The sequence below is a fragment of the Podarcis erhardii genome (genome assembly GCF_964252035.2).
Source record: "Podarcis erhardii genome assembly, chromosome: 6".
Classification (NCBI taxonomy): Eukaryota; Metazoa; Chordata; class Lepidosauria; order Squamata; family Lacertidae; genus Podarcis; species Podarcis erhardii.
Genome location: NC_138510.1, coordinates 6,169,539 through 6,295,064, shown reverse-complemented (window position 1 = coordinate 6,295,064; position 125,526 = coordinate 6,169,539). Strand labels below are relative to the sequence as shown.

Genomic DNA, 125,526 nt, shown 5'->3' with positions numbered 1-125,526 from the left:
CCACAGTGGGCAGCGACCCGGCAGCTCGGATCGGATTCGCACAGCCAGCACTGCAGTGAGAGTGAGTGAGCCAGGTAGGGGCAGAGAGCTGCGAGTGCGAGCGCCCCCCCCCAAATGTTGCGCCCGGTGCGGCTGGCCCCCCCTGCACCCCCCACGCTACGCCACTGATGCTGACAACTGTGAAACACTGGCCGGCAGGTGCTCCAGTTGGAGAACAGCCTTTACCTAAGGTGTCATGGGCTTTGAAGACACTCAAACTCAGGACACAAGGGAGAAATGTGCTAAGAGGAAGGCACGCTTGGCAAATCCACACTGTGATCAGCTCCCGCCTGGAAACCTATGTCCCCACTGTGGAAGGACGTGTGGGTCCAGAATTGGCCTCCGCAGTCACTTACGGACTCATTGTTAACACCATGTTTATGGAAAACAATCTTACTTGGCTACGAGGGATCGCCAAAGAAGTAGAAGGATATATGGTTTCATTTAAACTTTTAATTGTAATCTGCTTGGGGGCAGGGACCTGCCCTGTGTGCATGTTCCTGTGTGAAGCACCATCTTCACAACACTATAAAGAACCAGAAATCAGAACATAAAAGCTAAAACCTCCACCCCTTCTTTGAAAATAGATAAGGAAGAACCTTATGGAGCAACTTTTGGTTGGGATGGGGGCAATACGGAGGTTCCCTTTGAAGACTGCATGGAAACAGTACTCGGATATGGATATTGAAGATCCATTATTGGCTAAAGCTTATTTTCTTCCCGGTTGGGCTGGCACCTTTAACCTTATTAGATACCTACCAATCCAGATGGAAAGCTACACTGCTGGAAAAGCTTAAAGGCTTGGGGATCCCACAGCAGACCCTGATAGCGACAGGCTTCAAGAAAGCTAGGACTACAATCCTACACCTGTTTTGCAAAAGTCCAGGAAAGAATCGGAATACCATAGTTTAAAACTACTGCTAGAGGACAAGAATCCCAAGACTACATTAAATGTAGCTAAATTCTGTGCGTCTGCAATCAATCGCAGCAAGCAAGTGGCATCCCATAATGTTCAAACCCCTAAATGTTAATTACAGGGGGCACGCTAACAATTAATTTTAATTTTTATATTTAGAGCCTTGTTATATTCATATTGTCCCTTGTATTTCTGATATTTTTTATGATCTGTGTTATTGTGTGTGTTGATGCTGGTCTGTGACCGTATTAATAAATTCAATTCAATGCATGGAAACAGCAGCTAATGCAGAATGCAGCCCGTGGCTATTATCTCTGGTGGGATAGTGTCTAGCTAGTGTGTCAGACTAGGATCTGGGGGATGACCAGGGTTCGAATCCCCACTCAGTCATGAAGCTCACTGGGTGACTTTGGGCCAGCCTCTGCCTCTTGGCCTAACCTACATCACAGGGTTGTTGTAACCATATGAGCCCCTTAGAGGAAAAGGAAATGGGCTGGTCTTGTCAAAAACTTCCACTTCTCCTCAGAATTCCTCAGAAATTTCTGTGGCCCCTCTACACAAGATAGCTTTGCGTCCAAGGGCTGCCGCAGATGGGCGGGGTATAAATAATAAATTATGATTATCATCACAGTTGCTCAGGGCAAGAACCCAAGCTACACAAGGAAGGTGGCTTCCATGCTTGATTTCTTCCTCCTTTAAGTCACAGCATTTTGGTTAATGGCAGAAAAGGCCCTAATCCAGCCTTAAAATAAACATTAAAAAAAAAAAAACAGATCAAGAGAACACTTTGGGTGATTTTTTTGCCTTGAAAACATTTATTTTACAACCTTGGTTTCTGATAATTTAGCAGTCTTTATTTTTTCAATTTTATGTTCCTATTCAGACATACAATACATAAATTACATGCTAAAACATAAAATAAATTCCTTCTGCTTGAACTGTAGGTATGTACAGGAGCTCAGTATTTGCGAGTGTTAACAATCCACAAAGTTCGGACAGCCACAGCTACTTACATACAATTTAAAGGATGACCCTTTAAGTAACATAACAAAATATATATATATATTTTCTATGTATATGTATATATATATAATTGCTTTTCAAATGCATTTATACTTTTTGATTGTTCTTTACAACTAACATTTTTCTTAATTTAAAAAAAAATATCTGGATTTCCCCTTTTCTCCAGCAAGTACAAGTGCAATATGAGATTCTTGTTACATCTTCATCAGGTCACACAGACTTCAGGAGAGGCCACAACAAATCTTACTAAAAATCAACAGTTAAGTGAATGATGGAATCTACCAAACTTTGCTTTCTGGAACCATGGTTCATTTCAATGGGGCTTGCAAACCTTCACTGAAAGGAACGGCATGAAAGGAGCAAAGGCTAACTGGGCCACAGTTCATCCTAACTTTTTTTACTCATATGCAAGAAGAGGCTGCCTTGAATTGAGCGATAGCTACACAAAACAAAAAACACATACCATGTTCCCCAATAAAGGAGAAGGGGCAGCAAGAGGAGGAGATGATGATACAAAAATTAATAGAACACCAGCAGTAGCTGAACGACGCAACACACACGCGCGCACACACACACACACAGGACTAATGTGGAAAACGCAATTTCTACAGCTTTTGCAGCTTGGCAAATCTCCAGGTTCATTACATACACACACAGCCCACCCATCGACACACAACACACAGGCGTACCAAAAAGTAAAATAAGATCGCTGAGTCAAAACATTGAAACGGAAATAAGCTGCAAGTCTTGCGCTGTGCAATTAAACAATTTGGGTTGGTTTGCCTCCAGCAAAATTCCAAAAATCAAATGTCAAGTGTTATTGTTGGCCTACAGATTAGAATCTAAGAATTAGGCAATGGGACTGCGGGGAGAGGTAAAGAAACAATGGAAAGACAGGAAGGGTCCCTGTCTTCTTCCTCCAACAGGGAAAGGGGGAGGCTGTCTCTGCCATGCCTAGTTTTGGGGTCTTTAGACCGGGGTCAGCAAGGTTAACCTTGCCTGGGCCGGTTCACTCCCGTGGAGATCGCTCTGTGAGCCAGATCGCGTCTGCGCAGATGCGATTTCCAGCGTTTGCATCTGCGCAGATGCAATTTCCGGCACCACAGAAGCGAGTCCCTGCTCCGCCAGTTTAGCGCAGCACGCAGGGACTCGCCAAGCAGGTGGCTCAGTTCAGGGGCGGCTCGTGGGCCATTTAAACAACTCCGCAGGCCGCTTGTGGCCCATGGGCTGCAGGTTGCCAACCCTTGCTTTAGACAATCACATCGACTCATCTCCTTAACAGTCAAAACTGAATTACCAACAGAAAAGAACCACAGCAATGCAAGCACTCATCCTACGATTTTCCATGCTATGCCCCACTTTGTTAAATACACTGGCTCTAAAAAGAGCTCAGAGCCATGCCCTGCAACTATTTCAGAAGCCCCCTTTCCCCCACTTCAACCCCTGACAACCATCCCAGAAAGAACTCTTTGCCTCTCAGGATATTGCTGCCTTCTCTTTGAATCAAGCAGACATGTTCAGGGTTTTGTTTTTTTTAAGGACATGCATTTGCTGTCCATTCTTGATGTGCTTGTTTGCAGGAGCCCCAATTGCTGCAGGAGGCTCCTAGAATCAGGGCACAGTTCCCACCTCCACCTGTAACATAGGTAAAAACTGTCGCAAGGGTTGCTGATCGAACAGCAGACCCCCCAGCAGCACCACCACATCACTGAGAACATAATGTGAAACTCTGCCATTGAATAAGCTTGGGCGGGGTGCTCTCATGATGCGTTACTATGCAATGAAATGTTATGGAGCATCACATTTTATTGACTACTGTGAGGGCTGAAATAAAAGGGGGGTGGAGAGAAGCAATGTTTGGAAATTACTAAGCTGAAAGAAAAAGCTCTTGGTAATATCAGAAATGGCAGAAATCTACCCACAAGTGCTACAAGGATGTTTACGTAAGTGTTTTATATATACATGTATATACAGATAAAAACAACAGATTCATACATACACAGCCTGTGAAATTTATTTAGCATTTGTAGGTACAATGCCCCTTGGCTCTCCAGACAAAGGATGACTGCATTGCTCATTGCACCAAACGACTATTTTTTTAAAAAAAAATATTATCACTTCAACAGCAGCAGCTGCAGAGGGGATTTGGAGCTCATCTGGAATGTAGAATAAATTAAGACCAGTTTCCCAAGCGACAGTTTTCCTGAACACATCAGGACTTGGCACTTCGGTGTCTGAAAACGTAACATCTGGTTCTTAGTAGCTCTGAGAGCAGTGTGCCTTTTCCACAGCTGTTATATCTAATCAGTGCATCCATGATACATTTTCAGACACAGGAAAGTCTCCCAGGGTCACTCCGGTGTTGGGAAAGGGATGAAGAATCAGCGCTCAAAGCAAGTTTCCGGGTGCAAGCCTGTGGCTTGGCATGATTTAGTAAGAAGCTTGGAAGTCCAACTAGCAAACTACCAACCTTCCTCAGGTCGCATTAGCCCCACATTGCATCTCCCAGGTAATCAAAACGGCAGCCCACAAAGCTCTCCATACCACGAGAAGCTGTACAGATCCTCCCTGACTCTGCACAACTGGTCTGATGACTGGGCAATAATGAGCAGGTTAATGACAGGAGTTCCTAACACAGCCAGCTCCCTGAATGCGATCTGAGAGCAAAATGGGCAGATTCATGAAGATGCTTGGGAAAGCTAGCATCACTTAAAGTAAAAATGAAAACACTAACTTAATTGGCTGGCAACACATTTATTCTCACTAGCTCCAAATGAAAAAAAGCCGTGTTGATTTTAGTGAAGGGGAGAGAAATGCTCTGCGACTCACATATTCAAGTCCCTGGGAGCTGAAGTGAGCCAGAGCCAGAGCTAGGATGTGGTTTGGCCACCATGCAAAGCGAAGCAGGTACTTCTGGGCTTGTGACGGCTTGGTGCATTATATATGCCTATCACAAAGCCACGTGGAACTCACTTTAATTGGCCAGATCCACTGGTTTTGACACAGTTAAATAGGACTGAAGGACAACCTTCTGCAAGACTTCTAACAACATAATATGGGTTTGAAAAAATGAGAAAGGTGAGCCATGGCAGTCTAAAGGAAAACTGCTGTAAGGGGATGAGGTAGTGGACTTGATAAATAAGACTGAAGACAGATGGGATGTGGGTTTTCTTCCAGAAATTTTAAAGGTAGCTTGAAAGAAGGCTCACACTCAGAATCACATATGCTCACCCCCACTCTCACCTTCTATTACATGACTTTGGTATGGTCTCAAAAACCCTTAAGTCCTGTTTGTCCAGAGGCTGCAACAAGAAGACTTACAGCAAGTACACTAACGCAATGGAAAGTGAAACTCCTCTCAAATCATTTTCAGCTTTGTTTGCCTCCAGTTGAAGATAGAGCTATTAGAAATTAGAATTAGAAACTTTCCTTTATATCAAACAGCAAGCAGACTTTGAAAGAGCCACCATTGCTCCCTGTGTCCAGCAGCACAAGGTTAGGAGCAGAGAGCAGAGACTGTGTTTAAGACTATGTGAAGCACCTTCATCCTGGCATTTTAGCTTAGCAATTAATGGATATTTAGAACAAGCTTCAGTGGGATGCAAATCTAAAGGACACAATGGCGTAAGAAAACACAGGAAGTACTACAGCTTTACCCCCAAATCACTACTGGAATGATTATGAAATCATTGCCCAACAGCAAAATGATTAATAAATTGATCTACTTTAAGTGAACACAAATAGTGATACAGTACTCTGAACTCCAAGACTGAGAAGGAGAAGGGAGGGGGAAAGTGCCTTGAAACTCTATTGAAACAATTAACTATGCTAGAGATTGAAGCAGCTTGTTTCCAGTGGCAGCAAACTGTTTAGGGGTTATTACATGTTTGTAAAATCCAGCCTGACACCGGATCATGGCCCAAGTTCTTCACTAGATGTTTTGCTCTGGAGCGCCAATGTTGTTAGGTCATGAAATCAGTCCAAGATGGTCAATTTTAGTTATGTTAAAATCAAGACTGAAGCCGGGCAGCAGGAGCGCAGCTGAGATCATACTTTACTTTTAAGCAAAGAACTCTGTCACCTTTTATAAATTATCCATATTACACCCTCCATGTAACCCTCAACAAGATGGATGAGGCTTTCAAGTCTAGATATGTAAATCTGTGTGTGTGTGTCCCCTAACCCCTGGGTGTGGGACGTTGAATAAAACCCAGTGACAGGCATTAGGAATGCATGATAAGCCTGTTTTCGCCTAGAGAAAGATACAAGTCTGAAATATATTAACTTTGAATCATGCAGGTGGATTCAAGGAATATTAAAGTACTGAGCTGTCCAGGGTATTTAGCCGAAAACTAAGGGTGCAATATCAAAACGAGTGTTAACAATGTGTTAGCTCACCCAAAGGTTAAGAACTGCCCTTCTGCCTAGCCTAAGTAAAGTGAACATGCCATATTGGGGACCTTTGGAGAAGACTGGAGAGGGCAGGAGAAGAAAGAAAAGAGCTGGCTCGGCTTTCAAAAGACGGTTTTGGTCCATATGGTTAAGAAGCTTTCAAAGATCTTTCCTTTAGTACAGATTTCAGGCCAGGTGTAGGGAAGATGAAGTCCTGCAAAGAAAGCAAACCTTGCTTCTGGGGAAGCAGAACGCATGTAGAATAAAGTCAGGCCTCATCCGACAGAATCTGCATTATGAGACTGTGGGATGCTGAGGAGGTGGTGGCAGAGCCCGACTGCACTATTTCAGACTGCAGGCAAGGCAAGACATTTCTACAAGGCTCCCCAATAAACTTGTGCAACAGGCAAAGGGCTCAATCAGACTCGCTTTTCCTTATGTGTTAATTTTTCTATTTGCATTGACTTTGCTTTTCTCCACACGCCCTGGATGTTGGCATCTCCCACTTGCAGTCTGAAATGGTACCACCTCAGAATGGTGCGTGAGAAGAGACAGCCACAGTTAATTCCAAAAAGGAGGAGGAGAGACAAAATGGGGGGGGGGGGCAGAGAAAAAGGGAACAGAAGAGACTGATCTGAGCTCTGAAACTCAAAAGCAGCAGCAGCCCTGAAGCTCAGTGTCCCTGGGTGATGCATTTTTAAGTGGATTGAACATTTTCTAAAATGAGACTGAACAAACAATAGCAGAAAACTAGAGAATATAAGTTGCTGAGATACCTAAGGAAGCCTCATGATGCCCCCACATTCACACACACACACTCACACACAATTTCCATTCATAATTTTTTTTTCCCACCGCAGAGAGGGAAACCGTTCCAGAATATCCATCACAAAGTTATCAATGAAGGGATGTAAGGGAAACCCCAAACAAAATAAACATTATCTTTAAAAAGAACACGTGCAAATCATTACATACAAGGAAACCGATGTGATTAGTTATTTCACAACCATTCAGCAATACTAATTAATCAACCACACAGTGCTCCAATTTTGTAAAGCTCTGCACACTGGTTAGAGCAGATCAGACTTATTGATCCCATTTTAGCAAGGTAGAACAGAGGCAATCAAATTTGTGCTAGGAAGCCACGTGGCTGTAGCTACAGATAGAAGACTTGGTGTCTCAGCTCCAAAACGCTGTGTTTTGTCTGCTGATCCAGTCAGCATAGATCTGTTTCCTACATCACATAGCAGCAAACTGAAGCTTGCCACCCAGTGAACACTCAAAAGGGAGCCATAGCCAATCTCAGTCCCCTGATAAGTATGCCTGTACCTGCAGCATTTATCCTAGAAATGTTTTTTTTAAGTACTCTTAGATGCATACCTAGAATGCATGTGTAAAGTGGCCTTAGTTTTCTTTTTTAAGAGGTGCTTGTAAAAATGTAAAAAGCAATGCATATTCAAACAACAGAAATCTAAACTTTACTCGACTATTTATTTGCTTAGACTTCATTCAAACGCGACATTGAGAGCATACACAAGTTTCTGTTTTCCATGTTCATGCACAAGTAAAAAAAATGGCAGTAACTGATCATAAATAGTGCAGGGGAATGATTAAATTCAAACAAAACTAGTGTGCACTTTAATTTGAGATAATTCAAGTAACGTCTGGTTTTATAACAAAACCAACATTTTGGCCCTCTCCTATACAAGAACATCTTAACTATAAAGCCACTGACACTCAGAAGATGAAACAGATGTGCAGGGAACATTTTTTTCCCTTAAAAAAAAATCCCTTCCATGCAACTTCAGCCATTTTCAAGGTTAGCTCTTGAGACAGGGGTGTTAGGAGCAAAGGGGCAGCTGGGATATACTGGAAATCTTAGTTGCTATCAAGTGGATGATCAACAGCCGCCTTCAAGTGATGTTTGTGGCTCAACTGTATGGAAGTGTGGTGGCTTCTGTGGCAAATTTAAATTCTCTTTGAAAAATGCTCATTGTTTTTTTGGCTGGTATCGCTGCTTAAAATGCAGAATGTATCCATCACACTCGTTGTGATAACTCCTCAATACATTACAACACAAAGACATTTATAACATAAAACTCCACACATGCTAATTTTTTTTCTTTTTTAAAAAAGGAAACGAAATAAGACCAAAAGCTAAACTGCTTTAAATACTGCATGCTACAGTATCATCCATGTATCATCAAGATACGACACTGAAGGTGACAAAAGGCGAAGGGATTACAAAATATTCTCAGCAGGTCGGAGGCTGCCCTCTAATTGTGGCAGGACGTCTCCCTTCCCCGTACTCTATTATCTAATGTCCATGATTCTAGTGCTGGATTGGCCATATTATTTATTCTTATCCATTCTAGTTAACAGTGCTTCCTTAACTTAGTTAAATCCATCGGTATGGTAGCTGGGGTGGGAGTCCGCTGTGAGCTGGGTCGTCTCTGAGACTGGCTGTATCACAATAGGTGTATCTGAGGTGTCTGAAAATCAAAAGGAAATCGTGGTTAGAGAGCTCGCTCCTAAAACTGCTGAAAGGAAGTGACGCAATGAAGACCTGGCTTGTCAAAAGCAATTTGCCAGCCCTAAGTGCTTCTAGGCAACCAGGCAAAGGTAATGGTAAAGGGACCCCTGACCATTAGGTCCAGTCGGGACCGACTCGGGGGTTACGCGCTCATCTCGCTCTATAGGCCAAGGGAGCCGGCGTTTGTCCACAGACAGCTTCCAGGTCATGTGGCCAGCATGACTAAGCCGCTTCTGGCGAACCAGAGCAGCGCACGGAAACGCCGTTCACCTTCCGGCCAGAGTGGTACCTATTTATCTACTTGCACTTTGACGTGCTTCCAAACTGCTAGGTTGGCAGGAGCAGGGAACGAACAAAGAGAGCTCACCCCATCGCAGGGATTCGAACCGCCGACCTTCTGATCAGCAAGTCCTAGGCTCTGTGGTTTAACCCACAGCGCCACCCACGTCCCTAGGCAACCAGGTAAGGGCATCCAAGAAAAATTTCCTTCATTGCAGCTACAAATGACCAGCATAGAATTGTGGGGGAAACAGGGAAGTTTGCAAGGCCGACTTAAGATTTCTGTGCAGCCGTTAATTTTAAAAAATGTTCCTCCTTCTTAGGATGCTGGTTTGCTTCATTATTTTTCCATCAGTTTCAGTTAAACAGACAGAAGGGTTGTATTTAATTAATTATTTCAACACCATATTCTTAGTTAATGGTGTCCATACAGTGAGCAATATGCAAGGTATAAACTCCATAAACTGCTAACCGTGTCAACAAATGTTATCTTCGCCTTTCCTCTTAAGGCTACACCAACTAGCTTCGAAAGAAGCATACCCACTGGGTGCCTTTAGACCATCGTTCCATGAATGGGACTGCAAAGATGAAGGGAAGCACTCTCCAGCTTCTGCCATCAAGCCAGGAGTCAAGAGCTACTGGATGTTTGCACTCTCTGCCTCCTATGGCAAGGAGACCCACCAGCCTGGCCAAACCCATGGATCAGAGAAGGAAAAGCTTGCAAGAAGCTTGGCTTTCCCTCTCCCTTCCAGACAGAACCCCCGGGTGCAATTGCCACAAGCCCTGGAACTGCGGAAGTGAGAAGCAGCACACTCTGGCCCCCAACCACAGGACAGGGGACAAAGGGGGTGCCTGGCTGTGTGTGTGTGTGTGTTTGCAATTCATGTACAGGTATTATGAGGTGGCTCAAGGGCCATTCCACTGAAAGGCAAGTTATAAAATCTTCTAAATGATATGATCAACAAATTTGCTCACCTCTTCACCATCTTGTACATGAGCAAACCTCGCTTTCATTCAGGGAGATATTTAGGAATCTCCATGAAGCCAGGTCTTCAGAAAAAAACACACATTTGCAGCACAGATATGCTTTTTAGGCACCTCCTTCAGTTGAAACTACACGAAGCTTCTCCTCCTCCTCCTCCTCCTCTTCCTCTCTCTACTCAGCCCTGTGATTTTGAGACATTCCGTGTGTGGCTGACCTGGAGAGCAGAAGACTTACCCCTCTCATCTGACTGTAGCTGTGCCTCCAAGTCTTCGGGGGAGACATAGTATTCCTGCTCTTCACCTTCAGGGGGTTTCGGTTTACACTTTCCACAGCAACAGTTACAGCAACAGCAGAGACAGCAACAGCAGTAGCAGCCCGTGATGAGTCCACAGAACACAAACAGCGCCTGCACAGAGGAAAAGAGAAAGTGTCTCCAACCGGCGCCTCTGCAACAAATGCCAACTTAACTTAGATCTCATGCTTGGGATATCAGCAGCAGAAAAACAGCCTCTTGAACTTAAAAAGCTCGCACCCTCCTGACTCGTAGCAGAAAAGCTAAAATGGGAAGGGAACCTCTCAGGCAAAGGTTTGCCTCCTCACAATCGCGTATGATGGTCTCATGAAAAACTGCCCATGTGTCGTACAATTGCAAGTTACTATGTCTTGAGGTGAAGCAAAGGCCAACCCCTCTGCTCTAGCACTCCCAAATCACTGCTGTAGTTTATGCTATTGCAGTTGATGGACTGTCCCAGTCTATGGCTTCTCATCAATTACTGTGGGTGGAATTCAACCATGTGCTCTTTCAATCATGGACTGCCAGGTAGTCCAGCTATTGCATTAAAATAAAATAAAATAAAATAAAATAAAATAAAATAAAATAAAATAAAATAAAATAAAATAAAATAAAATAAATAAAATAAAATAAAATAAAATAAAATAAAATAAAATAAAATAAAATAAAATAAAATAAAATAAAATAAAATAAAATAAAATAAAATAAAATAAAATAAAATAAAATATGCCTGATTTGTACAAAATTACAAAAAAGCTAATCATTTCAAAACTCCTAGATTAGGGAGCTGTTTCAGTTTGCCACTCAGTTATCTCCTCCATGACGCACAAAAGCTTCTCTCTCACGACAAAGTAGTCAGGAGAAAGCAGGAAAAGAAAGTATCCCAATGGGTGATTCATCAAAACAGGAAACCAACACATTCAGAAAGCAAGTTAAGTGACTTCAACAACTGACACCACATGACACACTGAGCTTTTGATAAAAGACCACACAACCCTTTTTGTACTGTAAACTTGAGTCAAAACAATCTTCTTCCAAACCACAAGGAACCTACAAAAGCATTCCAGGAATTTCAAGAGATAACTGCTGCTTGTGGAATATTTCTAAATCAGTTGCCATTTTAAGCCAGAATCGATATTTTTTAATGGCTGCACTTAAAACTTTTAATCGTGACTGGACACCACAGGCCAAAATTTACGACAGTACTATCATTAGAAAGGAGCATTCTGCTTTTTTTCTCATACAGGAGGCAATGTCTCTTCCATACAGAATCATAGAATTGTAAACGAATTGTAAACTAAACAGAAATATGTCTGCTACAACAGCACATGCACATCATCTAAAAACAAGAGCAGCAACATCTCTTGCTTCTGAAACGTTTTTACCCATACACAAATCTGAACAATAGATTATATGAGTTTCGTTCAATTAATTCATGGAGTTCTGTAATAGGTTGCAACCCTAGAACATCAGAAAGAACCTTCTGACAGTAAGAGCTGTTTGACAGTGGAACGAATTCCCTGGGAAACTGGTACTGTATAGACTCTCCTTCACTGGATGTTTTTAAGCAGAAGGTGGATGGCCAAACTGCCAAGGTTTCTTTGGTTGTGGTACCTACACTGCAGGGGGTTGGACAAGATGACCCTCACGGTCCCCTCCACAATTCGGTGATTCAATGGTTGTCTTGAAAAACTAACATACCTACTGGGGAGGCAGCAGAATTGCTCAAGGTTCCTAAAAACTGTTGAAAATTCATCCTGTATGGGATTATTATCGTGCTACACAAAAAACATGTTCAGAGGAGAATCTCTGTGTTGCTTACCTTTGCCCACCAGCTGGATAGCACAAAGTACGTGTTCACATTCTCCTCTCCAAACTGCTCTGCTACATACAGACCCAAGGAGCCATACTTATCATAAATATTTCGTTTTGTAGCATCAGTTAATATCGCGTGTGCATTGTTGATTTCTTTAAATTTCTCTGCAGCTTCCGGATTATCTGGGTTCTTATCGGGGTGATATTTTAATGCAAGTTTCCTGTGGAAAGAAGAAACCACAGAAGAACATGACAAGCCTTCTGGATCAGGGCAAAGGTCCGTCTAGTCTAGCATCCTATTCTCACAGTGGTTAACCAAATAGGAAACACACAAGCAGCCTCTGGGTATAGCAGAACTCTAACCCTCCTCTGGTTTCCAGCAACTGGCATTCAGAAACATAGTGGAGGCAGAGCACAGACATCCTCGTTAGCAGCTATTAATAGCCTGATTAATAGCCTCCTTGAATTTGTCTAATCCTCTTTTAAAGCCATCCAAGTTGGTGGCCATCACTGTCCCTTGTGGGAGCAAGTTCCATAGTTTAACTATGTGCTGTGTGAAGAAGTACTTTGTTTTGTATGTCCTGAATCTTCCAAAATCCCGTTTCACTGGGTATCAATAAATTCTAGTGTTATGAGGCAGGAAGTGGGGGGGGAAACCTCTATCCACTTTCTCCATGCTGTAATTTTATAAACTTCTAACATGTTGCCCCTTACTCACTGTTTCTCTAAACTGAAAAGGAAGAGGACTCAAACAAGTTGCATGCTCTGCGTCCATCAAGGCATCTCAGAGTTGGGATACTGAGGTTCAGCAAACCTTCGCTTGTCATGGTATAGAGATAGTTGACCTGGAAGCCCCATTTGTAAGAGAAGTGGGGGAAGACAGTGCTGTTGGCTCCCTGCCTTTATTCCACAAGGTGCCTTGAAGTCCCACCTCCTTTGGGGGCCTCTTCACACTTCTGGGTGCACCTTGTTTTCCTTTTTTTAAAAAGTAAGGTATGAACGTGTCTGACGCGAGTCTCATGTGGGTGCTCTTGCTGGGGGCAGAATCTGAGAACTGAGTGCAGCAACTCCCAGGCTGAAGGATGTTTGCACTTGGTGGCAGACCTGGGTCTACTTTGTGCCACTTGCAAAGCCTGGCTCTGGGTTTGGGAGGGAACTTATGGTGTTTTTACCAGGTATCCCACAGCCATGAACTCAAAAAGGTTGAAAACCTCTGCCCTTGGCCATTTTGGTTGCCTTTCTCTGAACCTTTTCCAATGCTACAAAACTCTTTTTGAGGTGAGGCAACCAGAACTATACACAGTATCCCAAGTGTGGCCGCACCATAGATTTTTGTGATGGCATCAGTTTTATTTTCAATTCCTTTCCTAATGTTCCCTAGAATGGAATTCACCTTTTTCTTAGCTGCCGAACAATATGAAATGCAGGCTTGTTTCTGTTTGGGAAAGCTGTGATATGCAAGGTAAAGTGTGTGCGTGCACACACACATACAATTCTATACATGTTTACCCAAGTCCTACTGAATTCAATGGGACTTACTCCCAAACATGTATAGGTCTACAACCCCAATCTACCCTGCCCCTCCTAATATTTTCTGCAGCAGTTTCTGACACTGCCAAATTTTTACAGCGTACAGCTGCTCGAGTCAAAAAGAGTAAAATTGTTTGTGCCCAGATTTAGTCCGTAATGGCAGAAAGCATCCAACATAGGCAATGTAGGGCTGGTTTATATGAAGAGCAAAAGCCCATTAGAAAACGACAAGTAGCTGCTACTCTGTAGAGACTGTCAATTTCTGCACATAAATATCCTGCAAAGAGCGCCTTGTCTCAAAAGTCACATGAGAGAGATACAACTTCAAGCAGATGTTTGCCCAAAGCAGAGAACTGCAGTTGCCGGTTGACTCTTCCACATCAAGAGGAACAAAAAACTAATATTTCCAGACAGATGCACAGCTACCCATTTACGGCAAGGAATAATATAATTTTTTTCAAAAAAAGGGGAAGATTCACTGTGATACAGAACATAGGAAGCTGCATTATATTGATGGTACAACAAAAGCTAACATACATTTCCACCAAATAAAATTTTTTTCCTTCCAGTAGCACCTTAAAGACCAACTAAGTTAGTTCTTGGTATGAGCTTTCATGTGCATGCACACTTCTTCAGATACATTTCCACCAATTTCTGTTCACAAAACAATACCTGCAGCCAGAATCTCCACAAATCTCCTATTGTTTGTTTCTCTTCTGAGAAATAGTGGGAATACAATTAAAGTTTATTATTTGGAACCCAGCGTTTCTACCCTGAGTTAGTGCAAACTCAGGAAAAGTACCTTGCTCACTAAATCACTTACCGTTGTGAAAAGGTTTACTGCTGACCCCTAGTGCAAAATTTAGTTCATTGCAGTTTATCACTAATATGCCCCCTGAACTCACCTCTGGGCTCATCCTCACTTCCCTTTCTTTGTCCTGAGATTTCTTGTTCTTCTCATGATTTCTAGACACGGGTCCGAGAGATTTTCCTTTGGCCTGCTGTTTTCCCCAGGAAAAAGCCACTGTTTACTGCTGAATTGAAACATATGTCAATCTGCAGAAAACTCAATTGACGTTTGTTCCAATTCAGCAGTAAACTGTGGCTTTCCCTGGGGAAAGCGGAGTAAAGAAGAAAAAAACCTCTCAGACTCATGCCTAGAAGACTACTGCTGATTCACCAGCACATCTATTTAGCCTATGGACTTTTATCTTCCACTGTTCCCAAAAAATTTAAAGCAAAAGCATGAAAAGTTTTGATTATTTTTTTTTAAAAAAATGTGATTTAAAATTTGGTGCGAAAAGCAGACTGATCTCTACAGCTAAGATTTATTCCCAAGACAAGACTCACCACTGAGTCACTGGACCTTCTTTTTCCATTGCTGCCCTGTAAAATAGCTGTGATGAAGACACAACTTTATAAAAGCAGTATTATGTGGACTGACAAGAAAACTATAGATCATGATTCAAGCCCTATTATGTTCCAAACTTTAGGAGAGATTTTATTACTCAGTGGTATGACCTATGATTGAAAGAGCTGACGTTCTGAAAATATAACTGAACCAATCTCTGGTTCTACTTATCTCAAAATCATCACAAGATACAGCTAGAGCAAATAGTGTACTGTGTAAAAGGAGTATATAAAGTTTGTCTGCTTTCTTCTACTCAACTACTTTAAACAAGGAAGCTGAGTTAGATTCCTATTATCATGTTTTGTGGGGTTTTTCCAGATAGAAACCATAGTTATCTATGTTTCAGATAACCCAAATGGAGTACGAGTAATCGCCTCACTTGCAGTGTTTAGCATCTCAGAGATAGCAGAAACTTATGGAACGATAATCATGAAGCAAGCTGGCTGTATTAGAATGTATGCTATGTTCAGAGCGAGTTCTTGGCCTCCTTACCTGTATGACTTTTTAATATCATCTGAGGTGGCGTTCTTGTCCAGTCCTAGAACATGGTACAATGATTCCCCAGACGTAGACAATGAGCGTTGCCTCTGGTCTCCCATCTTGAGCTAACCTGGAGAGAAAAGAGTATAGGACAAAAATTATAATTGGGCCGAGTGCTGGATTTCACACTAGATGGTGTACCAGGGTTCATAGTCCTGCTCAGCCATGAAATGCACTTGGTGCCCTTGGGAAAATCACCATCTCCCAGCTTGACCAAACTCACAAATGTTGAGGAGTAAAAGTCAGGAAAACCCATATATGCCACTCTAAGCTTCCAGAAGGAAGGGTGTGATACGAAGAGGATAAAATTGGTTTATAATCTCAAGCTTCTTCCAACCCCCTTTTGTAGAGGGTAACTTTAGAAAAACATCTAACATCTCTGAAGATATGACTATGCCCAGTTCGCACGTAACACTATGCCAAACTGTGGCTAAGCATTGACAAGCAAACACATCGGAACTTGAGAACAAAAATCACTACTCAGTTTCGCTGCTGTTGCTCTACACAGAGCTAAGTGATGGTTTGGTTAAGCATTTTGTCTGAACCTGACTTGTGGTTTTTCTCCCCCAAACAAACCATGAGTGGCAAGCCAAGAGCCAACTTTACTTTCACCTCGTGGCTTGTCTGAAGTGAGGCAACCCACGAAACCAGGTTAGGACGCAGCACTAAGCAAAACCATGACTTAATTGCTAGTTGCACAGCAGCAGCAGAAATGGGGGAACAGCAAAGTTGCACCAATTTTTGCTCCGAGTACTGAACAGGCTTGCTTTTTCACGCTTAGCCACAGTGTGTGAACCAGTCTACTATTTCTTTGACCCCTGTACTACTTGAGGAGCAAAAAATCCCATATCACAGTTCGTAATTGCTGTTTATGTATAGCTATTAACCTCCCATCAAAACTGTACACAACAAAGGGGTCAGAAAACTCTTGCAGAACATAAGCAGTATGTTTTTGGTAACCTTAAAAATGCCCGTTAGAATCCAAGCAACACTTTGTAGTCTAGCTTTAGATGCAAATTAATGCTAAATGGGTTCTGGGGAGCTAATAAGGACCCAGTTACCATAATGGGTCCATCTAGTACAGTATGCTGCCCAGAAAAGCTCACAAAAATCTTATGATGACTATATCTAACCAATACTGATATTTCCCTGTAAAGGGTAATCAAGAGATGTTATTCCTGAACATGGAGGGTATGACCATCATGCTTAATAATCAAAGCATGTTTTCCCCCCTCCTTTTTATGGTAATGATCACAATATCATCCTATGGTAGTGAATTCCTTTAGTTAAGTTACATGTTCCATGAAGTATTTGCTTCAATGTCTTAGACCTCCTGCTTCTCCATTCCAGTCGATGCACTCCAGGCATTTGCATTTTGAGAATCCATTTCTGTCCATACGTCTCATGGTCTCAAACATTTCTCTTCTCTCGAAGGCGTAGAGCCATAGTGTCTCAACCAACCTATATTCATGGGACAAACCCGCCTCCCCCCATCACTTAAATCGCTCCTTTCAGCACCTTCTTCCTCTCAGCCATGATCAGTGACAAAGAATGGGGTAAAAAAATCAGTCCTTTATTTTCCCAAGGGAAACTTTTCATTTTGTAAGTTCATCAGTAACTATGGATGGCGTTGAACCACAAATAGATTATAGGCAAGCTTGGCAGTTTTACTAAAAACAAGTAAATAGGGCATCAGAAATTGTTCCAATGCAAATTACACCTTGTTGTGCAGAGGAATATTTTCCAGAAAATCCATGTCACTGGCCATATAATAATGATTAATTATTTCAGTGTGGGAAAGCCAGTATTATGTACAATGTTCTAATGATGGACATAATTATACTCATATATAATGGCAAAGAGCAATTAAGAAAAGGAAATGCTCAATGCATTTGAAAGGTACTTTTTCTTTCAAAACAGCACTGAGGGCCTGACTTAAGTTTGCCAGACTATAGCACCGGTCACCTGGCACCCAGATAAAGAATTCTAGTTCACAGAATATGTTGGAGCCAGATGGCAAATCGGAAACCAGGTAGAAGCTGCTACATGGGCAATTACTTTAAAACCTAGAATAAAAATCTTTACTTTAGAGTGAGGCAAGTAAGTCTCTGTTGAGACACAGTGAGAAACACGTGAAGCCTTGCTGCCATCTGGTAAGGCAATAATTAGAATATATTTTAAGCACCAGTTTCAGAAGCCTGTATTATATGACAGCCAAAAGAGATGTCAAAATTTTAAGCACGCAGGGTCCAAATGGTTAAGGGGCAACAAAACCCTCAAACATTGTTCATGTTGTCAGGTAAGAGCAGAAGTGTCAGACGGCTCAAGGCTCCAAAACTCACAGCAGACCAAGTCTGTCATGCATGTTCATAGAGTCTGAAAAGCAAACTCAAATTCTGCAGAACCCATCTGACATTTCGAGCTGTCCCATTTGGCTGGGACGCATTCCACGGGTTTAGAAGTGTAATACGGGATTGTCACCTGACTCTGCACAAAAGAGATAATTCTTCTTACAACCTCAAGGTAATAAATGACAATGTCCTCCTGCCATCCACAACGCAACACTCATAAGTTCTTACACCTTCCATGACAATAAACCTGAGGACAGAAGCCAGATATAACCATTTCTACAGATTCTATCGTAGACTCCTTTAGCACTTCACAGATAAATTAACCTCTTTCCTGACCTCTTTGCTATCCAGTTACAAAACTAACTGTTGATACTGAGCTGGATCTTCATGCTGCCACGCCAGCTGCACTTAAACACAATGCTCGCCAAAGGTTGGCATTGTCTTTCTCAACCTGATGCTCTCCAGATGTTTTAGACTACAACTCTCAAAAGGCCCCGCCAGCGTGACTGTGTGCTAGCTGTGCTTGATGATGATGATGATGATGAATTTATTTGTAACCCGCCCATCTCATTGGGTTGCCTTTGTCTGAGGTAAGTTCATTTTAATTTTGTCTGCCCTTTTGGTGTGGATTCTCTCTCCCCATCCCAAATTTAATTTAATTATATTACTGTTTCTGGTATTTTATCGTTGATCATGGGAGGGGGCTTTTTAGGGCCAAGAAGTGAAGCATAAACACACACACACACACACACACACACACACACACATAATGTGTGTGTGTGTACATACAGATTTGGGAAATGCTATGTTAAAACATTCCAATGCATGATCAAAATGCAAAATGATTCTCAGCTACTTTTTTTACTACCCACATAACTGGTAGTACATAAAAGAAAGCACTTCTTTATGCAGCACAGTTAAACTCTGGAACTTACTCCCACAGGAGGCACCAACTTCATGAAGGAGATGGCTATCAAAAGCTACTAGCATGTCCTTGGGGATCCTGCCCTCTTCCATTCTGCGGACATGACCAAGCGAGCGTAGACATCACTGAGACAGAATATGCTGGGAGAGCACATCTTTGTTTGAAACTCTGTCCTGCCATGTGATGCCCCAAACCTCCCTGAAGCAGTGCATGTGGAAGGCGTTGCTCCTGGCAGGTGCAAGCTGCCTACATCTCACTACCATAAAATAGCATGCTCAACATGCAAGCCTGGTAGACCTTCATCTTGGTATTGGTCATTAGCATCACATACTCCCATACCCTTCTGAAGGGGCGAGCCACTGCCATAGCTGACTTGCCAATACGCTTGCCTAGCTCAGCGTTGATGAGAGAGGTTGCTGGTTACGGTGGAGCCCAGGTGGAATCGTTTACCGGCTCCCAGTGGAGTGTGGAAGGCTGCAAAAGACCATGACCTGCATCTCAAACACTGGACAGCAGGGAGACCATCCACAAAGCATCACTTGAAAATGGAGCATCTGGACAAGTTCATATAAAAGAAGGCAGTCTTTAAGGTATCATGGACTCAGACTGCTTAGGGCCTTAAAGGTTAAAGTAAGAGCTTCAGAGTGAGCCCAGAAGTAAATTGGTAGCCAGCACAGCTGAAAGAGCACCAAAGTGATGTGATCACTATGAATGTTGTCCTCTTATGATTCCATGAACGTTAATGCTTAAAACCAACCAAAGAATCCAGTTAATACCTTGATGACAAGTACAATATTATCAACATTCACTGGATGTAATTCAGCCTTTGGAGGCATTATAGTAAAAAGGCAAATTGATTTTACACAGGCACTTAAAAAAAATCCTATGCTTGGGTTCACATTTTCACATCCAAACCCCCTCAAAATCAAGCCCAACACAACAATGCTGCTAACAAAACGAAGAGCTGCCATTCTTCAGCAGCAGACACGTTGGGAAAAGAGGCTGCTGGCTATTTTTGGATTAGGTCATTTCAGCTAGCCCACACTAGATTAAATAGGCCTTTGGAGGAGGTATTTTTAAAGCACGTGGCTCTCAGCCAGCTTAACCCTCCCTCCCTCCCTCCCCCCCCCCTCTCTCTCTCTCTGTCTGGTGGCACGGGCCTATCTATTCTCAACAAAAGATGCTTATAAAAACAAAGCAAAACTGAGCATTATTTGGTTTTCAAGGCTGCCTCTTCCAAAGAACTAGATGCATTGCATACCAGAGGCAAATCATGCTCCCATCCTGGTGGTGGGTAAAGAAATTTAGTGGGGTGTGTGAGTGTGTAAAGGAAATAAGACTTGCAACAGCTAGAATAAAAAAGCAGGCATTTTACAAATCCTTCCCCTCCCCCAGCCATGTTAAGATGGGGGAAAGCTATGTGACTCAGTGGGCATAATGATCCCAGCTGTAAGGATGGTTTGCATATATGCCTGGAATCCACTTCTGCACTTTCTACAGCAACACAACTGTTCAAATGCAACAGACCCACTGAAACAGGGGCATCTGGGTTTAATATATGAGCTCTGAGTGCACCCACTAAAATGGACATGACCATCTTAAGTTCATTAATTTCAAGTACTCTATGACTTTATTAGATACAAACCAGAATATCCAATACATTCACATTTAATGCTAAATTTCATTTGCACTGCAACAACATTGTGCTCTGAGAGTTCTGACTGAGGTGCCTTATATTATTTAAATTAAGCAGTTATGCCTTGAGCTCCAAGGCCCAAATGCAGTGCAGGATGAAAACACAGAGCTGCATCAGCATGAAATTCCCTGCATGTTCATCTGAGATTAACCGGAATTCAGAAACCAAATTCTCGCGGGATGGCATTGACAGTCCTCTTTAAACTTTTACACTTTCACTGTTGTGTAAGATGGACAAAGTATTTTGCTGGGTGCTTGCAAAAGTGCAGTAGCTGGGACTGAATTTGGCATCTTAAGGATATCAATATTAAGATTATGCCAGTAAAGAGAACATGAGAATATGTGGGCAATACCTGAGAAAATTTTACTACTAAACAATTAATTAGCACTAATAATTTCCTTTGTATTGAACAGAACATGGCACAATGGGTCAATACATCTGGCTGTGAACTAGAAGGTTGGTGGTCTGAACCCACCCCAGGGACTGCTGTGGACAAGATCCTGCATTCCAACTCTGCAATTCTATGATTCTATTTTATTTTTTTTAAAAAAAAATTTATTAAGATTTTTTAAACATAAATGCAAATATAATAAACAATGTAACATATATCATAACATAATTTCTTAACTTCTTTGGACTCCCTCACGTCTTCCGCTCCCACTTGCACCATTGTCAATTCTTGCCCGCAATTTATCATCTTGTTTACATTCTTATGTCCCATTCATTTAGAATATAATCTAATAGTTCTCCCAAAGGTTTATGATTTTTCCTCAATCTCACTTATCATCCTAATTGCATCTAATTTAGTGGTGGTAAATTATTTATGATCTAGCCTCCATCTTAACATTCAACCAAATTACAATGCTTTTTTAAATAAATCTTAAATTTCTTCCAATCTTCTTCAACCTTCTCTTCTCCCAGGTCTCGGATTCTGCCGGTCATCTCGGCTAGTTCCATATAGTCTATCTATGATTCCATATAGTCTATCTATGATTCTAAACACTGAGCACCCACAAGGATTTTTGAGAGTTATAGAAGAGTCCTGTCCCTTCCTTGTTTCTCAACTGGTAGACTTTGTTTCCATTAACAAACAGTCCTAGTTTCTGGATAAAATCTTTGCCCTTGCAGTTGTTTTCTATAGGACAGTGGTGGCCAAACTTAGCCCTCCAGCTGTTTTGGGACTACAATTCCCATCATCCCTGGCCAGTGGTCCTGTTAGCTAGGGATGATGGGAGTTGTAGTCCAAAAACAGCTGGAGGGCCAAGTTTGGCCACCACCACTACAGGATATTAATATCAGCAGTCATACCGCAATATATTTTTCAACTTGTCACAACATGATGCTAATCTGACAAAACCTAACTACCTACTTTAGTCAAGCTGACAGGGATACTTTAGAATCTAGACTCCTCCAGTTTGGGACAGCGGTTAAATAGGAAGGTCCAACAACATGGGCTTACACCAGCATTGCTCAGAGGATTTCTCAATGCATGAAAGCTATCTTATCCCATTAGCAAATGTAACCTGGAGAAGCAACATGTATCTCAACACAGCAGCTCTCATGATTCTGCAGATAGTGGACAGATTGGCATGTAACACCATGGCCTGTTTGATTATCTAAACCCAGCCTTACCAGTTTTCTTCTGCAAATCTCTGCCTTGCTACAAACAGTAAACTTCCAGAACCCCAGATCTACAAACAAACATGTAGTTTTAGCCTCATTCTGCTTTGAACATTCTTGCATACAAAAAAAAGTTAGGTGCAAGAATGGAAGCAAAACTAATTTAAATGTGAGATGACAAAAGATTTTCCATATACAGTGGTACCTCTGGTTGCGAACAGGATCTGTTCCGGAGCCCCATTTGCAACATGAGCAGAACGCAACCCGCGTCTGCGCATGTGCGGGTTGCAATTTGCCGCTTCTGGGCATGTGCGTGACGTCATTTTGAGCGTCTGCGCATGCGCAAGCGGTGAAACCCGGAAGTGACCCTTTCCAGTACTTCTGGGTCGCCGCAGGACGCAACCTGAAAAGATTTAACCTGAAGCAAACGTAACAAGAGATATGACTGTAATGGAAAACTTAGAAGTTTGCTTTTCACAGGTAATGGATTATCTAATGTGTATAGATTTTATATTCTGGAGAACAACCATATCACTATCTTTTCCACAGATTCAGCTCTTTTGGGGAGCCCTATTTCATTGGTCCCACTTATGTTCTGTACCTTTAAAGAGCATGCCTTGCTACACACTCACCAGCCATCTGTTATGCATTCAAGGCAGGGAAGTAGTTTCTCTCCAAAGGCTATGAAGAAAGGTAATCTCCTGGATTAAAACAGCATCACTCTTAACCGTCTACATACCAAGCACTAAGAGTTTATAGTTAGTACTATTGCGGGGGGGGGGGGGTGAGGGGAACAGACATGCACATATGCTAAACCCCATCATGCTCCACATTTCTTCATTACTTTCATTGTTTTCATGTATCTTAACCAATGTTTAAGTGTATCATGTCAGACTTAATTTAGATTAACAAACGTCTCTGCTCATTGAGTCACTACAGTGACTCAGAGTCCCTCCTTTATCAGTGAACATCTGTGCCTTCATTTTAATACCCAGCCTCATGGTGGAATCACACTGCACAATGCTAGCTAATTTGGTCGCTGGGGGAGGAAAGAAAAAAAAGTACAAAGCTGTCAGTCTTGTTTTCTTGAGGCCCCCTCAAGAAAATAAGAAGGGGGGCTATTCAAAGTAACAATCCAACACCTTCGAAATCTCTGATATATACTAGTATCTGTGAGATAGAACATCAGTACCAACATATATAACTCTGTAAGGAAACTGCAAGGTACATATGCTTTGTCATTTACAATAGCCCTCCCTTTACAGCTGATTTTAAGAGTATTTCCCATGTCTAACTAAACAAATTGAAGCGGCTTAACAAGAGTGACTGATCCCAAGTTGCTTGCTCTGCCTTGGCAATGAAAACACATCTCTGAAGCCAGCAAGCTGACATACTTCATTCGTCTTCTAAAGTGCTAAGGCAAAAGAACGCCAAATACGCTCAGATTGTGAACGTTCTAATGATCAGGCCTCTACATGCAGCTTGTACAGCACATGAGGAGGTTTTCAAAGAGCCTGATAAACTTCTTCCTTTGAATTCACAAAGCCAATTGACCAGGCCCACCTCTAGAACACCTACACGCTGACATGAAATTAAGCAATGGTTTGAAATCTTCAGCCACTGGGATCTTCAATATAGAGCCAATGTAGTATGGTGTTAGAATGTTGGGCTAGGACCTGGGAGACCAGGGTTGAAATCCCCGCTCAGCCACAATGATCACTGGGTGACTTTGGGCCAGTAACTGGGGAGGGGGACAGCCATGTACACCCCCCTGAGCTCCTTAAAGAAAAATGTGGGCTATAAATGCAGTAAATAATCATTATTTAATATCTCTTTATGTCAAATGCATCAATTCTTGGGCTATGGTCCAATTTCAAAGCTGTCCAGTAACGTCTCCCTGCCCTTTTGCACAAACGTGTGGCCTGAGACTAGCGACCTGAGACACATAAGCACTGCTGAGGTGCATATGTGGCACAAAGCCCCCCAAGCTGATGTTATTTCAGTGCATTGTGTACCAGGCTTCCCACTTAGTATGACCAAATCCTACAAAACTGATAGTGTGGTGCATCAGCTGAATTCCATCTAGGAACATCAGTTTGCAAATCAGTTCCAATTATTTATTTATTTGGTCCACTGGCAGCAGTTTTATCGCCTGTATGTTGTTTTTATATTGCTTTTGTGCTATGCACTTTCTCTTTTCTATACACCACTTTGGTATTTTCTAGTAGCACGTGGCTTTAAAATCTTGCAAATACAATAAACCTTTTGAGACTTTCTTTTCAACATGGCCTTATAGGACTTGGCATTTTGCATGTTGCCAACTCTCACCCTCCTGCAACATCAAAATATCTACCACCCACCTGCCCAAGTCCCTTGTCTTCCAACAGTAGCCAGCACTAGATCTGCAGAGACACGCAAGCCCATTCCACAATGCATTTTCGGTTCCTGCATGAGGCTTTGTTCACAAGAGATGCACATTCATTTGATGATAAGAATACAAACCTACGTGAAATCAATGAACTTCAATTCAATGACCATCCTCAACATTGCCAACTGCTAAGAAGCCTGTTGGGTGAAACACTTCCTTTCTTCTGAAGCTGAATGACCTGTCAACTACTTAATGGGAGCTCTGATATCACAATGAATTGGTTGACATCACAAAATGGAACAAGCAACAGAAGAGCCAAAGAAATTTTGAAGGAGCAATGAACATCGGTGGCTGCAAAGGAGAGGCAGCACAACTGAAGCTCAGAAGTGATGAAGCCCCAGCAAGATTATAGGGCTGAAGGCTATGAAACGGACCATGTGGAAAGGAACCACAGAAACAAAAGGCAAAGACTGGCTGGATATGACAGTGCCAAAAGGTTAGTACCCCAAGCCCAGAATGTGTGTGACAACTAAAATGGAGAAGAACCCACAACTGACGTTTGTCTGTGACGGGGGAGAGAGTGAAAAGGACAGGTGTAGAGTGAGCAGGATGGCTAGCAATGGAAGGGGAAGCAGCTAAAGACCAAAGATATGGGAGCTGGCCAGGGAAGAGTAGTTGACTAATGATAGGTGTGGGGAGAGAGAAAAGAAGCAAGAAGGAAGATGGTAAATCAACTGTGGGGTTCATATGGCATAGGGAGGAGGTCAGATACAAGGAGGACCAGTGCTTTTTTTCTGGGGGGGGACACAGGGGTAAGCATATCCCTAAACCTATTGTGAATCTAAGTTTGGCCTCTTTGAGGGGCAGCATTTCAATATGAGTAGGAAAATGAGAGTAACCCTAAACATTTTCTTTAGAAAAGAAGCACTGGGAAAGACTATTATGAAGAGAATGAAATGGATAGTTGGGGAAGGGCTACCTTTGGTGGAAGCCATGGCTCAGTGGCCCGGCACATGACTGGCATGCATAAAAGACATAGGCTGAGTCCCCAGCATTTTCAACTAAGCAACAAAACAGATCTCTCTGCCTAAGGCCTTGAGTGCTTGCTATCAGTAATTTATTTATTTTATTTGATGTATTAAATTTCTATACCACCCTTCATCCGAGGATTACAGAGTGGTTTACAATATGGAAGCACATAAAATAGTAGCGAATAAAAACAACAGCCCACCCCCACAGCAGATTGTATTGGATTAGATCAATTGGGAGAAATGAATCGGAGTAAGGCAGAATCATGTGTTCCTACAAACAGAGGAGCGACCAAAATGCAATAGATGGAAACAAGCAATGGGAACAGGTGGTTGGCAGATGGAGATTAATAATGATGGGAAGACGGCCTGCATGAGAGCTATGGCATGGCAAGCTCTGTCCTATGTCCCTGAGGTGCTTCAAGTGCCTTGACAGTTCAGCAGTAGCCTCAGCATTCCCTTGTACCATTCTCCTCCCGACCACCAAAGCTGGAGAAGAGGATAATCCTCACCCTCCATCTCCAAGGTTGGAAGGAAGGCTGGGGTTCATTACACTCATCGGAGTATGATGGAACATTTGCCATAGCAAGCACAACTGCTGGCCTATACATGCAGGAAAGGTTGTGAGACTGAAGGAGATTCCGTTCTCGCCTCTCAAAGTAATAGCTTTGTTAATTTCTGCTGGTATAGCATATTCTTATAAAATGCCAACGCCTTTTAAAATGCTAGCATCCCTTGTGGCTAGTTTTGTAGCTACACACATAAATACAAGCACACTAATCTCTGGTATACAGAATTATGCTGCACGAAGTGCTCCCTGTAAATGCACAGGTGGCTCTGAATAAGAAGCCAGCAAAGAAAAGTACATGGCTCAACCATCCAGGAATTATTCCGAGGGGAAAACGGCTCCCAGCCCCAAATCAACCATGTCAGAAGGTATGCCTGATTCTTTAAAGAAGCATTACAGAGGGATCACCTAGGGCACACTGGTATGGCACACTTCCCAGTTTAGCACAACAGTGCTGCATCAATTCCTTTAAAAAAGAGCACAGGACAAACCCATGCCAACTCTGTTCATTGAGCTGTACAGGCTGACATAGTCCACAGAGGTCCCAGATGCCCTTCGAGATAACAGGTAAAAGGCCAGTGTAGTTTTGAAGTCAATCATGTGTGGATTGCATGGGACAGATGTGCATTAGACCTCCCTGAAATCATTTCTGCAGACATAGCTAAAAGATAGCTAATAGACAAAGCTAATAGATACATTAGCTAAAAGATAGCTAATAGACATAGCTAAAAGATAGCATACACTGATCCACGGCTGGTGGGGGCTTGAGTTAAGAGAGGAAAAGAGCCCATAGTTCAAGCAATGAGGAAACCCAAGCATCTAAAGCAGTGTTTCCCAACCTTTTTTGGGCAAAGGCACACTTGTTTCATGAAAAAAATCTCGAGGCACACCACCATTAGAAAATGTTTAAAAAATTAACTCTGTGCCTATATTGACTATATATAAAGTAACTCTCTTTAATAGGAATCAAATAAACACAAAGAAAGTATTTTATAATTACTTTATTATGAAATAGTAAGTACCGTATTTTTCGTCCCATAGGACGCTCCGTCCCATAGGACGCACCTACTTTTTTGAGGGGGGAAATAAAGGAAAAATTTTTTTCCTTTATTTCCCCCCCAAAAAACCAGGTCGGGGAACAGTGGGATGGCGGTGCTGCGCCTCCCCGCTGTCCCCCGAGCTTGTGGGGCTGGCCCATGTCTGCCTGGCGCGAGGGGCGCTCTGCTTCAGGGCGCCCCGCGCGTCCGGCGGCAGGCTACAGTCCGCAGCATGGGGAACCCTCTGTTTCAGGGCGCCCCATGCGCCCCCCGGGAGCGCAAGGCTTGCCAACACGAGCGCGGAGCACGGGGCGTCCTCCGAAGGGCGCCCCGTGCTCCGCGCTGCCAGCTGCCGCCCGCAAGCCTTGCGCTCCTGGGGGGAGATCCCCCGGGTGCGCAAGGCTTGCGGACACCAGCGCGGAGCACGGGGCGTCCTCTGGAGGGCGCCCCGTGCTCCGCGCTGCAGGCTGCCGCCCGCAAGCCTTGCACTCCCGGGGGGAGATCCCCCGGGTGCGCAAGGCTTGCGGACACCAGCGCGGAGCACGGGGCGTCCTCTGGAGGGCGCCCCGTGCTCCGCGCTGCAGGCTGCCGCCCGCAAGCCGTGCGCAAGGCTTGCGGACACCAGCGCGGAGCACGGGGCGTCCTCCGGAGGGCGCCCCGTGCTCCGCGCTGCAGGCTGCCGCCCGCAAGCCTTGCGCTCCCGGGGGGAGATCCCCCGGGTGCGCAAGGCTTGCGGACACCAGCGCGGAGCACGGGGCGTCCTCCGGAGGGCGCCCCGTGCTCCGCGCTGCAGGCTGCCGCCCGCAAGCCTTGCGCTCCCGGGGGGAGATCCCCCGGGTGCGCAAGGCTGGCCGACACCAGCGCGGAGCACGGGGCGTCCTCCGGAGGGCGCCCCGTGCTCCGCGCTGCAGGCTGCCGCCCGCAAGCCTTGCGCTCCCGGGGGGAGATCCCCCGGGTGCGCAAGGCTGGCGGACACCAGCGCGGAGCACGGGGCGTCCTCCGGAGGGCGCCCCGTGCTCCGCGCTGCAGGCTGCCGCCCGCAAGCCTTGCGCTCCCGGGGGGAGATCCCCCGGGTGCGCAAGGCTGGCCGACACCAGCGCGGAGCACGGGGCGTCCTCCGGAGGGCGCCCCGTGCTCCGCGCTGCAGGCTGCCGCCCGCAAGCCTTGCGCTCCCGGGGGGAGATCCCCCGGGTGCGCAAGGCTGGCCGACACCAGCGCGGAGCACGGGGCGTCCTCCGGAGGGCGCCCCGTGCTCCGCGCTGCAGGCTGCCGCCCGCAAGCCTTGCGCTCCCGGGGGGAGATCCCCCGGGTGCGCAAGGCTGGCCGACACCAGCGCGGAGCACGGGGCGTCCTCCGGAGGGCGCCCCGTGCTCCGCGCTGCAGGCTGCCGCCCGCAAGCCTTGCGCTCCCGGGGGGAGATCCCCCGGGTGCGCAAGGCTGGCGGACACCAGCGCGGAGCACGGGGCGTCCTCCGGAGGGCGCCCCGTGCTCCGCGCTGCAGGCTGCCGCCCGCAAGCCTTGCGCTCCCGGGGGGAGATCCCCCGGGTGCGCAAGGCTTGCGGACACCAGCGCGGAGCACGGGGCGTCCTCCGGAGGGCGCCCCGTGCTCCGCGCTGCAGGCTGCCGCCCGCAAGCCTTGCGCTCCCGGGGGGAGATCCCCCGGGTGCGCAAGGCTGGCGGACACCAGCGCGGAGCACGGGGCGTCCTCCGGAGGGCGCCCCGTGCTCCGCGCTGCAGGCTGCCGCCCGCAAGCCTTGCGCTCCCGGGGGGAGATCCCCCGGGTGCGCAAGGCTTGCGGACACCAGCGCGGAGCACGGGGCGTCCTCCGGAGGGCGCCCCGTGCTCCGCGCTGCAGGCTGCCGCCCGGAAGCCTTGCGCTCCCGGGGGGAGATCCCCCGGGTGCGCAAGGCTTGCGGACACCAGCGCGGAGCACGGGGCGTCCTCCGGAGGGTGCCCCGTGCTCCGCGCTGCAGGCTGCCGCCCGCAAGCCTTGCGCTCCCGGGGGAGCACGGGGCGATGGGATGTGGGAGGGAGCTCGCTCCCCGCCCCGCGTGTGCTCGCCGCCGCCGCCCCGCCTCTCGCCGCCCGACTCGCCCGCCTCCCTCCCACGGCACACCAGCCGACGTCCCGCGGCACACTAGTGTGCCGCGGAACACCGGTTGGGAAACACTGATCTAAAGGACTATGTTAATCAATGGGAAACTAGGAGGGACCCTGACTTTATTAGACTGTTATTTCGATGTCTCTTAGTTACCGTAATTGTGCATGTCACTCTTTATTGCTCTATCACTTAGATGCCAACACAGCATACCACCTTCTACCCTTCAAAACTAGCTTTGCACTCCATTACAGATTTCTCAAACTGCATGCATGACAACTACCATATTTTTCGCTCCATAAGACACTTTTTTCTCCTAAAAAGTAAGGGGAAATATCTGTGTGTCTTATGAAGCAAATGCTGCACGGAGGAGGGACGGACAGGAGCTATGGCTCCCGTCCGTCCCTCCTCCGCAGCTCGCTTTAAAGCAGCAAACCGGGATAGGAGCCGCTTACATGGGTGTAAAGCAAGCACAGTGGGACCTGTGTAATTCCTCTGCCCCCGCAATTGGCCACCCCATTGGGATGGGTGTACACGTGCCACCCCCTTGGGATGACGCTCGCGTGGGCAACATACCACATCCTCATGGGTGACGTGCCACCACACAAGACCCTCCCTCCACCACAGGTCTCGCCGGGACAGGAGTGCCTTCCCTTTGCAGAAGTGTGAAATTTGAAGGGTGGCTGTGGTTTGGTCCTTGTGTTGTGTACAAAGGTGTGAATTAGGTAGGTTTAACTTTAAATGGGAATTGAATCAGATTTCTCCCTCATTCCTCCCTCATATGAAAGCCCCCAGGAGCTCTCTGCAATGAACAAAAAGAAGAAAGTCCCACTTCTTTTGGCTTTATTAAAATAATTGTGTGGGGCCATACCATACAGTCCTTAGATCTAAGGGACTCAATGTGGGAAGCTCATATATTTCCACTGCCTAACCCCCTTACTAGGGGATAAAGTCTCTCTTCATTTGTTAATGACAGTTATGATGGTTCTTAATGCCACTGTTGACTGCTGTTCATTTTACATGGTTGAAATATTATTCTGATATACCGGTAGTTTATTAAATAGTTTAGTACAACATTTGATTCAGAATACCGTATATTTTTTTCTTGTTTTCCTCCTCTTAAAATTAGGTGCATCATATGGTCAGGTGCATCTTATGGAGCTAAAAATATGGTAGTTGTGAAAACAAGGGATAAGTCTTGCACACCAGCACCTGTTAAATCCTGTGCATTCAAACATTATTGTTCCAGAACTCAGGTCACATTAGATGTCAGAACTCCTTAGTCTTATTTAGTTACGGAAGTTTTTAATGACTGGTGTTTATAATGTATTTTTAATCTTTTGTTGGAAGCTGCCCAGAGTGGCTGGGGAAACCCAGCCAGACAAGCGGGGTATAAATAATAAATTATCATCATCATCATCATCCAATTTAAAACCTAGTGATCTTAAATTCTCAAGAATAATCTTTTGTATAATATTCTCAAGAATATTCTCGATTAATGAGAAAATTGTACCACTGAATGGCACTGCAAAAACCAGTTACTGGCACTAAATAAAAATATAGAAACATCAACTGTTTAAATCAAGGCCACCTTACATGCTGCTACACATAATTGTATAGGCCTAGGTACTTTAAATGTTCAAAGCATTAAAGGTACTTTCTGTAAAAAAAATATCATACTGTATGGGCAACGGTATGAAATTGCTAAGAATAAGGTCATACCAAAATGGGGAGGGGGGAGGCTATTACATATAGTTGAAATACATACAAATTCAAATGTTCATCGAATTATGTAGCTCACATTCCAGAACTACCAATGGTGAATGACACAATGCCCAGTAATATAACTGGATCAAAAAAAAATCATTATTTATTACTTACACTGGCAATATCACAGCTTGACTTATTATTTACTAGATTTTTTTAAATGTTGGTTGTAAAACTGATTCTTACATTAGAATTTACAGTTTTGGGACAATATTGTCTGGAGAATTTTCTAGCAAAGAATATTCTCGAGAATATTCTCATTCTCCGGAGAATATTCTCACCTCACATTACTATTAAAACCTAACTCTGCAATGCACATTTTGTTATTGTAATATATTCTTTTACTGCACCTTTGAGGAATAAGAGCTCTCTGGCAATGCAACTCAATCTCTTATGTAAAACTGCAGATGCCCACACTGAACTTTTGAAACAGGGATGGCTACAGGAATGAAATTAAAAGGGTTGTTTCTCTTTCAGTCAACTATTTAATCAATAAAATGACTCCATAATATGACAGATTACTAACTATTGCTTTTCCCCAACCTGTAGTGCCAGTGCAGGATCAAACATACAGCCAACCAGCTTAATGTTAATAAGAATAAAAGTTAAAATCTGGCAATTTTCAAGCGTAGTTCAACAGCTTTATAAGGCTAATCCAATATGCAGTCTATGCAACTAGTGCTAACTAGAAAAATTATCTTCCTCTACTTCTACCAACTCCCACAAAGCCATGATGGAATCTCTCTACCTGCTGCATTTGAAGGGAACCAAACTGCTTTCTGCTCCTGCCACATCATCTGCCAGAGAGCTGAGATTTTCAAACTCTTAACAGAGGTTAAGAGGCTTCACTTGCCTTAACAAATCCGTCCTTATGAAACAGCAGAGCTAGATCCTAGATGTGGGATCCTAAAAATTCAGCCGTCAGGTTCCAGAACAGGATTCTCCTAAGGACAAAGCACAGGTAAACAACAATATATCAGATTGCTAATAATACACTGTGTGTTGGGAGAACAGAGATGGGGCAGAGAATATTTAACAATGTCAAATGTTTATAATCACACTAATCTAATTCTTTCTTGCTTAATAATAACCAATTTAAATGATCCAGAAGACAGTTTTATGACTTTACTCATTGACAGAAAAATACAACCTCCAACAACTGTAGTTTGCATAGCTAATACATGCAAATGTATACAGGCAACTAGGAATGATGGGTGACTTGGACTTCCCATAGATGTGAAGCCTCTTACAGCACTAGACTCCGACATGGTCAGTGACAATGTTCGGCAGCTGCTAATTTGTGCAACTGATTAGAACAAGCAAAATCAGATGAGCGAAATGACTGCAACCTTTCAGCAAAATCCCACATGAAAGATTTTAAAGCATGAACTAAAAGGGTTTGGCAAGAACCTTTGGCCTTTGCCACATGAGATACTCTTACAAGTAACCCTAAAGAAAAAGGCATTTCAAGTGATACAAACAAGTATACCCCATTGTTCTGGTGGTTGGCATCTGTCTGTCTCGTTAGACAACAGAGGGGTGCACCTTTGGGGGTGAAGTCAAACTGCTGAAAAGGTCGCAGCGCCTGCTGTGGCTGTAGAGACCAATATGGGAGAGACGTGTTTTGTTGCAGCTGGGGCAGTTGAAGGTGCCCGGTTGTGCTGCTGCAGATCCACCATGCTGTTTCATTGTTCTGGTTACACTTAGATTAAATGGCTGGTTGACAAATTACATCAAAAGGTAATACACCATGAGATTTTGTGGTGAAATCTGTAATGTGCAATGAGGTTCCGTGCATTAGTTTCACTGTAGAAAACAATGCTGTGGGTTGTCAGAGCCACAGACAGCTCTCTCTCTCTCTCTCTCTCTCTCTCTCTCTCTCTCTGTTTTCATGGTTGAGAATGCATGGTGATGTAATTAATTAGCCATCCAGCTAAAATTAAAAAGGAATAAAACTAGATTATTTTTTTTAATGGCAGCAAATGGGTGTAAAGGACAATAAATGTTGGTAGCGAGATAAGAAGGAAACTCAAGACTGTCATTTCGGTTACAGCTTACATGTATTTATGTGAAATCATGACTGTGCCCATTGACATCTTAAAATTGGTAAGCTAATGAACACCTTAGTGAGATAAAAGGCTATTTATTCCTATTCAGATCACAGGTGATTAAACTGAAATTCATTATCCGTTGTATTTCAGGAGTTTCACTGGAGTCTCCCTTTGAAGTATCTGTGCTCAAGAATAGCCACCTTAAGGTCGGTAACAGTGTTCCTGGGAGGTTGTAATGGTCTCCTACTGGTTTCTATTGCCCTTTTTATGTCAGTTTTTTGTCTATTTACCATCAATGATGCTTACTGCACATGTCAGCAAGGAAGGAGCACATAGCCTCCCTGCTAGGATGGAACAGTCTCAGATCCCAGCCTACTGACAGAGGTTTGGATTAAAATAAAGCTCTCTGTTTACTGAATAATCTTTCTGTTGTTTCAAATACTCTGGCTATATTTTCATAAACTGCATTTTATACAGTGATGCGATTGGTCCCTCCCCATCACACACATCCAAATGAGAGGAGAAAAATCACAATTCAGCGTTAATGCTTTGAAATCTACTTTTCTTCAGTTCCTCCATTTGCACAGAATTTCTGACTGCACTAAAACTGCAGGTTCTACAATCACATTTTTTTCCTTTAAACTCATATTACTTGCCTTGAAATTAATAAAGTATCTTCATATGCTAGAGGGGCAGTAGGTATACAGAAAAAATTATTGCCATCCTAGGTTGCTAACAGCAACACTTGGCCTTTAAAAAACTGATTGATTTGTTGTCAGCTATGCCTGATGCTATTAACAGATGGAGGGGAAACTAAATTCTATTCACAAGTAGATGCACTAAAGTTAGTGGTTCCAAGTTAGTCACATCCACTTATTTTAATGGATCTACTCAAAGTATGTCTAACAATGGATACAACCCAATGACAATATTAAATATTGTTGCTATAATAAATTTTGAAACATGAATGTATTTTATCATATTTTTTACCCAGCATCTCCTCCCATAGGTGGGAGGAGTACCACTCCCAGAGTGGTACAAAATTAGATAAAAACAATCTAATTAAAATACTGTTAAGAAGCATTTTTATGTGGGTATCAGTAAAAGAGTTTATATATGCAGTACAAAAAACAATGAATAATAGGTCATCAGCCCAAATCATCCTTGCCGAAGATCCAGGCAAACAGGTACATCTTAAACTGTCAATGAAATTACATCACGATACTTCCGGGTTGGCGCCATCGCCGAATGGTGGACTCCCTCCGAGCTCGGGAGGGAGCCTGCTCGGCAGGGGCTGGGTTCTACCGCGTCAGCGTCGCGGGGACCCTCAAAAACCATGGGCGCTGAAACCCATGGGCATGGTGACTCGGCGGGCACCGTTTGCGCCCCCCCGACCCGCGAAGGAGCCTTTTTAAAGGCTACGGAGCGGGTGCCGGGGGGGGTGTGGTGCTATGAGTCCTCCGCTTCCCCTACCGAGCGAAGCCGCATGCCATTTGGCGGAGAGCGCTGACTTCTTCCATTGAAAATTTGGATTAAAAAGAACAACCCATGAGTAATTGGAAACTGGACTTAAAAAGGGAAAAAAATTAAATTCGGAGCGAGCGGGGGAGGTGCAAAAAGGAAGTCAGTCTCCCCCCTGTCGTAGAGGATTTAAAGCAAAGGATTTAACAACTAAGATCGAGTGCTACCTGATTTTGATAAAGTCACTAATTTCACGATGGAAAATTATAAGACTGGGCTGGAGGAGAAAAGTAGAACGTGAGCTAAAATGCAACCCCCCCCCCCGGGAACCGGGAGCGATCCACGAGAGCGCCGGGAGAGGAGAAACAGAGGCTTTGACAGCTGTCAAAGGAGCTGTCAAAGCTGAAGAATAAAAAGAGAACTTTGTTATGAGGACTTTGCCGGTTACTTTTGTTACAAATTAGATATAAATTGTTTAAAACAAGGAATAACAAGTTACTTTGACTGTTGGGTGCGATCTGGAAGGAAACTGAGTTACTATAATCCCTCTAGAGGGGCTGTGGGACACTACAAGTATTGCTGGTATGGAATTTGAATTGGACTTTTTATCTCCTGGGAAACTGCAGAAATGGAACACTATTTTGTCTACAGAGGTCTCTACACTAAAGGAGACAATAGATTTATCTATTGAAGAATGGAAGGGACTTGACGTAAAGTTTTGTTCCTGAATAACAAAGCCTCTGTAGGGGATTTAGAAGCTTTTGGAATTGGAACATTTTTGCAGGAGAGCAGGAAAAGAAACTAGAGGAAAGTGAGGAGAGAGAATAATAAGAACAACATGAACAACAAGAATCGGACAAAGCTGGAAGTGGGAACATTTGGGACATCCAGATTTGAAAGGTCTAAAGAAACAAAATTGGAGTTTTTACTCTTAAATACAGAGATCTGGATGGAAAAAATGGACCTTTTTGAGATAGAGCTTTTCCAAGATTGGACGCTTGAAACTAAAGATGATCAAAAAGACAGCAAAGACTATTAAAAAGACGGCAAAGTGGACTTGTGAAGGATTTCGGCCTAGATGTGGGATCTCCAGGATGACAACAGGCATTGATGGACATTGGGGAACGTAACCAGGAAAGGGGGGAGGGAAATTTGGAATCCAAAGGGTGTTAAATTATATTTTATTCTTTGTTCTATTTTTTTTATTTTAATCTGTTCTGCATATTAAAGAGGGGAACTCGTGGAAGGGAGCGGGGTCGATTTTAGGGGATGGAAATGTTATTCTAAAGCAGCAATGCTGCAGCAAGCAAAGGCTCTAACAGCTCAGACAGCTGCTAGTGGCTGCAAAGCCAGACAGGGTGTGTGTGACTGCTGCCATGGAAACAAAGGGGCAGTCCATCCTTATTGAGCACAGGATATGAGCTCAGTGTGTGTCATATGACCTGTACAGGATGTACATGGGTGGAGTTTGGAGTTTCTCTCTGTTTGTTGAAGAGAGCAGACATCTTTTACTGTATGACTGCTAAAGACAGGAATAAAAGCATGTAGTTACATTTCTGTCTGTGTCTGATTCCCCTCCCTGGGGATATGCTGGAGAGCAGGGAGGAGGAGAAGCAGTTGGTGTGTTTTTCTCACAGCCTGAGGAAAATCGCCGGAACGGACCTCGTGTGCATTCCTGCCGGGAGTTGCCGGAGGGAGGTCAAAGAATTCAGCCGGTGCCTGGAGAGATAGGCACATACCTCTGACCGAGCCTGAATTCCAACAGGAAAAACATTCTTAACATTGGGTTAACTATAATAAGTTTAAAATTTGGGGTAAGAACTTGCTGAATCTATTTGAAGGAATTGGAATACAAGAGGGGGTGGGGTGGGGAAGTCCTGGCAAGATGCTAATGAAAATAAGGTTATAAAATGGATGTTTTATTTCTTTTTTTTCTGTTATATTTGAAAATGTTCAATAAATATTATTAAAAAAAAAAAAAGAAATTACATCACGATAGGAGACAAGCACAATTCTACAGGGGGAGAGGTCCAAAGTCAGGGTGTTCCCTGCGGCAGTGACTTAATAGGCCATGCCCAATGGTGGAGCTATGAATAAGGCCTCCATCACAGATCTTAAGGCACAAGTCAACAAGTATTGGAAAAGATGCTTCTGTAAGTACTAAGGCCCTAAGTTGTCCAGGGCTTTTAATACTAAGGCTAACACCTTGAACAGGAACCAATAGCTCAGAGGCAACCAGTACCATACTTTCAGGATTGGCATTATGTGATCCAAACTACAAGAAAGAAGATTCCACCTAAACATTAGGAAGAACTTCCTGACAGTAAGAGCTGTTCGACAGTGGAATTTGCTGCCAAGGAGTGTGGTGGAGTCTCCTTCTTTGGAGGTCTTTAAGCAGAGGCTTGACAACCATATGTCAGGAGTGCTCTGATGGTGTTTCCTGCTTGGCAGGGGGTTGGACTCGATGGCCCTTGTGGTCTCTTCCAACTCTATGATTCTATGATTCTACTTCGTTGCCCCGTTTATTGGCCCTAATGAAGCCAGTCACTGCCCCCAGACACCAGCTTAGGACCTGAATAGTCTCTCCTGTAAAGGTAAAGGTTAAGGGACCCCTGACCATTAGGTCCGGTTGTGACCAACTCTGGGGTTGCGGCACTCATCTCACTTTATTGGCCAAGGGAGCCATCGTACAGCTTCCAGGTCATGTGGCCAGCATGCCTAAGCCGCTTCTGGCGAACCAGAGCAGCGCACAGAAACGCCGTTTTACCTTCCCGCCGGAGTGGTACCTATTTATCTACTTGCACTTTGACGTGCTTCCGAACTGCTAGGTTGGCAGGAGCAGGGTCCAAGCAACGGGAGCTCACCCTGTCGCAGGGATTTGAACCGCCGAACTTCTGATCGGCAAGTCCTAGGCTCTGTGGTTTAACCCACAACGCAGCAGCTTACCAGTATTCCAGTTAGTAATTGCAGTCCTTCCTGTTTCAACAATCCAAACTTCTTGTATAGCGGAAATATTGGACATTTCTACAGCCAAGTTCAGCATGCCAGGTTTTAAATTATGGACATGTTCATCAGCATCAGAAGCAAACTGCTAGCATCATCAGGCTAGCCGACCTCTTTCAGAATAGATCCCAAATGAGAAATGTTTGCCTCAAAACTATTTTTCAGCAGACCTTGGAGCTTTGTATCAATCCTAAACCACCCTGCCTTCACCCAGAGGAAATAACACTGTTGAACCATATCAAGTACTGTCGAATCATAACTTGGAGAGAGACAAAACACAAAAAGATTTGTTTGGTTGATTCAAATCATCCTTACTGCTTTCTGGGTGCTTTGTTGCTGAGCTCTTTTGAGAAATCCACATGGGAAGAGGCAATAGTAAGTGTGAGGGTGTGTCTTATCATGACCATATAAACACGCTGGCTCCCCACAAAGAGTCTGCAGTCGCTTTGCTCCCGCCAGAATTTTTAGTTCAGCACAGAATAGTAACTCAACCAAGATTTAGCTTACAGTATTATGCAAACCCAGGATTGCGGTTAAAGTCTCTCCTCCTCAACCTTGGCTACAAATCATGGTTTAGGAGGAAATACTTTAAAAGCAATCCTGGGTTCAGATGACACAGTATGCCTAGCCTTGGATTATTTGCCAGTCCAACCTATAAAGTCCAGAGATGAGCAAAATGGCTGTTGCCTTCTTCACAGAAAACAGTGTATATATACACTAAGCCATAGTACAGCTTAGCGTGATATATGAACACGACCAATCTGTGTGTTTAGTGGGTCTCTTGGCCTAGAAACACACTATGAGAAGCTGAGGATCCAGAGTTGTTTAAACTCATTTTTCCTAGGTAAAAGGTTATGTTTCCATCACCTAATTGGAGCAATCTAGTACATACACATGCACACAATTTTTCAGCTTAATTATGGCCCCCCAACTAGCTCACACTAAGACATGTTTTTAACCATCATCATTAACCTTGTTTCACAGGTTACACAGACTCTTGTGACAAGTTTAACTACCGCTGCCCAAATGTTGTTGCTCTAATAAGCTTAGTGGATTAAAATTTAGCCATTTAAGTCTAATTGACCAACTTCTTATAAAGGCCTGTGACCTTGTACTCCATGTACATATGACACACTGATATTGAGTACAAGTAGACATAAAAGGGACATCACACTGTGATGCTTTGGGGGCAGAATGATTTAAACCACACCATGGGGTGGTTTGGGACTCCTCCAAGTACACTTTGTCCCTGAAACAGCTTTTGCCTCTCCTGTCAGAAGTGAACTCACCCCCACCCTGAAAACACTGGTAAAAAGCATTGAGGGAGCAAACAATGCAGGGTGGAGAGTTTAGTTACCTCTCACGCTGTGCATGAAAGGCTTCCTCCTTATGAACACTCTGAAGGGATTCAGTAGTAACCCAAGCATCCTTCACACCCCCACCCCACTGGGAGGGGCTTTCACCAAAGGTAGAATAACAGTTACCATAGCAAGTAGCATTCAAACTCTTATATGACACTACAAAAATTAAGATGTTAAAGAAATTAAAGATTCAGGTAGGTAGCCGTGTTGGTCTGATGCAGTAGAAATATATATAAAAAATAAATAAATTGTCCAGTAGCACCTTAGAGACCAACTAAGTTTGTTCTTGGTATGAGCTTTCGTGTGCATGCACACTTCTTCAGCTTATTTAAAGAAATTAAATTCTTTAGAAAGTTCCAAAGCCTTCCATTTCACAGACTAAATTACTGAATTGGTTAAATGAAAGAACCAATGAAGTCTTTCTTTTGGGGAAAGTTATTAAAAGAAAAACACAAGTCATCTAGAAGAGAGCGCTTTAAGCTGGGCTGCCTATTGACTTATTTCTAAAATAAGTTTTTTTAAAAAACTACATTAGGATTCTAATATAAAAAGCAAGCAGAAATGGAACTAAAGGAAACGAACATCAGTTGCCTCCCAGCAATGACAGGCATTAATATCATGCAGGTGGCTTTGAGTGGATGCTGGCTAGTTTTTAATATATCAAAACTGTGCAAGAGTTAAGGCAGTATATTATCACCTCAAACAGTGTAGCCAAATATCCCCAAAAAGCTGGGACCTAATTAAATATGTAACCAGCCCAGGTTATGAAAAAACAGTGCCAAGGTAATATAGATGGTTTGTATCCTTCCGAAGGAAAGTATCCTGTCAGGAGAAAAAGGAATAAAGTACTTCTATGTACTGAGAAAGAAAGAGTCAGCAGAAACCCACTTGGAACAGCCTAAAGATGGAAGGTAAGAAACAACTATAGCTACAAAGACACGAAGAACTGTTGTTATTTGACCTAAATATGAATTTAAACCTAAATATGAATCTAAAGCTGAAACCTCCACTACAATAGGAACACGTCAAAATACATTAGCAATATACTGTTTATTCTATCAGCTAAACAGCAGATACGAGCCTGCTGCTCGAGAGCCATTTGACTGACGTGATCCTGAAACCCGCCTGCTCGCATAAAAAGCCTAATGCTTTATTCTGCCCTAGAATCACCAGATTATGAATGTGAAACGAGAGCGCTAAGAGCAGAGCTCAGAAGCTGTGACATCAGCAGCACCAGCAGAGTCAGAGTGACTTCATGAGACTGCGCACCACGGGCAGCAGCGAGAGGCCTGGCAGGGTGTCAAGTGCGCAAGAGGATGCGCCTCCAATGTGGGAAAGCTACGCTAATACCGGAGCAGTCTTTCCAAATGTAGTAGCAAAGGAAACATCCAGCCAGGGCCTATGCAAAGCAATGTATACTGTAGTTGATGGTTTTTCCTTTTCAAATGTGTGATTAATAGAACTGGCTGTGTACAGTGCCTTGAAGCAAAATCTCCTGACAATGAGCTGCAAACAAGGAAGCAGATTTCTGCTTCTACGATGGAACGTCACCCTCCTCTGTGCTCCCCGTTCCCATGCACCCTCGAAAATCTGTTCAAATGGGTTTTGGGACCCTACCGGTGAAGGTAAGAATAAGATCCAGCAACTAAAATGGCAGTCAACGTTTTCATTTTTGGAAAACTTAGAAGTTTCCCCACCCCCCTTTTTCCTCTAACTCACTAGGACACAGTTACAGATAGGTAGCCGTGTTGGTCTGCCATAGTCAAAACAAAATAAAAAAATTCCTTCCAGTAGCACCTTAAAGACCAACTAAGTTAGTTCTTGGTATGAGCTTTCGTGTGCATGCACACTTCTTCAGATACACTGAAACAGAAGTCACCAGACCCTTCTATATAGTGAGAAGGTGGGGAGGGGTATTACTCAGAAGGGTGGTGGGATTGGGTGATTGGCTGGACAATGACAGTTCTCTTTCCCAAGCTCTGGGAGGAAGACCTTTCATTGCCTACAGACAGCCACCCAATCTTAAACAACTCCTAACCCACAATAATACTACAACCAGACTTAACACGGACACTGGCACCAGAGCCTGCAATAAACCCAGATGCCAACTTTGCTGCCACATACACCCGGACAACACCATTACTGGCCCCAACAACATCACACATACCATCTCGGGACTATTTAATTGCTCATCGTCTAACATTGTGTATGCCATCAAATGCCAACAGTGTCCTTCAGCTCTCTATATTGGACAAACAGGCCAAACCTTACGCCAAAGAATAAACGGACATAAATCGGACATCAGGAACCACAAGACAGAGAAACCAGTAGAACACTTCCATCTCCCAGGACATTCTATACAAGATCTCAAAGTAGCTGTTCTATTACAAAGGAATTTCAGAAATAGACTGGAAAGAGAAGCTGCTGAATTGCAACTTATCACCAAACTTAAAACCATGGAGAGACCTGGTCTGAACAAAGACATTGGATTCTTATCTCATTATACATGACAAAGCCATTTTTCACCTTCTCACCCCTTGCTTTTTCCTGTAAGCCCTATTGCAGTCGTTAAGAGTCGTCAACAGGCTCATCACAGCTATCTGCCAATCACCCAATCCCACCACCCTTCTGAGTAATACCCCTCCCCACCTTCTCACTATATAGAAGGGTCTGGTGACTTCTGTTTCAGTGTATCTGAAGAAGTGTGCATGCACACGAAAGCTCATACCAAGAACTAACTTAGTTGGTCTTTAAGGTGCTACTGGAAGGAATTTTTTTATTTTGTTTTCACTAGGACACCTTCAAAATCCCGGAATCTCAGGCACACATAGGGCCAATGATTTATATGCATACATTATAGATGCATCAGACAAGAGTGAAAGAAAAACACACTCCCTCCTTTAGTTTGGTTTGCTGATTTTTTGAGAAAGGAGGCTGTTTACAAAGGGCAAGGATGCTAGGTAGAAGTGTGAATCATACTATTTAATGTGCAATGTTTCCTTATAGCAAAAGACCAAGGGAGAGATTTCAGAACAGCAACCATGTTCTGGCATGCATTTTAATATGCAGCTTTATTATATATTTTAAACTGTTGGTTTTACTTCTATATTTTTAGTTTAACTTGCTTTTAGCTTCTGACTTTTATAAGTAACTTTAACATTTATTTTATATTTTATGTACCAAGCTCCCATGGATGTAACTCAGGATTCTAGTAAAAAAAAAGCAGAGTAGGTCATGCCAGCCTTAAGCCTGTCTGCCTCTGTTCTACAACCAGGAACTTCTCTACTCTACCATAAGGGGATGACTACTTTAAACAGATAAAACCACTAAATAAGATCTGCAAGAACAAAAATATGACATGACTGATCCCTTGATGGTCCAGCTCTAGGCAAAGGACAGATAAGGACACAGAAGTTCCTGTGGGAGGTTCAAGACAGAAAACAACACATGCTTAATTCATTGAATTCTTCATCACAGGATGTTGGAAAGACCATCAGCATATCCTGACTTTTAAAAAGGATGACACAGAAGTATGGAGCTGTATCAAATACACTGGTCACGTAACCTATAAAAAGGACCCCCTGTTTGTAAGAGGATCAGTCCCAAAATACTCTGGGGTAGATGAAAGTGTTGCTGCTCAAAGGTGAATCTCAACCAGCCAACTTTATTTGGAATGGTGGGAGATTAGTTGCTTAGTGAATAGAGTGCAGGCCTGCAAGGAAGAATGGGTATTCCAATAAGACTATGAATGAGGTTAGGCTGTCAAACTTGATGGCAGCTCCAGAAATAAAGAGTGAGGAGTCACTTAATGCTAAATGGGGACTGAAGGCGGTTGAGAGTAAAGGATTCAAAGACTATGTTTAGAAGACTTCAAACTCTTCGCAGAGTGCAAGAGGGTTTTTTCCTTCTGGTTCCTGGTATTGCCTATGAGAACAATACAACTGAGAATTTCTTACATGTCACTGAAAAGAACAAGACCACTGAGTTGAAGGTTTACCCCAGTGCTTATCTCATGGGAGGGTTAGCGTTGGACACCATCTATTTTAGATATTATATTGCTATCAGTTTGTGTGCTAAATAGCTTTCTCCTCAATCAGTGGGGCACGGTCTGCACCAAGTGACCTGCCATGGGGCAAACGTCAGCTTAGGGAGGATATATTTTAATTGGTAAAATGACTGCAAGGGGAGGGTTAAACTCACACTCCTCCCGCATCTCCACTGTTTCAATCCAATTTGGAACTTTCCAAAGTGCTATTAACTTTTTTTAAAAAAACCAAACAAACAGCGAGAGATCCTGTTCACCAATCTCTAGTCCTGCCACAAGTCAGAAGGTACCAGTATATTTTGACATGTAAGACAGGATACAAGGAGGTAAAGCTTGGATCATCATTCCAACTGCAAAACAAAGGAAGGTGAATTGAAGTGGGTAGAAGGGAAGAAGGGTGTTTAGGCAGGAATGTCTCTAGGCAAAGTACACACAGAGAAAGAGGAGCTCAGTTCCCATCCTGCCAGCTGTTTTAGTTTCTCCTGCACAAGGGAAACCGAATCACACAATACAGTGCAATAGTCATGCATTTTTGTAAGGGTGTGGCATTCAAAAGATTCTAACCTGTGCTTTTTTGCCACTTCAAGTTTCTTCAAGTTTTACAATGCCAGGAAGAAAAGTGTACATTGTGGTCAAATACCACCAGGCAACGCAAGCTCATAAATGAGATAAAGTGTCCTGCCCTGCATGTACTGTCAACTGAGATATTCTTTCCTTTCATTTTCTCCCATTCCTTTGGCTTAGAAACAGAGTACAGTGGAATCTCTACTTACGGATGTAATCAGTTCCGGAGGTCCATCCGTAAGTCGATCCGGCAATCACTTGTGCGTGTGCGTGAATCACGGCAAACCCGGTATTTACTTCCGAGTTTGCCGTGGTCACAACTTGGATTGGGCCCAAGTAGAGGCGGGTCGTAAGTAGAGGTTCTACTGTATTCAGGTTTAGAGCGCTCCACCTAGGCTTAACAAAAAAAAAAAACAAGGGCTGCAGAGCTGAGGAAATATTTCAAGTTTCTGGACAACCTGGAGATTATTCCAGCCTGACCCCACACAAACACCATTAAATACATGGCTGTACTCAGAAAAAGTTAGCAGAGAATTCAGAAATGCCCATGTTAGGGATCAAATATATTTCAAATTTCTGTCATGTAAGATTAACAGTAATAGCCAACTAAGTCTTATTTTTAGTTTCTTTCTCTCTATATGTAAAATAAATAAATATCACCTTAGGAATTTTGAAAGTGGTAGCAACAATATTCCCTTGGGTACTTAACATAATATATTGCTGATTTATGAGCACGCTGGGTACAGCATTTTCTAGGGAACACTGAAGCTCAGTACAAATGTTACACTTAACCATGGTACCAATACCCTGGATGTTGCCTTAACCCTGGATGACTCCAAACTTACAATGTATATTGGAGAGGACCTATAGGGACTCCTATCACACCTAACCAGTATCCATGCTGGCAGGACCTGATGGAAGCTGAGCATCCAAGAAGCTATGGAGCGCCACAAGTTCCTGTTGGTTTGCATTTCTTAGTACAGGAGGTATTGATCTTATGTGTAGAAATCTTTCCTATTCTAATTAATTCAAGGTGGTTCTGGAAGCTTTGTGTGTGAAATAAACAAGCAGAAGGTTCATGATGTTTGGGTTACTCCTTTGGAGAAACTGAGTACAGCTGGCTTAAGCTGGTTCTGTTATCTCTTTCCATCAAGGTCATGCTGACTATGATAATAAGGCCCGAAGAAGCATGGGTTTCACTTTCCCTTTCTATCTCTTTTCCTTCTGGTGTGGTGTTCTGTACATAGTATGATTAATGTTGAGGTTTAAACATTATAAGTTATTGTAAGTTTAAGATAAATCTGCTGCAGCTGGATTTCTTACGGACAGTGCCAATCCTGAATGTATTGGATTTGTGACTATTATGCTCATTTGCCTTCTGTAGCAGTAAAGCTCTGCTGGATGAAATTAATTGCCTCTGGTCTATTTTTTGGGGAATCCTGCAACATGTTTAAGTTTTTACTCTGCTAACTATACATTGGAGTTCTGCTCTGAGTCAATAATGAGTAGAACTCCATGACAGTTCCTACCCCTGCATTAAGCAATAGTTTATTACAAGCCAAGACCATAAATCAGTTTCAATCCTTCCTTCTTTTAATAAACCACCATTAAAGCTGACCATAGTTTGTCCTTTCCAGCTATAACAATAAACAGAGGTTAGAGGAAAAACAGGAAGCAGGTGCTTCCAGTCCCCAAAGACAGGAGCAAGCCCAAGGCTCCCTCACATAGAACGAAACTGCAGTTTATCATTATATCCAAGTTGGGTCATGGAAGCCATTGGTTAGTTTACTGAGCTAAGTCTTGCCCTTGAGAGCATACAAAAGTCAACCATGAAACTTGTCACCTGCAAGCATAGAGGTTGGGTAAGTGGGGCAACAGTTTTTCATACTTCCCTCAGTGAAGCAGATGCTTAATTACTTCATGAAGATTCACTTCAAAGGAGGTACTTGGAAGCAGTCCTTAACCTAGGTTTTATATTGAGGTATAATAAACATCTGATCCGGCCTTGATACCTGAAATATAGATTTTTAGGGCCTACCCTATTCTTGTGGCTATAATTCATTTTAGACTGTTTTAAATATTGAATTTTAAATTGCTGTACCCTGCTCCGAGGCCTGATGTGGTAAGTAAGAAATTGAATAAACAGCAGTCAAGGAAAATAAACCACGGTTCAGCATTATGCCTGCAAGAATAACTGTTGCCAGGCTTTTAATAAACACAAACTACCAGGTTTCAGACAAGCATCAATTACCTGAGTGACAGGAGTACTGCAACTCTAAAACAGTTTATTTTGTTTATTTTTCCACTTACGCTATAGTTAATGCACAGTATCAAAGCGTGAAGTAACTGTGTCTATAGTGAACTTTCATGTCTGACCAGTTACAAGTACCTAGCAAGAAATCTTATAGTGCTTTGGACAAGGGGTTGATGCAACATCACCAAAATAAGATTAAAATGTGAATTAAGAAAAAGGAGTAGTGGCTATGAAAGAAAGCTAAAATGAAAGCTTCCAATTCAAAATTTGACGAGATTCAAAATACAAAAGCTCTCTAGTCCAAAATTTAAAAGCTTGAAGATAAATTGAGGTCTCAAAATCTTAATTAAATTATGAAATATCACTTTCATTTCAGCTGGCTGTCTATAAAGCTTTGAGACTGGCAGTTTTTAAATTCTTCAGTGCTAGGATGTCTTAAGCACCTACTATACTATTAGGCACAATCTTATCGGCATCCTTGCAAGTGCTATTATAGTATCACCTGTGAACTCAATTCCACCGATATTCTACAGCAGCAGTTCTCAGGCTATACCCATGCTAGGACATCTCCCCCCTTGGTGCTCATTTCCCCAAAAGTGCTTCATTCAGCAGGTTGTCAGGTCTACGGACAGCTGGTGATTCATGGACCATTTTTAGCATACTTGCTTTTTAGCAGCCCCTGTTAGTAACCAGACTGGCAACTATGCAAGATATTTTATCTGGAAAAGTTTTGGAATTAAATACTATGTTACATAAGCGAGGCAGTGTTACTCCTGCATCTGGCATCCTTAAAACATGTTACTAACCCCCCCCACACACACACATCAAAAAAGCATGTACAACAGGAAACAGGAAGGCAACATTTCACCAACAGGATTTTAGTTTCTAAATTAACCGTCTAACACCACGTGGGAGAGACAGGACCTTCTTTCATATATGAAAAAAATAAAAGCTAGTCTCAGTTCTCCACACTTGTACTGTGTCCAGTTCTGGGCACCACAATTTGAGGATACTGATAAACTTGAACATGTGTAGAGGAGGGTGACTTAGATAATATATCTAAAGTGCTGTCACAAGGAAGATGGAACAAGCTTTGTTTTCTTCTGCTCCAGAAGGTAGGACCCAAATCAATGGCTTCAAGTTTAAAAAAAAAGGAGATTCCAACTAAACATGAGGAAGAACTTTCTGATGGCTAAGAGCTGTTTGACAATGGAATGGACTCCCTCAGAAAGTGTCAAACTCTGCTTCCTGGGAGTTTTTTAAGCAGAGGTTGGATGGCTATTTGTCATGGATGAGATTCCTGCATTGCAGGGTGTTGGACTTTATTTATTTATTTATTCATTTTTCTTTTTCATTCATTACATACATCTCAAATTCTTAACATTTACTATATATTCCTCCCTCCCTCCCCTCCAAGACTTCCCCCAACTTGCGCTTCTGGTTTGTTTCTATTTTCACCCACTTTGCTATCTCTCAACAGAAAAAAGTTATTAATAACATAACATCAAACCTAAAAACATAAAAATAAAAGTAAATACACCATCCTATTTCACTATCTTCTAAACATTTTCTGATGCTGATAATGTGGATGTTTATTTAAATCCTGCCATCAAGTCTATTGACTTTCTTTGTTTCTGCAAATATAAAATGAATGGTTCCCAATCTTTTTCAAAGTCTCTGTTGTGTTTTTTTTTCTTAGTCTATCTGTCATTTTTGCCAGTTCTGCAGGGTGCTGGACTTGAGGATCCTTGGGATCCCTTCCAACTAACTCTACAATTCTGTGAAGTACACAAAACAAGCAGATTTCTTGTTGCTTTCATTCAATTGGCAGATGGCGAAGAAAACTGGGACATGTCTCATTTCTACAAGATCTTTAAATCTGATATAGTTACGCACAACTGTCAGAAATCATAAACGAGCCGTTTGGAGGGCGGGGAAAGTTGAAAAGACAAATAATGAGAATCTTCAAAGATGGACTACATACTTCTTTTTGTTACTCTACTCCTTGCTTTCGGTGTTTTATTTATTTATTAAATTGAGATCCCACCTTTCCTCCAAAAGGAGCCCAGAGCAGCAAACAAGTGATTTTTAAAAATATTAAAAGCAAATTCAATACAGATGTAGACTAACATATCAGCAAGTTTGCCACCACATTTTCAAATTTATCTCTGCAACTATGGCTTGTTCCTGCCCTGCTTCCTAACACATTGTATTCAAGCTAGCATCCTCAACACTGTACTGAGAGCATGTAGCAAAAAGGAAAAACGCCAACCTCCCTTAATAACCTGTTTCCCCAAGGCTAACAAATCTGGGGTAACACACTGATAAGCAAGAGAAAAAAGCAAGAATTGACACTAACTCTGAACCTGCTCTGTGAATTTTTTTACTTCAATGTAATACGGTCTTATGCACACCTCTCTATGGAAATCTTTTCAAAAGGCTGTCCATGTCTGGAATAGGACAGAGATACTTATTACAAATGTTTGCTTGTAACTCATTATAATGGCTGTTTCCTACCACCAACACCCAAAAAAGGATCTCCATGAGGAAGTCATGCCTAGCAGAGAAATAGCAAGGGGGGGGGGGAGAGATATTAATCTTTTCTCCACCCACTTTTCTGCTCTGAATCACCCACCAATCTGGCCACCCTTCAAGCTAGGCTCCAAACATCTGCTTACTGCCCCCAAAACACATTTGATATCCTGCAAGGGAAATGTGACTGGGAAGGGTGACCTGGAGAAGAAACACAGCAGGTAGGGAATGGGTTATACACCTCCTCTCTGCCCTCCTATTTCATCACACACACCCAAAGCTGATTTTTCAAAGATAAAGGGGCCATCAGGAGTAGAATCCAGTAACTCTTGAGTCTGGGTACCCTAAAACTCCACTTTAGAGAGAAGGAGGAGGAGGAGTTTGGATTTGATATCCCGCTTTATCACTATCCGAAGGAGTCTCAAAGCAGCTAACATTCTCCTTTCCCTTCCTCCCCCACAACAAACACTCTGTGAGGTGAGTTGGGCTGAGAGACTTCAAAGAAGTGTGACTAGCCCACGGTCACCCAGCAGCTGCATGTGGAGGAGCGAAGACGCAAACCCAGTTCCCCAGATTACGAGTCTATCGCTCGTAAGGAAACCAAGCTCAAGATTTCATTATCCCATGCTGGACAGCTCCATGCACTGAGAATTCCCTACATTTTCTGGACACAGGATTCCGCAGGCTTAACTGAAACAGTCTTTCTACATTAAGTACAGGTGAAACCCATAAGGTATGAAAAAGAAAACAATGTTGGAGATTGCTGGTGGGTCAAGTTTCACAGTTTAAGCAAATTAATGTATTACATAGTTGAAAAACAAAAAAATTCCTTCAAGTAGTACCTTAGAGGCCAACTAAGTTTGTTATTGGTATGAGTTTTGAAGAAGTGTGCATGCACATGAAAGTTCATACCAATAACAAACTTAGTTGGCCTCTAAGGTACTACTTGAAGGAATTTTTTCATTTTGTTTCGACTACGGCAGACCAACACGGCTACCTACCTATGGTTGAGAAATGTAATTCTCATCCTAATTACTAAGCGTGTAAAACTGACATTCCATGCACCACCACTGCAAAGAGAACATATTGCCAAGCAGTTATATGTCTCCTACATCACCTTCTCCTTCAAAAGATTCCCCAGCAGGTCAACAAACTGCTTGCAAATTCTACATTTTGTAAGAAATTTCATAGCTTGGTCCTAATGCACTAGTGGGTCACAAGCCCAAGGTCAGAAGCCATTATGTGAGCATAGCAGAGACAGTAAATGGAGCTCCAGAGGCACAAATGCTTAGAATCTGAATGCAACAGTAAATGCCACCATGATTCAATTAAACATACCAAGAATGTGTTTGTGCTTTCCAACTCCTGGACTTCTTTACGGACTACTCAAAATTGAAAGTGAGCAAAAATAATGAGCATAAAATGGATTAACTGGCATACATAATTTAAAAAGAACTGCTGGTTTGACAGTTTAAGTAACAAAAACTTAAAACTCTGATTCTTTACTTCATCTTTTTGTCATTAGCTAAAAGCAACCAACAACCAACCATTTCCATAGATACATTTGCAGATGCCTCAAGACATGACTTAGAAAATTACTTTATTCAGCAAGTCAGCATTTCACGATCAGCTATGTCAGAGGTAAATGTGTTAATAGCTATTTGCATTTTTTGGAGTAAATAATCTTATAAGACTGCAGTCAGAGATTTGATGTCACCAGCTTACCATCCTCAATTTCAAGAAGCTGCTCCAAACATCAAAACAAAAATATCCAAATGTAATTTTTAAAAACAATAATAATAAATGTTCTGATGTACTCAACAGCCTGTTTAGACTGGAAGTAGTTGCAACAACACACACAGGAAACACACAGAACAGAAGGGTAAGTGCTGCGTGTGACACCTTTTCCATAACATGTAGGTATGGCAACACATAACAGGTGGTGGGAGAAACTCAACATGGGGTTGTCATTTTCAGCAGCACACCAGTGAACAATGTCATATTTAGTCCCACCCCAATTTATGACTATTATACAGCAAGTCTTTGCATAAGACACAACCAGCATCTGTTCCTGAATGGCCTTGGCATGCATTTTGTTTCTGGAGCATACTAGGAAGTTTTTTGGGGTGTTTTTGCTCTTATGGGTTATCGAAGAGATAAGAGAAGGCAATTAACCCACCGAAGCACAATTAAATGCTGCTGTAAACTAATGAATCAAATCTCTTAAGGCAGTTTACAAAGATATTGCACTGATAAGAATGAAAATATTCTCAGGTACCATTTAATAAAATCAAAATTAGACAAAAATGGGATGCTATGGGGCAAAGGTTAACGGTCACTATAACTCCTGATAATTGAAGTGTCATCACATGTGTTCAAGCCAGGAAGCAACAGGCCTACTTTTTACTCATTTTGACTACTGTTTTGGATGGATTTTTTGCACGGACAGTGATAATCCGAAAATAAGTTTGAGAAAACATGCATTATAAAAGCATTTGCATAGTTTAATTTGAATATGTATGCAGAGTTTGTGTTGTTGTATCTTTAACTTTGATTTAAATACATGTTGATATAAATAAATATAAAGTCAGAAATGAGTGTTAACTATTTTTCTGCTTTGCAGTTTGTTTAGCTTGCATAGTGTGATCTGCCATGAACACAATTTCCTTCTGGAAAGGCGACATATAAACTGAAGCCTAATCTAAGCTGTAAATTAGAAGACAAATAGCAGGGGATTTTTAAGCCTAGAGAAAAGGTATAGGGTGCATATTGACAATTTTAAAAAAAAGTTAAAACAATGTTAAAAAGAAAGGCAGCACAAGCAACAAGCAGCTTAAATAAGAGGAAGCTGGGTTTAGCTTAACTTTATTAACAACTTCCTAACCATATGAACAAGTGAACAAACTGCGTAAAATCAGAACTGGGCAAACACCCGTTGCCCAACCTACATTTGTTAAAATAATGGGGATACCGGGAACAGAGGGGGGATCAGTGGGTGAAATGTGCCCTTTTTTCCCCCCAGCCACTAGTTCTCACCTGCAAATGTTCCCCAAACTGTCCCCGACACACTCAGTTTGGCTTAGTTCCAGTACGAGTTTAGCTGGGCAAATCACTCATTCTCATCCTAGGGAGGGTATAACATGGACCAGAAGAATAAGAACTGGCAGATACTCCCCCTGCAAATCTTCCCACATCATCATCCCTGAGGATGGTAATCCTCATGTTTCCCATATAACACTCACCTCCCCACTAAGCTGGGAAATGCTGTCCATGTTCAACCTTTACTGTCACAGTATGCCTCTGAATACCAGTTTGGGGAACCCCAAGTGGGTAGAGTACTCAAGTCATGCTTTTGTGCTGTCCATAGGCATCTGGTTGAGCCACTTTGAGTACAGAATGCAGGATGAGATGGGTCACCGGGCTGATCCATCAGGGCTTTGATTACAGTGATACCTCGGGTTACATACGCTTCAGGTTACATATGCTTCAGGTTACAGACTCCGCTAACCCAGAAATAGTATCTTGGGTTAAGAACTTTGCTTCAGGATGAGAACAGAAATTGTGCTCCGGCAGTGTGGTGGCAGCGGGAGGCCCCATTAGCTAAAGTGATGCCTCAGGTTAAGAACAGTTTCAAGTTAAGAACAGACCTCCGGAACGAATTAAGTACGTAACCAGAGGTACCACTGTATATCCTTATGGTGGGATTTCCTCCCTTACAGCTTTTCAGAAAAGGGAACAGAAGATGCCAGTCATCTAAAGTTTCTTAAGGCCAAGTCACACAGTTATGGCTAGCAATCCGGTATGTGTGCTGGAGTAGCAGATGCATGCAGTCCTCACTGTACATATATGATGGGTGTCATGCACATATATGTCTTTACATACATTGACCTGAATGTTACATTCAAGTTGGTAAGAGCAACATTCTGAAGACAGATGTTTAGTTACTCTCATCATAAAGGGGTGGATTCACCAGCTACAACATTCCCCCAATAAGTCTGCTGCTTCCTGTCAAGTCTCATGCTTAGCTATGTCCCTACTGGAAGAAAGAAGAGAATGCACATGCGTATTCCCAGACATCCCCAATCCTGGATGGAAGGGCAGGATAAAAACCTAACAAATAATAATATTAACTCCCACAGACAAAGCAGTCCCCTACACCCACACTCCATCGGGGGGCCTGCTACACAGTTTAAGGGCCTGTGATTTTATGATTGGCTGAATAATATAGAGTATGTACTGTCACATGCATAGACAGACGTCCCTGAGGTATACAGACTGGTGAGAAAGCCAAAAATGGTACCCTGGTTACTCGACCCAATCTGCGTTTTTATTGGAAGACACTTCCATGCTTCCATCTCTAACTCTCTAGTTCTGGCATTGACTTCTGTTTTGCATCAGCTTCTTTTCTTGCTCAGTAACTATGCTCTTCCCTACCCTCAAAGACATGGAACTGAAAGCCTGTAACATCTCAGTGCTAGAAAGGCTTACCCTTCTCTTTCAGGCACCAGTTATCAGTCTTCTGTTCAGTATTGACAAAGGCATGTGTGAGCCATCAGCTTCCATTAACCATGGCATACATAACTGAAGACAGGAAACTAGAAATAATTTCTGCGGCCACGGCAGCAGGAAATTGACACGTTATCTTTCCTGGATTCTTATTTACCCACAGATTACATTTCTATAGCACAGGGAAAGATGTCATATGTATGCATGAGAGCTCTCTCTATTTCCAAAATACAATAGAATTGTCTCAGTTTACCAGACAACACATGGGTAGATAAAGAGAGGTTGGTGATAAAGCAGCCAGATCACTGGGAACCAGCAGCTGTGCAACTGAGAAGCTTCCGCTCACAAGAATATCATGACTTAATGCACAAATGGTCACCACTCAATCCACAATCCAACATTTCATTGGAGAAACAGAGAACCAAATAAAGTTGAGAAGCTGCCTACAATAGTTTTGTACATATTTTCTTGCCCAACTGATTTCCAAACTGGCCCAGTTTTGAAAGGATGGGAAGTTACAGAGCTTAATGTGGTAAAGCAATTTAGCTGCAAATGAAAATGCCACACTATAGAGAAGTGCAGAATAAGTCCCCCACCACCTCCCAGAAGCCCACAAAGGTTTTCCCATTAAGGGCAAATTAATTTAGCTATGGCTTCAGTTTACTGAATTAAAACATATTCTGTTGATGCAAATTTAAGAGCAACACCTTCACTTCCCACCCTGCTTCTTCCTCAATTTTAATCTCCCTTTTCAGTAGGCACCGAATAAATTAAAATGTGCTATAACCATTTGTTAATTGAATTGGCTTTATGAGAGTCTGTAAAAGAAATGAATCATGCATCACTAGCAATATTCAGTTGAACTCAAATATTCTGCTTGTCAGCCCTGGCCTCCAATTGGAGGCCTGTGGCCCACAAAGGAGCACAGTCTAACCCAGGGGTAGCTGATGTGGTGCCTTGATTTACTACAACTCTCATCATCCTGAACTACTGGCCAAACTGGTTTGAGCTGATGAGAAATATAGCCCAACACTTTCTGGAGGGCTCCACATTGGCTACTTCCCTAACCTTTACATTTGTGAGGTTTTCTGTTTTGTTTCTCTTTCAAAGAAAAGGGAACAGAAAAAGACATGTATTCAGAAATCATTTAAAAGTAGCTCCTAGGTCCAACATTGGGCTTAAAGGCGGATGCCAAGTTTTACATGATTGAAAATGCATAAATACAACCATTAGCTCCTTTCTGATTCTCATCCCAAACCAGAGCTTAATTTCTTTAATGCTTTATATTTGCCAAGCTCATCAGTAGATGACCAATCTAGTTCTATCTTACATTGCTTTGCTTCAGTGACCAACTGCTGTGTCATAAATGAAAGGCAACCTCACCTTTTCAGAGTCCAAGGAGAAAATTAAAGCAATAAAACAGCTTGAACAGATAAGGCAGATTTCATCTCACACTAGTTCAAAATGATGTACTGACTTTGTCTTTTACCCTTGAATACACATTATACTACAGAGCTCGCAGCCTGAGACACAGCACAAAATGCAGAGACCTACAGCAAAAGCTAGCAGTACACATTAACTGCAAACTGATACTTCGGTGGATAAAATGCAAGCAAGATGTGAAAGCTTCTAAAGTCCCTTCTGTGTCACAGCGCCAGCAGCTGGCATGGATGGCTTTCACCTCTTCCTCAGGGGGAAAACTGGCTCCAGCAACATAACATGCTCCAGTAGTATGTCAAATGAATTGTTCCACCATGTCTACAACTGCAAGGTATTGATAAAGCACAGAAGAGACAACTAAGTGTTGCTCTGACTCACAGCCCTTGCTCATTTCATCCAGCAACATTTAAAGGCACTATCGGAGGGGGGGGGTAGGCTAAAATATTTGGTGGCCACCAGTCAAAACCAGACAAGGGAGAACGCAAATTCAACTCTCAAACTCATTCCATGGATGCAGTTAATGCATCACGTCATAAAAACTCCAATGTGCAATGATTCTGTGGAATCATCTATTAGGGAGACAAGACCTCTTGATTCTCTCCCACCCATGTCACTTGCCAGATCAATCACAGTGAATACACAGCAATCCTAAATATAAGACCATTATTTATATAATCTGTGAGCTTTTTAATCTTTAATTATCTTGGAACTGCATGAGAAGGGAGCTTGAGCACGTACCTATGATAATAGCTTTCCCTTGGCACAGAGTATATGTACGTCAGTGAAGGGATGAGGAGTTCCCCCAGCCTACCTTGGATGAAAGAGGTTCCCAAGAATAAACCACCAGCTCTCCCCTGCAGGAACTACCACTTTTTCAACCCCATTCTCCACATTATGTCGAGGAGCACATGCATGCAGACACACACATCTGCAACAGAGCCCCACCTCACTTTCTTTTGCCCCCCTCGTAGTTTCTTCCCAATGACTTGAGGCCTTTTTCTTGGCAATCTGTCTATCGGCATTAACAGGGCTGTCCTCATCACCAGGCAGACTCTGGCGGGGGGGGGGGGCCGGCATAGAGAGGATGTTATGTCATGCAGGAAGAACAGAAGCTTCCGACCCCAACACTTTCTCTTTCACAAACACCCAACTGGCCCTATGCATGATCTGCCCACAGCCACCTAATTCCAGCCTCGCTTTCCTCTGTCATCCCCACCCCAACCAGCAGCCCTCTCTCTGCCCTTCAACTGCAGCAGCCGCCTCAGTGCAAAAGCCACCCCCCAATTCCCCTCCCCATCTCCCCTTCCTCCTCTTTTGCCAGCCCTTCCCAAACCCACCTCATCCCTTCTTCTCCCCTCCCCACTTCCCTGGATGAACGACCCCATTCCCCACCCCACCTCCTTGCACTCCTCTGACCTACCACAATCTGACTACATCCCACCCCCCCAAAAAAAACACCCCCCCATCTTCTTCTCCCTCTTCCCCCTCCCCACACCTCTAGGGGTGGGCCTCAATTTCTCCCCTAATTCCCCTCTCTTTCACTCACCCCCCCTCCCCATTTCACACCTCACCCCCCCACCCTCAAGGATTCCCCTCAATTCCTCCTCACCCTCAATTCCTCCTCAACCCCCCCCCACCCTCAAGGACCCCTCCCAATTCCTCCTCATTGCCCCCCACCCTCAAACACCATGACTCCTCACCTTCCATTCCTCCTTACCCCCCACCTACCCACAAACCTTCTTCATTCCCCCCAGCCTCAGTCGCCCCTTGCCCCCCACCCTCAACGACCCCCCCATTCCTCCCCATTCCCCCCACCCTCAAACACACCCTTCCATGACTCCTCACCTTCCATTCCTTCTGACCCCCCACCCCCCGTCACCCCTTGCCCCCCACCCTCAACGACCCCTCCCAATTCCTCCTCGCCCACCCCCCACCCTCCATTTCCCCACACGCCCCCCTCCCCACAGCTCTCCCCCCCCCCCAATGCGCCACAGAGAGAGACCCCGAGCCCCTCCCGCAATGGCTTCTCCCTCCTCCTCCTCCTCCCCCCCCCCCGCCTGGGCCTCCTCCGCGGCGCCCTCCTCACCTGCCGGATCCTCCGCCTCCTCCGTCGGCGTCTCCCGGCGGGCTGGGCTCGGGGGGTCGGATCCTGCGCAGCTGCCTTCCTCGGGGGGAGAAGGGGGCCGGCGGCAGCAGCGGCGGCGGCACCGAGCAGAGAGAGAGAGAGAGAGAGAGAGGAACGACGACGACGACGACGCCGACCCGAGCCAGCAGCGTGCGCGCTCGCGGAGGAGGAGGAGGAGGAGGAGGGTCGGGCACGCGCCGGGCTGTTCCGGAGGCTCCCCGCGCGCGGGGCTCGCTCCCGTACGCCGGGCTCCGTGCGTGCCTGCCTGCGTGCCTGCGTGCGCGCGCGCGCTCCCCTCCCTCGCGCAGGAGAAGACAGCCTGGCGCAGGCGAGGCTCGGGGAAGGGAGCGCGCGGGGGCGCGGGCGCGGGCGGGAGCGGGAGCGGGAGCGCGCCTGCCTGCCTGCCTGCCTGTCAATCCGTCCGCGTCCCTTTCTCCGGCAGGAGGAGGAAAAGAAGAGGAGGGGAAGGGAGGGCATGCAGCAAAAATTGCAAAGAGGAGTGGGGGGGGGGGAAGGAGTTGGGAAATCGTAAAACTTGTGGAGCTGGGAAAGGGGGCTGGATGAGCCCCACCCCCCGAGGGTCGTCTGGTCCAACCCCCCCCCCTGCAATGCAGGAATCTCCAGGAGGGGCGTGCGCTTTGCAAATAAATAAATGAAGGGGGGACGCCGTGCATGATGATGATGATGATGATGATGATGATGATAATAATAATAATAATAATAATAATACAACCGTCGGTTTTAATTTTCTTGGAAATCCTAAACCACCCGCAATCCCAAGGAAAGGTGGGGCGTCAGTCCCGGAGACCCTCTGACTTGGGGGGTCCTATTTGGGATGGTTTTTGTTTTTTACTTCTGAGTAGACGTCAGGTGTTAAGCTTGAGTAAAGTTGCCGGCACAAATCAGAGGGGTGGGCGTGCTCGCGTCCAGGTGCGGGCTGCGATGCGGGGCGCCCGCGGGCGCGCCAATGGCAATAATCATTTCATCCTTGCAAGGAGGCGCTTCGCGGGAGGAGGCCGGGGGAGGCGCGCCCCGGGCAATGTGCGGGGTGCGTAGTAGCCCCACAAATCTTTGCCCCGAAGCATCTCCTTGCAGCGCGCATCCTCGATCGGGGACCCCCCCCCCGGGCACCCCGCTTCTGCTGAGCCTTGCTAGGCGTGTTTACTCGGGAGCAAGGTCCGCCGAGTCCGGCCGGGCTTGCTCGGGAGCAACGAGGCGCGGGATCGCAGCCTGGCGCTGCAGAGGCGCGCGGGGCGGGCTTCCCCCTTGCAAAGCGCGCTCGCCGGCCTCGTTCATGGCGGCGGCGGCAATCCTCTTAAGCGTGCGCGCGGCCGCGGAGCGAGCTTGAAGGGTGCAGCCGGCGGCGGCGGCCTCCCTTGGAAAAAGCAGGGCGCGTGCATCGAGCGGATGGTGCACGCTTCCAAATGCAAAAAAAAAGAAGAAGCAAAAGCCTGGAAAGTATTGCATTCAGGGAATGAAAAGCAGCCAGTGCAGAAGCAAATGCTAAAATCAAAGCGAGCTCCTCGCCCTTTGTAAATGTGCCTGGATTTCTTTTTTCTTTAAAAAATGTCATTCCCTGACCGGGAATCGAACCCGGGCCGCGGCGGTGAGAGCGCCGAATCCTAACCACTAGACCACCAGGGAAGGCTGAAAGAAAGGTTGGCTGACATGCTTATGTTCGTGAAATGACGTCAGTTTTTCTATCTCTCTCTCTCTCCCCCCCCCCCCCCAGTTGAGTGCATTAACTCCTAATTGCAGTTAGAATGAGGTCTCATCTCTACACCAACTTCCAGACAAAGCAACTGCAAGAAATGGCACAGAGATGGGGAGTGGAGAGAGAGAGGTATTTAGCTACATAATAATAAATTATTAAATTAAAATTTGGAATAACGAGATGTGATTGTTCAGCACTGCCTGGAAATGAAAAGTAAATATGGATTGTGCACTCTGCTTCAAGTAAAAATGTTGCAACCGCACGACCTCTGGAATGCATGGATTCATCAGCCGTGGCCCCTGGAACTTCATGGCCACTGGGACGCAATCAGGGAGCACCACCAAATAATTAAACAGATACATTATTGTCAAAAGCAGTAAAGGGACAAACCTGCTGCAATAAACAAGAACAGCTAGCACATTTGTCAAAGCTAAGCAGGGTCCGATGTGGTTTCAAATTGGATGGGAGACCACTGTTAAGAGTCGAGCTTTGCAGGGGGTGGCTGATTAGATGACTCCCTTCCATATCAGTAATTCTATGATTCTAGTCAATTGGCCTTCCAGCATGGATCTGGAGAGGTGCCATGCCTAGACTAGGCTAATCAAAATCGCAGCGGTGTTTAGAATTTGCCTTTCTCATTCTTTTTTATTAGGATTAGTGGTCCAACCATTACAAATATATTTGTAATCTTGACAACAGCCTAGTAAGGTAGGCTGCATGGTGCACTGTATGGCACAATGCACTGTATTGCATGAAAATCAGTGGCGCTTCTAAGCATACTAAGAAATCCCCTTTTGAGCTCAATAGGACTTCTGAGTGCTTACGATTGTGCTGTGAGTTTCCTGTTCTCACAGTGGCCAACCAGGTGCCTGTGGGAAACCCACAAGGAAGACCTTCTTTCCTCCTGTGGCTGCCACAACTGGTATTCAGAAGTATTATAATAATTATTATAGTTTATAATTTATACCCCGCCCATCTGGCTGGGCTTCCCCAGCCACTCTGGGTGGCTTTCAACAAAGTATTAAAATACAGTAGTCAGTTAAACATTAAAAGCTTCCCAAAAGAGGGCTGCCTTCAGATGTCTTCTAAAAGTCTGGTAGTTGTTCTTCTCTTTGACATTTGGTGGGAGGGTGTTCCACAGGGCGGGTGCCACTACCGAGAAGGCCCTCTGCCTTGTTCCCTGTAACTTGGCTTCTCACAGTGAGGGAACTGCCAGAAGGCCCTTGGTGCTAGACCTCAGTGTCAGGGCAGAACGATTAAATCCTTTATTCCTATATTTCTATATTAGATGCACTTGAAGCCAATTTAAAAAGAAGTACTGTGTATACAGTGATGCTGCACAATTGTTTTCCATTCTTGCTATTCTGAAAGCATCTGAGCAAGAAATTCAGCAAGGTGTTGAACTGTTGATGGAAGCATACCCAGAAGATAATAGACCTGAAATTTATTTAACTTTGCACTTTCACCTGTACGTGAGACAAAGCCATAGGCTTACAGCAGAGCACTCTCTGTACCATACAGACCTTTATCAAATTATATACAAGGAAACAGCAGTCACAAAATTAAAAGACGCCTGCTCCTTGGGAGAAAGGCGATGGCAAACCTAGACAGCATCTTAAAAAGTAGAGACATTACCTTACCAACAAAGGTCTGTATAGTTAAAGCTATGGTTTTCCCAGTAGTGATGTATGGAAGTGAGAGCTGGACCATAAAGAAGGCTGATCACCGAAGAATTGATGCTTTTGAATTCTGGTGTTGGAGGAGACTCTTGAGAGTCCCATGGACTGCAAGAAGATCAAACGTATCCATTCTGAAGGAAATCAGCCCTGAGTGCTCACTGGAAGGACAGATCCTGAAGCTGAGGCTCCAATACGTTGGCCACCTCATGAGAAGAGAAGACTCCCTGGAAAAGACCCTGATGTTGGGAAAGTTGGAGGGCACAAGGAGAAGGGGACGACAGAAGGCAAGATGGTTGGACAGTGTTCTCAAAGCTACCAGCATGAGTTTGACCAAACTGCGGGAGGCAGTGGAAGACAGGAGTGCCTGGCGTGCTCTGGTCCAGGGGGTCACGAAGAGGCGGACACGACTAAACAACTAAACAACAACAACATACAAGGAAAAAATTCAGGTGGCCTTTCCTAATGTGGAAGCAATCTTGCAGCTATTTCTTAGCTTTATGGTCACAAACTGCTGGGGATAGAGGAGTTTTTCAAGACTCAAAAGAATTAAAAATGATTTAAGGGCCACAATGTCTCAAGAGAGGTTGTGTACACTGAGCATTCTGCACATTGAAAGTGACAAACTTAGACAAACCAATTTTGATGAAGTTTTCTGATGTCCTTTAAAGGAGAAATTGTGAATTGCAGAATTTTAAATACCCATTGTCATCCTTGGCTTCACTAAATTTTGTTTATAACATTTCCATTTTCTTCTAGTCATGAGGTGGGGGATTGGGGCGGGGCCTCACAGGTGCAGTAGCCTAGGGTCTCTCTTCATCTAAATCCGACCCTGGATGTCCCTGAATTATAACGTTATGGGGGCTAGGAGCTTTTCTCTTTCTGATCTCTCCTGGACTTCTTTTTTTTAAAGTACTGCTTTCTCTTATGAACATAAGGCCAATCAGTTTTGTTATGACAGCAAATTAGTTTGGCCTTTTTTTGGAAGCTCCCAAATTTTTTTCAATTAGCAGTTCAGGTTCTGATGTCATTAGCCTTCAAAAATATCGTAAGAGCATTGCAAGAAGAACTTGAGATTTAAGGGGCACCACTGACATTCCTTCGCCCTAGGGCCAACTTTTCATGCAGGCAGCTGCAGCCATGCGCCGCAGCTGTCGGAGTCATGGTCCATGCACCTCTTTCAAACTCTAAAATCAGAATTAGTTGCAGATTTGTTTGGGGCTAATTATGCTCCTCCCAAGATGTCCAGGAATTGGGATCTTATCTAGTAAAGAAGAGGCGACAGGATGTTCTGGAAAGCAAAATCTCTGCCGCACAAAAAGCCACAAGGATGACACCTCTCCGGGCTGCGTGTCTCCTTCCCTCCCACCCATTGCTTAATGAGAGCATCTCTTGCTGAGCTACTTTATCATATGAAACAGTCCTGCTGGAAGAGATCAAAGCCTTGTCTCGTCGGGCACGCCATCTCCAAATGCAGTCGTGCAGAGGGACCCAGGCAATTACAAACAGGGCATGAGGAGGTTGGCTGCCTTTTATGTGTCCACAGATCTATGCTGTCTCTGCACATCGGATGTAGTCAGCATGGCAGCCTCGAGCTGCTCTTGAGTGACAGCTGTGAGCATCCTTGAGCCATTGGCTATGCTGGCTGAGGCCCAATGCAATCAGAGTCCAGCAACATCTGAAGGGCACCACATTATTTATTATTTTATGTATTAAAATTATATCTCACCCTTTCTCCCAATGGAGCCCAAGGCATCAACTCCAAATAAGCCACAAGGTAGAACATCTGTAAGAAATATTTGTGGCCATATACTTTCCTTGTCTAAAACAACCAGACTTTTAGAAGCAGACTTAAACCAGACTTTTAGAAGACATCGGAAGGCAGCCCTCTTTAGGGAAGCTTTTAATGTTTAACAGACCACTGTATTTTAATACTCTGTTGGAAGCTGCCCAGAGTGGCTGGGGAAACCCAGCCAGATGGGCGGGGTATAAATAATAAATTCTATTCTATTCTAAAACATACTTGAGACAGATACCTTAACCATTCAAACTGCTTTCATTACCCTCGGCCCTTAAGACAATTACGGTATGCCTCAGATTTGTTCTCATTTGTAAAAATGAGTTTTGAATGGAAGGAAGTCAGATTATCCTCAACCAAAGCCAGGGCCTTTTCAACACTGGCCCCAACCTGGTGGAAGAGAAGAAGAAGAGGAGTTTGGATTTGATATCCCGCTCTATCACTACCTGAAGGAGTCTCAAAGCGGTCAACATTCTCCTCTCCCTTCCTCCCCCACAACAAACACTATGTGAGGTGAGTGGGGCTGAGAGACTTCAGAGAAGTGTGACTAGCCCAAGGTCACCCAGCAGCTGCATGTGGAGGAGCAGGGAAGCTAACCCGGTTCCCCAGATTACGAGACTGCCGCTCTTAACCACTACACCACGCTGGAACGCTCTGCCTCATGAGACCAGGGCCCTGCAGGATCTGATTTCTTTCCGCAGGGCCTGTAAGACAGAGTTGTTCCGCCTGGCCTTTGGCGTGGAATTAACTTGATCCCCTCCCCCTCTTTCTTTTTCCTTTTTCCTTCTGTGAAATAGGAACTCCTATTTGGGGACTTCCCTGGCTTTTTTCTGACCCACGTAGGACCAGTCTGGATAGCTAGCCTTGGTGAAGACTTGATGTTTTCATCCCCAAAAAAGTTTTTGAGTTTCTGCTGAAATGAAGCTGCATTTTAATGTTGTATTTTAATGTTGTTTTTTAAGTTGTATTTCAATCAATTGTTTTATATCTGGTGTTAGCTGCTCTGAGTCCAGTCTTGGCTGGGGAGGGCAGGGTATGTATAAATAAATAAATAAATAAATAAATAAATAAATAAATAAATAAATAAATAAATAAATTTATTATTACTGTGGCTTGCCATTGTTTTATTGATTATAGTTTAGAAATTATTTATTGTAACTGCTGAGTGGATTTCTGTTTAACTTTTTTATGTTGATATTATTATTTGATACTATCCTAATGATTGTTGAATGTTACTTTTTTGATGTAGGTTGCTTATTTTAAAGTTTTGTTTTATCATCACATTTTTGTATTGAATTAGATTTTTATAAGATGTGCATTTTTTGTTTCTTCAGCTTGTAAACTGCCTTGAGTATTGTAAGATAGAAAGACGATATACAAATTAAAAATGATGGTGATGATGACACAACTAGACCAAGTCTCCATCAGTTTGTCCAACCACGTTTAAAGTCATCTAACAGTGCAGCCCCAACCATGTGAGTCCTGTTTAATTCAGTAAACCTTGCATGTTTTCTTTTATGCACCCTGGATCAGTGTGGCAAGTTAGCTTTGCTGTGGGACCCAGAATTCTAATATACGGAGTGAACTCAAGGTCAGTGCCTAAATTTACAGGCAAAATCCTTCCCAAGCTTAAGACAGCAGCTACTTGAAGTGTCTGCTTGTGACAGTATCTCAGGAGCCAAGGAAGCCAGTCAGACTGCTTCACACGTTTCAAGTTGTTTTTAATTGTCTTGCATTCTGCATTGCATTTTCCCTTGAGCACCGGAGGACGCAAACCTTTTTGCGGTTTTCTCTTTGTTGTCCAGGTGACTCATCTCAGCAAGTCCTGGTTCACTGTGCAGAAAGAGAATTCCAAACTGATCTCTTGTCTGTATCATAATGCTAATACACACATTTCCAAAGGAAATTTTCTCATCTGAGGGAAATCCACACTGCAGTATCAACAAGGCACTTAACCATTCTCCAGCTGCTGTGAACAGGTGCTTTTACTGGACAAGTTCTAACAATCTGTACCCAACATGCCAGGGATTAAACCTCAAAAGCCTCTGCTGTTAAAAAGGCTAATTGCAAAATTAGCTTTCGCTGTCTGCTTTCCTTTCTGCAAATGCAAATGTTTCGAAACAGCTAAGAATGTAAAAGCCCTGGTGGATCAGGCTCAAGGACCACCTCGGGTACCATCCTATTCTCACAGTGGCCAGTAAGATACCCGTGAGAAACCCCTCAAGCAGAACCCAAACGCAACAGTGATTCTTGTGCCCTTTAAATACTCTGGCATCCAATTCATTGTATTTGTAACAGACTGGTTTCGTGCCAAGTAGGCAGTCCATAGTTTTAGCACTTCAGGAGAGATCATGGGTTAACATCCCCTCCTCCTTGAACCTCACTACAAGATACATTGGACCTGCTTCCCGTATTTTCAGCTAAGCACAGAATGTTATGGTATGGGAGAAAAGTTGCTAGTTTTAGCTATGGTTTGCCTGAGCAAACTTCAAACTGTTGTTTATGATGCTTGCTTGTTAAAACTAACCATAGTTTGTCTATGTTCTGTGGACCACTAGGACGGATTACAGCAACAAGTTAAACTTAAGGCTGCCTCTGCAGACGGTTCAGAAGTTTCAGCCAGTGCAGAATTCAGCAGCCAGGTTGCTCACCGGGGCAAGATGGTTTGAGCATATTTCTTCTTCTTCTTTTGAGCATATTACACCTATGCTGGCCCAACTGCACTGGCTAGCAATTAAGTTTCAGGGCCCAATTCAAAGTGTTGGCATTGACCTAAAGGGTAAAGGGACCCCTGACAATTAGGTCCAGTTGTGGCCGACTCTGGGGTTGCAACACTCCTCTCGCCTTACTGGCTGAGGGAGCCGGCGTACAGCTTCCGGGTCATGTGGCCAGCATGACTAAGCCGCTTCTGGCGAACCAGAGCAGTGCACGGAAACGCCGTATACCTTCCCGCCGGAGCGGTACCTATTTATCTACTTGCACTTTTGTGCTTTCGAACTGCTAGGTTGGCAGGAGCAGGGACCGAGCAACGGGAGCTCACCCTGTCGCGGGGATTTGAACCACCAACCTTCTGATTGGCAAGTCCTGGGCTCTGTGGTTTAACCCACAGGGTCGCCAACCTTAAACAGCTCAGGACAATACCTCAAGGACTGCCTCTCCCCATATGAACCGACCCAGACCCTGGGTTATCATCCAAAGCCCTTCTTCATGTGCCGCCTCCACGAGAGGTCCAGTGGGTGGCAACAAGAGAACGGTCCTTATCTGCAGTTGCTAATTTGTATGCCTGGCACCTTTGTTACGTATCTTTAGACACCAGACAAAAACATTCCTCTTCTCCCAGACACTTGGCTAATTAAAAAATCTATGGCCTTTTAAACTGTACGAGTGGGGGCAGGTTTAGATCTTGTATTATGGTATGCATTTTTTTGTGTTTTTATATTGTAAACCAGCCTGTGATCTTTGGGTGAAGCATGGTATAGAAATTCAATGCATAAAGAGTTATCCTCAGTTGGCGGATTGTATTACACAAATATCTTCATCTTTGAAGTGGGGGGGGGCAGCAGGATAAATAGGAGAGGCAGTATACACAGGTGAGTCAGAAAGCTATAAAATGCAGAAGGGACAGGTGGTTTGCAACAGGCCTTCTGTGCAAACATCAGGTGTAAATATGGTGGTCGTTTCTCATTGCTACAGGATTGTTCTGATCGTCCAACATGAAATGGTCAAATGTGTGTAAGTGGCCTCTAGCTAATACTGTTTAAAGACTAAGAGATTTGACTGTTTTTCCCTTAGAGAAGATGCTTGTGTCCTCATCTCCCCGCTGGTTCCCAACAGCGTTGTACAGGGACTGGGAACCTGTGGCCCACGGGGGTCATTTTACTGGCCCCCAAGCCACCCCTGAACCAAGCCACCCACTTGGCGAGTCCCCACGCACTGTGCTAAACCAGCACAGTGCGGCACGGGGACTCGTTTCCACGGTGCCAGAAATTGCGCCTGTGCATGCGCAGGAAATCGCATCTGCGCAGATGCAGTCGCCAGAAATCGCGTCTGCACAGACACCGAAAATTGCGGTCACGTGCACTCATGCGCACCTGCGATCTGGCCCGCGGAGGGGGCTCCGCGGCAGTAAACCGGCCCAGGCAAGGTAAGCCTTGCTGACCCCTGACATTGTATATGGCCACAGAGCCTTGTGAAACCACTTCCTCTCCCTGCCTCCCCCCGCTCACTTTCCAAAGCTTTTCCCAAACCATCTGAATCACCCCTTCATTGTCGGACAACTCTCCTCTAGCCCACCTCCACTCATCAGCCAACCCCTGGCCGCCTTCATATTTCATCCGCTGCAGACAAAGGCTCCCTCACCCTGGGCTGCCATCAGTTCAGTTCAGCACCGCTGGCACAAATAAGTTGCAGTGAACAAGGGCAATCACATCAGGAGCAACCTACTGTGTCATCCATTTAGAAATGTCTGAACTCCCATTTCTGTAATGCAAGGAGGGTCACCCTAAAGCCAAGGTCAAAACCACAGGGCGCTTAGGCAGTTTCGCACCTGGTACACAAGCCCAAAGATGAAGACAGCCGTTTTGCTTTTCAAAAAAGAATATTTTATTGACAAAGTTCCCCCCCGTAGTCACCTGTACAGGAGAAACAGTTCAGTCTGTGTTCTAACAGCTCCCCGGTCCCAGTGGCACCGCTTTCCCCACCCAACACGGGTGCCTACTTTACCCTTGAACGAATTCCAGCAAATGATACCCCCACACCCTGCAGATTCTCTCATCCGTTGTGCCAGGTCAACACGGCGTGGTCACCATCCACAGGCAACACAGGACACAGGGAGAGTTCTACAATCAGCACGTTAAGTGTTGAAACTTGCTTCTCGGGGGGCAGCTGGGCAGGAGGGGTCAGATAAGAGCTTGAAGCCTTCTGGGGGCACCAAGGCCTTGAAGCAAAACAGCTTTATTGATATGTACTTAGGGCACTGCTGAAGTCCCACTGAGCCTCTAAGGCACAGAAAGGTTTGGATAATTTAAGAGGCACCTCTGCCTTAGAACTAAGGGGTCAGGACAGTGGAAGGTTGCAGCCTTTTTTGGAAGGAGGAGCAGACACACCACATACTAGAGCTCCTAGCATTGAGTGAAAACAGAGCCAGGAATCGGTGGCAAGTGCTGCAAACAAAAGGAGATCAGAGGTGGAGCTCTTTGTCATCACATAAAGTGTACAAAGTATTTTAAGGAGGTTCCTGGTAGGAGAACCAAACCGAGAGAGAGAGAGAAGGAGCCCTCCAGGATAGCTCTCTTGTGCTGCGATCAACATGTCCTTCCTTAATCTGATTAAATGGGTGGACTAAGAAAACAGAGGCATAAACCCAGAGGCAGAGAAGCAAGTTCCACACACTCAGAAGAGAGAGAGAGAGCAAAAGCAGGCATGTGCACCGTCACGCACCGATGAAATGAACACAAGACCAGCACATCCGCATGCGATTACTATGGTAGGATGCAGAACTCCAGTGCTTAACCCCTTCCCTCCCCCCCTCAAAAAAGAATTCTTTGCGCTTTTGAGATATAAAAAAGGTTATAAACCAGTAAAGCAGGTGGTGATGTAAGGCTTGTGTTTCAGCTTCCGCATTCAAAGGTAGATTGCCCCTAAATGTCGATGCTAAAAGCTGGTATGTTCTGAAGTCCACTGCATTCCAAAAAAATAAAGGTTCTGAGATTCATTAAAGCTAGAGAATCAGTGTAGCAAAGCTAGGCAGTCGCTAAATAGAGGCTCTAAATATCTTCTATCACCCCCCTCCCCTGCTTCCCGGAAGAAACCCCCCCCCCCAAACCTGGTTATGTATCTTAAGTGGAAACTGCAGGCTTCCAAAGCTTTCCTGGTGCTTCCAATCGCAGAGAAAGCCACGATAGCAGGAAGCTGTTTAGCTATATGCAGAGGAGAAGATGGAGCAGTAATCGAGAGAAGCTCCCTGTGCAGCTAGCGGCATCTGAGAACTATTCTTTCTACATGACATACAGAATTTTTTTGCCCGCACATTAGAGGGGGTCGGGGTGGGAGGAAAGAGTGCAGGACTCTGGTGCCAAAAAATAAAGGGGGTGTTTTGGGCCAGGGTTGCAGAATCCTCATTGCTGGCGTCTTCCAAAAAAGGCAGCACAGCAATGTGTTCCATCTAGAAACCTTTTTAGTGTAAAATATATAAGTGTACAAAACACTGTGTGTTCACTTTATTGGACCTGAAGAATCCAGCAGCAAAAGAACGTCTACATATATGATGTATGGATCTCTCTCGTCAGAGTGGGACCTGCGGCCCAGGAACCTTTTCCTTTCGTCTTGCATGTTGGGAAGAACAAGGGGCGAGGCTCTGGCAGTCATGCACCATGGATGTAGACTTAGAAAGGCGCGTTGTCTTGGGAGGGCTTGTCGCCAGATGCTGATGGGGAGTGGAGCTCATCGGTGCCGTTGTCTTTGCCGCCCACAACTTTGGACTGGACGAAAAGGAAGGAATGGGAACAGGTGAGAGCAGGAAGCAGTGGGCAGGACTGCAGAGGTTCTGTGCAACAACTTCCAGTTGCGCAAGGGAGCTTCCCCTCCCTTCTGCTTCCCCCGAAACTGGATTGGGGTGAGGTGTGCCACCTCATGAGAAGAGAAGACTCCCTGGAAAAGACCCTGATGTTGGGAAAGATGGAGGGCACAGGGAGAAGGGGACGACAGAGGACGAGATGGTTGGATAGTGTCTTCGAAGCTACAAACATGAGTCTGACCAAACTGCGGGAGGCAGTGGAAGACAGAAGTGCCTGGCATGCTCTGGTCCATGGGGTCACGAAGAGTCGGACACGACTAAACGACTAAACAACAACAACAACGTGCCCCCAGAACACAGCACGGGGAGAGGAGAGGGAGGACCATTGCAGCTGGCAAGCGGAACTGCTTGCATGATCGGAACATTTGTAATAGCGCGTTGAATTCCACCCAGCGTCTGAAGGAAGGACCGTTGGGTGTGGAGCACACTTCCACCCACAGACAAGCCATCATGCCCTCTATCTAACCTTTGCTCTCTTAGTGGTCTGCCATGCCCTGTCTGTGACCTTTGTCCCCTTTGTTATACAGTGGTACCTCGGATTAAGTACTTAATTCATTCTGGAGGTCTGTTCTTAGCCTGAAACTGTTCTTAACCTGAAGCACCACTTTAGCTAATGGGACCTCCTGCTGCTGCTGCGTCGCCGAAGCACGATTTCTGTTCTCATCCTGAAACAAAGTTCTTAACCCGAGGTACTATTCTGGCTTAGCAGAGTCTGTAACCTGAAGCGTATGCAACCTGAAGCGTCTGTAACCCGAGGTACCACTGTACATTGTTCAAGGGGAAAATGACGCGGTGGAAACAGGTGCCAAAATAACTTTGTACCACCCCTCAATCTCGGGATTGGAAGATGTGTAAAGGTCACAGTCCAAAATGTATCTGACTGGTTTTGCATATTGTGCTAATAAAAAAAGCCTCAGCAGAGCTAGCTGGCAGCTTGCTTATGAACAGCTCACCTGCATTACCAACTCCTGCCTCATGTCCTTCACTTCAAGCGTCATTTGAACCCTTGCCCTCCCCACATTCTATCTTTCCTGTGCACAAACCTTTGTACAGAAGCTAGTTCCCAGTTCCCTCACTCTAGAGTGTGACCAAGCAATATAAAAACAGGATGGGACTCAGCGGACAGGAGGACAGGTTCTTAATGGCAGAGGCGGCTGCCCCCACCTACACCCCCTTTCTCATCCAAGGAGGCTTTTCATTCACTCATGTGTCTCTCTCCCTGGTTTTGCAATATGCAACCTCTCCCGTGGCACACACCCAGCCAGTTATGACAGTGGACATCTTGCTTGTCTAGCAGAAACGTGTCGATCCTAAAAACACCGTGGCTTCGTACTGTGTCATGGGAGGGAAATTACCTTTATGGTTCCAACGCGGTCTTCAAAAGACTTGAAGGTTGCAGAATTTCTTAAAGGAAAAAGAGGAAGAAGCAAGTGAGAAAATAAAACTGCACAGGCATATTAGAAAATTGAATTCCGTTTTGAGGCAGGCAGCTAGCTTTGCTGGTGGAGAAACATCTACGGACCCCCCCAAAGCACTCATGGCCCCTGAAAAGTTTGGCTCAACCACAGCTGCTGTAAATTCCTGGTTCTGCTACCAACATTCACCAACCTGTTTCAGAGATGATTTCTGCACCCAACTGCAGAGGAAGTCAGTATAAAAAACTACTTGGCAGCTTTGAATTAGGGGTTCCAACCAGAGAACATCCTAAAGTAGCGCGCACACACACACACACACACCTACACAACGTCCCCTCCTCCCCAAAATGAAAAAGAGAAAAATCAAATATCAAGAGACCCGGGAACACACAAAAAAAATTCAGTGGAATTAGTTCAAAAGTATCTCAATTGCCTCCAGTCGTCTTCAGATAGCTCGGTTTGGAGGACAGCTTACCAAGATAAGTTGCCAAACTTTCATAACTAAAAAGTCAAGTTCCCAAAGTAGGCTGAGATGGTGTAACTGATAGAAACTGCTGCTTGCCTTCTATCACTGTGCCATTGAGAGCGTGCTCACTTATGGCTTATGTGTGTGGTACGGAAGCTGTACTACCCAGGACAGGATGGGGTTGTGCAGAGTTGTGAAGGCAGCAGAGAGCATTGTTGGCTGCCCACTCTCCACCTTAGAGCAGATTTATGCCACAAGGTGCCATAGGAAGGCACTGGACATAATAAAAGATCCATCACATCCTGGTCACTGTCTCTTCGAGCTCCTGCCGTCGGGACGGAGATACAGGACGATGAAGACAAGAACGAGCCGTCTCAAGAACAGCTTCTTCTCCAGAGCGATCTCGGCCCTGAATGGGAAACCTGGACTTTGAAAGTCATCTAATCTTCCTTGCTGTATTATACTGTATTGTTTTAATTAGTGTTTTTATAGTTGTTCTGATTTTGTGTGGAGTGCCCTACCTGGGTGGATGGAGCAGCCAAGTAATTTTCGTTGTCCCCGAGAGGGGGCAATGACAATAAAGATATCTATCTATCTATCTATCTATCTATATTTGTTTATTACATTTATATACCACCTCTCTCTTCCAAGGATCTCAAGGTGGTGTACATGGTTCTCCACATTTCATTCCATCCTCATGACAACCCTGTGAGGTAGGTTAGGCTAAGAGACAATGACTGGTCCAAGGTCACCCAGTGAGCTTCATGGCTGAGTGGAGATTCAAACCCTGCTCTCCCAGTCTAACAATCTGACCATTATGCCACATGGCTATGGGCCCGAGATACCTTGCTTCAAATCCCCTGGCCGCAAAGCCCACGGGCAAGTCATGATCTCTCAGCCTATCCTACTTTCAAAGCAGGCCGAGGCACCAGCTATTGAAATAGACTTAGTCATGGTTGAGAAGATGTCCCCGTAGATGTGTCCTTGAGCCATAAGAAAGCTTTGCAATGGCCATTTCAAAAAAACTAGAACTGTATAATACAATGTGAACCAGCCATCAAACACAGGAGCTTAAAAGTAGTTTCATCAGCCTTGATGTTAGCACTCATTCAGCTCTGGCGACTTCTGTTTCAGTGTATCTGAAGAAGTGTGCATGCACACAAAAGCTCACACCAATAACAAACTTAGTTGGTCTCTAAGGTAGTACTGGAAGGAATATTTTTATTTTGTTTCGAGTGGACAGTGATTGATTCTGAAAAAGTAGTTTGCCAGGCCCACCAGTTGAAAGTGATCCATCGCACAGAACCACATTTGTGGGTTGATTTTTTAAAAGCATTGTCTACATAAAGCTGATTTGGGGAACCACCTTAGTTAATATCTATAGACTGAAGATTCATTCCTATTAATATCCACTGACCGGCCAGCCCACTGTTCTTTTGCAGCAGGCAAGACAGAATGAAATATTTTAAAAGCAAAGCAATCTAACTGGGTCCTGAGGGTGGCAAGTGGCTGTTTGGGGATGGGGGGGGGGGGAGAGGAGAGGAGCTTTTCGGTGGTGATGCCAGGACTTCACGACACCCTCCCCAGAGCACCTTGCCTCGCACTTTCTTCAATGTATTTTAAGCACCAGTCAGATACCTTCGTTTTCTTGCTGTCATTTTTTGTCTCTGTGCCACAGGATTTGCAGCCGCTCACATTTTTATGGATTTGCACTTTTACCCTGTATTTTATATTTTGCAATGTTTGTAACTGCATGTTTGTTAGCCGCCGTGAAAACCTTGTTGACAGGCAGGACATAAATATCCAAATTATTAACAATTCACAATACACGATTCACAATACACAATTCCCTCTGAGGGGTCACACTGCTGTGCCTCCCCATCACCACATCACCCCATACATTTAGAAGAGACAGAGTCACCCTTAGGCAAATATGGGACTTGCAAAAGAGACGGGGCTTTTGCTACTTTACCTCATAGCTGGCATACTTATCGAGTGACGAATGGAGTAGCTGCTACTCGGAAGCATTAAGGGGAAAGGAGGAACATATTAGAAGCAGTTAAAACCCTGGAAGCCGCCACACCCGGTTGCCCCCATCCACACAGCGCCATGACAAAACCGCAAAGCATTTTGGGAGACTTCCTTTGTGGAGAACTGAGTTTCGGGGGCACAAATTGCATAGCTCCTCTGTTCCTTCCTCGACAGGCCACCACAGCTGAAAATGCAACCTTTTACAAGCAGGCTCTCCAAGGTTCTGAAACCCCCCACCCATGAAAGACGCCCCCTCCAAAGTGTGCCAGAGGTTTATAACTAAAAGCAAAGGAACCTACTGTTCTGCCCAAACAGCCAGGCTGTCTGTCGACTAGTAAATAGATACAAAACGCCACTGCTGATCTTGATTCAAATCAGCCTAGGAAGAGGAGTATCTAAAACTGGGGTCCCCCAATATAGTACCTTTGGGCACTAAAGCATCCTGGGAGGGGTCTGGAGGGGGGGTTCTTTGCTTCCTGGAGGATGGTCTGCTTTTTGGGCTATGTAGGGGTTTAAAGGTAAAGGGACCCCTGACCGTTAGGTCCAGTTGCGGATGATTCTGGGGTTGCAGCACTCATCTCGCTTTACTGGCCAAGGGAGCCGGCGTACAGCTTCCAGGTCATGTGGCCAGCATGACTAAGCCGCTTCTGGCAAACCAGAGCAGTGCACGGAAACACCGTTTACCTTCCCGCCGGAGCGGTACCTATTTATCTACTTGCACTTTGATGTGCTTTCGAACTGCTAGGTCGGCAGGAGCAGGGACCGAGCAACGGGAGCTCACCCCGTCACGGAGATTTGAACCGCCGACCTTCTGATTGGCAAGCCCTGGGCTCTGTGGTTTAACCCACAGCGCCACCCGCGTCCCATGTAGGGGTTTAGCCTGGGTCTTTTGGGGAGTGAAAGGCTCTGAGCATTGCCAGTTTTCCTCCTGCGAAATGGGTATTTTGTGGCACCCGCAGTGGTTTCCGATTCCCAAATGCACTCCTGGGCTTAAATGGGTTGGGGACTCAAAAGCATCCACTGGTGTTGCTGCACCTTGGAGAGCAAGCGTGACGGACACACAGCCCTCCAGTCTGCAACTCCAATTCAGACCTATCCAAAGCAACCAGTGGCTAGGGATGGGTGGTGGGGTCTGCAGGCACCAGGTTCCCCTCCAACATGAACAGGACATGTCACCACCCAGAGGAGCTTAAAGTCCAGCATCCCACATTACAGGAGCAGGCTGGATGTTGAGCTGCAGCAATACTGCCTCTGGTCAAAAAGCCAAAGCCGCCCACACAAGCACCAATTCATTTTAATTCAAGGGAAAGCCTTTTAATACTTTGCTCTGCCCAAGAGACGCATCTGGCCCACAACCAAGCCCTGGAGTGGCCTCTGTTTAAAAAAAAGGGGGGGGGAGGCAGGGCAGCACACAATGCTGTCGACACAGCAAAGGCATTCAGATGGCTTTTGCAGCACTAGGTTTCCGAACACCGCAACTTGCCTTCAGTCTAAAGCCATCAGTGGAAAAGGAGAGCAGCTAAAAGCATGTGATGAACCCGCACAGTTGTGACACTTAGGTGTAAAAAAGCTGCCTTTGTCTGGGGAGGAGCAAAGGTCCGGTTTGCCCAGCACCGTCTATTGTAGGCCAACTGGTTGTTGTTGTTCTCAAGTGTCTTCCCAGCCATTTTATCTGGCCCCCCATCTGAGCCAAGTTGTGGAACGAAGCCAAAGGAAAGCTGTTCAGGCTCTTCTGTTGTGTCAAACCAGTTCTTGCGTTTAGCATGACCACCCCAAAAAGGCATTTGGGAGCATGTATGCGTGAGAGATTAAGCAGCCAATAACCTCTCCTTTTTTAAAGAGGGAAAATCAGAAGCTTTTGGCTCTGAGCTCATTGGAAGGATACTGGCAGCATCTATAAATGGCTCTGGAGGGCTGGAGTGTTATGTGGCCATTTGTGGTTCCCAATCCCTTTCCTTTCAACTGAAAGTGAGTCTCATGTGTATGCCTCGGAAAACAACCTTGTTTAACCAGATTCCTTGCAGATATCCCTTTTGAACAGAGTCTTACCTAAAGGAATGTGAGAAGGGATGGGCCCTGGAGGAATCCAATGGCAGCAGGAAAGGAAAGCAGTGAAAGAGGCGATTAGTTGCAAATTCCCACACCAACCAGTACAACACAACACTTAAGAGATCCCAAAGGAACCCATCTAAAGACTAACAGAAAGAGAGCAAGCAGTGATTTCAGGAAAGGTTAGGAACATAGGAAGTCAGACCATTATACAGAGTCAGACCATTGGTACACCAAGTCCAGCACTGTCTTCACAGACTGGCAGCAGCTCTCCAAGATTTCGGGTGGGGTACATTCCCAGCCCTACATGGAGATGCTCAGGATTGAACCTCGTAGCTAATGCATGCAAAGCAGATTACTTGCCACTCCAAGCTCCAGCCTGCTATATTCCTGGCACTGGGCACTGACCATGCGAGCATTAAGCCACGCTAAATTAACTTGCCGTTTATTACATCATTAAGCATGTGGCAAACCCTCATAGGTAAACAGATACGCTTGCCAACTTTTTATCCAGAGGCACTGCTAACTGGTTAAACCTGACTCCTTTAATCCACCTGTATTTACTAGGTGGCCAGTGGGTCAATTTTACCAGACCCACAGATCACACAGCAGGGAGTTGCTCCCAGAAAAGAGAGAAGAAGCATCTCAGACGCAAGTGTGCCTGGGAGGAAAACAACCACGATGAACTACTGTGTAAATCCTGCCTGGAGAGTGAAAACCTCCACCTCTCTAAGAGGCTAGAGAGAGAGGGGTTTCATTTTAACACGCTATGGAGAGTTCTGTATCTAGCCCTTCAGGGTAGAAATCTACAACCAGATAATGATTTTCAACTTTGTAGAGAGGGGCTTTGCATTTCGAGGGCTGCATGTCCTCCAGCCACGAATGCATAACACACTATCTGGGTTCAATTGACTTTTACTTAGTACACCACCAAAAATTAATCTCCAGCTTTGCCAATACAGTGATACCTCGGGTTACCAACAGTCCTGCGTATGAACGCTTCGGGTAACAAACTCCACAAACTTGGAAGTAGGGGTCCTGGGTTGCAAACTTTGCCCTGGGATACGAACACAATCCGCTTCCGGGGCTGCGGGAGGCCTTTGTAGGGAATGCGCACCTCTGGTTAAGAACGCTTCTGGTTAAGAACGGACTTCCGGAACAAATTAAGTTCGTAACCCAAGGTACCACTGTATGTAAAGGTAAAAGGTAAAGGGACCCCTGACCATTAGGTCCAGTCGTGGCCGACTCTAGGGTTGCGGCGTTCATCTTGCTTTATTGGCTGAGGGAGCTGGCGTACAGCTTCTGGGTCATGTGGCCAGCGTGACTAAGCCACTTCTGGAGAACCAGAGCAGCGCACAGAAACACCGTTTACCTTCCCGCCAAAGCGGTACCTATTTATCTACTTGCACTTTGATGTGCTTTCAAACTGCTAGGTTGGCAGGAGCAGGGACTGAGCAACGGGAGCTCACCCCGTCACGGGGATTCGAACCGCCGACCTTCTGATTGGCAAGTCCTAGGCTCTGTGGTTTAACCCACAGCGCCACCCGCGTCCCTACCACTGTATGTAAGGGCTGCTATATTTCTCTTTACACTTCCTTTCAAGCCAGGCACGAAACAGATATTGGTAACAGCCAGGCTCTATCTTTCATGACCGGGAACCAGCATTTGCTTCTTCATCCCAGAATCCTACAGGCAACCAAGTCCATCCGCATCTTCAGATTAGTGTCTAAATGCAGACCTCAAGACTTCAAAATGCAGAGTTATTACTATTACTATTTCTTCATGTTTCCCCTCATTCTCCCAACCCCTAAGATTTTGTGCACAATTTTGAGAAATTTCAGTTGGCTTTAATAAGACACACTGCCTAAGTATGGATTTTGGAAGGGGCTGACACCATTGTACCAAGAGGTTCAAGGACACCCTAATGAAACAGAAGAGTTTAGATCAGGGGTAGGCAACCTAAGGTCCGGGGACCGGATGCGGCCCAATCGCCTTCTCAATCCGGCCAGTGGATGGTCCGGGAATCAGTGTGTTTTTACATGAGTAGAATGTGTCCTTTTATTTAAAATACATCTCTGGGTTATTTGTGGAGCATAGGAATTTGTTCATTTCCCCCCAAAATATATAGTCCGGCCCCCCACAAGGTCTGAGGGACGGTGGACCAGCCCACGGCTGAAAAAGATTGCTGATCCCTGGTTTAGATCCTTAACCGCTTCTCTTAAGTCATGTGAGTGGGATTTGGCAGCATGCTCAAAGCATCTTTTTTCTGCCCCCAATTTCTCACAAGCTGTAGAGCGGCAAGGAGAAAATGCAAGTCAAGGTCCGGTAGCCAGAAATTGAGTGCAGCAGTGTCAGAGTTAAGAGGACTGAGAGTCCAAAGGACTCTGTTCCAAATGAATATTGGGAGAACAGCTGTTATGAAATCCCGCATCCCAAAATGTCCAGTACGATTTGGCCCAATTTGCATTGTACATAAAAGTTTGATGATAGTGGCCCCTTGTTTTCAAGAGAGATCGTGAAAACCATGCCATTTGCCAATGCTGCAAGGCCGTTAATTCCATTCATTAAAAAAAAGATTAGCAGAGGCGTCTCTACTGGGGCTTTTCACAACAGTTAGCTAGCTAAGATGGGTTGGATCCAGAGGAAGTTATGTCTCAGTTTGGTTCCATTTATTTCAGTAGAACTGAAACTTCAGTGACTAAACTTACCAAGTTGGACCCTGAGGAAGTTAAATCAGATTAGATACTATAGAAAATATACAGGCAGTGCGTCAAGGTTGAAGGCTTATCCAGCAGGTGTCTGCGAGGTTCAAGGAGATTGTTGTTGCTTAGATCTGACCAAGACCTTGTCCCTTCATCAATTACCTTTCCCCTTACTTGGAGCAGCCAAGGTGGAAAATTTCATCCATGAACACACTTCAAAGCACACCAGCAAAACAAAGGAATGCAGTTTTCTTCTTAAGAAAATAGCATAAAAAGAGCAGCATCTCTAAGGCACATAGCAGAGATGAATGAGGCTGAACAGAGAGGAAAAAACCTCTTCTGCCCAAAGGAAAGAGGTTCACTGCAAAACACCAGTTTCACTCCTTTGAGTCTCTGATCACATAAGTCAAGCTTCGTGGCACAAGTCTGCCTTTCATTTGAGGGAATTGGTTCGGTAAGGACTAGGAAAAGAGCCTCTATGGACATCAGGATGAGACCTTGCAGAAGGAGGCAGCTTCTCTCTCCCACTTGTTTGACTGCTGCTATCTGGGGCAGAGAAAATCACACGCAGCAGTACTTTATTGACATTTAACTAGACATTACCAGGGTGTGGGAAAGAGGAGACCACAAATTATCTGTCCTAACTAAGTTTCAACCACACCTTTGTTATGATGTGGATTGAAAGTTTTTTCTCTTTGAGGATAAACTACCAAAGTCTCCATTTATCACATTACGCTAAGTGGCTCAGAGCATTGCTCTGCTTTCTTCATTAGTCTAGCCACGAGTTCTATTCCTACTTTCTTTCAGATCCTGTGTGATTTGGCCACAATGACTCCGTACCATGATGACAAATACGTTACTTTTTTAAGGACCACTGCTTTGTGGTTCAAAGGTTTGATAACCTGCATGAACATTGAAATGCTTCTTTAAAACACACAGAGAGAGACCTAATCAATGTCTTTGCTATTCACACTGTAGATGCCACGTTGAAATTTGTGAATTTCAGGAAGTCGACCATGCAAAACTAAAATAGCAAACTAGGTTCTTAATAACCTTGGGGGGGGGGAGGCATGGGTTTTGTTTGCAAGCTGTATCAGTTCCAGGAAAATGTTATCAAGACCAACGCATTTATGAAATAATTCTCTGGGACATTTAAGCAAGCATGTTGCTTTTGGTAAGAAAACGGTGCTATCTGCTAACTCGAAGAACAACACACACACAAATACACACATAACCACAATGTACTAGAGGTGGCAATAGTCCTGAAAGTGCTATTATGTGATCAGAGTTTATATCAAGCGCTTACCACCCAGATATTCCCAGCCAGAGAGGGAAAGGAGAATGTCTGAGAAGAATCAATGTTGCAGTGAATACAAGGGCTCAATTCTACGTTAAGTACTATTAACACATTAAGCAGTTGATGTATACAATATAGTGTAGCACAACACAGCTTGCATTTATAAAAATTCTCAAAGCGTAAGGATTGAAGGGGAATCATTTGCTGTCCTGTATTTCATAAATAAGTGTGAACCTACCCTGTGAACCTTGGATAACTTCCATATTCTCTTGACCAAACTAAAGTGGCAACTTCACTTGTTGTAAGTTAATGCTAGTGGTGCATTAAATGGGCATACAGCATTTAAATAAGACTTCATGTGTCTTCATGGGGAAATGTAGTGTTAGGCTTCTAGTCAGCTTTTAGCCCTGTATTTAGACTACCACCAGTTCAGTTTAAGATGAAGGCTGAATGAGTTTCCAAACCAGAAACTGCATCCTTCAACAAACCCTACACAACTATCACCTGATTGCAGGCTACCAAAGTTTGGAGCACATAGACAATTTGCAACAGAGCTGAACTCTAGTGAAAGTCTAAACATTTAGGGGATGTTTTGATTGTTTACTTATAGGCCGCTTTTTCACAATGAGATTGCCCAAACTGGCTTACAGCAAACATCAAAATATAGAGCCTTTGAAATACAAATATGCAAAATATAGAACATGTCAGTAAATAAATAAAAAAGCCTAAACCAATTTGGCAAACAGAGAATAAATTCAATATTACACACACACACACAAAAATTCTAGGCTTAAGTACATAAATACAACACTAAACAAGAGTTAACCAGCAATGAAGTTTTTGGTACTGGTCTTGCTGCACTCCCAAGAGGGGAGGGGTAAGTCCACAACCCAAGTTCTCACTGAACCCATGAACAAACAGGATTAGACCATCTAATGGGTTAAATGGGTCGTCCCCCCAACTGACCACTTAAATAATCAAGCTTATAAAACATTAGGTGTGTAACAAGCAGAGAAATCTACGCCAAACAAGTGTTATTAAGTTCTGGACACAAGTTCTAAACTTTGTTCCTTATACTGTAGTAGTATTACACAAGCACATGTGTAGGCAACGGACATTATAGAAATCAAAAAAATCCTCTGTAGTTTTTCATCTCAGAAAAGCAGTGAAGCAAAAAAGAAAAGAAATCAAAGAATTTGTTTAAAAGATCAGTTTATGTTACATTATAGCGTCTGGCGGTGGGGGACCTGCTTCTAAAATAACACTAACTGCAAATTCCTCAGAACTAAGGGGAACATTGCTTTTATCAGATATCAATAGGGCATTATTATTTTATTTTTTTAAGGAGAGGCCACCAAGGAAAGGCCATTCTTGGCTTCAGAGAAAATGTAAGTGAAACAGGCAGTCAAACATTCGGCACCTCTCGCCCCTGTAACTGGAACCAGTTAATAATACCAGGGCTGTTAGATACTGATTGCTACTGTTGCACTGGGAGAAATACTCAACTTCCTTTCCCTTTGAAGCAAATATAGCGCAAAAATTACCTCATGTCTCCAAGCTTCCGGCTGATCACAGAACCCACGTTGGAAAGGGCAGCCGAAGTCTTCTGCCCTGCCTGCGAGAGAGTTTCCTGCGTCTTCTTGTAGCTAGGCAAGAAAAACAAGGCTTGTTAGCAGCTGAAGACGGCAATTAAGGAAGGACGATGCGGCGCTAGGGGAAAAGGCAGCTGGTGTCTGGCAAACAGGGCTCTTGTGGATAAGGGAGACAGCGGCACTTCTGACCAGGGTCTCATTGTGCGCAAGCATCACTTGAGGGTCATCCATCTTCATTCCTAAGCACCATGCAGCTGTGGTTAAAACAGGGCATACGCAGCTGTAAGTGACACTGGCACACATCTTCAGAGGCATTTACTGAAACTAAAAGACTTCAATGAATAAGTGAGAATGGCTGGAAAGCTGTTCAGCTGGTTCCCAGTGCAATGATGGATTTAAAGCCTTTTTGCACAGAAGCAGCGAAGTTGTTTCTTTAACATATGCCTTTACTAACAGTGCTGATTTTTAAAAAATAAAATCTCACTGCACAGGGCTAGAAGCGTTTTCTCACTGCAAGTCGGTCAAATTGCATTTGGGCCATTCGTTCTCCTTACAACCCCCGGCTTTTCCCTTGCGCCCATATTAAAAAAAGAGGATTTCTCATCTACCCAGAAATTACAAAGCAGCCCCCATCGCCCCCGCAAAAAAAGCTTTCAGCTGGCGACAGCATTAGAAATTTAGAAGGAACAGTTAACAGTGACAAGTTAATTCAGAAAAGAATCAGCCTTGCTTCTGCTATGTAAGGAAAATGTTTCCCATCAGTTACCATTAACATTGCTATTTTAAAACAGGGACAATAGCAACACACTCCAAAGAATTGAAGTACCCATTTCTGGGACAGTTTTCTGCCATCAATCCAAAGACTCAGATGGCACAGTCTTTATGTTTTAGTTCTAAACACAGTATTTCAGTCCCTACTGAGCAAGCCACTAACATCCCCAGAAAAAAATCAGTGCACAGAGGGAACAGATTACAGCCAAGCACCTTTTAAACTCTTCCCCTGATAGTTAAAGCTGGAATTCTGCATGCAATAGCAACCTAAACTCAGTGGGACTTGTCCCTCATCAGCCACGTACAAGATAAGGCTATTCGCATTGCCATTAATTAGGATAGCATTTTTTTGTATACAAACAGCCATCGCTGGTGGTGAGTATATTCCATATCCTAACGAAGTAAGCTGTTGCACAGTGAATCCTCAAACTCACTGCCCCGGGCTCTCGTGTGCTAGCTAAGATCACTTCTAGTATCAGAGCCAAGCTGGAGAGAAAGCTCAGACTGTGCTCCATGGAGAGGCAAGACTTGTTCTCGCCCGTGAACCCGGGCCTGCGATTCCTTCCTCTGAAAAATTATTTATTATCTAATTATTAAATCTGCACTGCAGCCTTCTTCCCAAAGGTGCCCAGTTCTCATTGAGGCTGGCAATTCTTGTGTGTAACCTGGGCTACTTTAGATTTACAGGTGGGTCCTCACTTTGAAGCTTAATAGCTAAAAGTAGTGCTCCAGTAGGAACACACCCGTTGAAAACAAACCTGCCAAGAAGGCTAGACCCACCCCGATTTTCTATGTAGAGGGTCTGAGATGTGAGCCACAGCTGCATCCTCAAGGGCCAAGGCCATTTTACTTGCTTCTTTGTTTAAAGTATTGCCAGTTTCATTAAACATGGCTGCAGCTATCCCAGGTATTGCTCCTCAGTTGTTTAAAAGGGCACGTGAATGTCATTTGTCTTCTTCAGCATTCTCCTGCCCTACATTAGGTGTTAAGATACTGCAAGGGTCGGCTGGGGACGACTTAGCAAGACCAGCTGTCATGTAGCTGTACCTATTATTCACCCTGACACCAAAAGCACCCCCTGATTACAGTCCAACAAGTTCCTAACCAATTGTCCCCCCAAACGGGGGGTATAATCATCTGAAGGGGTAGGCTAGCAGCATCCGGTCTCTGTATTACTCAAACATTAGGGTTTTTTTAACGCTAACCCTAAGCCCCAGCATGGTTTCAAACACACACTCTCTCTCTGTCTGGCTCAGACATGCAACACAGAAGCTCCTTAAGCACTGTACAAAATCTGCTTCTAGCCTATGCGTCCCAGAAGCCACATTTTGCTTCCTGTGCTGACAAGAAAGCTTGTGTATTTGCTCATACCGCTCTGGAATAATACTGCTTATTCAGCTGAGGCCTCCCAAAAACCCATCCTGTCTTTCTTTGTGCCTTCCCTGCAGCCGCAGCTGTCTTAGCAGAAGCTGAAGTTTCCTAGAAATATAGGGAAGAGATATTTGCCTTGCAATGCACTGTGGGTTAAACCACAGAGCCTAGGGCTTGCTGATCAGAAGGTCGGCGGTTCGAATCCCCGCGACAGGGTGAGCTCCCGTTCCTCGGTCCCTGCTCCTGCCAACCTAGAAGTTCAAAAGCACATCAAAGTGCAAGTAGATAAATAGGTACCGCTCTGGTGGGAAGGTAAACGGTGTTTCCGTGCGCTGCTCTGGTTCGCCAGAAGTGGCTTAGTCATGCTGGCCACATGACCCAGAAGCTGTACGCCGGCTCCCTCAGCCAATTAAGCAAGATGAGCACCATAACCCCAGAGTCGGTCACGACTGGACCTAATGGTCGGGGTCCCTTTACCTTTACCTTTACCCTAATACACAGCCTTCCACAAGCCAATGCCTTCCAAATATTTTGAACCAAAGATCTCTTCAGCTTCAGATCTGTGCTAGCTGGGGCTGATGGAAGCTACAGTATGAAACATCTGGAGGGCACTGGGTTGGGGAAGGCTGGTGAACACCTCCACACTTCTAGTCATTTGTCACCGAATTCAGTGAAGCATTGGTACTTAACGAAAGCCTGAAAAGGAAGGCTAGCATAGCATGACTAAAAAAAGGTAAAAGGTAAAGGACCCCTGACAGATAAGTCCAGTCGCAAATGACTCTGGGGTTGCGGCGCTCATCTCACTTTACAGGCCGAGGGAGCTGGTGTTTGTCCGCAGACAGTTTTTCCAGGTCATGTGGCCAGCATGACTAAGACGCTTCTGGCGAACCAGAGCAGCGCACCTATTTATCTACTTGCACTTTTGGCGTGCTTTCAAACTGCTAGGTTGGCGGCAGCAGCAGGGACTGAGCAACGGGAGCTCACCCCATTGCGGGAATTTGAACTGCCGACCTTCTGATTGGCAAGCCCAAGAGGCTCAGTGGTCTAGCCAACAGCGCCGCCCTCGTCCTTATAGCATGACTAGAGGTGTTTAAAAATTCAACTCCGGAAACTTTCCACCAAAGTTGACTTCCTGCTGAAGTTTTCAGGAAGCTGAAGTTTGCAAAACTTCCTGCTTTGCTAGGGGGTTTCCACTCAGATTAAACTCAGGACAAACTCTGATTAAACCCCACCAAAGAAAATGGCTTTCTGTTAACTCAAAGTAGCTGCTGGGGTTTGTCAATGCATAGCAAGGTAACTATACACTTTCGTGGGAGAAAGCAGGTAGCACTTAATCTCAGTTTAATGAAGGTCAAGTTCCTCTCTCAGAATTTCCCCCTAGTCAGCCAAAATTGTAACAGGGAAAAAGGGCAGGTAGCACTGAGAGGCAATGAGTTAAACAATAAAATACTCCAAAAGCAGACAAGTGTTGTGGGGAATGGGGAGTGGGGAGGAAGGGTCAAGCTCCACAAACAAGTCACTAAGGCCAAGTACTATACAGTCGTACCTCCGAAGTCGAACAGAATCCGTTCCAGAAGTCCATTCGACTTCCAAAATGTTCGGAAACCAAGGCATGGCATCTGATGAGCTGCAGGAAGCTCCTGCAGCCAGTCGGACGCCGCGTCGGGCGCTCGGGTTCCAAATAATGTTTGCAAACTGGAACACTCACTTCTGGGTTTGCGGCGTTTGGAAGCCAAAACATTCGAGTCCCAAGGTGTTTGACTTCTGAGGTATGACTGTAAATCCAAAGGATCTTCTCGCAGAATAGGCCTTTCCCAGTTCCTTATTTCTGATGCAGTCCTATCCTCCCTATAAAGCCACTCCAGAGGACTGGGAGATCCTTCAGAGTGGCATTCAATGAATGAAGTGCTGCAGCAGGACTGGAAACCAGTAACCCACCCACCCACCCCTCACATGTGTGCAAGCAGAAATGCATTCCATTCCAGCCTCAGCTTCTCTGAATTCAAGTCAACAGGGACTCTTCCTCCCTCATCAGCTCCACTGAATTGAACGGGAAACAATCACGAGTCACAGGGTTCTTCTATTATTTCCACTTATTTCAATGGGGATAAGATGCTCTCAATGGGGAGAGACACACATGCTTGCAGTTAGGAATTATGGAAGCTGGCTCTTATTTCCTTAAAAAGTGGCTCCTGGGGACATCAGAAGAAATATGCTGATTATGGTAAGATCATATAAGGACTATAACCAGAAGTTTCCTAGACATAAGGTGAACCAAAGGAAATTGTTGCACTGCCCTCCTGTTGAAACTAGGATTGGGAATCTACAGTTCTCCAGAACCCCCATCTAAGGGCTACAAAATGCACCTTTCTTAAGCTCGCTTTAATTTATATGCAGTAATGCTTCACACAGGAGCATTAGTGTGCTTGGTTGGGTTCACTGCAAGGCCCTGTGAGCGGACTGAATACAAAACCTTTAAAAAAATAATAAAACTCCATTCCCTTACCATCTAAATTCTCCACCAAGAAAAAATGCATTCTACGACTTGCAAAACTATGCCTTTTGCAACCATTTCTCCCTTTGCAGTATACTGTGGGTTCTTTTTCCTCGTTTGCATGATTTATTCTGCTTTGCTATTCATGGATGGGGTACAGTCACTGAAGTTCTCTGGCTGCTGAAATTTCAGAAATGCTGCCCACATACTTTCAAACTTTTTTTTACACCCCTAAGGGCTAGAATTCATGCATTTAGAAAAATTAATTAAAAGAAGAGAACTTCAGGATTCTGGTCCCACTATTACATTCTGCATTACATTTTGCACTCCCGCAGAACCGCAGTCCACAAGCAATAATCATCGGCAAGCTTAAACTGCGCATTAGCCTGAACGAGGCCTATCCAAAGGAAGCGCAGAAGCAGGCGAAGGTGTTTACTGCCAAAGAGCAATGGGCAAATGTCAGGGTGGCAAGGATATCACAGATAAGTTCATGGGATCATAGAGAAAGCTGCCACACAGTAAGCAGCAGAGTCTAAGTCATCCTTCTCCCACTATCCCTAATTAGTCAGCAAAACAATCAGCGTTTAGAGAATGGAGACCAAGCAGGAAGGCAGTTAGTGCAGGGAAGGAACTGTTAGTTGCAGGATGCTATTGGAATAAGGGAACGTGCTTTAGGCTGAAGGTTAAGACACTCACGCTTCTGATTGGGTTAATTTCTCATTCCAGTCCTCCAGGGTGCTGCTGGCCGAAACATATCTATAAATACAACGGAAGTTAGAGAAGGGGCCAAAACCTTTCTTCCACAGCACTCCAAACCACAAGGGCTGTAACAAAGTCATCACTATTCCTTCAAGCTTTTGTATTTATTCCTCCCTAGTTTGTGTTATTTCGAGGTCAGATTCCTTCCTGCTCTCGGGGCGAACCATCGAAGACACGCAGTCTTAAATAAATAAAATGTTCAGATGTTACAGCTCCTTCCTTTTCATGCTTGCGGAGGGCAGAGGCACCCTAGACTTAGCAGTCCTACTTTGCTGCTGTTAGATTAAAACAGAGCCCATCCCTGCAGGATCAGGCCCACGGCTCACCTAATCCAGAATCCTGTCCTCACAGCGGGCAGCCAGATGCCCCAATTGGGAACCAGCAAGGCAGGATTCAAGCACAAGAGTTTACGCTGGGTGTTCAGGGGGGTGCATCAAAACAGCAACCGTTCTTCTTCCTTCCTTTGGCAAAGGCAGACACGCCAGCAACCCCAAGGCTACTTTAACCAGCCTCTCCCTCTCCCACTATGGTTTGGTTGAGGCAGCTGCGTCTCAAAGAAATTGCCACACATACCTTTACGCGACTTAACATTTGCCAGGTGCTTTGTTTTAAAGTGCAATTAAGTTTAAAAGGCTGCAAGGCTGCTGCAGTGCAGAGAGTGGTGGAAGGCAGGTTTTAAACTGCCATTTCAAACATTTATTTCTATGCCTCCCCTGCGGAAAAATCAATCTGAAAGGCTAGATTTTGGGGGGGGGGAGAGAGAATGTGTCTCACTGTTGCCTATGGCTTGGGCTACCATTTGCAGTTAGATGCACTGCAGCACGTGGGAAAATAAAGAGTGAAGACATAATTGAGCGTCTTAAAACAAGGTCACACTAAGCCCAGGATTCTATAAATACAAGTGCTATAGCAGCCTATTAACACCCAGTCTTCAGAAACCGCTTTGAGGTTTTTTCTTGCGGGGAGGGGGCGTTTTACAATCAAGCAGTGTATAAATGAAATAAAATTAAGATTTGGCTTTTTGAAATTTTTTTCTGCACTGGGGAGGAAAGTGCCTGTTTAATAGTTAGCTGGCTGGCTATAACTACCTAGTCCAGTCCAAAATGTAAAGAAAAATACAAGCCGAGACAAATAATTTGGGTCAAAAAGAGTTCTAGTGGGCAAGGCTGCCAGCTTTAAGCTGAATTGTCAGGCTTGTAAAGTAAGTAAGCCTGAAAGAATCACTACTACCCTGACTTTCGCTCAAAGGGGCTGTCCAAGGAGCGACAGTGTGTCCTGCCCCAACTCCACCAGCTTATTTGGATTTCTGCACTAGGCACGGGGAGGGGAGAGATTCTCATCCATTAATTCAGGCAAGGGTGGTCATGTGCCAGCATGCAGACCTACATATACAGGCATGCACGCAGTCGACCATATGGACACAGCTCCCCCCCACACCTCAGCAACACCACATCAGGCAGCCTCGGCCCAAATCTCAAGCCAGCCAGGAGGCTGCAGCACAGCCATGTTCAAAGTTGCTCCATCCTGGCCTAGAACTAAACCCTGAATACATTTCTAGGCGTGCTTCCTCAGCAGTGAGCAGCACTGAACTCGGTGGGACCTTTGAGCAGAGATGCACAGAGCAACACTGCAGGTCTATCAGCTTGAAGGTCTCCCACAGCCACATCCATCCCCCTTTGCTGCCTCTTGCACCTGGAAGGGCAAGATGCTGATGCTGCTGCCGTCACCTCTCTCACCCCCCAATGAAGGAACGATGCCTTCTGTGGCCACCTCACATAGTGAAACCCAAGGCACCATTTCTCCTTTGCAAAGCAGCCTCCAGAAGAAGAGGTCCCCAGTGAAGAAGCAGTGAGCCAGGGTGAAGAACCCTTCTCTGCTGCCCGCAAGTGTTTGCAGGGGGAAAGTAATGGGCAAGAGTTGAGCATCCTTTCCCACTGTTGATCTCCCCCTTTCAGCACCACTTTGTAGCCATGGAACATACAGATATTCAACGAAGTTTAATTCAGAGCATAGTCACTGAAAGTAATAGACCTTAAAGGTAAAGGGACCCCTGACCATTAGGTCCAGTCGCGGACGACTCTGGGGTTGCGGCGCTCATCTTGCTTTCTTGGCCGAGGGAGCCGGCGTACAGCTTCCGGGTCATGTGGCCAGCATAACTAAGCCGCTTCTGGCGAACCAGAGCAGCGCACAGAAACGCCGTTTACCTTCCCGCCAGAGTGGTACCTATTTATCTACTTGCACTTTGATGTGCTTTTGAACTGCTAGGTTGGCAGGAGATGGGACCGAGCAACTGGAGCTCACCCCATCACGGGGATTCAACCGCCGACCTTCCAGCTCAATAAGCTCTGTGGTTTAACGCACAGCGCCACCTTACTTAGTCATTAATTTTAACGAGCCTACTCTGCGTAAAACTTTTACCACCCAATGGTTCCAGCCGAAAGCTAAAACCAAAAGCTACGAAACAACATTTGCTAACACTCAGCCTTCACATTTCCCGCTCTCCTTTGTCCTTGGTCTGCATGTGAGCATCAGAATCTGAAATGGGAAAACCTCCTTTTTGCCATGTACAGGAGTGATGCTAAATTAATGTAGCCAATTCCCAGCTGGACTTCTGCAATGTTTCAATGTGGCCTGGTAACTGATTGGAATTTTCCTTTCCCTATGCAAGGAAATGTCACGGAAGCCAGCAAGATGAGCTTAATCTTGAACGGGGACAAGAAATGTTTATGGGCAAAAGAATGGAGTCTTGACGTTAATAAGCGAAAGGCCCAGAAGTTGCTCCTCCAACATCCCAAGCACACAGCCAGCTTCCTCTGGGACCAAAGTGAAGGGGTAGAATGAGTCAGAGGAGAAGAGCAAGGAAGAGGGAGTTGGTGCTTGTAAGGCGGGAGAGGAACTCACAGGTCCGATCGGGTCAGTTTCTCATTCCACTCTCCAAGTTTCTCAGAGGTTTTCATATAACTAGAAACAAAAACCTGGGGGTCAATCACACTTTTGTAAGCTGGGGTCAGAATGGTTTCAAGAGAGGAGAAGAAAACCCAACAGCCAAGAGGCAGGTGATGAAATATTGACCCAGCCTGAGAGATGGGTCTTGGCAACACTCCTGTCAGAGAAAAAATGAAGAAGTGTGCGACATTCACAGCATCCTGGGATGGGGAGCTAAAGCGTATTTGTAGCTCTGATATATGCATACAGTTCCTCAGATGCCTTTGGGAAGAGCTTGTGATTTGGAATTATAAAATTAAATTAAAGGTGTTGCATGGCATGAATGGATTGGGGTGTGCACTGCAAAGCTGCTACAGCTGTTCCTCAGGCAAGCAGAGGGTTTTGACTTAACAAGGCAATTAGAAGCCCAGACTGTGATCCAAAGAAGCACCAAGCCTAGATTGCTCAGTTGGTTAGAGTGTGGTGCTGATAACGCCAAGGTTGCAGGCTCGATCCCCGTATGGGACAGCTGCATATTCCTGCGTTGCAGGGGGTTGGACTGGATGACCCTCAGGGTCCCTTCCAAGTCTTCAATTCTATGATTCCACCACCATCACAAACAAGATGGGTGCTCAGTCGCCTAACGGGCACCCTCTACATGACGTAACTGGCAATGGGAGCTCCATGTAGGCATCCTTCAAGTCTCCTTCCCTGTAAAGCAAGTATGAAGAAGTGGTTCTGGCTGTTGGAGCCAGATCCTTATCTCCCCTACCCTTCATGGCTCAGATCTGAGAGGTGGGCATGGGGTCAGGTGAGGGGACGCTCTGACGTTCCAACAACTGTTGCGGCTTCAGAGCGCTGGGCAGGCCACGCAAGGAGCCTTGCGTGGTGCTTTGGAGTGCTGCCGATCAGCTGGTGGTCAGTCCTTTGAAGAACTGAGCAGGGCCTCTTGGGCAGGAGCAAGGAGATTACAAAGAGCTCCACGGCTCTTTGCCAACCCCTCTATGCAGCCAATCCCAGCTGGCCAGCCCTACTGATCGGCGGTGGTAGCAAGCCTCCCTTGCCAATACACAACTGGGAGCACTTTAAGGCTGTGCACTGGCAGCCCTGCCACGTGTGTTGTCGGTTGTGGCTGTGGTTTGGGGATTAAGTCTCCTGGACCAGAGGTCCCCCACTGCTTTGGTAAAGGAAGATTTACTGCTTCAGGATCTCAAAGGATAAAAGCTCATAGACAGGACTCATGCTAGGTGGAGAAGGCCTTCTTTTTCCTGTTGGAGCAAGCCCCAATAGAACACTACGTCTAATTCTGCAGGTTACAGTGGAAAAATCACCCTAGGCAACACCTACGCGGTAGAGACCTGGACATCATGCCAGCTCTTTGAGAGGTTTTGCTTCAGGCCATCCAAGGGGGTCAGGCCCAGCTTTCTCTTCAGCTCCCCGCAGTGTCTCTCTTTGGCAGCCAATACCTGGCGCAGGGTGCCTATCTCCTCTTCCACCTGCGAAAAAAATGGGAGAGGTATCTGGGTTAGAGACCCGAGTGTAGCAGGGGCAGGTACTTAACGGTTCAGCATGGAAGGTGAGCCGTGACGTCCTGGCCTCCAAGAGAAGAGGCAAGCAAGACATGGACCAAAAAGCATTTTAAACGAATTAATCAACATAACTGCTTATTGCGCTAAACAGCTTAAGCTTTGTTCTGCAACTAATAATAATAAACAAATAAATTTTTTTTTATACCCCGCCCTCCCCAGCCAAGACCGGGCTCAGGGCGGCTAACAACCAATAATAAAAACAAGTTGATTAAAATACAATTTAAAAAACAAGATTAAAATACAACATTAAAACATTAGGATGCAGCCTCTTCACAGGAGAAAGGAAAAAGAAAGAGGGGGAGGGGATCAAGTTGATTCCAAGCCAAAGGCCAGGCAGAACAAATCTGTCTTACAGGCCCTGCGGAAAGAAATCAGATCCCGCAGGGCCCTGGTCTCATGAGACAGAGCATTCCACCAGGCCGGAGCCAGTGTTGAGAAGGCCCTGGCTCCGGTTGAAGCTAATCTAAGTTCCTTAAGGCCCGGGACCTCTAGGCTGTTGCTATTTATGGACCTTAAGGTCCTCCGTGGGGCATACCGGGAGAGGTGATCCTGTAGGTACGAGGGTCCTAAGCCGTGAAGGTCAAAACCAGCACCTTAAATCTGACCCTGTACTCCACCGGGAGCCAGTGCAGCTGGAAAAGCACTGGGTGAATATGCTCCCATGGCAGAGACCCTGTGAGGAGCCTCGCTGCAGCATTCTGCACTTACTAGAGTTTCTGGGACAGCTTCAAGGGCAGTCCCGCGTAGAGCAAATTACAGTAGTTAAGCCTGGAGGTGACCGTCGCATGGATCACTGTGGCCAGATCGGGGCGGGAAAGGTAAGGGACCAACTAGTAGGCTGCGGTCACAACTGGGTTGTAGCCTGTTGTAACGTGTGAGGCAGCAGTAGTGCTACCAACATACAAATACTTCGCAAAATTAAGAAGTAGGTCGGGCTAAAGGTAGCTCCCCAGAAGACTGAAGATTATTTATCTAGAGCACTGTTCCCTGACTTGGGTCTCCAGCTGTTTTAGAATTACAATTCCCATCATCCCTGACGACTGGTCCTGCTAGCTACGGATGATGGGACTTGTAGTCCAAAAACAGCTGTATACCCAAGTTTGGGAAATGCTGTTCTGGAGCAGAAATGGCCAGAAAGTAGACCACAGTGGGCCGCCTAACAGCTGATGGTTTCTGGGATTCTTGCCAGAACACAGTACTAGCTGGACCTTGATCTGATTCTGCAAACACTCTTTGTGTACACGAGTGAAGAACTCAGGGCCAATTCCTACAGATTGGTTGTTCCTTAACTGCCTAAGTATTATGGACGTGTGATTTTACTTTTGTGAGTTTAGACCATGCAGTTTCTGATTTAAAAAAAGTAGACTGAATAGAAGTGATACCAGCCTTTGTACAAAGAATATAATTGATTAGGGAGTTTCCCCAGCACATCAGCTTTAAGCATTCCTGATAGATGTGTTTGTATGAACACAGCTCTCTGTTTCTGCAGTCAAGTTTCACATGCAGGCCAATTTGTGGTATGAAACCCAATCAGGAGAAAGAGAAAATATCGAAGTGTTGCAATATGTGAACAGTGAACATGACATATTAATGATTTGCTTCCGGTCCTCAAAGAAATCCAGAAGTCATTTGTCTACAAAGGACTGTGTGTGTTGCAGAAGGTTCTTTGGGCATGTTTCAGGACATACCATCTCAGCTTAGGTCTGGCCAGTGCCCTGCATGCTAGGCTTTAACACTATCCCACAGAAGCTAAGTGCACGCCTAGAATGTGCGAAAGAAAAGGTGTTTTTTTTTTAAAGGAAAGTATTCAGCCACCTTTCTTTACTAAGCAACCACAGGATTCCTAAGGAGCAGGGTTTGAAAACCAGTTTTAGAAAACCATGCCCCAGTTTTAGAAAACCATGAGCAAGACCAGTATTACAGAGAAGAACTACTGCCAAAGAACAGTGCAGTGTTGGAACTGGAATGGGGAGAGTTTTACATCCCCAGAGAGATAGCCATGAAACTCACTGGGTAATCTTGGGCTAGTGTACAGATAGGTAGCCGTGTTGGTCTGCCATAGTCAAAACAAAACAAATTCCTTCCAGTAGCACCTTAAAGACCAACTAAGTCAGTTCTTGGTATGAGCTTTCGTGTGCATGCACACGTGTGTATCTGAAGAAGTGTGCATGCACACGAAAGCTCATACCAAGAACTGACTGAGTTGGTCTTTAAGGTGCTACTGGAAGGAATTTGTTTTGTTTTGACTTGGGCTAGTGTGTCACCCTAACAACTCACAGAGTTGTTCTGAGGATAAACATTGGGGAGACCACATCTGTCACCCTCAGCTTCTCAGAGGAAGGGCAAGACAAAAATGTACTAAAGGGATATTTGAATTCCCAGGTAATGTTCCCAGGATGAATTCCCAGGCTGTTCACACAGTAGCGGCTTCAAATGCCACAATACTATCTAAGACTCTAAAACAGTGTTTACTCAAACTTGGGTCTCCAGCTGCTGTTGGACTACAACTTCCATTATCCCTGACCACTGGTGCTAGCTAAGGATGATGGGAGTTGTAGTCCAACAACAGCTGGAGACCCAGTTTTGAGGGGAAACTGCTCTGAAGGAACATGTCTACAAAAGAGGGAACTACAAGGTTACACCAGGCACTTTAGAAATTCTGTTCTGTGCTGGCCCAGAATTGGAAACAAGAACAAGTACCAACATTAGAGGAATGGAGAATGAAGCTGATGGACTATGCAGAACTTGACAAATTGACAGGAAAGATCAGATATCTACAAGACCAGAAGTTTATCGAGGACTGGGGAAAGTTGGTGGAGTATTGGGAAGGTATAAGTGATAGAGAAATAACGTTGGTGGCATTTAAAGAAGCTCTGTAAAAGTTGAAGAAATATTGCAAAAAAGAAAAACAGGTATCAAAGGGTATACTAAAAGGCAATAGCAGATTTAAGAAATGTGTAATCAAAAAATTTAATTTGGATGATTATCAGAGAGGCTGAAGGAAGTCCAAAAGTGAAAAATTTGTTAAAGCTGAAATGTGATGTAATATGTATTCTTATGATGAAAATTTATAAAAATTATTTTTAAAAAAAAGAAATTCTGTTCTGTGAGCTTTCTAAGTCTGAGCTCTTTAGAGCTACAGAGAAAGAATTATCTGGGCTCCCTTGTACCACAGCAACAGAGCACAGCATGGAGAAAAGCAGAGTGTGAAGGCAGCCTCCTTTACCTTGACCAGCTCGGCCCTTAGCTCCTCTTCCTCCGCTTCTGTGAGCCCATTGTAGGCCGAGGCCCTTGCAGGAGGAGCAGCGGTGGCGGCAGCACTCGTGTTATCCACAGGCACATCTGTCATAGTATCCGACAACAGACCTTTGTTGGGAGAGTTAAGGTTGATATCTGTCATGGACAAGAAGCAAACCAGGGGGGAAAGGATAAGCAGCTAAAAGGCAGAGCATGTTAGTCTTGCAGGCGCCCCTCTATACGGCGAAGGAGAAGAGGGAAAAGAGGAACAGACTGTTCTAAATCAGGTCCTGTGCAAGAGACCCACAGAAGCATATTTGCATTCTCAAGAGCTCCAGAGAAGCAGCTTCACACAAGCTGCATCCACAACAACAACTGTGCGCCGTCTGCTGTCCCTGGAGACCTGGCCTCTTCCCTTCCCCTCCAGCTGACACGCTCGGAAATGGCAATCTAGCAATCTTGTCATTCTCCTTGCAGGGAGAGCAGGTAACTCAATGCTGCCTCGCACAGTAACCCAGCAACAAACCCAGGTCTGCCAGAGCATACATAGGGATTTGCCTTTTTATTATCAAGGCCATCTACCTTAGTATTGTCTACAATGACTGGCAGCAGCTCTCCAGTTTCAGAAAGGGGTCTCTGCCAGCCCTGCCTGGAGATGCCAGGATTTGAACCTGGGACCTTCTGTGCTCAGGGCAGATCCATAAACTACTGTCCTTCCCCTTCCATACCCTTGATAAGGGAGCCAACGCTAGTACAGTGGTACCTCGGGTTAAGTACTTAATTCATTCCGGAGGTCCGTTCTTAACCTGAAACTGTTCTTAACCTGAAGCACCACTTTAGCTAATGGGGCCTCCCGCCGCTGCTGCGCAATTTCTGTTCTCAATCCGAGGTAATATTTCTGGGTTAGCGGAGTCTGTAACCTGAAGCGTATGTAACCCGAAGTACCACTGTACTGGCATTCTGAAGACCGCATCTATACTGCACACATCCTCCTATTATTCTCATTCCCCCTGCAAAACGAAGGGGGTGGGCCTATTAAGACCACAATGGGTTGCCTTGCTTCTTGTAATCTATACTGGAAGTGTGCCAAGGGATTTGGTGGCCGTGCTGCCTCAGTGCTGATAGTCACTGGCAGAGGAGCTCCTCCGAGCCCCAAAGGGTGGGGTAAACAGAAAGGCCTCTAGTTGCTTGCTGAACATGAGCTTGGGACAGGGTAGAGGAAGTGTGATACAGACAAGGCAAAAAAGCCGAAATCCACACTATCTTCCAAAGTTCATGGAGGAGAAGCTTGCTAAGTTGCTATCACTACGCCGAGCTTACCTCATCGTTTTGCTGCAAGGCTATAAATCACGTTGCTGCTTGCTTAGAGGGATGGAAGTGCAACACATTAATAAATGAAGCTAATGCAATATGACCTCGCTGTCGAAGCCTTAACCGTTTCCCACGAAGGCAAGCACCAGGAGTTTTTCCAATTCTGCTGAATTACGTTACTCTTCGGCAATTGCGATGACAGCCTCTAGGGCAGGGGTGGGGCACCTGAGCTGGGGCCCTCCAGATCCGCTCCAGACTGCAAGGGGCAGATGAGAAGTTTGGGTCTAGGGTCACAGGCTCCCATCCCAGCTCTAGAAATTGCAATCTGCCCACTTTTCAGCATAAAAAGAAGTACTCTTGCTGTCTTTACCCCTCAAAAGCCCTGCAGATAAGACAGCAGATGCACTTTCAAAGACACAAAGGAGCAGGCAAAAGGCTAGGTTTAGCAAACAAAGCATCACTACACACACGACTGTGTGTTACTGCTCACAGCAGACAGGAGTCGAGAGCCTACATAAGCACGTTAGAAATTAATGCAGCTGCTTGAAAAACAGAGGAGAATCGCACAGACCGTATGCTTTCATTCTTTGCTGGTAAGCATCAAAGCTCAAGAAAAATGAAAGCAGGGAATCTACTGAAGCTCAAAGCTATAGCTCTTTGATCTCAAGCTAACCCACTTAAAAGGATGGTGGGTAGCTCAGATTCTCGAGCTCTGCATTCAGCCTCCTGGAATTCCACCGCAGGTCCTCCCCACCTAGCCCCCCCCCCCGATCAAATCCTTGGGGCTCCCTGCGTAAGGGGTAGCGCAAATTCAAAGACAAAGCTTAACATTTTTACTTTCCTGACTCCCATGATCACTCAGCAATCTATATGCCCTGCCCACCTAAATTCAACCATCATGCCCATCCAACCAAGGTTCAAATCATAGCTGTCAACTTTTCCCTTTTCTTGGGAGGAATCCTATTCGGAATAATGGAATTTCCCTTTAAAAAAAAGGGAAACGTTGACAGCTATGGTTCAAATCCCCACTCCGCCACGACCCCCACTGAGTGTTCTTGGGCGAGCTGTTGCCCTCCTAACTTGACCTACCTCACAGGCTTGTGGTAGGGATTAAAAGAGGAGAGGAGACCTATATAAGCTCTCTGATCCACCAACTTCTTCCCTCAGCTGGGCCTACACAGAAACAACTCTTGCATGTAAACACCTTCCTTTCTTAATAATCCCCTTCCCACTCACTCTCCATGTGGCGCACCCTAACCCAACCCACCTCAAAAGCAAACATTCCTGCTGCACTGGATTCAGATCCAGGCCTAGTTCTCAACTTCGAGGTGGTCTTATTTTTATTCAATAAATAATAAATAATAGTAATAGTAGTAATAAAGCTGTGGGGTATATTTAGGGTAGCTGCTACTTAAGACAACTTCCCTGCCAGCTTAAAAGTAATACATAGTTCATTACAAGAATCACCCTAATCAGCATAGGAAAAACACCAGCACCAGCTATGACCTTACAAACTCTCCAGCCAGCTGAAACCCCAGCATGTGCTCTCAAAGGCCACTCCCCAAAAACAAACAGATGCTCAATCCCCATTTAAAAGCTCGCACCAGGAAAGGTATCCCATAATCATGGGGCCGCCACTGAGAAGGCTCCCACATAACATGCCTGCCAGCCTGCACACTGAAACTCACGTTGTTCCACAATACAAATAAAAGGGTGGGGGGAAAGAAAAAAGAGAATCATTTTTTTCCCATTTTGTAAAATTTAGACACTCCATAATTGTAAAACAAAACAAAACAAAACCTTCAAGTGGTTTTCAAAACCCCTGCCCATAGAAATCTAATGTCAGAGAGTAGGCTGGCCTAGAAGCCTTCTTCGCAATATACCACCTTTCTACATGCAGGAATCTGTCCACTTACACAGCCTAGAAACCGTCTCCCCGATACGCTGGCTTTCTACATACAGGGCTCTGCCTACTTACATGGCCTAGCAGCCATATCCCCGACAGGCTAGCTTTCTACATGCAGGAATCTGTCCACTTACACAGCCTAGAAACCGTCTCCCCGATACGCTGGCTGTCTTCATGCAGGGCTCTGTCCACTTCCATGGCCCAGAAGCCTCATCCCCGACAGGCTAGCTTTCTACATGCAGGAATCTGTCCACTTACACAACCTAGAAACCTTCCCCTCGACATACTAGCTTTCTCCATGCAGGGCTCTGTCCACTAACATGGCCTAGAAGCCACATCCCTGACAGGCTAGCTTTCTACATGCAGGAATCTCTTCACATAGCCTAGAAGCTTTGCCTACTTACATACGGGCTAAAATCCTATCCCTATAAGTTACCTATCTACATGCAGGAATCTCTTTGCTTATACGGTGTGGAAACCTTCCCCTCGACATAGTAGCTTTCTCCATGCAGGGCTCTGTCCATTTACATGGCCTAGAAGCCTCGTCCCTGACAGCCTAGCTTTCTACATGCAGGAATCCCTTCACTTAGCTTGGAAGCCTTCGCCCCAATACTTTCTACATATGTACAGTACAGGGCTTTGCCTACTAAAACACAGGCTAAAATCCTAGCCCTATAAGCTTCGCTTATACAGTGTAGAAACCTTCCCCTCCACATACTAAGCTTTCTCCATGCAGGGCTCTGCCTACTTACATGGCCTAGCAGCCACATCCCCGACAGGCTAGCTTTCTACATGCAGGAATCTGTCCACTTACACAGCCTAGAATCCGTCTCCTTGATACGCTGGCTTTCTCCATGCAGGGCTCTGCCTACTTACATGGCCTAGAAGCCACATCCCCGACAGGCTAGCTTTCTACATGCAGGAATCTCTTCGCTTATACGGTGTGGAAACCTTCCCCTCGACATGCTAGCTTTCTCCATGCAGGGCTCTGTCCACTTCCATGGCCTAGAAGCCTCGTCCCCGACAGGCTAGCTTTCTACACGCAGGGATGCGCTCGCTTGCCAGGCCCCGCCCCACCCGCCGCCCCCCTTCAGCCCGAGGCGGGGCCGCCCAGGAGGAAGCCGAGAGCGGGCCGGAGGCAGGATGCGTCCCGCCCCGGGGCCTGGCCTCCTCCCGCCCCAGCGCGGCCTTCCCAGGGGGACGAGGCGGCGGAGGCGGCCCTCTCCCCGGCCCGGCCTGCCTTGGCCTACCCTGGCTGGCGCTCTCCATCTCGCCCGGAGGCCGCTGCGCAGCTACGCGAGGGAAGGAGGCGGCGGCGGCGGCAACAAACTCCTCGCTTGACGGCGCGGCGACGTCACACGCCTCCCGCTCTTCCGTCTCCGCACACACACGCTCACTTCCGGCCTCCCCGGAAGTCGCAGCGATCAACGTCATCAGGAGGCGCTTGCGGCCTTAAAGAGGAACTTGCAAAGGGCCAAAGCTGCCGCCCTCACTTCCGGATCTCTTTTGACGCTTCTGCATTGAGGAGAAATCCTCGATATAAATCGGGGTTAGACTCTCCATTTGCTTTCTCCACGTTGGCCGAGGTGTGCCGTTATCCTTCGGTTCCCCCGATCGGAATCCGGAACTAGCCTGCGGGTTCGCTCCAGCCCGCAGCCCTTTGGTGTCACTCTTTGGCTGCAGACCAAAGGGGTTCAATCGCAAAGTTGCGCTTATGATTTCCGGGCAGTCTTGTCGACGGCGCTGCCCTGGACGTGGTTTGAGGGGTGACAGAAGTCTGCGGTGCGCAACTGCAGTTACTAAGTCATTTATATATATAATTGGCTATTAAGTGGCGCCACGGCGCTTGGCAGTTGGTGGGTTCACAGATAACGTTCAGCAGGTGTGCAGTTTGTCTGTACCCGACAAATGAACTGTACACACCAGTGATGGCCAAACTTGGCCCTCCAGCTGTTTTGGGACTACAATTCCCATCATCCCTGACCATTAGCTAGGGATGGTGGGAGTTGTAGTCCAAAAACAGCAGCAGGGCCAAATCTGACCATCACCCTTTCATGCAAACACTTGAGCAGGTTGCAGAAACAGTTTGCACCTATGTGCAAAGAGTAAGCAAGCCTAATAGTTCACATTTCCCTTTTCCTCTCCCCCCCCCAAAAAGTTGTTTGGCCAGTACAATGACGGCTGAGCGCCTCATAAGGGCCAGTCTCCTGGTATGGAAGTTGTTAAGTTGTGGGTGAACGTATCAGACAACACAGCAATTCTTCAAACAGCTCTTGTTTATTCACAGGCCAAAACAGAACTGAACTGAAGGGTTCAGCCAACCTGCTTAGATAGAGCTCCACTACAACGCAACAGTAACCACTTTCTGTAACTATCCAATCACTGAACGTCACTTTCAATCCCTTATTTGCATATGTGGACATGAGTGAAAACTATCTACAGTATCCCCCTGCTGGCCCAGGGTGAGAACTTCAGTACATGACAGAAGCTTTACTCAGAAATAAAAAAATTCCTTCCAGTAGCACCTTAAAGACCAACTAAGTCAGTTCTTGGTATGAGCTTTCGTGTGCATGCACACTTCTTCAGATACACAGCAGTGTATCTGAAGAAGTGTGCATGCACACGAAAGCTCATACCAAGAACTGACTTAGTTGGTCTTTAAGGTGCTACTGGAAGGAATTTTTTTGTTTTGACTATGGCAGACCAACACGGCTACCTATCTGTAATCAGAAATAAAAGCAGCAGCGACAATACAATTAAAACTCAAGAGCATCCAGCACAGCACAATTGCTACACCCAGGAAAGCCATTCAGTGATCCACCAAGACCCTCGGCAATTTTCAAGTCATGGGCGGGGGACGGTTTTGTAACTATTGCTCTAGATGTGTAGAAATATGCCATAATTCAACGCAACACATTTCAATTTGAATTGTTCACGGGCACCTTTGGCCCCAACCAATTTCAATCAGCCAGCCCCCCAGATCAACAGCTAAGCAATACTTTCATTGGGTCCAACCACAACGTCACAAAAGGTGTGGCAAATTTTCGAGTTCTTCAACGGATAGGATGTTACACAACACAGGAGCTGAGGGGGACCAGACAGTGTGATGTTTGCTCAGGACTAAGCCTTGCTGAGAAATGGAGGCAGTGAGAGATTTTACTTTCTTGGGCTCCATGATCACTGCAGATGGTGACAGCAGCCACAAAATTAAAAGACGCCTGCTTCTTGGGAGAAAAGCAATGACAAACCTAGACAGCATCTTAAAAAGCAGAGACATCACCTTGCCAAGAAAGGTCCGTATAGTTAAAGCTATGGTTTTCCCAGTAGTGATGTATGGAAGTGAGAGCTGGACCATAAAGAAGGCTGATCGCCGAAGAATTGATGCTTTTGAATTCTGGTGCTGGAGGAGACTCTTGAGAGTCCCATGGACTGCAAAAAAATAAAACCGATCCATTCTGACGGAAATCAGCCCTGAGTGCTCACTGGAAGGACAGATCCTGAAGCTGAGACTCCAAGACTTTGGCCACCTCATGAGAAGAGAAGACTCCCTGGAAAAGACCCTGATGTTGGGAAAGATGGAGGGCACAAGGAGAAGGGGACGACAGAGGACAAGATGGTTGGACAGTGTTCTCGAAGCTACCACCATGAGTTTGACCAAACTGTTGGAGGCAGTGGAAGACAGGAGTGCCTGGCGTGCTCTGGTCCAGGGGGTCACGAAGAGTCGGACACGACTAAACGACTAAACAACAACAAGCCTTGCTGAGTTTAATGGGACTCATATCTCCATTAAGCCTGGGAATGATGGAAGTTTTGGTTGACAATCATCTGCAGGGTACTAGGTTGGTAAAGGCTGCTCTGGTGGTTTTGATTAGTAGGGGTTTCTTCCCTTCTCCTCTCCTTCCTTCAGTCTGTTATGTCTCCCTTTGGACTGTAGGTGGAGGTATGAGCCCAGGTATCCCTTCTGCCCCAGGCTTGTTGCTTTCACATCTCTAAATTAAAATCTCTAAATCCACGCACCTTGGTTTAGCATCCTGGCACAAAGATGTTCCGCAAGCGAGGGGCAAGTGGTGAGTCACTGGGAAAATAAGCTCTCATGTTACAGCTTAGCTGAGGCAATCTAGCTTAACCACTTTTAAAGGGATTTCTGGGGAAATCATTCCAACTTAACCATTTCTGCTTTCAGGGACATCTGCATACCGCATTACGCAGTGAAGAGGTCTTTATTCTCAGGAACTGGGCCTTTATTGTGGTGGCAACTACCCTTTGGGAACCCCCTTAGAGATTAGACAGTCACCTCTATTGTCTTTTCAACATGAATTGAATACTTTCTTCTTTAGCTATCCCACTTGTCTGCATCTGTAGTGGAACTATTTTTTTTTTGTTATACCTGTTTTCGTATGTGGAATTGTTTCAAAATGTCCACATTGTTGCTATATATAGAATTACTTTATAAATGGAACTTTTTTTATATAGTTTTTGGTGGTTACGATGCTTTATCTGTTTTATCAGTATATATTTTATTGTTGTAACCCACCCTGGATCGTGTATAAAGGGTGAATAAGAAATCTAACGGATCAATAAATTACACAAACGTCACAAAGCATTGCCCTTCTGGGGTATGTCTTGGGCGGGGGTATTAAAATGGCAGCTGTTGGCAACATGGAGGCTGTAAGTGCCCTTGCTGACATGATTTTCATGCTCCTACAAAATTCACCCACCAGCATCCCAAAGGCAAAATAAGGGAACTGGTTTCATACACCACCTTTCGTTCAGTTTTGCCCTGTCCCCTTAAAAAACAAAAATACCCAGGCTGAACTTTCAGCCTTCCCGAAGTTTGGCCTAGTCTCAAGTTAAATCCTTGACATTTTCAGCATCCGCACCATACGTTTAACACACTTTAATACCACTTTCAGAGTTTCTATGGGGATATATGCTCGGTATTTATCATTCCTTTTATACAAAAATCTCCAAATGGATCTGAACTTCAATGTCTAAAGCTCCTGGTAGAGGACAAGGATCTAGAGATCACACTAAGGGTGGCCAAATTCTGTGCGACTGCCATAAAACTTAGGGAACCAGCTGTGCTACCAAAATGATTAAGGTTTCAAATGACAATTTTAGGTTATATTTTAGTGATCAAGATTTAATATATATTTTTAACTGCCGCTATATCTGAATTGTTTCTGTTATACACCCAATTGCAATTCAGTGTATTCCTGTTGTGTTTTATGATTTTCCTGATACTGTAAGTGAGCCTGAACTGGTCTGTGACCGTAATAATAAAATTCATTCATTCATTCACTTTCAGAGTCCCAAGTAATTCTAGGCATTATAGTTTGTAGTTTGTTGTTAAAAGTGCTGTTAGGAGATCCCTGTTACCAGAGTCCCCTGGGAAAAGGGATTGACTGTTAAACCACTCTGGGAACTGTAGTTTTGCCAGGGGAACAGGTGTCTCCTGCCAACTCTCAGCACCTCAAAGAAACTACAGCTCCCAGATTCTTACAGGGAATGAATTGAACTGGTGTAAGAGTCTGGGCCGGCCCACCCGTGAGGCAAGGTGATGTGACTTCCTCAGGCGTCAGGATCCACAGGGGCAGCAGATCTGGCCTCCAAGGAATGCACTGCCTGCTGGGATGCTGGTTCTGCCGCCTCCTTGCAACCCCTGACCAATGCCATTTCCACAGCGACCTCTCAATGAACGGGAGGCACTGCTGGTCCCCTTCCACCCCTTTTCACCCCATGATGGCCTTTGATTCCCATGTCAACCATCACCTAAGCTTGATTTAATTCATCTCGTTCCCAGTAAAGTTCTCCACTCCCCCATTCCTCCCAGGCAGGTGTACATGTGCCATTTTGTGGTTTGCCTCTGGTGCCCAAATGTCTTGGGCTGGCCCTGACGAGAGTGCTTTACATGTACAGCACAGACGAGATAAGCCATGGGTAGGCAAACTAAGTCCCGGGGCCGGATCCAGCCCAATTGCCTTCCAAATCTGGACCGCAGACAGTGCAGGAATCAGCATGTTTTTACATCAGTAGAATGTGTGCTTTTATTTAAAATGCATCTCTGGGTTATTTGTGGGGCATAGGAATTTGTACATTTCCCCCCCTTCAAAATATAGTCCAGCCCCCCACAGGGTCTGAGGGACAGTGGCCTAGCTCCCTGCTGAAAAAGTTTGCTGACCCCTGAGCTAAGCTATGCATCATATTTCGGGTTCGTCCACCAAAGGAACGTGGCAGGGAAGAGATAGCTCAGTCGGAAGAGCACAAACCTCTTAATCTCAGAGTCGCGGGTTCGAGTCCCACGTTGGGCCAAAGAGCCCTGCATTGCAGGGGGTTGGACTAGATGACTGACGTGGTCCCTCCCCAGTGTGCAGTCTATAGCTGCCAACTTACAGATTTGAAAATAAGGGGCCAGCAGCCATTGAAAATAAGGGACCAGCAGCCAAAATAAGGGATTTTAGTCAACCAGCTGAAATACGAAGTTAAAAGGGACCAGATAATTTGGGAGAGCAGCGCCGGTTTTTAGCCCTTGGTTTCCAGAGGTTGCTGCTCAAGACACCACCTGATGAAACACTGCAATTAAATAACTACAAGCAGCAACCACTTTTCGCGCAAAACGAAGTCCAAGCTATGAAGATGCTGCTGCAGTTCTGTATCTTTTCAGTCGTGCTCCAGCTGCAGCTCTCAGTTCCATCAGGCGGGGCGGGAGGAAGGGGGGTGGGGAATAGCGTCCGAAGTAAACCCGCAGATCAGACCATCTATGCTAGTCTACCACTACAAATCTATGGGAGAAGCGCTTGCGGTCCTTCCTCCGCTTTCCCCCTCTGTGGTTAGCCCTTGGAACACCTGCCCATGCCTCCGCCTCCTCTCTCTGAACTGCTTTCTCTATGGTTGCCCTCGCTCTCCTCTCAAGGCTCCTCAGTCCCGGCAGGGAGGGGTTCCCAGGGGCCGAGGCTGGTGAGAGGAGGCCGGAGGGGGGCGGGCTGGGCAGCCAAGCAACACAGTTGGAGCCTCCCTCCTCCCTGGCCAGCAGGCAGGGAGGGAGAGGAGCTGCTTCCTTTGAAACCTGGGAAATTTAAGGGACATCATCAATAAGGGACAGCAGCGGGACATGGCGCTGGGATAAGGGAGTTTCCCGCCAAATAAGGGACGGTTGACAGCTATGGTGCAGTTCTAGGATTCTATGGCTGTCCATACTTACTGATCATGCTGCTGCTTTTGGAAAGAGAGAGAGACCGTCTGATAGTCCCTCCAAGGGACATAGGCCTGAGGGTCCACGTGCACCCTGCACCTGGGGGGGAGAAACAGATAAGAGATTCTGGGCTGACAGCCTTGACTTGTCACATCCCAGCAGTAAGCAACAGAAATGGGACCTCCTTCTTCAGACACCAGAACTGGTTGCCTGGCCCCATCTGCACTATGCATTTAAAGCAGTATGATACCACAGTGGTGCCTCGCAAGACGAAAAGAATCCGTTCCGCGAGTCTCTTCGTCTAGCGGTTTTTTCGTCTTGCGAAGCATCCCTATTAGCAGCTTAGCGGATTAGCGCTATTAGCGGCTTAGCGGCTATTAGCGGCTTAGAAAAGGGGGGGGAGGGAAAAAACTCGCAAGACTCGCAATACGTTTTCGTCTTGTGAAGCAAGCCCATAGGGAAATTCGTCTTGCGAAGCGCCTCGAAAAACGGAAAACCCTTTCGTCTAGCGGGTTTTTCGTCTTGTGAGGCATTCGTCTTGCGGGGCACCACTGCACTTTGAATGGGTTCCCTTGCCCCAAAGAATCCTGGAAGCTGTAGTTTGTTAAGTGCACCGAGAGTAGTGCTGCCATATCTTGAAGAGCAAAAAAGAGGACAGCCCAAGCCGCTGCCAGCCCAAGCCAGGGAAAGAGGTGCATGCCTTTTCCCCCAGCTCTGGCTGGCAGCAGCTGCAGTGTGCAGAGCAGCCCAAGCCTAAGCCACTGACAGCCCAAGCGGTGGCAGGACCCCAGCTCATATCTGATCTTCGCTTTGTGTATTTGACAGTTTTCCCCCCTTTCCTTTTTTAATTGTTTTCTTTTCATATTTTCGTTTATGTATTGTTTTCTTTTCGGTATATGTGGGTGTAAGGGTTAATTTATTTTCTTGTTTTGTAAATTTTAAAAAGGCAATAAAGATTTTTTTAAAAAATGTAAATATCCTCCCAGATTGGTATGTTGGCCCCCCCAAAAGAGGACATGTCCTAGTTTTCCTGGACGTATGGCAACCCTAGCCGAGAGTTGTTAGGGGACTCCTATTTGCTTCACAGAGCTACAATCTTTAGAGTTCCCTACCCAGAGGGATTGATTTTTAAACCACTCTGAGAACCACAGCTCTGAGAGTGTTTAAAATGGTATGATACCGCTATAAATGTATAGTTCGGACAGGGACTCTTTCTGGTCTGTTTCCATTGCAGGTACATGAAGACACAACAGCAGGTACATGAAGACACCTTCCCCCAAATCTGCTGATAAGGCTCTCTCACAGCTCTAAGCTTTATCTGTACTCTGACATCTCTTGTTGTTAAGCCACCATTTTGGGGGAAATCACATCATTATTGTGAAGTTGTGGGTGAACATATCAGACGACACAGCGATTCTTCAGACAGCTCTTGTTTATTCACAGGCCAGAACTGAGCTGAAGGGTTCAGCCAGCCTGCTTATATAGAGCTCCACTAGAACGCAACAGTAACCATTAACTATCCAATCACTGAACGTCATTTTCGATCCCTTATTTGCAATGTGGACCTGAACTATCTACGGTATCCCCCTGCTAGCCCAGGGTGAGAACTTCAGTACATAACAATTATGGAACAATTCACTCTGGTCCTTACAATGATGGACAGTTTTAAAAAGTTTTATAGTAGCGACGGGCGCTTGAGGAATTCAGTATTTGTGGAGCCTCATAATAACTGATCTGATCTGCACAACCCAATCTAATAAGCAGTGAAAAATTCACAATGCAATCTTCTACTCATTGAATTGAATTCAATGGGGCTTACTCCCAGGTAAAGGGGATTAGGATAGCAGCTTCAATTATGCACCGCCTTTTGTTCTTCCCAAATGTCCTGGCATTGTTCTCTGGTCAAAACAACTGCATGGAAATCCATCTTTTGAGAGGAAACGTTTTCAAAAAATATTTGCATTTTCATATTAATAACATTTTCTTTTTTAAAATTTCTGGTGAATGTTGAAACAGGGCAGGGTGGATTTATGGGAAACAAGTGCAAACAGAAATGTCAAGACTAGACTGATTGGCCCATCCCTTATAGCAGCCTCTGACAACCTGGTGCCCTCCAGTTGTTTTGGACTACAAAGCCCATCAGCACCATGAGCAGAACAACATGCAGGTACCACAGGTTCAGAGCTTTATAGTGACCCCTGCAACGGACCAACATTGCAGGTAGCAGTGTTGGCTGTTAGAAAGCACCCAAATGTAAACGATATGGTTAAACCCATTTTTCAGTCGAACTCAAAACGTTGCAAAATAGCAGGCATCCTTTTTTGACATTGCAGTCATTCCTAAGAAATGCATTGCTCTGCTGTCCTCAGTGTTAGAGAGATCTGACTGGACTGGACTAGAAGTTGAACATTTAGGATCACTGGTCCCAGCTGTGGACCAATCAGGGCCGGATTTAGGTTTGATGAGGCCCTCAGCTACTGAAGGTAATGGGGCCCTTTATATGTCCATCTGTCCTTTGTCAACAACAAATTGCCGCTGTTTTTTTGTGTTGAATATATGCTATATGGTAATTTATGGACCTAATAGTTATCTAAAGCCATTTGCACATAACAAAATATGTATTTTATCAAAGTAATTGTTGAACTGAAATACAATTAAGAAGTATTTTAATAGTGAGGGATGCAGGTGGTGCTGTGGGTTAAACCACAGAGCCTAGGGCTTGCTGATCAGAAAGTCGGCGGTTCAAATCCCCGCGACGGGGTGAGCTCCCGTTGCTCGGTCCCTGCTCCTGCCCACCTAGCAGTTCAAAAGCACGTCAAAGTACAAGTAGATAAACAGGTACCGCTCCGGCGGGAAGGTAAACGGTGTTTCCGTGCGCTGCTCTGGTTCGCCAGAAGCAGCTTTGTCATGGTGGCCACATGACCCGGAAGCTGTACGCCGGCTCCCTCGGCCAATAAAGCGAGATGAGCGCCACAACCCCAGAGTCGGCCACAACTGGACCTAATGGTCAGGGGTCCCTTTACTTTTATATTAATAGTAAAATTTTGGAGGGGCCCTCAAGAGAGTTGGGCCCTAAGCTATAGCTTGTTTAGCGTATACAGTGGTACCTCGAAACAAAAAATTTCTTCCAGTAGCACCTAAAGTGGTACCTCGAGTTACAGACGCTTCAGGTTACAGACTCCACTAACCCAGAAATAGTTCCTCGGGTTAAGAACTTTGCTTCAGGATGAGAACAGAAATAGTGCAGCGGCAGCGGGAGTCCCCATTAGCTAAAGTGGTGTCTCAGGTTAAGAACAGTTTCAGGTTAAGAACGGACCTCCGGAACAAATTAAGTTCTTAACCCGAGGTACCACTGTATGTAAATTGAGCACTGAGACCACTCATTCAGCAGAGATTTGCAGGCACTCTTTCTGTTTTTCAGACGTCTATGGCAGATCCTTTGAATGCAGATAGGCCTTTGCAGCTGCTTTTTTCAATTAGTGATTTTAATTATAACCTTACAATTATAATTATATACTGATTAATGGTGTTTTCTGTTTTATTGTACATATTGTCTTCTTCTTTGGCAATCATTTGTAGCCGAGCACGATCGTCTTCCATGAAACACGGTGAATACATACAATAAAATATCGTTGCACTCTACCATGTTATGCTGTACGGATTGGCGGTATGTAAATCCTTCTATAAATAAACAAATGTCTGCAAATCACAAAAATAAGAGTGGGCCCCCAAAGGCTCTCCATTTGCAGAACTATACCCCCCCTCCCTGCATATCAGCCACCACAGGGTGATATTCAGCTAAACTCTGCTCAGAGTAAGACCCTTTTTTTAAAGGTAAAGGTAAAGGGGACCCCTGACCATTAGGTCAAGTCGTGGCCGACTCTGGGGTTGTGGCACTCATCTCACTTTACTGGCTGAGGGAGCCGGCGTACAGCTTCCGGGTCATGTGGCCAGCATGATTAAGCCACTTCTGGCGAACCAGAGCAGAGCACGGAAATGCCGTTTACCTTCCTGCCGGAGTGGTACCTATTTATCTACTTGCACTTTTGGCGTGCTTTTGAACTGCCAGGTTGGGAGGAGCAGGGATCGAGCAATGGGAGCTCACCCCATTGCAGGGATTTGAACCGCCGACCTTCTGATCAGCAAGTCCTAGGCTCTGTGGTTTAACCCACAGGTCCATTTATTTCAGTAGGTCTACACAGAATAAACTTCTTCAAATACTGCCCCTAGATTTCAAGCACCCTTCTGCATCAAAATGCACAAGCTTCTAAAAGCACCAGTGTTTGCATGTCACAAAAATAAAGGGGGTGGTTAGAGGGTCAAGCCAGGGCTACGGAGACCTGGGTTCAAATTTCTATTCGAGCCACAAAGCTCACTGGTGACTTTGGGACAATCTCTCTCTCTCTTTCCTTAGGATGTGTTTATATTCCCATCTACCAAGCACCGCTTGCCTTTCCAGTGCGGGGAACAATCCATGTTCACATACCATCATCCAAAATGCAGGTGTATCCTGTATTTTGCTATAAAACACTACTGTTTGATGTGTCGCTTCTGAAACCAGCTTCGCACTAATTGGGATCCTTAAGCCCTTCCTAATTCACGTCTAGCCAAGGTATGAGCAACTGTGCGTGGCGTAAAGACATCCCCGCTGCTGTCAACACCCCCTGGTGTGTACACAAGCAGGAATGAATCCGACACGAATGAAGCAGGGGTGATGTGAACATTTGCTCCCAGTATATAGTCCAGAAATAAGGCAAATAGCTCCCTGCTGTTTTTTCTTTATTGCAGCTCCTCCACACACCAGGGCCAGCTCTATCATTGGGTGGAGCGAAGGGGCTGCCTTGGGTGGCAAAAACTGGGGGACAGGTTAGTTGTGTGAAGACGGAGCTGTATGTTCCCTAGAAGACTCTAGGACCCTCGTACCTATGGGACCTCCCACAGAGGACCTTATGGTCTTCAAACAAAAACATCTTGCAGGTCCCGGACCACAGAGAGGTTAGGCTGGCCTCCACCAGAGCCAGGGCTTTTTTGGCTGTGGCTCCGATCTGGTGGAATGCTCTGTCACAAGAGACTAGGGCCCTGCGGGACTTGACATCCTTCCGCAGGGCCTGCAAGACGGAGCTGTTCCACCAGGCCTTTGGCTAAGGCACAGTCTGACCCCCTCCTTTGGTGATTCTTCACAGAACTCTAGCCCAATGGTTGCCATTAATTTGATTTGAACTGATTTTATAATGAATTGATTTTAGAATGCTGTATTATTTTACTGTTGTTAGCCACTCTGAGCCCGGCTTTGGCTGGGGAGGGTGGGATATAAATAAAAAATTATTATTATTATTATTATTATTATTATTATTATTATTATTATTAGGGTCTTTTCCATCTCTATGGTTCTATGTCCGTCTCTTTTCTCCCTCCCTCTCCTCCCCCCACAACTCAAAAGGAACTGACAGAGCATAGCGTTGTTGTCGGGGAAGGATAAATCTGGGGGCACCCAATTAACTTTCCCAAGCCTGTCTCTTTCTCATTCTTTCTTTATGCGTCTTTCTCTCTCCTCCTGATCCCTCTCCCCATCTCCTGCTACAACTTCCAGGGCATCTGAAAGTCATCCGGCTTGAGGAGAGACCAGTGCGTGGCGTCCACGTTCCTCATGTGCTTCTTGGCCAGGAACAGGGCCATGAGCTGCTTCCCTCGCCGGGCGAGGTGCTTCCCCACCCTCCAAGGGAAAGAGGGGCTCCCGTCCTCAAGGCTGTCTTTGTACTTCTGAAGCTCCTTCACACACCACTCGTCATTTATCCTGTAGCGCTTGTAAACAGACTCCTCCTGTTTGGGGTTGGCCGCCCTCAGCCAGACCTGGACAGCTTCCAACCCATCCTGGGACATGATTTCGGGGTAGCGATACTCCAGGAGCTGCACTAGCAGCTCGTTGGCTCGGTTGCACCTGAGGTTGGTGATCTGGTCCTCCAGGCCAAACGGGCAGGTGGTGATGACCTCGTCTTTGGTCCTGCGGATCAGCAAGACGGGTCCCTGGTAGCGGCACAGCTGCTCCCCCACGTTGAGGTTGAAGTGCTCCTTCACCGTCCGAACCACCAGCTTCTTCCAGCTCTTGGGCATGATGTTGAGGGCCAAGGGGAGCAGGTCGTCGAAAGTGGCGTCCAGCACCAAGGCTCCCAGAGACGGGTACGTCATGGCAGCCTACGTGGCCGAGTAGCCCCCTAAGGACCACCCGTACACAACAATGTCTTGTATGTTGAAGCCCAGGCGGCAGGTGGCATACCGGATCACAACGTCCACCGCGTTGGCATCGTTCTCCGGGTAGGGCTGGCCGGTGCTCCCGGCAAAACCAGGGTGGTTCCACCCCAGCACAGAATACCCGGTCCTCAAGGGGGTGAAGAGGCAGCCCCACTGGTAGAAGCTGACGTTCCCCTCGCAGCAAACCACCAGCCGGTTCCCCCGCTGCTCCCCTTGTCCTTTCACCTTGTCCCTCCGGTCCACAAACATGGTGTCAATCTTGTTCCCGTCGCGAGCTACCAGCTTGGCCCGCTTCCCCTTGTAATCCCTCAAGAGGCGAGCTTGGCCCTTGGCCAGGACGGGCAACAGTGCTTGGTTTAGGAGGAAGACAGAGCCGGGGTAGATCAGCCAGCGGCCCAAAGAGTGTGCCATGATATAGCTGGCCAACTGGCCGGGCATTTGCTTGAAGTGGCGGAGGAAGTTCCAGCGCGAGACCCGGTCTCTGCTAGGGCCTTTTATCAAGGCCGATGCCAACGGACATGCTCTCGCCGCTGCTTTGACCAGGATCGGGCAGCCACCGTGGCCTCTGTTGCTACCACCGTGGCTGGGGGAGCTGCCGTTGACGCCAGCCTCATCCCACCGGAAGTCAACAGGCCAGTTGCTGAACTCAAAGTCGTAGCTGGCCGTAAAATAGGTTTTGAATATGTGGGCCAGAGCCTTTGGAAAACAGAAGACGCACATGGAGAGAGATAATGGTTATCTTCTAGGAGAGGCATAAATTACATAAAAAGAGGTGTGGGCAAGGAAGGTTGCCCCACGGCAGATATTTCTGACGTCTCCAGAGCTTTCCCGTTGACGGATAGATTACTTCATAGGTACATGATGTGGGCTTTGGAACTGATTGGAGCTCACCCCTTTGGCCATGGTGAAGTGGTCATTGGCGCCTGCCCATCAGGGGCCTCAGTATCCCTAGTCCACAGGGAAGTGTCACAATCAGTGAGGTCGTGCCTCCTTTGTGAACATTGCAGCAGAGGCCAGCACTCAGAAGTAGCCAAACCAACCAGTCCTGGTGCCCCCAGATGAACGCTGAAAAGAGGACTGGCTCTGGTCCTTCCACACTTTTACTGCCCACACCTCCCTCGCTTTTAGCAGATGGCTTGGTCAGTGAATCACATCAACTCATTTGCCACGTTCTCCCCCAATCTTCAGGTAGTCAGTCCACCCTCCCCAAACCCTCCGTGGATATTTCGGCAACCGGAAGTTCATTCCCGCCTTCTTTCGGAGCAAGGAGGGGGAAATCAGGCTGTACGGGTGTGGATGTGCTTTATTTTAAACCCCACTCCCCCAACGCTCGTAGGATCAAGCTTTAAAACACTGCAGGGATGCTCTGCAAGAGGAGGTGGGGGTGGGGTTTGTGACATCATAAAACAGCGGCCAATCAGGGCTGTGAACAGCCAGGGTTTTGGTGCAATTTATAAGAACTTGGCTATTGTTGCCTTGGGCTGGAGAAGCCAAGGAAGAAACATGGGAGGTTTACATCCAGACGACAGCAATTAGCTTGTTTGCTTGTTTAATGCACATTCTTATGCACTCTCATTCACTTCTGTAAGGTTACTGTATGCCCACATGGAAACACAATCCCAGCCCCTCATGCCAAAATATCACTTATTTATTTATTTATTTATTTATTTATTTATTTATTTAATAATAATGTATACACTATTTGCTTGTAAAGCCTCAAAAGTGGTTTACAGTGGTACCTCTGGTTACAAACTTAATTCATTCTGGAGGTCCGTTCTTAACCTGAAATCGTTCTTAACTTGAGCTACCACTTTAGCTAATGGGGCCTCCTGCTGCCGCCGCAGCACAATTTCTGTTCTCATCCTGAAGCAAAGTTCTTAACCCGAGGTACTATTTCTGGGTTAGCAGAGTCTGTAACCTGAAGTGTTTGTAACCCAGGGTGTTTATAACCTGAGGTACAGCAGTACAAACAAGACAAAACAATAAAACATCAATAAGAAAAGTTGGTCACTGTGATTTTAAATGTTCAAAGAGTTAAAATAACAATAGACTAAAAACAGATGAATACTCGCATCAACTAAACTTTTGTCGAAATAAGACTGTTTTAAAGATGCTTTGGGATTTAATGATGGTTGTAGAGCATGAGACTCTTAATCTCAGCTTCGAGGGTTCGAGCCCCATGTTGGGCAAAAGATTACTGCACTACAAGGGGGTTGGGCTAAATCATAGCTGTCAACGTTTCCCTTTTTTTTAAGGGAAATTCCCTTATTCCGAATAGGATTCCTCACAAGAAAAGGGAAAAGTTGACATCTATGGGCTAGATAGAAGATCCTTGTGTCCCCTCACAGTTCTATGATTCCAGTCTGGCAAAAACACCTGAGGTTATTGACATCTGTGGCATGACCTAGGGACATTTCCAGCCACATAGAGAGACCTGGAGGGGCTGGATTTGGCCCGTTTACCTGAGGTTCCCCACTGTAGTTTTCACTGAAGAGAGAGAGAGAGAGCGACTGAATGACCAACCTTGCTTTCTGAAAACCTGCATGTTCGTATTCATCAGGTGGGCCTCAGGTGAAATCGCAGCTGTCTGCCTTGAGTCCATGAGACAGGGTGAGCTATGAATAATAAATAATAATAATTATAATTTTTTATTTATACCCTGCCCTTCCCGGTTCAGAAAACCGGGCTCAGGGCAGCTAAGAACAAATTTAAAACACTTAATTGATGCAACAAAACACAGCATAAAATAGAGTATAAAACGTGAATAACAATAAAATCAGAATTCAAAAATCAATTTAGGGGGGAAATCCATCCAATAAACATTAGATGATCACCAGGGCTAGCTGGCTAAATTAGTCCTATTTGGGCCAGCGAGGAGACCAGGGGAGAATTAGCTGTGGGATCCCAGAGCGGGCAATCTTCATAAAAAGGGGGGGGGGGAAGGAAGGGGAATAAAAGATCAGGCTAAGTTCAAATTGAAAGCCAGGTGGAATAGCTCTGTCTTACAGGCCCTGCCGAAGGAACTTGAATCCTGCAGGGCCCTGTATGCAATTATAATGATATTAACACATACTGGCAGTTTTATAAGGGGTGACTCTCTCTACATGAACTTGGGGCTGTAGCCAAGTAAATTCTACTCAGGGTAGACCCTTTGCAACTGCTTGTCCGGGTGGAGGAAAGAAATGTGTATGTGTGGAAGTGAGCCTATCACAGAAAGGCAAATTTTACATTTGTTGCTCCGCCCACCACTTGGAAGTGGCCCTCAGGAAAAGTGGCCCTCACCTCCCTTTAAGGCTGAGTGTGGCCCTCAGGTGCAAATCTTCACCTCTCTCCTACCCAGACTAAAGCTGGTGACACATTTGTATCTTGTTTCTCTTCAACACCCTTCTTCTTCCTTCTCCTACCTCCCCTTTGCCAAATGTTAGACTGCAATCTCCTTGGGGCAGAGACTTCGCTCTCCTTGCCTGTAGCTCTATAAATTGCCATAAACATCACTTATATAAAAAGGTAACAAAGCCTGAACTCTATTTTTTCCCCCTGTCTCAAGAAACTCTTAGCAAAATAGACATATGTGCCTAGCTCAATTATCTTTCCCCCTATTATTTTCGACAGAGACGTGTCTGATGTTTCAAGGCCAAAATCTTTTTCTTCTGCTGGCCTCGGATTCTGCTGCCAGCTGCCCCCGAACACCTGTCCCAGTTGTGACTAAGAGATAAATAATTGGAAAGAGGGGGAGCACAGCACTCAATAAGCCCTAAAGAGGGAGGGAAAGTTGTATCAAATAAAACGTTTTCGAAAACATGTCATTAAACGAATGACACTGTTAGGAAAGGATTGTGTTAAGTGGCCCTCATGAAGCAAACACCTAGCAGCCAGCTTCAAGCACAAACTTTCTCTGTGGAACCCACTACTAATAACAGTTTAAGGACAAAATAGAGGATTTCCCACTGACTTCTGGCTGGCCTCTGTGAGAGCAGGGTGTCAGACTAGATGGGCTATTTGCTCTGATCCAGCAAGGCTCATCGTAATGTTGTCAGAAGGATAAGATACCTTATGTGTATCCCAAAGGTAGAAATGCAGAGGAAGGAGGGAGGGAGAAGATTAGATTTCCCATTATCAGCCTGACCCTTGTGACATCACAGTTCAGTCCCAGTGATGTCATTGCCGTGGAACACTTAAGTGTGATGACATTATGCATTGCCTTTCTGCGGGTCCTGTAAGCAAAGAAGCACATGAGGAGCTGCAACCCTCAGGCATTTTAATGGTCCATCAAGGTTAGGGATGGGGAGTCTGTGGCCCTCCAGATATTGCTGGACTACAAGTCCCATCATCTCTGCTTGCCGCACTGGCTGGAGCTGATGGATATGGGAGTCCAGCGATATCTGGAGGGCCACAGGATATCTGGAGGGCTCGATTGAGGTTCACATTGTTGGCATTTCCTCAGAGTTCTTGCAGAGGTCTTTTCCAGCTCTGCTACCTGAGCTGATCATCCTGCAAGACTCTGGGATCGGTTCTGGGCCATTCTGTAAACAATGTGCATGCCATCCCATTGGGTTAAGTCTCCTCCCCTAGGGGTGCATGAGGAAGTCGATTTCGGTGGGTTTCGGTGTGAACTGGCCTCATCTGCACCTCCTGGACTAATGCATGGATCAAGACATATTATCCAGCTATTTGGGAGCCTGTCCCTGTTAAGTATAATAGTTTAATAGACAATGAAATGAGAATATCTAAATGTGTATTGATGAAAAGGTTTAACGTGGGGGCTATATTAAAGCCAAGGAGAGCACTCTGAGCTCTCCCTGAGTTGATAATTATCTAACTGTTTCCTGTTCTCTGGTAGCGAACATGTGAGTGTTGTAACCTTAGATCATGCGATGATGGTATTGAGTTGCAAATCTTTTGTCTCAAGGCTCTAGGAAGTAAGGACATGTAAAAGACCCTCTCTAAGAGAGAGAAAACAACTCCAAACTAAAAATGGAATCATGTCATATTTTGTAGGTTGCTGAGACTGTGCTAGACAGCACAAGATATTGCATAACATTTTGGATGTATCATTTGATGTTTCTGTTTTATTCTGAAGAGTTCTGCTAGTAAAAATTTGAATATTTATGGGTCTGGACAATGATTTCTTCCAAAAGGAGTCAGTTCTTATCCATCCAGTCACTTCAAACTGCATAACACTAATATCTGCAACAGTCACATCAAAAACCCCTCACCTAAAGCCAGGTGTGATCCTTCCTGGGTCTGGGTCTGCTCCTGCCTCTTGATGCATCTCTGTGGATTTGGAGACAAAGTCCAGCTTTCCTGTTCCCCTGACGGCTCACTCTGTGCGACAGAGCTTCTCCACCACATCATCTGACAGAGAAATGGCCTTTCTGGCCTTTGAAGACCCAGACTCCTCACTCTGAACCAAGCCAGAGGAGAACCGGACCGTGAAACTTCCAGAGGGAGAATCTCAGTGGAGGGTCCAGCTTGAGCAGGACAGTTGAGACCCAGGGTCTCTTCCTTCCTCTTGTTGTCCTCATTGGAGACCTTGGGCAGAGCCATGGCATGGCCTCCTAAGAAATCCGACTTCAGGCCAATTTTGCTTTCCAAAATCCAGTGGATGGGAACCCCTCAGAGATGGCAGGGAGAATATCCTGGCTCTGGAAATCTCTGCACAGAAAGGCTCATCTGGTGCTGAGCCAGACGTCTTTCTAAGACCAGGTGAAATTCTCTTTATTTGCCTGGGGACTTTTATGTTGGTCAATAATCCTGCTGGGTCTTTCCTGTGGTGACTCCCCAATTGTGGATGCTTTCTCCAGAGAGGCTGGCTTGGCGCCAACATTGCATGTTTTTAGACACCAGTAAAAAACATTCCTCTTTAACCAGGCCTGTGGCTATTAAATAATCTCTCCCTCCCCCCCCCCCGATTTTTATTAAATCTTCCAAATTATTACATAACTCTGTCTTTTTTACACGTTTTCTTCTTGACTTCCTGTCCCTCCTTCCCTGATTGATATGCCCCCTTAAAAGCTACATTAAAACACATCTACGTTTATTTTCTAAACCCCCAAAATCCATTTTCTACATTCTTCCATTGTTCATATCTGCTATTAAATATTATATGGCCTGTGATCATGTGGCAGGACAGACTGTTATTAAGATGATGATTTTACTATTAGGCTGTCTGTCAGTATGCTTCTTACTATGTTTTTATTGTGTTTTTGTCGTTGATGTTTTGCAATGTGTTTCTAGTGTTGTACACCACCCTGGAATCTTTTGATAAAAGGTGGTATATAAATTGAATTAATTAATAAGTTAATTATTAATAATACGTATTTGTAAAACATACTTTGCTGTTTTAAGTCATGCTGTTTGCCACATTGAGAAGCTTGGTCAATTAGAAGCAGGCTAATTCTAAAAATGAATAATAAATACATCTCCATGGTGGGTGTGGGAGCAAATGTTACAGTCATACCTCAAGTTGCAAACGCTGCGGGTTGCGCATTTTTGGGTTACGGACCGCGCCGAACCCGGAAGTACCGGAACGGGTTACGTCCGGGTTTTGGTGCCCGCACATGTGCAGAAGCGCTGAATCACACTTTGTGCATGCGCAGAAGCTCCGGATTGCATCACACGCGTGCACAGACGCGGAGCTGTGGGTCACGAACGTGCCTCCCGCACGGATCACGTTCACAACCCGAGGTATGACTGTATTTTTATTCATCTATTTTTACATTTATACCCCACCTTTCCTCCAAGAATCTCAAGCGGGCACACACAGTTCTCCACCCCATTTTATCTTCACAGCAACCCTGTGAGGTAGGCTAAGCTGAGAGCGCGCAACTGGCCCAAGGTCAGCAAGTGAGTTTCATGGCTGAGTGGGGATTTGAAGCCAGGTCTCCCAGGTCTCAGTCCAACACTCTAACCACTACGCCACACTCCTGGCACATACCCAGAGATATGCTCACGTTATGCTGGTGGAATAGCCAAGATACCCAGTGTCAAAGCAACAGACACGCCCACAGAGAGCCTGGAAGCCAATGCCCACCAATCAGGGCGTGTGCCCACACAGAGAATCAGCCAATGAATTTGTGACAATGAGGACACGCCCCCATTGCATCAGAAAACATGCAACATGTGAGAGGTCACCAGAGCATCAGCACCACTGGCCCAGCCAGTGATTACCCTGCTACTGTCAGTCTTGGCTCTTCACCCCTAATTATTATTATTATTATTATTATTATTATTATTATTATTCTATTTATATCCCGCCCTCCCCAGCTGAAGCTGGGCTCAGAACAGCTAACAACAGTAAAAAGAACACAGTTTACATAAAATCATAATCAATTAATTGGAATACATTCTAAAATCAATTCATTCTAAAATCAGTTCAGAGTCCATTAATGGCAACCATCGGGCTAGAGTTCTATGAGGATTACAGAAGGAGGGGGTCAGACTGTCCCTATAGGCTGGGAGTCCGAATCCCCCTGGAATAAGAGTTCAAGACCCGCCTGGGAGGGAAAGACCCTTTTGCTGAGAAGCCAAGGGGTGGCCGCGAGAACACTCAACCAGGGCAACCCCAGGCATGTGCAGAGAGCAGCTGCTTCCACTGGCTCAATGCCTAGGAAACAGGGCTGGGATGCAGGAAATCAAGTCCTACCAGGGCGGATGGAGGGGAACATATCCCCATTTCCCTTTTGCGTTCTGATCCCCACCCCACCATATCAGAGGGAGACAAAGGAACCAGCCATGCGGGAGGGACAATTGCCTCTCTCCCTGCTCCAGCCCCAGGGGTGGCTGGTGGCCATTGGGATTGGTAAGGAAAAGCAATGACAAACCTAGACAGCATCTTAAAAAAGTCTGGTCCTTACAATGATGAAGGACAGTTTTTAAAAGTTTTATAGTAGCGATGGGCGCTTGAGGAATTCAGTATTTGTGGAGCCCCATAATAACTGATCTGATCTGCACAATCCAATCTAATAAGCAGTGAAAAATTCACAATGCAATCTTCTACGCAGAATTGAATTTAGTGGGGCTTACTCCCAGGTAAAGGGGATTAGGATTGCAACTTCAATTATGCACCGCCTTTTGTTCTTCCCAAATGTCCTGGCATTGTTCTCTGGTCAAAACAACTGCATGGAAATCCATCTTTTGAGAGGAAACGTTTTCAAAAAATATTTGCATTTTCATATTAATAACATTTTCCTTTTTAAAATTTCTGGTTAATGGGATTTATGGAAAACAAGTGCAAACAGAAATGTCAAGACTAGACTGATTGGCTCATGCCTTATAGCAGCCTCTGACAACCTGGTGCCCTCCAGTTGTTTTGGACTACAAATCCCATCAGTGCCATCAGCAGAACAACATGCAGGTACCACAGGTTCAGAGCTTTATAGTGACCCCTGCAATGGACCAACATTGCAGGTAGCAGTGTTGGCTGTTAGAAAGCACCCAAATGTAAACAATATGGTTAAACCCATTTTTCGGTCGAACTCAAAACGTTGCAAAATACCAGGCATCCTTTTTTGACATTTCAGTCGTTCCTAAGAAATGCATTGCTCTGCTGTCCTCAATGTTAGAGAGATCTGCCTGGACTTGACTAGACATTGAGCATTTAGGCTCACTGGTCCCATGCTGTGGACCAATCAGGGCCGGATTTAGGTTTGATGAGGCCCTCAGCTACAGAAGGTGATGAGGCCCTTTATATGTCCAGCTGTCCTTTGTCAACAAAAAATTGCCATTGTTTTTTGTGTTGAATATATGCTGTGTGGTAATTTATGGACCTAATAGTTATCTAAAGCCATTGGCACATAACAAAATATGTATTTTATCAAAGTAATTGTTGAACTCAAATACAATTAAGAAGAAGTATATTAATTTCGTGACAGCAGTCACGAAATTAAAAGACGCCTGCTCCTTGGGAGAAAGGCGATGGCAAACCTAGACAACATCTTAAAAATCCGAGAGATCACCTTGCCAACAAAGGTCCGTATAGTTAAAGCCATGGTTTTCCCAGTAGTGATGTATGGAAGTGAGAGCTGGACCATAAAGAAGGCTGATCGCAGAAGAATTGATGCTTTTGAATTATGGTGCTGGAGGAGACTCTTGAGAGCCCCATGGACTGCAAGAAGATCAAACCTATCCATTCTGAAGGAAATCAGCCCTGAGTGCTCACTGGAAGGACAGATCGTGACGCTGAGGCTCCAATACTTTGGCCACCTCATGAGAAGAGAAGACTCCCTGGAAAAGAGCCTGATGTTGGGAAAGATGGAGGGCACAAGGAGAAGGGGACGACGGAGGACGAGATGGTTGGACAGTGTTCTTGAAGCTACAAACATGAGTTTGACCAAACTGGGGGAGGCAGTGGAAGACAGGAGGGCCTGGCGTGCTCTGGTCCAGGGGGTCACGAAGAGTCGGACACGACTAAACGACTAAACAACAGGCTAACAGTTGGTGGCACTCATTCTATCTTTTTCCCCATCCATCCTCCTTCCTGCAGCGTCTTGCAACCCTGAGATTAAGGAGGAACAGGAAGCTGAGAGCCTACCTTACTTGTTGTTGCAAGTAAGAAGGCAGGCTGAGTTCACCCCAATCGAGACATCTCCACTGGCCCAGCCCCCAATCATTGATCCCAGGAACGTGCAGCTCATATTTTCCATGCCAGAAGGAGCACCTGGTTCAAATCCAGGCACAATGGGACACTGGGGGAAGGAGGAGGGGCTCCCACTCTCGGGACACTCTTGGCCAATTAGGAGCAGCGCTGCATTGACCAATAGCCTATCCCCTCACCCAGGCAGCCCATGTGATCAATCCATCCTCTCTGTTTTTCCAGATAGGTTGGCTCTACTGGTAGCAGAGGCTCAGGCCATATGTCACACTCTCTACTTACCCTTCCTTCTACTGCTATACCTGCCTATGGAGCCACAGCTTAGGGTCAAAGCTCCTAAGTGATGCAGGAGGTCGCTTGTTGAACCTTCATCATCTCCAGGCAGAGCTAGGGGAAAGTCCAGTCTGAAATTCTGGAGAACCACTGCTGGTCTGTGTGGGCAAGGGGTTGAGGAAATCTGTGGGGGCAATCCCGATTTTGCTGTACTCCCATCATCTGTAGCCAGCATAGCCCGAATTGATGGGAGGAGGTGCCCCACTATTAGTCTAAAGGTAAAGGTAAAGGACCCCTGACAGTTAAGTCCAGTCGCGGGGTTGCAGCGCTCATCTCGCTTTATTGGCCGAGGGAGCCGGCGTACAGCTTTCGGGTCACGTGGCCAGCATGACTAAGCCGCTTCTGGCGAACCAGAGCAGCACATGGAAACGCCATTTACCTTCCCGCCGGAGCGGTACCTATTTATCTACTTGCACTTTGACGTGCTTTCGAACTGCTAGGTTGGCAGGAGCAGGGACCGAGCAACGGGAGCTTACCCCATCGTGGGGATTCGAACCGCCGACCTTCCAGTTGGCAAGCCCTAGGCTCAGTGGTTTAGACCACAGTGCCACCCACGGCCAGTACCAATATAGGGTTGACCAACAGCCTGATTTGCTGCAAGTTACTTTCCCATTTTATTTTATTTATTGCATTTACAACCCACCTTTTTCTCCAAGGAGTTCAAGGAGCACATGGTTCTACCCCTCCCCGCAACAACCCTGCAAGGTAGGTTAGGCTGAGAGGCAGTGACTGGCCCATGGTCTCCCAGTGAGCTTCATAGCTGAGTGGGGATTTGAACCCAGGTCTCCAAGGTCTTAGTCCAACACTCTATGCCACATTGATTCTCCATACTTATTCCTACGTACTCCCAAATATTATATCTAGAGTAGGAATTATTTGCCCTGGGCCCTAGGGGACCATAATGCATAATGGGTCCCAGCTCTTTGGAATCAAAAAAATAATCAGCAGCGATAGCTATGCTTTCAGGGCATCTCTCTCCAGCTGGGAGTCACAAGAACCAAACTTCAAAAGCTATAGAATATTAGATTACTTATATACTTATATTACAGCTAAGGAATCCTTGATAGATGGCCATAAAAGGTAAAGGTAAAGGGGCTCTTGTCCGTTAGGTCCAGTCACAGATGACTCTGGGGTTGCAGCGCTCATCTCGCTTTACTGGCTGAGGGAGCCGGTGTACTGTTTCCGGGTCATGTGGCCAGCATGATTAAGCCGCTTCTGGCAAACCAGAACAGCGCACGGAAATGCCGTTTACCTTCCCGCTAGAGCGGTACCTATTTATCTACTTGCACTTTGACATGCTTCCAAACTGCTAGGTTGGCAGGAGCAGGGACCGAGCAACGGGAGCTCACCCCGTCGCGGGGATTCGAACCGCCGACCTTCTGATCGGCAAGCCCTAGGCTCAGTGGTTTAACCCACAGCACCACCTGCGTCCCTAGATGGCCATACAACCCCTGTTTAAAAACCTCAGGTGAAGGAGAGTTGGCCACCTTCCGAGTCAGTCCGTTCAACAAGCAGCTCTTACTGTCAGAAAGTTCTTCCTAATATTTAGCTGGACTCTCCTTTCTTGTCATTTGAATCCAGTGGTTTGGGTCCTGCCCTCTGGAACAGGAGAAGGTAGAATCTGAACCAAAAGACCTCACCACCGCCTGCACAAACAAACCGCAATGATGAATGCTAGTTTTTATTTCTCTCTCTTTCTCTACAGTCAAGCCGCCACCTCCCCAGCCGAGCTAGAGCTTCCAGGGCATCTGAAATTCGTTTGGTGGCAAAGTTCTTCCATGGGTGGTCTCCACGTTCTTCAGGTGCTTCTTGGCCAAAAACAAGGCCATCTGCTTCTTCTTCGCGGGGGGGAGGTTCTTCCCGACGTTCCACGGGAAGCTGCAGTTGGAGCCAAGGCTGGCTTTGTAGCCGCGGAGCGTTTGGAGGCACCAGTCCTCATCCACTTTGTAGAAGAAGCTGTAGATGAGGTCGTCCATCTGAGGGCAGTCGGCAGCCAGCCAGCTGTGCACCACTTCCTCCTCCTCGGATATAAGGTCGGGGTAACGGCACCTCAAGAGCTGCAGGAGCAGCTCGTTGGCTCGGTTGGTCTTGACGACAGGCAGCTTGCTCTCCGAGTGGAAGTGGGTGCTGGTGATTTCGTCCAACGTCCTCCTGACGAGCAGCACTGGGCCAGGGTATTGGCACAGCATCTCCGCCACGTTGAGGTTGAAGTGCTCCGTCACGGTCTTGACCACCAGCTTCTTCCAGCTCTTTGCCATCACTTTCATGGCCAAAGGGAGCAAGCTGTCAAAGGAGGCATCCAGTACCAACCCGCCTAGCTCCGGATAAGTCTTCGCAGCCCAGGTGGCTGTGTAGCTCCCTAAGGAGTAGCCGTAGATGACAATGTCCGGCAGGGCAAAACCCAGCCGGCGTATGGCATATTGGATGACCACATCCATAGCGTTGACGTCATTCGCCGGATAGGGTTTACCTGTGCTTCTGCCGAAACCGGGGTGGTTCCACCCCAGGACAGAGTACCCGGCCTTCAGTGGGGTGAAAAAGCATCCGACCTCATAGAAACTGCCATTCCCTTCGCAGCAGATCACCAACTGCACCCCCCGTTTCTCTGGACTTTTCCTCTTCCTCCTGTCCACAAACATAGTGTCGATTTCGTTCCCATCGCGGGCAATCAGTTTGGCCCGTTTCCCATGGAAATCCTCAATGAGGCGAGTTCGGGCGTTCACCAGTATATTGGGTGGGACTTTGTTCAAGAGGCAAACGGAACCTGGGTAGAGCAGCCAGCGGCCGATGGAGTGAGCAATGGCATACCTGGCGAACTTGCTGGAGCAATGCTTGAAGGAGTGGAAGACGCTGGATCTGGAGGTCTCCGCCACGGCGCCCTCCGGGGGGACTGTAAGCATCCCTTGGGGGTTCTGGTTGTTGATGGTGATGCTGCTGCTGCTGTGTCCGTTGGCGACGGTGCTGGTCCCGGCCTCATCCCAGCGATATTCCACTGGGCACTTCTTGAAAACACAGCTGTCTTTGATCATCAAGTAGGTTTTCATTTTGTAACACATGTTGGAGCTCTTTAAGGGGGGAACGTTCACGGGATCAAACGATGGGGCCTTTTGGCAAGCTGGGTCAAGTTAAAGGAAGGGGAATACGAAGAAGAGAAGGACAAAGAGATATTTCTAGAGGCAGGCTGGAAGTTAGCAACTTTTGATGAGGATCCAACCCAGAAGTAGACGTGGAGCAGCACTAGAATGTCTTGAGATGGCTGCTGCCCACCTGCCCTTGGCTGATGTTGGGAGGGTCATATCCTGCAAAAGGGCAACCAGGCACTTCCTCCAAGAGCCCCTACAGGCCTGTCACTCAAAGCAAAGGTAATAATAAGCCATGTCAGCCCCCTTTGTGAGCAATTACCCCTCTGAGGACTTGGCTGGGAGGCCCATCAGCTGCCAGGGGGGTCTGGAGGTGGACATGGCAAATTCTTCTCTGGGGCAGTGGAGCAAGAGCACAGAGTCTGTCCACTTAGTCTGTCCACAGAGTCTGTCCCATCAATCCCTGCTTCGTCCGTCGGTCCCATGGAACAAAAGGCTTTCTTGCGGGCCAGAGTGCCCCTATTTCTCAGGAACCGGGAAGTGGGCCTCATCGAAGGTTGGATACCTTCTTCCATCAGTAACATTATTAACGCTTGTTTAATTCGTTACGCATCCTTCACTCTAAGGTACCAGGTCAGGCAACAAGGTAAGAAGGTAAGAAGAGCCTACTGGATCAGGCCAATGGCCCACCTGTTCTCACAGTGGCCAGACAGAAGCCTGTGGGGAAGCAGCAAGCAGGATTCGAACACAGGAGCCTGTGGTTTCCAGCAACTGGTACTCAGTTTGCATTGGGGGGGGGAGTTCCCGGTGGAAATTCCAGCTCGAGAGGAACCGTTGTCATCTAGGCATCTGCGGGGGAGAAAAGGTTTAAATTCCTCCTAAAGGTTTAAATTCCCCCTCCGTGCTTGCTGTGAACTACCAGCCCAACTGATGCAAAAAGCATTTTTTTAAAGCTGCACATTAGATGTGTTTTATGCCGTGTGCAGTTTGGTGCTCAAGTTGAAAGGGAAGTGTGACCAGCCAGTGGGAGAAGCCGTCTCTCTTTTTGCTCTCCAACTCCCCCCACCCACAGCACTGACCACAGAGGCATCGCTTTCCTCTTCACCACAAACGCAGCTCTCAGAATGATGTGTAATCTCAGCCCACAGTCTTGAAAAACCCTACAATATCCCCCATGCACCAGGAGGCAGGCGGCATTGCGGGGACCAGACGGCATTTCCTCAATTCCTCTTTCCTAGGAAGAGGGAAGAGGGGGCAGGATGGTTGCAAAAGCCCCCGCTGGAGACAGATGACTGTTGGAGAACCGACGGAGGGGTTCCTGCCTGTGGCACTCTTTGAGGAAGGAGGAAAGAGCAGCGATGATGCTCTTTTCAATCCCCAGAGAGCCATTGGGGGCGAGGGGTTGAAAGAGAGAAGAAGCCTGGTTTTGGTACAAATCCGTCATCCCGTTTTCATCACGGGGAGAACAAGTCTCTGAGTGCAGTTTGAACAAAAGTGAAAATAGGACACACACACACACACACACACACACAGCACAGGAAACAAACTCTGTCTCTAATCATCTTCTTAGTTACTTCTGTGTTAATAACTTTACATATACTGTACACAGACATGTACTTTGATCTGCACTTTTATCTCGCAATGCATGCTTTTATTCGTTCTGCATGTTTTATAAACTTGCTTTCCGCACTGATTTTTTTTTAAGTTGACGCCTCTTTTATATTCTTCATAAACTGCTTAGAGGTTTTCTTTACAGTGAAGCAGTATGCAAATATTGTTAAACAGTGGGCACTTGGTGTCAAACACCAGCGGTGGGAGCACATTGGAAGCAGAGTGAATGTAATCAGTGCGCTTTTGCTGATCCCTGCTCTAACCACTATGCAACACAGCCTCATCAGCTGCCATTCCACCTGGCAGCATGAGAAGGAGAGTGGTGGCCTTAGCTCCTAGACATGCTTATCTTCCTCCTCCCTCTCTGGCCTTTTCCCCAATTCTATTATATGAGTAAGCCATTAACGTATTTAAAAAAACTGTGAACTGCACTGAATTGGTAAATTGGTAGAAAAGTGACCTATAAATGTAATTAATACTTTTTTTAAAAGAGAGAGAGAGAACATGCAGCTGTTGCCTTCAACTGGGGGGCAGGGAAGGAGGGGAGAATCCTGCCTTTACTGAAAAGCATCTAGCAACTGCCGCAATTTCCAGATTTTTTACATACAAAATATTCTGGCAACTGGCCTGGGGGTCAAAAACTGGCCATACTGGTGCTGTTGCCATTTCCGCATAGTTGCAGGTTGGCGTTAAAGAGGGGGGGTGGTCCCCATGTCTTTAAGAGATTGAAGGCTGCTTGCATCACATATCGCCCCCCAAAGGTCCCTATTCTCCAGGGACAGTCCTGGAATTATGAAACCCATCCCAGCTTTTGATTTCATCCCGAAAGGTCCCTATTTCCCCCGCCAGTGCTGCCAGCGCTGAGCTCAGGGAAGACGATGAGCTGGGTGTCAGGAAAGGGCAACAACTTATTTTCTTGTTGTGTGTGGGTTGTTGTTGTTGTTTAACTCCCAGAGAAGCAGAGTGGTGCTTGTGGGATATTCTGCCTCAGGCGTCTAAATAACATGAGCAATGTTGGTTTTGTGCCTGGGCTGCTTTCAGATCAGATAACCTGTTCATTAAGCTTTCTTGCCGATCTGTTTGCACAAAGTTTCTTAAAGTTCAGATGACATTGACGAGTCATTTCTTTCTTTCTTTATTCCTTATCAAGAAAAGTCTTTGGGGGTTTTTTCCGAGGGGGGAGGAAGTGTTATTTGGGAGGGGTCTAAGACTCAGGTGAAACTGAAGCTCCCTTGTT

General features: G+C 45.5%; 3 protein-coding genes, 1 long non-coding RNA gene and 1 pseudogene across 21 annotated transcripts; 1 reads left to right on the top strand and 4 right to left on the bottom strand.

Moving 5' to 3' along the window:
- Positions 1-7,842: 7,842 nt before the first annotated feature.
- Positions 7,843-56,564, bottom strand: DNAJC5 (DnaJ heat shock protein family (Hsp40) member C5). 4 transcript variants are annotated; one of them, XM_081868147.1, is made up of 6 exons: positions 56,517-56,564; positions 32,067-32,157; positions 15,708-15,825; positions 12,282-12,495; positions 10,402-10,573; positions 7,843-8,862 (listed from the first exon to the last, which is right to left on the bottom strand). In XM_081868147.1, exons 3-6 carry the CDS (start codon positions 15,812-15,814, stop codon positions 8,765-8,767), a joined length of 591 nt encoding a protein of 196 aa, XP_081724273.1. In that variant the 5' UTR covers positions 15,815-15,825; positions 32,067-32,157; positions 56,517-56,564; the 3' UTR covers positions 7,843-8,764. The 4 variants fall into 4 exon arrangements, with proteins under 4 accessions (XP_081724273.1, XP_081724274.1, XP_081724276.1 ...); XM_081868148.1 differs by lacking the exons at positions 32,067-32,157; positions 56,517-56,564 and adding an exon at positions 24,854-24,956; XM_081868150.1 differs by lacking the exons at positions 32,067-32,157; positions 56,517-56,564 and adding an exon at positions 24,850-24,872.
- On the top strand, positions 24,997-43,968 carry LOC309345182. Of its 2 annotated transcripts, XR_014158065.1 has the most exons (4): positions 25,062-25,211; positions 31,977-32,174; positions 40,254-40,714; positions 42,274-43,968. It is a non-coding gene; the product is annotated as an uncharacterized lncRNA (long non-coding RNA). The 2 variants fall into 2 exon arrangements; XR_014158066.1 differs by lacking the exon at positions 42,274-43,968 and having other exon boundaries at positions 24,997-25,211; positions 40,254-40,810.
- A 9,757-nt stretch (positions 56,565-66,321) lies between the features above and the next one.
- On the bottom strand, positions 66,322-113,833 carry TPD52L2 (TPD52 like 2). Of its 13 annotated transcripts, none has more exons than XM_081868054.1 (12): positions 113,724-113,833; positions 112,197-112,288; positions 103,434-103,523; positions 93,005-93,171; positions 89,537-89,685; positions 88,166-88,225; positions 85,202-85,261; positions 79,822-79,923; positions 74,279-74,305; positions 72,171-72,212; positions 69,673-69,721; positions 66,322-68,222 (listed from the first exon to the last, which is right to left on the bottom strand). In XM_081868054.1, the coding sequence occupies exons 2-12, from the start codon at positions 112,273-112,275 to the stop codon at positions 68,127-68,129; spliced, it is 921 nt and encodes a 306-aa protein (XP_081724180.1). In that variant the 5' UTR covers positions 112,276-112,288; positions 113,724-113,833; the 3' UTR covers positions 66,322-68,126. The 13 variants fall into 13 exon arrangements, with proteins under 13 accessions (XP_081724180.1, XP_081724182.1, XP_081724186.1 ...); XM_081868056.1 differs by having other exon boundaries at positions 93,005-93,144; XM_081868060.1 differs by lacking the exon at positions 88,166-88,225.
- On the bottom strand, positions 108,940-111,019 carry LOC309344945 (ABHD16B-like). The gene is given in 2 exon segments (XM_081867886.1): positions 108,940-109,616; positions 109,620-111,019. Coding segments are annotated over 2 exon segments (1,389 nt in total). The 5' UTR covers positions 110,394-111,019; the 3' UTR covers positions 108,940-109,001.
- A 7,428-nt stretch (positions 113,834-121,261) lies between the features above and the next one.
- LOC309344960 (ABHD16B pseudogene) lies at positions 121,262-122,935 on the bottom strand (annotated as a pseudogene). Its single transcript has one exon. The product of its transcript is annotated as an ABHD16B pseudogene (transcript).
- Positions 122,936-125,526: the final 2,591 nt, after the last annotated feature.

Excerpts from the sequence above, each read along its gene's own strand:
- TPD52L2 (XM_081868049.1), bottom strand. The coding sequence starts at position 97,666 with ATGACGTTGATCGCTGCGACTTCCGGGGAGGCCGGAAGTGAGCGTGTG. Across the intron at positions 88,226-89,536 it reads GATGTCCAGGTCTCTACCGC|TTATATGAAAACCTCTGAGA; the intron begins GTAGGTGTTGCC and ends TTTTGTTTCTAG. Across the intron at positions 74,306-79,821 it reads CGGAAGCTTGGAGACATGAG|GGCCCATCCCTTCTCACATT; the intron begins GTAATTTTTGCG and ends GGATTCCTCCAG.
- DNAJC5 (XM_081868147.1), bottom strand. The coding sequence starts at position 15,814 with ATGGGAGACCAGAGGCAACGCTCATTGTCTACGTCTGGGGAATCATTG. Across the intron at positions 12,496-15,707 it reads GATATTAAAAAGTCATACAG|GAAACTTGCATTAAAATATC; the intron begins GTAAGGAGGCCA and ends TTCTTTCCACAG. Across the intron at positions 8,863-10,401 it reads GCTACAGTCAGATGAGAGGG|ACACCTCAGATACACCTATT; the intron begins GTAAGTCTTCTG and ends TTTGATTTTCAG.